General features: G+C 36.3%; 3 protein-coding genes across 7 annotated transcripts in view; all 3 read right to left on the minus strand.

Moving 5' to 3' along the window:
- Nucleotides 1-7,050: 7,050 nt before the first annotated feature.
- Khc (kinesin heavy chain) lies at nucleotides 7,051-63,254 on the minus strand. 5 transcript variants are annotated; one of them, XM_071589645.1, is made up of 23 exons: nucleotides 62,967-63,254; nucleotides 62,735-62,885; nucleotides 62,400-62,487; nucleotides 62,088-62,315; nucleotides 61,805-61,948; nucleotides 61,596-61,720; nucleotides 61,231-61,335; nucleotides 54,089-54,237; nucleotides 49,907-50,044; nucleotides 46,116-46,218; nucleotides 34,815-34,869; nucleotides 31,296-31,489; nucleotides 27,253-27,459; nucleotides 24,974-25,150; nucleotides 24,708-24,860; nucleotides 20,518-20,686; nucleotides 18,504-18,678; nucleotides 18,027-18,128; nucleotides 17,037-17,169; nucleotides 15,182-15,370; nucleotides 13,633-13,768; nucleotides 11,689-11,865; nucleotides 7,051-9,136 (listed from the first exon to the last, which is right to left on the minus strand). In XM_071589645.1, the coding sequence occupies exons 2-23, from the start codon at nucleotides 62,879-62,881 to the stop codon at nucleotides 9,120-9,122; spliced, it is 3,111 nt and encodes a 1,036-aa protein (XP_071445746.1). In that variant the 5' UTR covers nucleotides 62,882-62,885; nucleotides 62,967-63,254; the 3' UTR covers nucleotides 7,051-9,119. The 5 variants fall into 5 exon arrangements, with proteins under 5 accessions (XP_071445746.1, XP_071445747.1, XP_071445748.1 ...); XM_071589646.1 differs by having other exon boundaries at nucleotides 62,735-62,888; XM_071589647.1 differs by having other exon boundaries at nucleotides 24,720-24,860; nucleotides 62,735-63,253.
- Nucleotides 63,255-87,108: 23,854 nt separating this feature from the next.
- Nucleotides 87,109-121,078, minus strand: LOC139692546 (uncharacterized). The gene is made up of 10 exons (XM_071590779.1): nucleotides 120,850-121,078; nucleotides 116,276-116,892; nucleotides 115,962-116,132; nucleotides 114,159-114,311; nucleotides 112,418-112,610; nucleotides 101,806-101,933; nucleotides 96,357-96,607; nucleotides 94,728-94,959; nucleotides 91,135-91,327; nucleotides 87,109-91,041 (listed from the first exon to the last, which is right to left on the minus strand). The coding sequence occupies exons 2-10, from the start codon at nucleotides 116,855-116,857 to the stop codon at nucleotides 87,581-87,583; spliced, it is 5,364 nt and encodes a 1,787-aa protein (XP_071446880.1). The 5' UTR covers nucleotides 116,858-116,892; nucleotides 120,850-121,078; the 3' UTR covers nucleotides 87,109-87,580.
- A 7,063-nt stretch (nucleotides 121,079-128,141) lies between these two features.
- The window catches only part of LOC139692088 (lysophospholipase D GDPD1-like), a 68,517-nt gene continuing 52,479 nt past the window's right edge, over nucleotides 128,142-144,179 (minus strand). The window contains exons 6-7 of the mRNA XM_071590119.1: nucleotides 136,248-136,365; nucleotides 128,142-129,471 (exon numbers count right to left, since the gene is read on the minus strand). Of these exons, the coding sequence (XP_071446220.1) occupies nucleotides 129,343-129,471; nucleotides 136,248-136,365 (247 nt within the window). The 3' untranslated portion in view covers nucleotides 128,142-129,342. The remainder of the gene's footprint in view (nucleotides 129,472-136,247; nucleotides 136,366-144,179) is intronic.

A 144,179-nucleotide genomic window follows, 5' to 3' on the forward strand; every position in this document is an offset into this window, starting at 1 on the left:
AATAAATGTGGATCCACTTTATTGCTGGCATTTACTTTTTCACGGAATGTTAATTTCTCATGGAGAATCATGCTCTCAGCTATATCAAATGACATAAAGGTTTCATTCAATACCAAGCTCAAATTTTTTATGCATGTATATTCATAAATAACATAAAATGTTTAAAAATATCAGATTTTTCAGAAAATGCAGCAAGGTAACTTGTTGCAGCTAAATGTAGAGAATGCTATAGTTTGTCATATTAAAAAGCATATCACAATAAATGATTCTGTAATATTGCTTCATTTTCTACTGATGACAAAAGCCATATAAAACGTCTCATCTGAGAAAAACCCTTTTACACGTTTGCATTTTATTATTATCATTGTTGAAGATCCTGGAAAATGAATGGTTCCTTGGTTGATTTTCAGTCTCTGCCCATAAAAATAAGCTGCGAGTAAATAATACACTGAAAAGGGTATCAAAGTATTTATGCCGAGGGTATTCTCAATGAATTAAATTTGAGAGTAGCTCAAGGTGTGAAACCGCCACAGCCTGTATTACAAGAGTATGTGGTGATACAGATGATTAAATGGTATGCATTGAATATTACAAAATGACAATAAGTAAACTGTCAAAAGAATTGTTAATCATCCCTTGGTGTCACACAATCTTCTGCAGCAGACTGTGTGCATCGCTTGATTGTGGTAAAACCAAAGTGAATACACTTGGCTGCATTCATGCCAAGACTTTGAAGCAGCAGTTAACTCAATTTTTTTAAATTGTTGTATTTCACTCATCCCCCATCTAATATCATAAATTAACAATTCTGAGTGTTTTTCCTCTAAAATGAAGAGCTAATTAATTAACATACAATTTTATAGGTTAATTATTTGGGGTTTCTGACATTTGTGTTTGGGTCAAAAGAGTTCTTGGTAAGTCAGTTAACTTGAATGCCACCAAATGGAATTCTTACATTAGGGGCTTTCCAAATTGATCTTCGATTTGGAAATGTACGCAGCAAAGTAAGGAAATCGCCATGCATAGAAATGATTTATATGGCAGAAAGCCTCATATTTAGATGAATCTGAGAGAAGCAAATTCAATGGAATTTTTCTATTGACCTTGCTGATAAAATTATGGAAAATAATTATAACAAAAGCTATCTTATCCATACAGCATATATTGTTTTAGATTCAAGATATGCCAGCTGATGATTCATACACAATGAACATTGAATGTTATAGGTTTTTGGGGCAAAAATTGCCTAAATTACCTGAAGGAAAATCACAATATCACCTCATATATATATAAGCAATGCAGACCACTGCTGTTCTTGCTTTACATGAACAGTCTTGTTCCTTGATACTCTTCCATCATTGTGCAGATTTATCTACACTAGCCATTCCTCTTAAAAATATTAAATATTATTTTAAAATGCTCCATTCAGAAATTTCAGATTGAATTCTGGGATTTCCAACATCCTGGTCCAAGTATTGGTACCATATTTGTCACTTCATCAAAAGACTGCACACAGCACTTTCTCAACAGTCTCCTCAGTGCACTCCACGTGAACAATTAGTCTTTCATTCGAGAGCTATATAGATAGATGGGCAAATACCTACAAATGGCTATAAATACGAAGAAATAATGAAAAACATTACTTAATTCAAAGCACTGTATTTCACCTCCCAAGTACATAGGGTTGATTTTTAAAAATTTTCTTTATAAAAAATTAATATTTTATGGATCTCCCTGGCTTCATTAGTAAGTGTCACATTAAAATTTCCAAATTCAAATAAAACTTCGTGGAACATGAACATTTGGTCTTGAAGAATGGAATTTTAAGAGGTTTGAAATGTATTTGGCTTAAAAGTACAATTCTGCACATCAGCATGCTATTCCCATTGCAACAACAAAATTCAAAATAAATTCCACACTGAAGCACTGATATCTGTAACTAGTCATATTCTAGATGAGTATTTTGGAATCACCAATTACAATAGATGTACTAAGGAAATATATTAAAAGATGTAAAACTTAAAGATCCTCAAAAAGTATAAATTGAAATATACAACTGGCAGTTCTTCCAGGATTAATTAGTATGAGAAATTAACATAATAAATATGTGCATTACTACAAAAACTAATGTGAGTGCCATAAAGACTAAAAACTGCAAGGTATCAATAGAAGCATAGATACTATCGGTGTGCACTGATAAATAGTATTTTGATATTAGAAGATAAAATACTAAGAGAGATAAAATACTTTCAAATATCTTGAGAACCCTTTAACATTTGATTCAATTACCCATTGAAAGATTGCTAACTAGCAAATGCAATCACGTCACTGAATTGGTACGTCAGTCAACCTACATAGGCACTTCTTCACACAAACTGTCTCCCAACATATAAAAAAACTATTCTCAGCATACAGGGTAGCAGATGAAAGTATTCGGAAACTGGTTACAACAAAAAAATTGCAAACAGTCATTTAGCAATCTCAAAAATTACCTTCACAATAAATATGTTTTAATACTGCTTCATGATGAAACTAGTTTCAAGAAACCCAGAACTTATTACATGAACTTATTCATAGTATCTAAAAAGAGTTAATGATCTGGTAATCACTTGGTCATGCGTCGAAGGCTAGGTAGTGGAGGTCAATTGTGTAAGATGAACTTCAAATATGTACATATGTTATTAGTTAAAGAAATGATTTCCCAACTGGAATAATTTTCAAATATGGAATTATATGAAGACCCCCTAAAATAAGATACATGAAATGCATTAAAAAAATCTTGTCTTTTTAAAAAAAATCTAATTACAGATGCTTAGATTGATGCCATTATCTTTCTGCCTACACATACTCTCATAAACAAATCTATAGAATACATACAATCCATTCTGAAAGTATTTCTCACCAAAATTGAGATGAGAACCCAAGAGTTAAGTGTAATTGGGTTTTTATAGAAATAAGGAGATCATACACTCACGCGTGCGTGCACATGTACATATATACACATATCCACACACACACAGTGAACTCTCAACTATCTGTATGCCAATGGATTCTTGATGAAGCACAGATAATTGTAAAACATGGTTTACCAAAATATGGTCATGATATAAATGGATTTAATTTGCATAAGTCCAAATGGTTAAAAAAACCAGCAAATGCATTTAAGACATAAATTAACTCTCCTTTTTCAAATTCATTTAATTTAAATTTTTCCAGCTAAGCATAATTTCTCCATTTTAGAGCCAATGTCAAAAGGGTGAAATTGTGGTTTCACAAGAACAGAAAGGTATAGGGATGGTGCCATGGCTAACCTATTGGCTTACCACTTAGAGGGGCTGCGTCCAAATGCCGGTGGCAACATTTTTTTCAATGGAGTCCCAATCCCTAATTGTGTCGCTTTGTTATCTAGTCACTTTGAGTTAGTACACTGTCCGTCGGATGGGACATTTAACTGGACCCCTTGGTGCCTTCTGTAAAGAGTAGGCTAATGCCAATGCCAGGTTTCTCTCCAACCTTCATTCTTTCCTATCCATCCCTGATTGTGCAAATAACCTCAGCTGTCGGTCGCCTCCCCTAAAAAACTACCAACTTAACTAATAAGAGCAGAACCACCGTCAAGAAAATAACAGAACGCAATGTCGGGCAGCTGAATCAATCTTGCCGCAAGGAAAAAAACTAATGATTGATAGGACGAATATTCGACCAAAGAACGAATACTGACCAAGGATTGGTCATACGGATTCATATTCTGCATATGATATTAATTAAATATTATGGTGCAGATAGATAATGACTTTTTGGATGCTAATAAAACTCAATACTTGCATGACAAAGGACAAGATGAAATTCTCAGGGCATAAGAAAGAGAGGGAAACAGCGTGCCCATATCGGTACACATACATAAACTCTAGCTCAGAAATGAAATAAACACAGAAACACAAAGAAAGATAACCCTGATTCCCATCTTAAACTTCCCAAACCCTCCTATATAACCATCCCTATCTATGTCCTAAGCAAAAATATTAAACTCCTGTCTGTGAATGAAATTTGTACCTGATGATGCTGCAAGTTGGTAAAATACAATGCATCTTGAGTGAAACCTAAAACCATAATTCTTGAAGGCTCATGAAGTTTCGGAATGGTCAACAGGCAGGGGTTTTAATTTTCTTACTCCTGTCTCACGTTGCTATTTTGCCCCACTTGCATTGACACAAAATAGCAACATGAGACGGCCTTCAATAGCTTGTGGCAGGGCAATTATTCTCCTCTGCTATTACACGAATATAGATACACTTCAGCATCTTCCAGAAGACACCAATTTCTTTGCAAATAAAAATAGTTTGTGGCACGTATCACGCTGAACCTACAAGCTGCTTGAAGTTACCGATGAAGTTTCCAGTTTCCTTTGAATTGGAGCTCGCTGCTTCACAATATCTCTTAATTCTGTGGTCTTCATGTAAACTTCTTGAATCAGGCTAAGCTTCCCTTGAATACTTCTTCTTAAGCCATTGATGATTGCAAAATCTTTATAACAAAGCCCGTGAAAATCACTTTCACCTCGTATATAGTATCACATAGCAATTGCTTTTTGGTTTTTTCATATGCAAAACAACTATTCAACATTGCCAAGTACAAATAAGCACTAGGTAGATTACTTGCCACTCCCTTTGAAGCATGTCCTTGAGGATAGTACAAATTGCTTATGTAGACTAAATGTATGTGCACGTTAGATCAGTCACATTCATATTTTGCTCTCGATTTTCACTGATTTAATTTCATTTCTACAGTTATTTTCATTCTCCTTTGGCTTGTTGCTTGCAGATTTTTTTCTTCGGGTACATTTTTCTTAGTATTCATATATTATTAAACTTTGCACAAAAAAATCACTAATTATGCCTGAACACTGGTTTGAACACTACATGATCACTAGTGCCACTGTAGATGCTAGTGGAATGATTGCTTAGACACAAACCAAAATAGCAGGCACACAATCATTCCAGTAATCGCCCTCTCCTTGCCAATCATGCAAAAAGTTGCTCACTAAGTCATTTTGGGGCAAAATGTTTTTGCTTGTCATGAGATTTGAGATTTACTCATCATGCCAGATGGAGATGCTTGTTAAGTGAGGTTCAACTGTGTATATATGCATGCGTGTGTGTGTGTATATATATATATATATATATATATATATATATATGTATGTATCATATATATATATGTATCATATACATAGAAAGAAATTGAAACTATTAAGCAGAAAAAATAATAAAAAGATATGATAAATAACAATTAAAATCTTAATATTTTGGTGGTACCAGCCACCTTCACACGTGTATGCACACATATTTCTTAATCCTATTCGATTTCAACCTATTTTTGTAGCCGAGTTAATTAAGTATATGAATGAGTGTCCAGGTCTGGATGGTGCAATGTTCAGTGAATTTGACTGGTTAACCTAAGACACATGGTTTGATTCCCAGTTAAGGACCTTTAAATCTGTTTGGAATATCTTTCCCTACACCTCCCCCACAAATCTTGTATTCATCCTGTTATATCTGCCTAATTAATAGATGAAAACAATAAATACACACACACACACACCAATAAGGTTTCTTAAAAGGTGTAACGATGGTTGGATTTAAACGAGAATATCCAAAAATGGAACTCCCTTTCTATAAATTCCTAAGGTGGCAAATGGAATTAAAGGAATTTATTTTTCTATGATTCCTTCAAGTGATTATTTGAATTAATATTGCTTCCAGATGTCCACTATATTTTACTGGGTGTACAGACAATATTCCATTTATATATTGAGGTATGACCATGTAAACCATTTTTGGACACAGTGATCCAAAATGGACACCAAATAAGGGAATAGCAATTGTGTATTCATGTTGAGAGATTTAACCTAACTAATGTGGAAGAAGTCATCTGAAATTGCGAACAGTACCAGCAACAAAAAAGGCATCCCACATACTACAAACCTTTTTGAATTAAGAACTACATCATGAAAACAATCATCACAGAAATCACAACAATTATCACAAATCAAAACTTGCTTTAAAAGCAAAAACATATACTTTACTAAAACAGTTTTTAATGTAGTTCCTGAATCAATCTTTAACAAAGGCCATTACTTTACTTTGACGGAGTTCTTTTCCCTTCTAACCCGACAATTACAAAAACTGCACAATGAATAGCATTCAAATAATCGGCAGAACAAAAATCACTTCATAGAAATACGATTCAACATTGCAAAGTTAGAATTACAGTATGAATTTCATTATATAAGAAATTAGGAAGTATACTTGGGACAAAAGGGAAGATGAACATAAAAGATTTTTGCCATCTTACATGCAGTAGAACTGGGACGAAATGTATTAAAAATATTATCAAGTTTCTCCAAGTTAATCAATAAAAAAATGAGCATTCAGCACAGTGTATGTATCATTTAATTATGTAGAGTTGAAAATACTATCCTTTCCATTCAGCTTATTACCAAAATCTGGATTGCAGCTACCTTCTAAATAAACCATTTCCTCATTCTAAGCTACATAATTATGCTTTTTCTTCTGTATTTGTTTTCATATCACATCCAAGTTATGAAAATTGTCCCATGCCAACCACCTTAAAGAAACAATACACTGAATTTCTAAAAATACTCCAACGGCACTTCAAAATATCTCATATTCTGTATAAGCCAGGAACTCTACATCACACTAGCATCACAAGCCTTCAGGTAAGCAGCTTCAAGCAAATCACTAAAATAATATTTTGTAACAACTAGAAGGCCATGTAATTACAATTTTTACTGCGGAATAACTAAATGGCGACTCAGATCTGAATCACGACCACAAATGACAAGTAATAAACAGATAAATTTTGTAATTTAAGAATTTAAAAATTATCTCGTTTGACTTCATACATAATCGGATACTTTCTTCGACTCTGCTTCTGAAAATGTTACCTCTCACTTCTGTAAAGTCAACCTTAATCACCAGGACAACTCTTCAACAGGATTAATTAGTGCCTTTGTAAGAAAATAGAGAATTTAATTAAGAGGTTTATTACAAGTTAACAAACTCTACAACTTACCAAAAATGTCTAGCCAAACCAATTCCTAGACAGTTCTTGAGTCTTTTAAAACGAAAATTGTGCTATGTGGAATACTGAACAAAAGGGAGCCCAAAAGAATAACTCAGCTTATGAGAAGGAAACAGTTCACTGTACAGTTATAATAACATTGGACCATTCTTCATACATGGTCATAATATGCATTAACAAAGCACAAAATATGCTAGAGCCAACTCCTTTAAAGTGATGTTTTACGTAGTTGCTAAATTTTTTTAAGCCATATAAAGACAGTGCCAGCAGAAGCCTTCAGAATTAAGTTTAAATGTACAGGTTTCAATGTCAAACACTCAAGCGAAGGTATTTCAGGAGAAATTGAGAGGTATTTCCAAAACTAAGAAGATACATGTATGTATATTTATGCACTGAATCAATGAGGGCAGCCAATTATGTAGACAGCCTATCATCACTGAAGCATTATTTCCCTGTAGTTCAAGTGAAATTATTAACATTTTCAAAACTTTTGCAAAAAGCTGTGAAATTAAAAGTAAACACAAAAGTGCAGGTGAGCGTGCCCACTGGCATGTTAGCTGGCACACACACCCACTGCTGTTAGCATACTGAAGTACATATGTAAATATTTATGTATAAATACATATATACATATAAATATGCATGAATACCATGAGTTAATCCTCCCCTTCCTTCCCTCTGAGCACAGCTTGGCCCAACAACCTCTAGCTCAATTAGACGCCACTGCTAAGATACTGGACAAGCTCTGATCCATCAACAGCAGCAGTTTCACAATAGGGTTGCACATTGCATGTGATGCACTCAACTCACACAACACAACCCATTCCACACACTGCTCCACACATGCTGCAGGCAAGACCTTTCATTTTGCACAAACATCCATCCAAGGGAAACACAACAGCCTGCAAACTTGACATAATTAAATAAGTTACAAAGAGTCCTGTAACACTGACAAAACAATAATCAAAAGATATAATTTACTCCTTTAAAACTGTAATTAAATTTTCTTTACAAAAATCATTGTGCCACAACAAATGACTAAAAACACAATTGCACAGCAGCACCCACGATGGAAACGCAGCACCCACAGCAGAATGAATGCACATTGGGAGCAAAAGAATGTTGAGGCCTACACATTGTGACCAATGACGGTTACTCCACGACCACACCCTGGTCTCTGGAGAGTCAGTTGAAGGTGTGTCAATCGCACACAAACCTCAATGAGATGACAATTCAAAGAAATACATTGTACACCAAGAGCTGCACAAAATTCATACAAAATGAAAATATAAAATTAAATTAAGTGTGAATAAGAAATGATCTTGAAACATTGCAAGAGTTGCACGTCAAAAGCTTGGCAAACAGCTCCAAGCCGGCACTCCAGCAAAGATGTAGTTAGTTATTAGAGAAATGTGTGTGTGTATATTTATGAATGTGTGTGTGTGAGTGTGTGTGTATATATATTTATAGATACACACACACATATTAAAGGGGGATATTACACTAGAGCTAGCTTAGTTGACATTCACACAATGTTGCCACAGCCCCTCCCCCTTTATTTTTAGGGAAGGGGGGCGGAGACCTCAACACATCCATCCCACCCCACTTACTCCTCCCTCATCCTATCCGCAAGCATGGCACCAACAACTATGGGGCCATACTCCATTTAAGCCTAAAATTATAAACTAATTTCAGGTGTCAAACAAAATAAATTAAAGGTGTGTGAAGTTACTCCCATATACTCATCTTATACTTCAATAATTTTTCCCTTTTTTCTTTGGTTGCATATAAGCCACAGAAGCAAACAGATCACCAGTCCTACAACTCCTACGAGCACCACATGGTTACTGGGACAAATGAGGAAAACATACACATGGTGTTAAGAGTGAATATGCATGTTTGTGTGTGTACTACTAAACACCCTTCCCGTGCCCACAGCGCAAAAGGCTCTCTCTCCTCCTTGCGCAAGAGCCTCCATCACCAACCACGCCACCACCAATGAGAGCACAGTTCCTTCAGCTTTCACTCCCCTCTGAAAAAGAATGTAATCACCATCATTCGCAAAAATCATTTTTCTCTAGCTAAAAGTAATTTTAATACAAATTTAAATTTCTAATAGTGGTGATGCCACATGTATTAATTCAATTACCTTCCCAAAGCATGTTTAAAAAAATATGTCATTAGCAGGCTTACAAACATTGCTAATGTCTCTGAAAAAGACAATCAATGGGCGACTGCAAAATGAAGTAGACATGGCCAAAATGAAACATAACAAACACTTCATTTAACGAAAACTCATTGAGGAATTTTTTCTTGATTCCATTAAAGGCTTAGCATATCTGTTAAAATTGAGTGGAACCTTGCTTAACGAGCACATCGCATGAGTAATTTATATAATAAGCAAAAAATATTTTTTTAATGAGTAACTCAATGAGTGATGTTTCACATTATGAGGAGAGGGAGAGTCCCTGATGGCGTGCCTCCGGCATCAGTCTGTGTTCAGCACTAGTTCCGTTAGAATCTTACAAGTCACTTCTGAGCATGCATTTTTCGACAGTTATCAGGTGTGTAAGCTTAAATCCACTGTTTACTCACAGATGGCGATATTAAGCTATTAAGTTACCACGGACTATTCTTTTGTTTTTAAGAAATTGACATCTGTAAACAAAATAGCCAGCGCACATCATCAGCAATTTCATACAACAACCTAAATTTTTCTTAAGGTAATGATGTCAAGTTTCTTGCAAGGTTTACCAGAAGCGTTAATAAATAAATTAAATAAAAGAAGTTATTTTCCCAAGAATAAACTTTAAGCTGTGAAATGGATCATAATTTTCAAGAATTTCAGGCCCACTGGCAAAAAAAAAGTGTGCTGCCTCTGCACTAGGTACTCCTGAGTTTTTATCAATGAATATGTTCAACTATTGCACCCAGGGAGATGCAAATCACTATTGTCATGAGATAACTATTAATCTTGAAACACATTGGGGAGATAATGTAAGCATGTGCAGTGAGATTCTATGGGAGGGGGATGCCAGAGAAGGCAAATGACGGTCCTAATACCAGGATTCCACTAAGGCTTCATCCTTGGTCGAAGAGGTAGATGAACGGGGGTCAGATGAATTGATCATCTTCCTGGGGCATAATATGAGATATATTACGTGCGCACCCGTTTTCACCCTCAAGCGATAAAACACATACTAATATAATAAAGCTGCACAAGACCTCTTGGTTAATCAATAGGGTTCAAGGCTGATGATGATGACCACATGAAGGAGCTGATTCAAGACATTAAGAGAGATTTAAACACAACATGGGAGTGGAGAGAACCCAAACACTGATGACTAACACACACAGACAACTTAAAATTGAGTATTTGGCTATTCTGCCAGCACCAAAACCCCTTCTCTGGTCAAAAATAGGGATGTTCACAAGTACGATATCAGGGGTAAGCATAATCTTCATAATGGCCATTGCCGAGTAGCAGGACTGCAAAAACCCCACGAGTTTCCGGAAGACTGCTGTTTGATCGACTTCCTGAAGAGTGAAAACGAATACTCCCCCAAGAAAATAAATTCAACAAAATGTTAAAAGATTTCTTTTTAAATAACGTTTTCCATATTGTCCAAGAGAACATAGAAAGAGTCAAAGCAAAAAAATCGTTTTTTTTAATCTTCAACACATTTGTTTCATGTACATTATTACTCCTATGAACTTTTATACATGTTAATGCAACTATAAATGTAATTGAATATTAATGAAGCCCATACAATTATGTATTGTTCTACCGTGAATATATCTATTTATCTATCTAACATTGGCACTCAAGTCAGATTTACAGTTTGTGATTTGATTGCAATTTCTCCGCATTCAGGGGAAAAGAAAAACCATCCTAAAAAAACTTAATGAAATCTAATATTTAACTACTTTATCGAATGATGCAGGTTTCAAAACATTTTCTATCAAATTTCATCTTTAAAATCCTTACCATTTGTAATAATTAATTCACAAACTTCCCTTACCCTCCTCTACCCCAAAACTACACCTGAATTCTGAAGTTTTCCCTCTCCCAAACCTCTTTTTTCCATAAAGCACGATGATTTTGAAAGCCATTTGATGCAAAGACAACTGAAGATAACGAAAACAGGGTAATGCAATAACCAGTTAAATAATTGCATTCACGAAGTTCAATAAATTTTATTTCCCTTTCCCTCTTCACATGGCGGAATTTGGAGTATGGTAGTTTGCAGGGGGAGGTTGGCCTACTGACTCAGGTTTTATTCCGGATACCCTCAGCCGTTCACTCAAGACAGGTGATTTCTCAGGTCAAGCACATTTTCCTGGAAAACAACAGGTGGCACAGGGAAAGGAACTGCAGCCTATTATGGTCCTGTCATTTAGCTTTCATACAAATATAGGGCTTAGAATGAGGCAACCCAAACCTATTATCTATCAAACAAACCATCGGGTTGATTTGTGTGGTTGGTCATAGAGAAATTTCACCAAGTTAGGCTTGAAACTACGAATCACAACTTTATACGTAATGATCAGGCCATATCGATGCATATATTTCAATGATCATACCTTTGTTGGAGGGCACAGCATTGCCCCCCCCAATAATCGTCTTCCTCTTTCCTGCATCGACGTCAGTCAGTATGCGCTGAAGTGCTCCTCCAGAGAGCACAGGGTTGGGCACAGCCATCCGTGGCATGCCTCCCTGGCCCCCCATGTGGTGCTGCTGCCCAGCTCGGATCGGCTTGGCTGTTGCAGAATGAGAAAAAAAGAACCCCCCTTCAGCGAATTTGTCCATTTCACCCAACAAAGGCAAGAGAGAGAGGCAAGAAAGGTCACCACATGCAGGCACTTAATAATAATCATCCGGGTGGGCAGCAAATTTTACTTTTTCAGTCCCATGAATTTTCCTCCCAGATGCATTACGGATTTTTTTTCAACATATGAGGCACAAATCTTTCAACAAAGTAAAAGATCCATCCACCTGAAATCATTATGAAATCCTTTCAAAGAGAACCCATCAATAATAGAATCAAAGATATGCATCAAATAATTGAATCTAAAATTCTAGAATTAAGAATTATTTAATGTTTGATCATTGATGCTAATTCCAAACTTTTTTAATTAAGATCAAACCATCTCCAGTTATCTACAAGATTGTGGACACTCATATGTACTGCTTCATGATTATTTCCTCAATCATAAATTCATAATAGTATGAATAACATTTAACCTTTCACTATAAATGCCATAAGCATATATCTATCTATCGGAAGGTTCAGGAATATAAATACCACATTGCCAACTAGGGATTTTGGGTTTAAATTTCGAGGCTCCCACCAGGTAATAATGTTGCAAATACTCTGCTTTGGGAGGCACTGACATAATTCATGGCCATATTGGATGAAGGCAGGAAAGTCTCTTCATAATACAAGTGTAATGAAGCAAAATATAGTGATATAGAAATCACAGTCCAGCCAAATAACATAGATCTTCACAAGTGAAAAATTTAATAAAGTAAAACAGCGAAATATTTGAAAAGGTGTAATAATCTATTTAGCACTGTAAACATCTCACATTGAATTCAATACAGTGAAGCGATTTCTGATGGATGCAAAATGATAAGCAAATGCTCCACCATTTAATTTAATTCACCTAACAGGTGATAGTCTCTGAATGTTGACAGAAATGAATGAACAAACAAAATTTAACATAAATGCAATAAAAATTGCCACTGCCACCAGAAATATATATATCATTTCTTTGAAAAAATGAGCTACGAATGTAGTGATATACTCGATGATGAAAATTATGGAATTATAGCTCAAAGTAAAACAACATCCACATTTATCACCAGATTTGTCCTCAGGTGACTTCGTTTTACTTCCAAACTTGAAAAAATAATTCGGTGGACAATTCACATAGAAAATAGAGGTCATCACTTACATATATGCCCATTTTGAGGACCTAACAAAATTCCAAGGAACTCCATGAGGTGCTGCAACAGTACCTTATGAAATCCTACTTATTGAACAGCTTAAAAAGCAGGAGAAATACTAGGGAAAAAGTGTCAAGCTAGAAGTAGATTAAGCTTAAAATTACAAAATATCTACCAAAAATAATTTTTTCTATATTTTCCTAGGGCCTTATCCAATGACCCATGTAATTTCTAACTCAATTTATTACAATTAACTTTTTAGTTCTCACCATCATGGTAATTATTTGGAAGTTAAATTCTCATGACAAAATAATGCCCTCCCTCTAACACATTTGTGGCCTTTACTTGATCTAAACCACATCCATTTTAACTGAACAGGGTGTGGCCATGTGATATGAAAAATGTACTCACAGTTAAGAGGGTGTTTTTGTCTTCATGCATTTTAATAGATATAAAATTATTTTTGAGAGATGATATTATTATATTTCATACAGCACCTGCAGTATTTACCATCCTCATCGAAATTTTAAAACAAATACAAGGCAGCCAACCAAGCAGCCAAGCCTCTTCTACATTACCTATTTGTGCGCTGGGGCCCCTGCGTGCCAAATTCTTCTGCCGCACTGCTTCCTTGATGCGGTCAACCTCATACTGGTATCTCTTTCTGTCCCTCATGGCTCCCTCCTTTGCTTCTTTCAGTGCCGTCTCCAAGGCCTTACAAAAGTGGTCAGAGAAAATCAAACAGGGGCAAGTCACATTTCAATTCCATATTATAATTTTCCTCGAGAGGAATATCTCAATAAGTATTTTCAATAAAACTCCAAAGCGTTTAAGTTTCACAGCATCGCCACATGTGAGATGAAACTAAACATGTAATATTGTATACATTTATGATTTATTTGGAATTTTTAGGAAGTACTTTGACGGAAATACGAGGGTCATCCGGAAAGTAGTACCCGTTCGTGCCGCATGAAGTGCTGACGACGCGAGTAGCCGCTGGACGAGGTCAGATAGCTTCAGTGGCTTGTCTGCCTTCTCTGAGCCAAGTTGCGTGACGCTAGCATTGCCTGTGTTGTTTCTGTGATTGTTTACAATGTTTAAAAAAATTGAGAACGCCGCCAGTTGTGAAGTGAGGGCAGTGATTAAATTCCTCAATGCAAGAAACGTTCGCCCATGTGATATTCATCGCCAATTAAAGGAGGTGTATGGAGACAATGTAATGGACGAGTCGTCTGTTCGGCGGTGGTGTCGCAACTTCAACATGGGGAGGGGGAACACACACGACGATGAGCGTTCGGGGAGACCGTCTGTCATTACAGACCAACTGGTGAGCTCAGTTGACGAATTCGTGAGGAACGATCGGCGCGTCACAATTGATGACATCTGTGAGCATTTTCCCAATGTTTCTCGAACAATTGTTCATGAAATTGTTAAACACCATCTGCATTATGCAAAAATTTGTGCAAGATGGGTCCCTCGCGTATCTCAATGAGCTGGCGGCGAAGGACTATGCAGCAGGAATACAGAAACTTGTCACACGTTATGACAAATGCCTTAATTTGCTTGGAGATTATGTTGAGAAGTAGTTTAAAGTATCCTCTTTCAAATAAAATTTTTTATGTTTGTTAATATTTACTTTTGTGTCTTTATTTCACGAACGGGTACTACTTTCCGGATGACCCTCGTATTAATCCTCTGTTGCTTACCACCAACTCACAATAGGGATATAATTGAAATTTGTAATAAAGACATCCATTTTCTATGCCTGATGAGGGGAAAAACTACTTATTAGCAAGTATCTTTCCCAGGGAATTGGCTGGTGTTAGTCATAGCCATTTACCCTTGGCCAATAAGACAGTCTGGTTTTAGAGCATATTTTGGGGTAAAAAAGTGCATTTTATAGACTGGGAAATACAGTAATTATACTTTCTAAAATCAATTATATTAATTATTACATTATAATAGAAATAACTATGGTCAATGAGTTGAAAAGATTTCACTTTAAGGGGGAACAATTTAAAAGGAATTCAGAAAAAAAGAATAACACCAACTAAATGAGCTGCATGAAAAGGCTAGCATATCAAGCATATAAAATGACAGTTGAACTACAATACTCGAAGAGCTTACCTTAACCCTTTCCATGGTGGCTCGGAGCCTTTTCTCCAGCTTGGGAAGTTCACATCGTAGGTCGGCATTGTCTCGAACCAACTGCTTGTGAACCTTGGTCAACTGATCCAGGTTATTCTCCAAAAAGCTTATCTTCTGCTTCTGTGCCAGAGAACCTCCATCATCCTCATTATCTTCAGCACTAACGGACTAGAAAAGAAACCAATGACCATTAAAAAGGATTACACCAGGAGGGAATTGAAAGGATTAGAGGAGAATTAGGCCAGAAACGCAAATATTTATTATTAAGATTCCATTTGAATGCACTAAAATACTAACAGCCATCCCTAAATATTTTTTTAGCTGGTGAAATTATATTTGTAGGACCTTCACTACATTTTATTTTAAATGCAAAGCCTTGTAAAGCCTTTAGACAATAACTCTATTCAAGATTTTCTGCTGCATACTGACCATAATCAGAGCAAAACCTCAATGGATCAACCCACCTACTAAGGACACCACCAGCTTCTGACAAGGTTTTCAGTAGATTGAGCAAAATTTCAAGTTTTAAAAAAATAGACAATGTGAAGCAAGAAATACCAAAAATATTTTTCTAGCTAAAACACTAATCATACTTAAACTTTCAATCAAAGATCTGTAAGAGTCATTGTATAATGGCGATATAAAAATTTTTACCCCATTTTTTCTAAATGGATACTCTTAAAAAAAAAAGGTATGAGTGGCATAGAAAAATTCTTTCAAAATTAAGACACTTCTTATTGGATCATGCTTTTCATTAATTAATTAATTATTGAATATAAGCTAACTGATTAATGCTATCAATGTATTGTAATGCATCACTTCTCTTTTGTGATTTATGGCAGAAAGCACATGGCAAAGCATGGCACCATGCTGGAAACTTGATAATACAATATTTTGTTCAATTTAATTATTATTATTGATATTCTACTGGTTAAGGTAGGTTTTGGATGGACCAAGTCTATACAAGGGTGCAACCATACATTTTCTTGCCCCTCCTTAACAAAGCACAGCCTAATGCCATGGAATACAACAAACCCTTCTTCATCTCCTTGTACTTCCCCTTGCTCCCCTCATCCCATCCTAAAGCCTTATTTCATTCCTGCCCCTGCCTTGTTTGCCTAATGTTATACCTTCTATTACATTCCTCAACATCCTACTGTTGATCAATATGCTTTGAATCCATTTTTCCTTTCTCCTTAGGATTACTCCTAACAATCCCCTAACCTCCCTAACCATACCAAACACCACTTCATTTGTTTTCCTTTCTGTTCACTTCACCTTCTCCACACCCACTTTTCAAAAGCCTCCAATATCTACCCTACCATTTTGCTTTAACAACCATTTTTCTATGCCACAAAAAACCATGTTCTATTAAACGTTTCAGGGGTAACCTAGTGGAATTGTTCCATCATGAATAACATCAAAATAAAACTTTGTATTTCCACGCAAGTATGTGTACGTATATATTCCACATATTGAATGTGCATTCTTAAGTTTTCATTGGGCATTATTCAGAATGTAGCAGTTCCATCTCAAAATTATAACAAGCATTTTATTAGCATCCTAATGCAATATCCCTGTCAACAGTTAAAATTTTTAAGTCAGTTTAAATTTTTAGGGCCTTTGGAGACACATTTATCTTATCACTATGATATTGAACGATTCACTTTGAAATTGAAAACAATTGGTCACTGCAATGCGCATTAGCGGATGACTCCGTTGAACGTTACTGTTACAGGATCTCCCACAGTTTCTTTGGAACAAAAGGGGTGTTTAACACCCCTAAAACTGTGCAGAATTACCATTGAGACTGAATATCATGCTCATGACATACCTTTTTGATTCTTGCCTGGAGGTCTTGGACAAAAAGTTTCCTCAGATTGTGAAGGGTCTGTAGTTCCTTGGCTACAGTGTCTTCAAGTCCTTTGAGATCTTTGCGTGCCTGCTCCCGTCTTTCATTTGTCAGGCTAATAGAAGAGAAAAGAAATATCTCAAAAGGATTATTTCTGCAAATGAAAAAAAGTATGCTACTACATAAAACCAAATACAATACACCTACCCCACACTACGTAAAACTGTTCCTTAATTTCAAACACTTTATATCTGCTGACATACTGTCCCTCACACCTCTAAATTTCCTTCTCCATACACTTCTTGCCTAACATTATCCCCTCTATCACAGTCTTCAATATCCCATTGCCAATCAAAATACTCTTCATCCACCTTCCCTCCCACCTTTGGACCTCTCTCCCAAAAATCCTCTCCCCCTCCCTCTACCAAGGCATTTCATCATATAAATTATTAAGCTTGCCTATGGCTGTCAATCGAACACACACTATAAGTCAAAGAAGTTACATATGCCACCCAAAGAAGCAGATTGCAAATCCCTAAATGTTGGCTTTTTCAATAACACTTTAGACTTCACCTTTTTGTGTTTCCCCATGGAGTATTCTTGACAGAAATATTTAAAAATTGGCATCAATATTTAAAACATTTCACATCCATACAAGGTTGATGCCTCTAGTTGATGAGTTGCAAATGAAACCACATTGCAATATAAACAGCCATGCAGGAATGATACATCGTACATATGCCATTGTATTTATATGGACATTTTAATAGCTGAAGGTCTCGTGAATTAATTTAAAGTCACTGCAAGCCGTTGGACATTAGGGGGAAACTAAAGTTGTGCTTAAAATCTCCATGTGCTTAAATAAAAGGAAACTTTGGGACAGTACAGACTGAAACCAATCCAGAGTATCCCTCATGCCATCTTTATCCCACAGGTTGGAGGATTTACTGCAATGGTAATAAGCATACTTACATTAGTTCTTGCAGCTTCATGCTCTTGTCATTTTCTTCCTGTTTAAGTTTCTCATAATCTTGTTGCATCTGCTGGTGGGCAAGGGTATACTTCTGGTTCATGCTGCAACAATAAGAAGGCTGATTAATGACAAGGCCAACTCTACTAACAAGCCAAATAAGTCAACAAAATGACCACCTTTTCCTCTGGCTATTTTGAGAATATGTTATGATTAAAAATTGAAATTATTTTTCATTGATGGAAAATTAAACCAAAACGTTCTGCATTATCAATTGTCCATTATTTACAGCAAAATTGTCTAAAATAACTACAATATAAATTACAACAATATTGTACACACTTGCTGCAAAATTTTATGGTAATTTATTATTTCTTCAGTTAAAAGAGTTCACCAGTTCTTTTCCCTTTATGTCAACTTCTGCCCTGAAATCGGCCAAAATTGTACAAGCTGAGAGAGGGAGATTGAAAGAAACTTACTCCCTCAATTCATTGATGAGCCCCTGCTTCTCCATGATCTCATCTCGCAAGGCAGCCACTTGCTTCTGGTGCACATCTCGCAGATTGTCCATCTGCTGCTCCAGGGCCATACGCATCTTGTTCGCCTGCTCTTTCTCCTCTGCCTTCTCCTTGCTTGTCACGGCATGTACTTGCTCTGAAAGAGCACAAACACAAAGAGTAAGAGTCCATTCGCCAACTTAAAGAGTGTATCATGAAATTATTACATAATATTGAAGTAGAGTCAATTCTCGATTATCCCCGATCAGGTTGTCCATTTTATGGGTTATCAGAGCTGTTCTAAGCACCTCAACATTTTTTTATTTTGATCACAAAATCCTAAGTTTTAACATTTCTGAACCATCCACACTTCTCAATTATCGTTTCACTCACATTTATTAGCCCTGAGAATTCTTAATTCTCCTTTAAGGCAAGCCAAGATATAATTTTACTATGCACAAAATAAGTCATTAATTACAAATACTGCATTATTTTAAGCCATATCACATGAAGAATATGAATTTGTTCTGGTGATTTTTGCTTACATTCATCCTTAGGCAATCATTTTGATTTTTTTGATTTATCCTACGTGACAGAATTCACTTTCAGAAAATACATTCTGCTTTTCTCTTGATGACAGCTGTGTTTTCCTAAAACAGAAATTTAACCCTTCCATAAAAATGGCTGAAAAGGGGGAAAAAATTGTACTCTGTCCATTACTAAAAACACTAATCGCAAGGAATTTGAAAAGGAGATTTCATCTGTTTCCTAATTGCATTCAATTGTTTGAAAAAAAATTTTGATTGATATGAATGGAACACATTTATATAACGACCATAATTCCCAAATATCTCAGTTGTCAGTTTTTTTGATTATCTGTTACCATCAAGCATCCATTATCACGGATAAATCGGAGTTTACCATACTTTCAAATACAATATTGCTTTTTGGAACTATATGGAAATAAAAGTAGTCTTGATTAGGTGAAATTCACAGTATACAGGGACTTGATGCATGAAACCTCATGGAATATATTCTCCACTACACTTTACAATTCGCTCATTATAGGAGCATTATCAAAGAATGAATGCACAGAAATTGACATCACCGCATGATTTTAGCAGGAACAGAAAGGCAATCAAATCAAGGGCACTGGATGCCTGGCACTACATGTCATGGAAGGCTTGGAAGCAAGTAAAGGAATCTACAATATATAACTGATTTATGAAGGCAGGATTTTATGTTAATTGTGATGAAGATATTCCCGTTGAAGTTACTCCCGATGATGATGATACTTAAGACAATGACTGGAACCTTCTTCAGGCACACAGTACATTCTTGGAGTTTGTCAAATTATGTTCTTGTGACAACAGAGGTACGGCAGAGAGAAAGGGTGGCAGTGCATTTCCCTACTTAGAAGTCAGAATGAAGTTACAGGAGAGGCAGGGGGGTAATTTTTTTCAAGGATCAGGTGGCTAATGAATGATTTCTGAGGGGGATTTTGGGGTCAGGAAGTTGGCTGGTGGGAAAATTAAACATTTTACGGAACGACCATTGTGGGTGTTCTAATTACTACTTTACTCTATAATAGTTATAGAGTAACAAAATGTAACATGGGTATTTCTTCTTGTCTCACTATTCCAATTACATTACCATTTTTCCCATGTGTCATGGTATTAAATGCTCATAACATTTATCAGGAAAAAATATTATTGGTCAACCGTAACAGGGAATGATTACAAGTTGTTGTTATAGCATATGCAGTGCAATTTTATACAATATTGAAAAATGGTATATTTAAATGACCTTTTAAAAAATTTTCTTTCAATCCTTTACTATTGTAAGAGAATCCATATCTGATGAGTTCTACGCACATAAATTGATATGTGCCATTACCATTCACAATGCAAATCCCTAGCTCATTTTAGAATATTCAAACACAATTTATTAACCCAATGAGATCTCTTTATCACATAGAATGAAGTGTAGTACACACCTGCAGCACGAAGCTTGGCGCATTCCTCCCGCAATGCATCCACATCTTCTTCCAGGTGCCTCTTCTTGTTCTCTGCCTCGCGCATCGACTCTTGCAAAGATCGCATCCGAGCTTCATGCTGAGAGATAAGCAGCCGGCACTCACCCAGGTCCTTCTCATATTCACTAACCTGAAGCAAAAATTTATTCATAATGAATAGCATTTATAACGTGAAGGCATACAAGGGTAAAAACCTTAAAAAGCAATTTGAGCTACACTCAAACAATTTACACTCAATGATTCTATGCCCTTTTGGTTGAGTCACGAGCAAATCCTTGGTTAAATGATAGATAGTAAGACTTCCACATTTTTATAACTTCCCCAAAATTTCCAAATGAGGAATGACCTAAGTTTAGTAACAGAGTTAGTGGCAGTTTTAATGGAAGGCGACCAACAGCTAAGGTCATTGGCGCCATTAGGGATGGATGGGAAAGGTGAGGTGGAGAGAACCTGGTGTTTGCATTAGCCTACTTGTCAAAAGGCAAAAAGGGGTCTGCAGATTAACGTCTCATCTGACGGACATCGCACTCACTCAAATTGCTCTCCACAAAGCACTTTAAGTAGGGATTAGGATACCACAGAAAAATATTTTTTGTGTCCAGGATTTGAACCAGGATTTGGGCCCTCTCAGTGGTAAGCCTGTACCTTAGCCACCGCAACATCTCGATCACAGTTTTATTGGAAATTTGTTAAATGATGTTTCAACCATGCAGCCAACCTATGAATATTTTGTCCAGTGAATTTACAACCCTATTAAGCTGAAGCAAGTAACCTGATCAAAACAACACCATAATAACATGTGACATATTAAACTGCAAATTTATCTTTGGGAATTAGACAGTTATTTCAATCTTAAGGCTTAGGAACCTGCAGCACTAATCTCATTCTCTTAAGCTGCATAATAAACAAGCAAAGTTGCCAGTTCATCATTACTCCTACTCACTATCATGCACATGATTCAATTCGTGATCACTCCTATCCCTTGTTTTGAGCTCCGCCAATCAATGAGCTTTTTGGCTTACACATTTTCTTTCAGGCATGTTAAAACCACTGTTTCGAAACACTATAATTATTAGGAGTTTCACTGTTGCCTCAAGGCCCATTTTTCAACACTTGTTAATATTTTTGTCAGCTTACATCGATTAAAAGCAAGTTTCAGTTAATTCTAATTAATGTGGGGATAATTTTTTGTAACAATTACACTTCACAAAGAATATCTTCCACTCCTTTGTGATTGTGTGACATGAATTAAAATGCTAAGGTTCACCATGCGATCATTACAAGTAATTATATAAGATAAATTATTAAGTCTCATTTGTTTTTTCACTCAACACAAAAAATATCACCAGTGCACGAGTTTACCATATAATCAGGACCATACCTCATTTAGTACAATTTCCCTTTAAAGCAAACTTATTTTCCCTAGAGAGTGCACATATAACAAACACGATGGTGAACATTGCAATTGCCACTGTGTAGATATATAGATAAATATTAACTGGGCAAACTTAAGATGCACAGAGAGCTTTGTTACTTGATATTGCTTTAATTATAAACTTTATTCTATCTGTTGTTCTGCAGACTAGGGGAAGGTCATAGCAAACAATAGAGAGACAAGAATTAAAATCAGAAGGATGTTTTCTGTTCTTCCTTTTCTGAATCTACAGTCATTGCACGTAAAATTGCAGAAGATTTATTACATGTGAAATAGTATAATTTTTTGTCAAAGAGTCAAGTTAAGCATGCTGAAAAAAGGCATGTTTGGTTCATGAACCAGACAATGCTACAAAAGTAAAATGAAAAATAATAAGTCGAGAAGATATGCTGAACATAACAGAGTGCTTCAAAACCAAATTAACATTACATATAAACTTAGCTTCACAGTGTCAAGAGATAAAACTATAATTTTGAACACAAAATAAATAAGAAGCTCAACTGCATCTACAAAAGCTATTTCTACAAAAAAAAACTCGCTCATTCGCAGTTTGTGACTAGAACAAATAGAAATTTCATGGATAGACCCAAATGCCATTTGTGCGTACGCTTTAACTTTAATGAAGTCTTTGAAGAAAAAATAAACTGATGGTTGCTCTGAATCATACAATTTTTGTTAATGCTGGTTTGAAAATTTCATACAGCGAAGTATATACTGTGTTACTTCCACGGGAAATTCAGTATGTGTCAATAGCTTTGAATTTCCAGATGAACTCCTAAGCAATCATTGAGAATGACTCCTTCCCTCTTAGGCCTTTTTTTTTGTCAATGAGACAAGATTATTTTGGAAGAGAATGTCCTTTTACTCCTCCTCCTTTATAGAAGAGAAGTATGCATCAGATTTGAATTCACATAGTGATCAATTCACATTGCTGCAAGGAGCATTTTCATCTCGTAATTTTGAATTGAAACCACCACTGGTTTACCATTCACAAACCCCCCAACATCAATGAAAGGGTTTTTAAAGCCTCATTTAGCAGCCACTTGGATGAGTAATAAAATGATCCGATAACTTAAAATTATTTCTGGAATGGCTCGCAAAAAACTTCTGCCAGTTTCCTGGCCTACTGCAATTAATAAAGGTTAAAACAAAAAGATTATTTACAACTTGATAACAGGCCAGGGCATCTACAAAGTTTAATTAACTTCAAAACACCTTTTCCAGTAAGGATAGTTTTCTTCCTAGCAAATACAACTTGATTACTTAATGCCAAAGGTGCAATACCTATGTTGCAGACTCAACATTTAACCCAAATATTTTAATAACACATTGATGATAAGAAAGATCTTCATTTCGACCTTTAATCCTTTCATTTTGGAATCTTATAACATTAAAAATGTACGGCTTGCCTGGGAGGCCATCACAGCAGAGAGCAAAAATTCAAGGGGTTTATCGACGACATCAATTATGGCTTAATCAATATTACCACCACAACTAAAGAAGTAGGAATGACAGAAATTGATGAATAAAACATGATAGCAATGGATCTGAGTTCTGGAATGAAAGACTGAAGGAAATGTGTTTGCACCAAGGTGCAGATGCTCAAGGACCTGAGGAACCAAGAGAGACAATATGAACTACAGAAGTCAGCAATGATATGCTAGACCAAACAACTTCTGCACTTCATCAACTTTGGGAGAATGACCTCAAGTTTCAGGTGAAAGCGCACTGTGAGGCATCATGAGCCGAGAAGTTGACCTTGCTACAAAATATGACTTCGTCTGATAAACAACATGAAATTTCAGTCTACTTTGAATGTTTTTAATCAAGAAGTAACATCCAGTACCAAATAGATGATTACAAAATTAGGCATTACTTTAATTAAAGTACTTCATTCATTGTTATTTGCATTATGACAATGCTGAACTTTCTAGATTTTACGGTTGTAGGCCATTTTGCACCAGATATGCGATTACAGATGGCACAACATCATTAGCATGGCATAATAAATTTTTAATGGACTATTGGCAAAGTTAATAAAAAAGAAAAATAATTAAAATTTTAGCTGAGCTTTGGGCATTACCTCAAGAAAATGAGGCACCATATTTGTAATATCTAACTAATGCAGTCCCCACAAATAACAGGTAAATGTTTACTACATATTACCATATGACAATGCATGCTATAAAAATCATGCTGAATTATTAAAAGCAATGAAAAATAATTATCAGTTTCCAAGATGATATCTGCATAGCTAAGGCTAAACCCCACGGTAACATTTTATAATATCCTGACTGTCATAGGAATTGACTAACACATGATTATACAATCAACATCATCAATAATAAGAACTTGGAATAAAAAATAATTTTTCAGAATTTGTGATGTCTCTTTATCTAGAGATTATCCACTGTATTTCTTTTAACAGTTTTATTACAGAAGGGTACCATTAGTTTCCTATATTTCCCTCAGCCGTGACCTTCAGCCATTATCTAACCTTGAGTTCTGGCATGCAGAAATAATAAAAATCACTATTCACTGATTAAAACAACATACACTGGAAAAGGTTTACTGAAAAAAATATTGCATGGCTCAGACGAGTCAATAAGCAACAGCTGCAGTTTCTAAAACTTCTGACTGGAAAAAAAAGCAATTGTAAGTCGACCATGCAACACTGTGAGCAAACAGTACTGAGAATGGTCAACATAATACGTGCCCTTCCGGTTACCTTCTTGTTACAGTCAGTCTGAAATGTCTCCAAGTTCTGGCATCTTTGAGCCAGATTCTTCACTTCCGACTTCATCTTGGAGATATACAATCGAGCAACAGTGAATTCCTCCTCAATCTTCCCGTTGGTGTCAGCAGTGAGCTATAAAGGAGAGTGACAAGACTCAGTTATGGTATCAAAAAAACAGACAAACAATAGAAATCAGACGAGTAATAGCAAACAGACAAGTAAAAAATTAAAAGGGGATTTCATACCTTGAGTTCTTCCTCAAAATGCCTGACCTTCATGTCGGTGCCATCGCCTCCAATTGCCACACCTATCTCACCCAAATCTTTGAGAAGATTGGTCAGCATTTCAGTAATCCTCCGCTTTTGATGAGTGGACATGTCTTTGAGCTGCTGCAATTCTGATGACGTGCTATTCAATTGTGACTGAAAAAACAAAAAGAAACAGATTTCTGATTTCACGAAGTAATTTTTTTAAATTCTTAATAATCATTTCATTATAAGGTAACTTGTTGGATTACCACCATTTGCTATAGGAGTGGTGAAGACTATCAGTATAATGTAGTAGATAGGGGACATTATTTAATTGCAGTGGAGATGAAGAATGATATGGATATAGTACAGAGCGTATGTGTAAATGCCAGGACATATTCCCAGTACAAGTTACGCCAATATTCAAGTTCGAGTTGTTACTTCCAATAAACTGAATGCACACACAGCACATTTTGTGAAACATCCTATCATTGAATGAAAAATTCTAAACTAAGTTACTGACTGGAGGTCGCAGAACATTATTTTACTCATAGTGATTTATTACAACAGCAGTATATTAGTAAGAAAATTTCCTCTCTGCCCTGCCAGAACATCTTATTCCAGTGGAAAACCATTCCGTGGAATACTACTTAATGAAGGTTATAGTCTCTGAACTAAATTATCTGACCTTAACACAAAATTTTATCGCATACCTGTATACTTCTCTATGAACATTGTATGATGAATTTGTGGCATGACCCTTGAACAGGGATCCAGCCCAGCAGCAATCCGCACACTGTAATGGCCAGCAAACAACTTACGCAGGTTGCTTTGCTTACTGAAGACCTCCCACCCCACCTTCCCTGTCACAAATCTCTCCACTTTAGCCATTCACATCAGTGGGAAAAATCATTCTACTTATTTTTGGGGCAGATTCATCTTACATACCATCTGACGTGGTATTCAAGGGTCCTGCTGTACTTTCTAGGAAAAAATGTAAATATATGTAGAGGTGAGTTTTTGAATTCACACACTCTCACAAATACACTGAATCATAATTTTTTCAAAGATTTGATGATGATTTGGAAAATTGTGACAATTCAAAACTGCACCACTTTTTTTTAACTTTGGTTTAGGTCTGAAGAATGTCCACTCATATTCTGCTAGACTGTTCCTCCCCATGCAATTAAACATTGGTGGAAAAAACTAACAATGTAGTAAGGCTGATGAATTCTTCCATTTGGTTAGGCCAAAATTTTTAGATGTTTCTAAATAGAGTCTTCTTCTGCCTGGAAGAATTCTTCAGAGCTGGAATGCCTTTAAAAACCTAGTGCTTCAAATATTCCTTTGTCTCCGAAGTGTAGGAGTGTATCCACGTTTTGTCTACATTTATGTATCAATGCACAGAAACTTGTCAGGATTGCAAAGGAAAAGATCCAAACCATCCTCCACATTTTTTAACAGTAACCTACACAATAGAGCATAATCAGGATGAATAATTGTAATAGCAACTAGGTTTTCCCAGTGAAATTAAACATACTGACAGAAACCATTGAACACGACCATGCCTTAATTTTATTAGCAGGTTATACATGTATTTTGAATAGCATTCAATAAAGGGTAATTGTCAGGGATGCTTATTACTACTTAAGTGTGTTTACATTAATAAGTGAAGGAAACAATTAAGTTCATAAATGTCATAGTGAGCTCCATGAACATTGGCACGAGTTAATTCCCTGCATTTCTCTGCCTCTACCATTTATACCAGAGTATATCTGACTTACATAGCCTGTTAAGGATTAAACAACTCCTGTATCATCTGTAACCCACGTTCTGGCAAGATATTAGTGATGCTGATGACTTTTTTTATACACATTAACTTCTTCAGGGTTCTAAGCAGTTTCATTTAAAAAAGATGCATTTTCACAGTAAAATCATGAACATCGAAAAGAAATGGAGGACCTGGTATTTCTTGTACAAAAGAAAATAAAACCTAAAACCACTGATGTGATGAATAAACTAAAAATAATTTAATAAGGCTTAACCAGAGCCTAAAAAAGCTCAATGATTATTATGCCTACACAAAATCCAAGAGAAATGGTAAGTACATATCTGTACACAAATGAAACGATGATGACATTTAGAAACTTCTGCACAATACACTGTAAAATGCACTCCCTTCAAACGACTTTGGAGAGTAAAACATCAAAATAAATCATCGGCAGAAGGCAGATTGAGTAATGTTGACCACCACCACCAGCATCCTGCCCACTCACCTGCTTTGTCATGAGGTCTTCAGTGAGTGACTCATACTCCTTATTCTTGTTCTCCACCTCCTGTGATTTCTGGTCATAGTTGACAGCCAACTCCTCGAGAGCCTGCAAGACCTCCTTCACCTCTTCCTTGGCACTCTCATTTTCCTGCTGGATACGGTTCATCTCCTGCTGCACTAGCTCATAATCACGGCGTGTTGATGCAATTAGCTACGAAGAAAAACAAACATTAGTGAACAAACCAAATTATATTATTTTATACTCCATATAAAAAGAAATGTAAAATATTAATCCACCATCTTAAATGTTACAAAATAAGAGCAGCAATTAAAAAAAAATATTGAAAAATCTCAGAATAAGATTAACCAGAGCAATCAGCCTAACAGACATAGCCTGATAATGTTAACTTCAGATGCATATCTTTCCAATATGAATGACTGTCAATGGTAGTTTTACAATTTGTGGTATGTTTTGAATGTACAATTTGAACCACTGACTAACTTCACACACCAATGCACAACCTGATACCCATAAAGGAAAAACATTCTTCAGTTCTGCTTACTAGCTACTCGCTATAATCCATCCAGCTTGCCTATCCTTTTCCATCCCCTAACTTATCTGCCTAACATTTCCATCTCCTAACTTATCTGCCATTACCAATGAAAATGTACTGCATACACCTTTTCTGTCTCCTTTGGATTTTGCCGACAACCCACTCTCCTCCAATGCCACCATGCGTAGCACTTTATTTTCCTTTCTATCCAATTGGCATTTACTATCTTCTGCAAAAATACATGCAAAAAGCCTACTATCCATGCCAATCCCCTGCTTCAAAAAATATTTTCCCACTGTACAAAAAAAATCAGAACAAACATCTAAGTTTTTATAAGTTGTTTCATAACAGCATCACTAAATGCCCGTGACATCAAAAGCTTCTTTGACTAATGCATTTCTTCTTCTAACGTCACAACTACTTTGACAATCTTGGTCCATAAAATTGAACAAATAAGTAATACATTCAACCTTAAGATTCAAAACTTCATTTGCTGAAGCCATCAAAGCAAATTCATTCCACCTGCTCTGGTTTTTGATCTCTTATACCAAAGCTTAGCTTTCCTCTTTCTTGGAAATCGCAACATCTTTCCTTTGTTTATACTCATCCTCATCCTTTACCTATCGCATTGGTTTTCTAATGCACAACAATTCCAACTTCTCGCCTGACTAGATAACTAAAGCTTGATGATATGTAAACCTGACTGAATTAACGAATTCTCCAACCACTTTCATTCTGATTTGAAGTTCTTATCTCAAGACATTTTTTCTACCATTCTCTACATGCATACAATGAAAGGAATGGGTGAAAGTGGACAGTCATTCCTAATTGAGTGGACTCCTCTTTCTAACGCTGCCTATCCTTACTCTTCATTTACCACTTGCCCCTGAGAAGTCAGAGACATGTACAGATATGGAATAACTCACCTATTTCTCAAATCTATCCCAATCTTCTGTATTAAAATCTTCCATTCTAGCCGAACAAATATCATACACTTTACATAAATACTTCCAAATATTTGATACTTAATAAATCAATGCTCTATAACTTTGCAGTACGTTCAGTATACATATGAATTTCACTTACACTAATTCCTGTGCAATAATTAACAGGCACATCACTGTTAAGTGAATGATGTTTTGTTGTGAGACATTAACAACACTGAAGGAAACACAATGGGAGACCACCTAAATTAATATCTCATGAACTTATGATGGAGAAGATTCTTAGAATGAGCCCTGGCAACTATGGGACTCAGCCCAATCAGCTGTGTCATGTCCGACAGCGTGAGGTAAGAGGAACCACCATTGGAGGAGTTTGAGGTAGCAGAAGGTCTATTGTACACTGCTGAAATGACTGATTAGGCTTAAGTAGGTTTTTCTTATGATTTTTCACTTAAAAAACTTCAAATGCATTTTTCTCAAAATGCTATTATTTTTCACAATGTGCAGCCGATTTGGCACTTCTGTGCCTATAGCCCAGACTAGAATCAAGTCAAAATCCTTATATTAAAAGATTTTGCACATGAACAAATCATTAAAGAGTCCATATTTTAAAATTTTTACATTAACTTCCAGTCTATTTTTCAACAAAATGTAACATTTGAAGTTCGGGCGATAGCAATACTCATATTGACTTTGAATGTTTTTGTATTTCAGAGCATCCTGAAGGATTAAAGTACCTGCATAACGGACCTATCCCTTTTTTGTGATGCCACATTGTACTAACTGCAACAACTTACAAGAAGTGTAAAACTTAAATGAAAAAATATTGTGTAAACTTCCTGAATACGTAATATAGCATAAAAATTTTATATCGACATAAATCATACTTTTATCACAAAAAAATTCAAGAATTTTGCCATTTTTGCAGAGGAGTTACTAATACAACCCCTTCAATAAAATATTGTTCCCAGTAACTTTAATTTTTTTATGCAATTAAGTTTCTTTAAACATGTTTTTCCTTTATTAACCACAGGGTTATTTACTTATGAAGTCAAATTTTAATGATCTCTTGTGAACCTAACAAAAGAGGAAGCAAAAACATGTTAGCTATAATTTTTTACTTTGTGATTGGACCATTACATAAAGAAATGGAAATGCTAAGAAATATATTTTTGTAAGGCACTGGTAATGTTTCTTATTAGGCTCTTCTGCCTCTAGGGCCAAGGACGAGAGTCAGACAGAAGAGAGACTGGGGAGAACACACATCCTTGTTCAAGACAATTAAGCACTTGCATTGAATCTCTACCACCTCCTCCTCCACCCTTGCTTGGTAAGCACTCACGGCCACTGGATCATGTTTGCAAACACTCTCAGCATCATTTTGTTCAAGAGAAAATAGTCTTCTCCTAGCTTTCATGATTTAGTTTTCCAAGGGGTGGGATTCTAACAATGATTAATTAAAATCCAAAATTAAACATGTCAAATTATATCGAAAAGAATGATCAATCCTAATTTATTCTCATAAAACACTAGATTCAAAGAGCATAGAGAGCTATGCGCACAATTACTGGAACAATATGCAAAGGAATGGAAACACATTGGACAAGATGATGCACTACCTGTTGACTGTAGACAATTATGTTCTTTTTATCTGATCATTGAGGCAGGTAAATTATTTTTGCATTTTAACTATCAATTATTGATTCTATGGATCAATATAATGTTAAACAAAATAATATTAAGCCAGTGGCCATAAATTACTACTTCGGCCTAACATTTCCCACTGTATTTAACACCATTACAAATATTTTGAATTTTCTGGTTCAATATTTCAAGTCAAAATCCAACTAAATCAATCAGGAAAGTATTTCTGGGATTACAATGCAGAAAATTCCAGGCGTAAAAATCATTCACCTCAAACCCGGATCCCTTGATGCTCGGCTGAGTGCTTTTAGTCAGTTACACCGCCAAGAAATCCTCTCACACTTTGAAATTTTGAGGACTATAAGAACAAGATGTCATGATGATATACCATACAGACAATGTCACAAACACTGATATTCTTGCATTGTTATGCACATTAGTGGATGGCTCTATTTGAAGTTATTGTCATGGCATCTCCCAGTTTCTTGGAATTTGTCAAAGGTAAACACCCCATTGTTTTAAAGTTGGCTTCAACATCATAGAACTTTGGCGTTATGCACACGATTACAAATACCTGTGACATTGTACCTATGGATTTTGCCTGAGCATTTTGTTTCTTCAAAAGCTCCCAAAAATTTGGAGTAAAAGAGGACGCCTCGGTAGCTTAACTGGCTAAAGCACTCGGCTGGACATCGAGGGATTCCGGTTTGAATCCCAGTCACATTGTAGGATTTTTACACTTTAAAATTTTTTATTGTAGTGCACATTAGCAGGTGACTTTGTTAGAAGTTACTGTAGTAGCATCTCTCACAGTTATTTTGAATTTCCGCAATTTACTGACGGGTAACTAAAGACATTACGAAGGCTGCATAATGCAATAAAACCTTCCGCCGCATTTCACTAACCTCCTCCTGCTCCAGCATCTGCTCCTTCAGCTTCTCTACATACTGGCTGTGTTGGTTGATTTCCTCATCCTTTTCATCCAGAAGATGATACAGCCGCTCCCTCTCCTCTTCCAGTTTCTGCCTCTCTTCGTTTGAGAGGGAGCCAAGCATGGCACCACCACCTGGTGTGGCTGGCACAGGACCCACCACCACCTCTGAGGGAGTGAAACAGAAAGCGCTTGAGAAGAACCATTTCCAACTACCTTTCAGTCAATCATGCGAAAACCATTAATTTAAATTTTATAAAACTCATTTACATTTCTGCATACTAACCAAAAAAGTGAACAATCGGCAAAACAGTTTTGATGAAGAGAGTCATTATATACATTTTAATTAAAACAATTTCACTCCAAATTAATGCAAAACTACCAATCAAGTCATTATGAAAACAAATGGGTTTAAATAACAAATTTATAAAGTATCACTACTAATTTTCCAGTCACATGAATTTGCTTGACACAATAGCTTCTTCCAAATATTTTGTGAATACTTGACAAAAAAACATGTTGACAAAAGGTGATCTACCAAAACTGTCCAATCAAAAGCCTCTAGTTAAGAGGAAAAAATGCCCTCAACACAAATTAAACAAAATTTCAAAGTAAAGAGTATTTTTTTATTCTTTGAATTTTGAAATTCAAACAAACCAAACCATTCTTCAAAAATTTTTAACTGTTACACAACATGATTGCCCATGAATAGTGGAACAGAGATGTATAAATAATACTAAACGCATTCAGCAGAAATAGGAAAAGTACATTGAAAGCATCACAAAATAATATTTTACAACAGAGATGGGCAGCACAAAAATGAAGATGTAAATGAACTAGACTATGAATTGAGAGTCTAGAAATGGAAAATACTTGCTGAAAGTCATCAACACTGATGATTATGTTGATGTAATTATTCCACATACAATCTCAAGCATTTCAATGAAAATGGCATACATTGGAACACTAGTATAAAAGGAAAGTGAATGATTTTCCAGCCTATCCAGGCATTTCTGGTTCTGAATTTGCTTCTTATTTTGTGAAAAATAATGGCACATGATACTTATTAACTCAAAATTAAACTGTGAACCAAAATAAAATCAAGTCTAAGCAGAAGACAAATAGGTAGAAAGGGTGAATAAGGGTGATATGAGACAAAATAAATTGTCTTAGAGAAAAGCAAATTTTCTTGCAGTGGAAGTGTGAAATTCATCTTTACAGAATTCGTAGACATTAGGCTGCAAAGAGTGAAATTATAGAAAAGGTATTAGGCAGTCCTGTGACTTCCAACTAATAAATGGCATCAGAAATGTAATGAAACTCAAAGCTAGACAGAAAATAACAGACACTACATTTAGAATTTCTACTTAGCAACACATGGCCTAAAATACAGCAATGGGCCGAAAACAAAGTACTAAGAAAAAAAAATTGAGAACATATTCAACTTCATGAACGTGTGAATGGAAGGACCAGGGCAATGACTTTTGCAGCATGTTTCCTCCACATTTGTTATTTTAAGAGTCGCCGAAGATTTAAGCAAACCAACAAGAGCATCCCAATATTTTTCTTATACCCTTCCTGTCCCCCACTAGGCTTTCAATGCAAACTTTACAACGCTCCTACTCCAGTAAAGTTTAACAAAACTGTCACTGTTACACATTTTACGTACTGAGTGAAACACTGGGCATCAAAATAGTATGCACTTGGCATATAATTACAAGATGTTCCAAAAAATGTTCACGTTCACTTCAAATGCAATGACTGGACCCACTGCTGTATTTTGATTAAGAAAAAAATCCCTGTCGTTTAACAAACTAATAGATGACTATAGCATAACACTGGGATGAATTAAAATGCAGCGTGGAAAACTGCTCAAGCATGGAAAATACAAACTATTCTGTTAAATAAGGCTTCTCTTATTAAAATACTGTGAATGTATGCATAGCATTAGTCATCGAGACTATGAAAACAAGCCAAACAATTTTTTTGACAAAGTCTGAGTTGTCATTTGATCTCAGTCAAATAAAAAGCTAACACATCAAACTAAAAACATTTTACTCAGCAAAAAGACCCATTTTTTCTGTCAATGAATGAGATTGTTTTTATTTATTAGTGAATATCACAGAATAGGGGTCCACTATTTAATGAATTACATTTGTCTGGTACTTAAGCATGACTTAGTACTGAAGCACAATAACAAAAATACTTGACCAATTTAAAAACTAGATAATTCTGATTCAAAATTACTGGTATTGAGGTACTAGTGACATCTCTATCATTATTGAGATTTCTGTAGGGAGACAATGAAGATAAAGTTTCTCGGGTTAACTTTGTGATTGGCCCATCTGTTGCAATCATCATTGTAGAGTTCCAACCAGGTTTTTGTCAGGTTCAAGGTGATGATGATAACTTTATTATAGAAATACCAGCTGAAATACTGGTAAGAATGTTATCACACCAGAAGGACAATAACAAAACAACACTCGAGAGACCCTCATCCTCAACATCCATGCATCAGAACTTTCTCTTACATAAGTATACATCACTTAAACAAAGAATGCAATAACAATTTCATTGATTGTAAAATTTGCATGTAACCAATACATTGATAAGATGAAGATCTGATAAACAAAAAGTTTTTTGTTGCAACATGAATTATAATTAATATCATTAAGATTCAACAAAGAGAGAGTTCGAAGAAACAGAGTAGCTATCAGTTTTTTAATGCACTCTGACAACAGATACTGCAACCCAAAAACAACCTGCATAATACTGATTCCCCGGGAATGATTCTAACCTGCAGCCTTGGGTCAAACTAGCGCACAAGACGAACTGGGTCAGCAGTAAAGAATCAAGTGATCCAAAAAATCATGCTAAAGGTATAATTTGATATTCAATATTACCATTTGACCAGGTTTCATCTGAAGGTGTTCAGATTTTCCATTAAAATAGGAAGCTTAATGCCAAGAACGTTTTTCACAGTTCATAACATCCAGGATTTCCAACTACTACATTTTTTCAACGTAAACAATATTAATTTTCATTATAGGAGAAAAAATTTATAGCAATTCATGCAAGCCATTTATTGACAGTGATTTAAAGCAGATTGGCAGATAAAGATAGGGACGTGATGTACCATTTAATTTCTAAACCAATGACAAGAAACAGGCTTACTAAGTGGTGAATGGTCACATCAAAAATGTTGGTATTAACCTTCAAAAGACTTAAAACATTTAGTGCTAACTGAGACACTTCAAAGGATTCAAATGACCAGTATAATTCTACATGCTAAATAAAGGAAATGAAATAATAATCTCTAAGTAAACCATTGCCCTTTCCTTCCAACACAATATTCACTGACACCAAAAGCTTTTAAAGTAAAGACATCCCACAGCGGGGTTGCCACCTTCATGCCATTTCACATCCATTAAAACAACCCTTCCCCACAAAATGAATTTTCCCCTCCAACACAATGATAGCGTCTGTTACTGACCTATTTTCCCATTGGTGTAATCTGGCAGCAGGTGCTCGGGTGAACACGATCCACCACCCGTTGGGTGAGCAATGAAATACAGTAACAGGGGAGGGAAATGAGGGGAGAGCGCAAGTTCAGAGATTATCACTCGCATTGAATTTCATTGATCCATCGACTGAATTACATACACAAAAATTACATTATATTTCAATTACAACAAAGCACAGACAGACGACAAAGAGTGATGTCTTTAAGTGATACAATGATATACTCGAGGCACTAAAGGAAAACTGTAAACTCCCAATTACAAGCTACATTAATGATTCATAAAAGGTAAAGAGAATGCTGCTATGGTGGTGAAGACAACACCCATTCATTAACATTTGGTTGATCTAGAAAGCATATGAAATAGCAGTGGCAAAACTGAAACCCCAGGACAATGTAATTCACAAGTGCCTTAAGGATACACAGTGGACTCTCATTAGAACGTTCCTTGGTGGCATGTCCATTTCTTAAAGTCCTGGTTACAACACATATACGTAACTTAGGTTAACATGCTGCAATTACTTCTATTGTATGTTCAATGAAAGAATACACTGAAATTGACCCACGCATCAGGAGACAACCGAGCACTAAAATCAGCCAAAAATGTGTGCAAACTTGTGTACCTCACACAATAAATAACTTAGGCTTAAAGAGTTGCACAAAACGGTTTCAGTTGAAAAGGAAAAACCACAAACATATGAGGGCCCATGAAGTGAAAATTTTGGTGATCAAGACATCAAAATAGCACCACACAACAAGTACCCTGCGCTATTAGAGCTGAGATGTTGAGTGCTGCATCAACCTTGGAGAAAAATGCTGTTAAAAGGTGAGCTGTCTGAAAAAATCACAAAATATTCCATGAAGTTAGGGGAAACTATATGTGAAATTCATTGATATATTGATGGTAAAGTTGTGGCTCTTCAGGTAATTATAACAATTTACATGTTTCAACATGATATTACCATGCTGTATTTTTTACGGTGAATACAAATGCAGGACCCGCAGTAAAGTCCATTACTATAAATACTTTAGATTAACTGTGATTTTTTAGAAGTTCCACATCAATCGATAGTTTCCATTGCTCTATTTAGTCTTAGTCAACACAATGCGAACTGCAAAACAAATTGTGTTCAGAGATGTTCATGGACAACTTCCAATACTGACATTACTACTTCATTAACTTTAAAAACTATAATAGTAACAATGCATCTTCTGATTTAATAATTACAGTGGATTCTCATTATGACTTTACTAGGAAGTGAATCGAGGTCTGTACTATAAATATGCGAACTGGTGTAAACGGGCAGCCATGATGCAGACATTAGCCCCGCCCACTTGCAGCGCTAGTTGCCGGATTGTCGAGCTGTGCGCATGGTGCCAGTTATGTAAGTTTCTGTTGTCCTTGTTTTTACTATTTGTTGCAAATGGAAATGGACGAAATCACAGAGTAACGAATCAACATCAGGTATCCGGTGAGGTGCGGTTAAAGTTATCAAGAAATTACTGAAATGTTGACAGCTGTTTATGGTAATAATGCTCTGAAGAAAATATACGTTTTCAAGTGGATAAAATCAAACCAAAAAAATCAAGAAGAAGCCCATCGAAAATCAAAGACATGCTCCTGGTTTTCTTTGATGTCGAAGGTGTTATCCATCATGAATTTCTTCCTGAAGGACAAACAGGAAATACTGAGTTCTACCTTACAGTTTTCAAGTGTTTGAGAGATTGCGTGCGTCATGTGCGACCAAATTTGACTCGAGGTGATGGATGGATCTTTCACCATGACAATGCACCTGCACATTCAGCATTGATTGTTTGCCAGTTCCTGGCAAAAAATTCCACCACCATCCTTGATCAACCAGATCTCGCCCCCTCATCTTTTGCCTATTCCCAAAATGAACAAATGTGATGAGGGGACATCACGGAAAAGATGTGGACACAATAAAGCAAGAAACGACGAGAAAACTAAGAAGCCTAACCGCCGAGGACTTCCAAGAAAGCTTTAAACAGTGGAAAATAAGATGGATTAGGTGCATAGCAACAAATGGAGATTACTTTGAAGGGGACAAAATCGATGTGAACTAAATTTTGCAAAATAAAGTTTTTATGGCCTCAATTCATGTATTTTTTGGACAGAGCTCATATCCTTGGTTAGAAAATTCGTTCCTTCTGGTTCCTAGCCAAACACATGTAAATAATTACAAGTTAGCAATTTCTATAAGGCCCATCCGAAAAATAAGTACAATGATTTTGAGTTTGTGCTTCATGCACAGATGGTAAACATTAAGCTTAAAGTGGAAGTCCTTGAAAGGCTGCGGTAAAGAGTGAAACACATCAGGAAGGACATCTTTGACAGATGGAGGCTTTACCACTATAACGCACCTTCCTAAACCAACTTAGGTAACAATGCTGGCCCACCCGCCCTACAGCCCCAACGAGGCACAGCATGATTTCTTATTGTTCCCAAGCATAAAAAGGTGTTCAGAAGGAAACCATTTTGGACAACTGGATAACATCAAACAAGCCATGACTAGGTGCCTGAAGGGGATCGAGATGGTGCGGTGGCTAACGCACAGGCTTACCATCGCGAGGGCCCAAATCCAGGTTTAAATTCTGGACACAAAAAATATTTTTCAGCAGTATCCTGATCCCTACTTGAGGTGCTTTGTGGAGAGCAATTTGAGTGAGTACGACGTCCGTCGGATGGGACGTTAAACTGCAGACCCCTTTTTTTCAAAGAAACTGCGGGAGATGCCGCAACAGTAACTTTTATCGGAGTCATCCGCGGAGTGCAGACCCCTTGTTGCCTTTTGATTAGAGTAAGCTGGTATCACTAGGTTTCTCTCCACCCTTCCTTTCCCATCCATCCTTAATGGTGCAAATGGCCTTAGCTGTTGGTGCCTGAACAAAGTCCCATCTATGACTTCCATGAAGCGTACCATGACCAGCAGAGGAACTTCATCTGCTTGCTGGTATCAGTGTGCCAATGCACGAGGATGCTATTTTGTAGAATTTTTAGCAATTTTACTTTGATTAGCATTAATATCATATTTATTCTATTTATTTTTTAGACAGACCCTGTGGTTACCTCTTCTATAAAAATGAAGGAACAAAATTAAAATCTCCTACAGCAAGTTGAAAATCCAGATATAAATTCCTTAAAATGCTTGCATAAAGAGTAGTCGGAGACATGGACAGGTTGCGGATTAGCCTCCTGTCCCTCCAACTTATTCCTATTTTCTGCAATATACTCATTAGTTCTTCCCAATTTACTCTATATAATGCCTTTTCAAAATCTACGAAACAGTTAAATACGTCTTGGTTTTCGATATCCCTTTTTTGATTAATTCCAATTTTTCTTCGAAAGTACTCCAGCTGATACTCCATCCCCGTCAATCCATTTAATGCTTCTACATTCCATTTTCTAAACCACTCTCCCTGCCTCACCTTTTTGAAACGGACACTACACTTCATAACAACTTAATTGTGGTCAGAGTTCGCATCCGCTGCCGGGAAGCTGTACGAATAGACCACACTGTTCCTCAATCTGGGCCTAACCATAATATAATCTAACTATTACCTTCCTGAGTCACCTGGCATTTTCTATGAGCAAGGTGTGTCCAAAAAGTATCAGACCTGCATTCATATCTTTGTGCCAGAGCGCTCGTGCAGCCTCTGTGGGGTATGAGTGTAACCAGAGGTCTCCCTCGAAACGGACTGAATACCTGAATGCCATAGTTACTGACTGAACACCTTGGGTTGCGTGCAGTGTGTGTTTGTGTCCAACGTGTGTTTTCCATTTGTCATATTTGTTTACTGTTGAAATTGACAAAAAGAACAGATCGATGAATTTGCATTAAGTTTTGATGTAGCCTCGACAATAGTTGTACGGAGGCGATTGAAATGATACAGAAGGCCTTTCAGTATGAAAGTATGAGCATGAAACAGATAAAGGAGTGGTGGAGGCGGTTTAAAATAATGGCTGCATATCTGTTGATCGTGACCCTTGTCCTGGCCGACCTTCACTGACAACAACACCGGAAAACATCAAGCGTGTGTGACGTCCCATTGAAGGTGATCGCTGATTGACTGTTTGAAAACTAGAATTTGATCTTGGAATACCGAAAACTACTGTTTGGGAAATTTTGAATAAGAATTTAGGAATGACTTGTGTGTTCACAAAATTTATTCTGAAATTGCTCACGACCGAGCAGAAAGACCTTCCTCTGAAATCGCTCAGGACAACTTGGGAATGGTCAGTGAGGATTAAAATGTCCTTCAGAAGATTATTAATGGTGATGAATCATGGGTTTATGGTTACGACCCTGAAAAAAAAAACAACAATCTTCACAGGGGAAGCATCCAGATGAGCCACGGCCAAAAAGAGCACGCCTAAATCAGAGCCACGTCAAATCAGTGCTTTCTTTCATTGTGAAGGTGCTGTGCACTACAAATTTGCTCCAAGGGGTCAGATGATCAACAAAGAATATTACATTGAACTTCTGAAGAGATTGCGTGATGCTGTGAGAGGAAAATGACCATGTCTCTGGTCAAGCGGTGACTGGCTTCTAACCGCAATAACACACCAGCGCATTCATCGAACCTTCTGCAGCAATTTTTGATGAAACAAAAGATTGTACAGCTTCGCCAGCCTCTGTACAGTCCTGACATAGCTCCCTGTGACTTTTGGGTGTTCCCAAAATTGGAAGTGGCGCTCAAAGGAAAGCAGTTCGACGACAATGAGACGATTCAGCGTAATGCGATGCACCAGCTGAAGGCCATACCAAAATCTGCATTCAAGGACTGCTTTAAGATGTGGAACCGCTGCGAGCATGTGGTTCAATGAAACGGGGACTACTTTGAAGGATGCCATGGCCCAGATGACAAATATTAGCACCGATGCGGCGATATGAATACAGGTCAGATCGTTTTCGGACACACCTCGTGTACCTATGCTTTTTGTGGTGTCAAAACCAAGTGTTGGTGATGACCAACTCCTGTCTACTACAGTCCTCAATTGCTTTCTCCCAACGGTCATATCTCATACCTATACCGTAGTCCCTCACCCTCTTCACCATCTCTTCCTTCGCCTAGCGTCGCATTCCAATCCCCTATTACTTTCAAATGTTTCCCTGCAGGAACACATGCGATTATATCCTTTAACTGATCATATATCCTATCGACATCTTCCTCCGTATGGTTGCTCCGTGGCATGTATACCTGAACAATGGCCAAGTTCGTTGGTTCTGCTTTTATCTCTATTAGTAATATTCTAGCCGTTGCTTGTTCTATGTGGACTATGCTTCTTCCATCCCCTATTTAATATTATTGCAACCCCTCGTTGGCTCTTGTACCCGCCGCTGTATATTATTCTACAACTATCACTCCAGTAATTCCCACTATGCTTCCATCTGACCTTGCATAAATCTTGGCTATCTACATATATTTCCTCTTTCCATCTCTCGCTTAATATTCTCTAATTTTCCTGTCCCCAACATTGTCCTAACATTCAAAGTTCCTATTCTAACTAAATTGGTCTTCTACTTCTGTCCTATTGCCATCGGTTTTCTTTCACAAGGGTTTATATAATGCTCAAAATAGTGTCAAAAAATAATTCATTCGCTAGAGAGTTTTTAAAAAATTACTGTAATATGTAGTCAAACGGGAAAAATCACAAACATATAAATTTTATTTTTTGTGACACTATTTCAACATGCAGGAAAAGTTAGGAATGCTTTGAAATTTAGGTGGTCATGTTGCCACTATAGTATGAGTAAAAGTAATGTGTCAATTAAGGCAATAAAAATACCATATGAAGTGCATTAAGGTAGTTTCTCCTCCAGCCATTACAATTCATGTATATTTCAATTCTGAAGTACTTCATTACCTAGTAGTAGTTTTAGGGGAGGCAACCACCAGCTAAGCTCATTTGCGCCATTAGGGATGGATGGGAAAGGAAGGGAGAAGAGAAATAGGCGTTGGCTGATAGCCTACTGTTGCCGAAAGGTGCTAAGGGATCTGCAGTTTAACGTCCCATCCGACGGCCGACGTACTCATTCAAAGTGCTCTCTACATAGCACCTTAAGTAAGGATCGGGATACAACTGAAAAATATCTGCCGCCTGTGGGATTCGAACCCAGGCCCTCTTGGTGGGAAGCCTGTACATTAGCCACCGCACCATCTCGATCCCCCTTCATTACCTATTTAATACTAAATTATTAAAAATGTATCTTTCTATTAATAATTTTTGTATTTCACCAAGAATTTTGTTTTTACACACATATGTTCATAAAACTTCCAAGAAATGAGTTTTATAAGTATGACACATGCATCAGACTTAAGATCAATGCTTCAGGGGTTATGCTTGTGAAGTAAACCACTACGTGATTCTGTTGGTTAAGAGTAGGACTTTGTAAAACAATGGAATCCGTACAGATGTGGTGCATGTTGTAACATTATTAGCGTGGATTCATGAAGTATCAAATGCATAGGGATTGAGGAAGTTTTTAGACAAAATTCATTGCATCTATTTCATAATGTTGATACAATGTATGATTTCTCCATGTTACCACCAACAAGCTACGGACTGAATAGTAGAAAGTTATTATGCTATACGTTATCTACCTTTATTTTATGCTACTCGCATTACAACTACAACTTGCCATTTAAGGTCAGTCCTGGTTGGTAACTTTTACTGGTAGTACATTCACAATACCTATGTTCCTTCAAAAAACATGCTAATCAGAGTCCACTGCATTTTTTTCTACCAAGCAGTTTTATTTTCATTCAGGCATACAATCCAAATGTTCACGTGGTTTCCAAGAAATGGTGCACATTGCAGACTTTAAGTTCAATTACTTTAGCATTTAAGGGTGTAAATTAAACCATTACATGATTTTATTATTTTGAAAAACTTATTAAAAATAGAATATATACATGGAATAGACTACAATGTATAAGAATCGATTTAATAAATATCAACAACATAAGTATTGAGGAAGCGTACCCCCAAGACAATCAATCAAGATTATCAATTAATTATAAGATCACCAGCACTTCCAGGTCTCCTAAACTAAAATTAATGGTGCTTCTCACATGCTCATTCAAATCAAACATCCACCCAATACCTATTGTTTACAATAAGATTTTTCTGCAAGAAAAACAATTTTTCTCATTTATTTACTTTTGATGTAGGATCTAATTATTGGTAGCAGTAAGCATTGAACTTTTCAGGATCTTTTAATGCCCAAGTCACAAAACACTAACTCAACTACCAATATCCACCAACAAAACAACCTGTAGAATTTATCTGAATGAACAATTTTTGCAGACTGATAATGAAAAAAACCAACAAATAGGTTAAAGTTGAGCCTTGGAGATATTTCTTTCAATTTTGCAGGGCCTTGATTGTATCATATAGAATAAAGGTTCGCATTAACTTTCATCAAACCTCAAAAGAAATTTAATTTTGTTTTATAAATATTGTTAATAATTTTTCATTTATTTGCCAGGATCAGTTAAAATTTAGTTTGTAAATTTAAAAGATGTTTACTGAAAATTTGATTGCGTATTTCATTGATCAGTTTTTGAATTTCGATAACATAAATATGGACATGCTCTCCAATAATTTGAACAACACCACAAACTGTAACTCATCTGAAAAAGAATACGAAGGCAATACATGCAATTTATATACAGCCTTTTCAATTAAATGTTGATTATTTGATGATAGGTGATTGAAAAATAATAAGAAAACCGCAGGGAAGTCTTTGTGGGTTTTCCTGAGTGTCAAGGTTTCAGCTACCAATGTTAATGCAATGCCCTGAGGAGAATGACAAGAGTTAGTATCAAAATTTCAGCAGCAGAAACCCTGTCCCATAGGACAACCTTCGAAAATTCACCACAACTGTGAGCCACGAAAGCACCAAATCTTATAATAAGAAAACTACTTTTGAAAGAGCATAGTGCTCACCGCACAACTGTTTGCAATTGAGAGCCAAACACTAACATATACGTATAATATACAGAAGTGGAATTACAGTGATATGGAAAGAGATGATGACATTATTTTACCCATGCAGGAGTTAAAATCAAGGAGGTAATGAGAAACCATGGAGCATCCAACAAACTCCTTAGACTTGAGACCACCTGCTTTTCAATTGCTTCTGAAAATAATTAAATCCCTCTCGTAAGAAAGTGGTCTCAGAGACTGTTAGAAATGCTGTGCAGTATAGGGCTGACCATAGCATAGAAGTTGAACTTGACACCCATTCCCACTGCTCTCTGTGACCTACACCAATCCCTCGTAAAATAAGCTGTATTCACGGTTGAAATTACAGTTTATCAATGGTCATTATTGAGAAAAAATTAAAATATTTTATTTGTTTAGCTAAATTCACCTTATTTTTAATCTTCTACAATGCAATGACCAATGATGTCACCAGATGGCATGAATGCCTTTTAAAATATAGTAAAACTTCACTAGCCTGGACTGTGGGGCCATGGGCTCTGAGGGTGATGCAATTTACAATTTTTGTAATGTTGGTAGAGGCAATTCAAAATACTTCAGTCCTCGGGTGTACTTAAACATCACTATCCACCACAAAGAAATATTAATACACAAATTGTTGCCGTTGCTCAACTATTACAGAATATTCCAGCTGATATTTCTTAATAGAGCAACAAATTTGGTTGGTAGAATATAATATCTTGTTTTGTGAAACTAGCATACTTTAAAAAATGATATCTAGTGCATGAAGCTGTTTCTCTGTGCTGAATTTTCAGTACATCTAGTGGGCAAAGTTTTAACACATTTGAAACGCCTAGGAATCTTTGGTTTACCAACCACAAGTGACTGAACCTTTTCACTTCCATCTGCATTTGCGATTAGAAAGACAGCAAGTCTTTTGTTTGCGAAGCATCTTACTATGACCCTCTAAAGCAGGGCATTTTTACTGGCAGCACATTAAAAAAATCCGGTCTCTTCTGCATTGAAAACATCTTTTGGGATACAGCCTTCAAGTAGTTTGTTCATTTCTTATACATTCCATCAAATTGCAGTCTTAAAGTCAGCATGTATAATGTTACCACACACAGCCATTAATACAAGATTGTGCCATTTTTTAACCTATCCAACCATTGGATGTGGTGAAATCTTTTGAGTTCCAATCTTGGGGGAATGTGCAATACTATCTCTCTTATGATGATGCTGTATTCACAGGAATATTTGATGATCTAGCCCTTAATACCAACTCTTTTGGTAATTCTATACTTGGAATTCTTGACATATTTTCTCTTTTTAGACAAATTTCCACACTGGTTTGTTTCAAAATCAAATCGAGATATTTTACTATTGTATTCAGAGAAGAGCCTGCAGTCTTGGACATTTAGCCAAATCAATACGATTCCATCATAAGAATTATCTAATTCTGCAAATTTTTCTTTGCCTTCAATTGAAAATGTATTTTTTCACCATGCCTTTCCATTGTCAACCAGGGTAAAATTTACATTCCGTAGTAATTGAGGAAAACTTAAAACTAAGAATCTGAGCTACCCTACTGTTCCACTATTTCAAAAAGTTGTCTTAACTTCAAATTTGCTTGAAGAAAATAATATTATATTTGATTCAGTATAGTTTTGATGCGATGAAGTAATTTTCCAAATTTCTTATTATTTAGGAGCTCATCACACTGCTGCACTGATGAAAATCCATTGCAAAAAGACAGAGTAAATAATCCCATCTATCAGTTACCAGTTCTTGCATTTAAGGAATAAAAATTGGCAGCTGTATTGTACATGATAAAAATGTTGTAAATTGCAGGAAAATAGAAATTCTGATAACATAAACATAGAGTTTGACTTTATATATATCATAAAATCTTGTCCCTTTGAACATCTGGTGTAAAAGACTTTTTGGTCGCAAGTTTGTCGTTAATGCATAAAATTAAATGTAGCTTGAACTCTTTATTTTGAGATCATTCCTTTGGTTCATGCTACAAGGCATTGCTTTCGAAAGAGATCTATCCTGACATCCAGAATGTTGGCGTTGAAGAATGACTCACTTCCAGCTTTAACTTTTAAATGGCATCGTCACTGTAACATTTAACTCAATAAACCATAGCAAGCTCAAATGTTTAAAAAAAAATTACAAAGCCTATTTCACCAAGTTTTACATCCAATAATCTATTCTAGGATTGTATTAATATGAGAGCTACCGTAGTCTAGTGGATAGTGAGATTCAATTTAGTAATCAGGTTTTAAGGGCTTCATAAAACAGAAAATGAAAGTTTTGTTGGTGCCCAGTATCAAGAACAGATAGAGATGAATTGAACCAGGACCAAAAACTGGAAATGGGATTCAAACCAACGAATTCTCCTCATAATTAGTGGGAAAATACCAATTACAGTCAAGGAAATAAAGGCACTTTAAAGTAAATGTTGAAATGACTGTTTTCCATGAAGTATTCATAGCACTATATTCAGAAAAATTTGTCAGTGTTCACTTCATACTTGGTACCGGATGAATTAAGGGTAACAAGACAGTGTGGCAAATACTTTCTTTGGGGCTCTTTAAGGACGATAATAAATTGTTTATTTAGTTCTATGCACAAGGTTCCATTAATTTTTAATAAAATAATTAGCAGTCTTCATCATTTGAACCTTAATTAGAACATATTGTCATTCAAGAAATATACAATAGTAAAAATATTTCATTAATCACCCTTAATCATCAAGTAATCAACTTAAATGAATGGCCAGGATATGCTTGAAAAAATTAATCACATCCGTAACATTCTTAAATTACTGACAGCCAATGAAATGCAAAAAAGTGAATGAATTTTTGGTTCACAACCTGAATTAGTTCATCAGCTGGTTTATCTATTAACTGGGTAGTAAACTATTTCATCCTTTTAACTGTCACCAATTAGGGATGAAAGCATGCCAGGAATGGATAACTTAAGTTAACTTATGTTGACTTAGGTCCATTAACTCCCTTTAAAATTATTATAATAATTATTTCCGACAATAACTTTTCATTTTCACCATTTGGTGATAAAAGTGGCACTAAGTACATCTCAAAAATCACTAGAAATCAATTTTCATCATTTTTCTTTCAGAAAAATCCAATATTTTGTAAGTTGACAGTAAAAGCAGACTCCCTGTACAGACTCAAAACTTCCATGGTGCATATGTGAAACGTGAAACACTCCCTAAGGATGAGAAAAATGCTCAGTGGTATTAGAAGTGAAAAATGGTACAAAAGAAATGATGGCTTACCTTTTTCACTCTCAACAGGAGGAGCTACAGGTGTTGCTGCATCCATAGCCTCCCTCAGGTTAACCTGTTCCTCCAATTTCACAGTTTCTCCTACCCTCCACCTGAAATACAGGCATGAAGAAATTCCTCAATGCATAAGCCATGATATCAAATAATTTGAGGATAAAATGAGGCAGTGAAGAGACAAGTTAGGAGACCAGAGATTTACTTGTCACTAAGTTCAACATACACAAAGTACTATTCTAGAGGATTTCAAAAGAACTGAATAATGTCCAGGTGGCATCGAAAGGATAAAGGAATAAGTGCACAGAAATAAATAGTGTACAATCTGGTCTTATAAAATTTTGTGAGACACAAGAAATGGAATCTGAAATAACCAAACTTTAAAAAAGTCCTACGAATGCACATTAGGACAGCCATGATTTCACTTTATCAGTTCATTAAAATACTAATCTAACTGACAAGGCACCTTTGTAATACTTTTACTCAAGCTATGGTTTAGCAAGAAAGCACTTTCTATCGCAAGTATTTTGTATAAACTACATAAACACATGCCTAAATATGAGCAACGAAAAAGTTATTGCCAACTATAACCAACAAGAGGTGACTTCATCAACCAATTTTTACCTACAGAATCACCAAAATTGTCTTTGGGGCAGATGTAAAAACATTAGTAATCATTTCTGTTTTTCCCACAATTTTCTTCTCAGTTAAGTTGCACTTTCCTGCAATTCACTTACTTTTTTCCAAGATCAATACAAATGTGTGAATAAGGGATTTTTAAAGCCACTCACAAGAAATATCAATCTGCTGTAATCCTACCTACAGCTTGAAAATTTTATTGTAAATATATAGAACAGTGAGGCATGAATTAAACCTTTGGAGAACCCTAAAAACTTAAAACTTAACAAACACTTAAGACTTTATCAATAAAAAAGCCATCAAAACAAATCATTCGTTTTGTCCAAAAATTAATTAAGTAAATATAGGACATGTCAAAGAAAATGATTCTCACTACCACAACCTAAATCACTAACACTAAACACTAATAATAAATACTACAGTAACACAATACACACTAATAAACATTGGACACATAGATATCAAGCTTCAAACAGAACTCATCATATTGGTCTTCCATCTCTCTGTACTTTTAATCATGGAAGCTCCAACAAAAATTTGGTGACATGATCTCTTACACTCATAGCATTTCAAGTAGTGCTCTCATTCAGACTTCAAATTCAATGTGAGAACTTGTAAATGTACAGAGATATGGTTGCTTAATCTTCTGAGTGTGATCACAACCTCTGCCATTTCTGCTGCCACAGGAGGCTACCAAATCCTGTCTTCACCACTCACCATGCCCCCCATCCCCTTGGAAAGGTTTGTGTCAATGGCAGCACAACCTTGACCCTTCTACCATCGGGTGATTCAAGGTTACGATGATGCCTCCATTTATATCATATTTAAATTATTTCACATTGTTAAACAAATGAAGAAAATTAAATAACTACAGTCAAACCCCATACTTGAAAAATCTGAATTTACCTTTCACCACAATATACAACATTTTTATCACGTCCCATACAAATTCCTATACTTCCAACATATGCTGAACCGCATATTTACACAATTTCGTTTTCCATTTTCCCCATTATTTGCGCTGAGCTGGATTTAAAAAGTTCACATTTTAAAGCAGTTATTCACGTGCATCATAAAAAATTGACTTAGCTTAACCCATAGACACCTAAAAAAGACGAGAAAGAGAGCAGCAATGTGAATGCTTCCAGGGAAAAATTTAAATAAGGAGGGGCAGTACAGAGAGCCACTTGTGACAGAAATGTGAACTACTCAAAATCGTAACCTCAGCGGGTCAGGAAAAGATTCACGTAATGAAACGAATACACTGTATGACTAAGACTCAAGTTAGTTAATTTACACATTGTAAGACCATCCAAGGTAGGCTATTCATTTCTCACACACGTAAAATTATGAGGCATGAAGACGAGTGCCTTTCACCCGAGCATGTTGAAGCATGGAAAACAGAGGAACTGAACTGGTGAATTACAACTGGGATCATTTGCACTGCCTCAGCAGAACAGATTTAATGTTGATGGGATTCTGAATTATAATAAGTATTGAAACTTGCTTTATTGCATCAAAACTAAACTTGATCAAAAAAATTCTATCTTCTTCAAAAAATTTTGAAGTTGGGCAAAGGTATGCACTAGTTGAATGGCGAGGTAGGTTAGACTCTCATGCGTTAGCTGTCCTCAGTTAATTCAGGAACATAAATGTTACCCTACTTGGCAATAGAATGACGAAGTGAAATAGAACATTGTCGATTGTAGAAATTCTCCTTTCCCAGGTATTAAAATTTTTTCACATCTTACGCTTTTTCCTGTCGTCCCTACAAAAGTGAAAATTAGCAGTTTTACTTCACATGCATTGAGGGATTTTCTTGGTTAATAGAGAACAAAAATGGGATATCTTTATACTTAACAATGCACATTGTCTTGAGGAAATATTTCTAAATATTTGGTATATTTACGAGTAATATGATCAGACCTGGAATTTCAATGTCAATGCATCTTTTTTTTTCTGATACTGGCACACTTATGTGCTTCTATTCTTAGCTTGGAATAACAATGAATCATGCATAGTAAACTCAAGATTATTCATCAAACGGATTATCTTCACCACTATCTTCCCAGCACTTCAAAATGTTAATGATATTACGATTGTAAAAATAATTGAATGTTCTAAAATTTCTATATAGTATTTTAGAAATACAAGTTTTAAATTCCTCCGTTTTCTGATAAGTTTTTAATTTCACAAAATTAAAAGTTGCCAGTTGTACTTAATATTTTAATATAAATATTTTTACACTATACTGTTAATTTTCCATTATTAATTTCCTTGCATGCATTAACTCGGGGAATTCCACACCCTCCACATCAACTGCGGGACCAAATCGCTTCAGCAGAAAGACAATGCTCTGTGTTTGGTGGCACCATAAGGGTGTGGTCTATTTTGAGCAGCTAAACCCTGGTGAAATGGCTACTGGCTCATCATGACAGCTACCAACAACAATTGTTCAATTTGAACCATTCGCTGCTAGAAAAAAGACCATAATACCAAAATAGGCAACATATGTTCATTTTTCTTCATGGCAATACTCCATCACATATGGCAGAACTGGTTGGTGACACATTGGATGTAATCAGCTGGGAAGTTCTACCCCATGCCACTTACTCACCAGGCTTGGCTCCTCCTGATTACCACTCGTTTACATCGATGGGTCACGTACTTTCTAAGCAGTGCTTTTGTACGAAGATGTGAAAAAATAGCTGGACAAATAGTTTGTGGCAAAAGAGAAAGATTTTTACTTGCATGGTATCCACAAATTATCCCGAAGATCTGGAGAATTGTCTAACTAGCATAGGAGCATACTTTGAATGAAGCTCTTTTTTCATTATTAAAAAAAAAATTCATACTTGTACATGGATATCTTCGAGAGTTCACTATACACCCAATTAATCAAGATTCAAATAGCTCCAAGTTTCACTCTAACTGACTGTGGAAGAAACGGGTACGACCACAGTGAATAAGAATTTACTTTTTTTGATAACCTGATGATCTTAATAAAAGACTATCAACCGCTACCCTGCATTGCTAGATTTCTGCCCACCATCACAGCTACACAACTGAGTATTTGAAGCAGGAAACCAAATTTGGGCAAAATATTCATGCCAAACTCTGATGAGGCAAGAGAGAAAGAATCCTTACCTGCTAAGCTCAGACTCCATTTTCTCCAGTTTGCCCTTGAGGCGAGCCACTTTCTCCTTCTCCTTCTCATAGCGACGCTTCCACTCCTCAGCAGTCAACTCCTCGTTCACAGTCACAACATTCTTGATGGTCTTTGCCCTGGGAAACAAATTAGACAACCATTACAGCATCACCCAAATTTGATATCAGACAAAATATATGAACCATTTCCACAAAATAAACTTTCCAAATCATAAATTCTAGGAACACAAAATTTTATGCTAAAACCTATGAAAGGAAGTATTGTGTAGTATATTATAGTATACTCTCGAAAATGTATTTTAACAAATCAATTTTTGGAGGTGATAGTTTCGGGCTCAATGTGAAAACAAAAAAGGTTCAGTAGACAACTGTTAAAGACTCAGCAGATGAGTAATTAGTAAACAAATTCTCATGCACCTTAAACACATTGACACTCTAACTACCACAATCCCGATAACACGGTGGATCTTCAAAGCACATGACTTTAGTACCTGTACATCTAGAATGCTAAAACAGTGATGTTCAAAATTATAATCCACCCAAAGAGGCAAGAATGTTATGATATTTGTGTCATTAAAATAATAAATAATAACTATTACCATAAATTGAAATTGAACATTGGGCAATCACTTCGTATCACCAGTGGTTGAAAATTGGGAAAGGTTTTAGTAACTGACAGTAATCCTCAAAATTCCCGCAACACTGGAATTCTATAATGAGGATTTTTTTTATTTAATGACTTAATTGGGGAAAGATTGTGACTATATGGTTCCTTCTTCCACCTATCCCCTAAACATCACATTGAAGACCATTACACAAACACCCTAACCCAAGTTGTGAGTCCTTAACTAGTAGCAGAGTATTCCGATTAGTTTTTGCAGGGTTAGACAGGAATCAGGAATTGAAAGTTAAAAGGTAGGGAATGATAAAAAGTGAGTGGATTATTTTATTTTGAAGACTATAAAAGCCAAATAGTATTAGTATTTAGGAGAGGCGACCGACTGCTGAGGTCATTTGCGCCATAGGGGATGGACAGGTAAGGATGAAGGGTGGAGAGAAACCCAACGTCGGGCATTAGCCTACTCTTTACAAAAGGCGCCAAGGGATCCACAGCTTAACGTCCCATCTGATGGGCAGCGTACCCACTCAAAGTGCCCCCAACAAAGCACCTTAAGTAGGGATAGAGATACCTCTGAAAATATTCAACACTGCCGGGATTTGAACCCAGGCCCTCTGGGTGGGAAGCCAGCACAATACCCACTGCACCATCTCGATCCCCATACAAGCCCCATTGCCAAAATTATTTGGCTGTTGTGCTAGGAAACTTGTCTCTGAAGTATTATTGACATTGGTAACCATTTAGAAAGGGTACATTGTGTTTTTTGTTGACTGTGGAGAAGGTTGTGTTTTGATGTGCTGGGTGATTTTTCACTTGTGGAAAAAAATGGGACAAAGATTTGCATTAAATATTGCTTTAAGAATGGAATAAAGTCTAGCACTGCATTTGAAACGTCAAAAGTGTCTTTTGGCAAGCCTTTAACAATTAGCGCAATTGGTACGAACATTTTCAAGAGGGTCATGGAGAGGACAAGTGTTCTGGGAGCTCCAGCCATTAACAACCGATGACAGCATCAAAAGTGAAAGAATAATGATTACGGATAATCAAGGAAGATTCATCATCCATAATGATCATGCTCTGAGAGGCTTACTTATGACGTTGGCATACCAAGTGGCTCATGCAAGGCAATTATTGTGAGCATGAGACAGGAAAACTTTTGCCATAATTATTTAATTTTTACCAAAAACTGAGCTGAATGCGCTTGGCTCATGATTTGCTGAATGAAGTCAACAGCGATACATAAATGCTCAAACAGATCCTAACTGACATTGAATCGCAGGTGTGCAGGTATGACGTTAAAACTAAGGCCCAATTATTGCTTCATGAAGTGTTAGGAATAAAGAAAGCCATTGAGTTCAAACGAATGGCATGATTCTGCTCAGTTTTCTTTGATTTCAATTGCTTAGTGTAGCATGAGTTCTTGACACTACATTAAATGGTCAATAAGGAGCACTACATGGAAGTTCTATAGTGTTTGCAGGAAGCAAACAAAAAACACACCCAGATTTGAGGTGAAATAACTCATTACGTCTAAGAATGATGTGGACAAAGTTAACAGCTAAACTAAGGCCCAATTATTGCTTCATGAAGTGTTAGGAATAAAGAAAGCCATTGAGTTCAAACGAATGGCATGATTCTGCTCAGTTTTCTTTGATTTCAATTGCTTAGTGTAGCATGAGTTCTTGACACTACATTAAATGGTCAATAAGGAGCACTACATGGAAGTTCTATAGTGTTTGCAGGAAGCAAACAAAAAACACACCCAGATTTGAGGTGAAATAACTCATTACGTCTAAGAATGATGTGGACAAAGTTAACAGCTGCTAGCAAATGAATAATCTCGTGAAAGCATTAGCCATTCTCCCAGTCATTACGACCGAAGTTAATTATTAACTATGTCATGATATAATGACCGAGTAATGGATATTACATATTTAAAACCCTCCCAATGGGCTATAACCTGGAAGTGGTGGAAGGGTTTTCTAATGACCCCTAGAGATATTTGCTCCAGGTAGGGCGACTCACGCCAGATAGTTCAAATATTAAAACCTAGACGAAAGGTAGCACAGCACCTGTCAGTGAGCTGGCCACATTGATGACTGACCCCTATTGGATGGCCATTTGAAATGATGGGTGTCGTATTAAAAAAGCTATTCAAAAAGGCAATGGGAAACTACAATTATTTATCCCAAAGCTATTAGGATGGACACTACAATGTCAGTGAGTCTTAGCAACTATGATACTCAAGAGTGAACTAGCTGATTAAGCGGTGTCATTGCGGTGGGAGAGCCAAGGTTTTCACCGTAGTCATCTCATGAAATCCTTGCAAAGAAAATTGACAACAGCACACAAAAGAGGATTGAACCACTTAGAATAAGGACTTGGAAAACTGCAATGATGTTGACCACATGAAAATATGAATGTATAGAGCGAGAGATGAAGGGAGGAGTACACATTTTCTATGGATAAGCAAGATGAGATAGAAGGAGAGAAGGGCTTACTGGATACCTACAGAGTAATAAACCACTGACGGGAAAAGAGTGAGCAGTGGCAATAGTATTGAACAAAAAGGTAGGAAGAAGTAAAAACAGAGATGGAGGAAGAGGGAAGTGAAGTAGGGGACTACAGTTTAGGTACGAGGACTAAACACAATGAGAAGGGAATAGAGTTCTGCTGGAGACAGGGGTTTATCAAAACAAGCACTTGGTTTGGCATCACAATAAGAGTAGGTATACATAGAATATGCCAGGGGATTCACAAAGATATCAGTCAAGACCATTTTATGGTAAGGCACAAATTTAAGAACAGTGAGATCAATTCGCAGTTCCCTGGGAGGGGATGAGTATTCAGTTCATAATTTAGTATTACTGAAGAGTAATGTAATGGCATTAATATTACAATACAGGAAGGAGAACCAGAGAGCAATAGAAAAATTATCAGCTAGTACAGAGAGAAGGGTAAATAGATAAAAAGTGGGAACATATCAGAGAATTGATTTCGTAAACCAGAAATGAAACTAGGAAGCTAGTAAGCAAGAGGGAAACTCAAATAGTTTGGGTAATTTATCCGACAAACAAGGCATAAAGGCCCCAGAGACCAACTTTTGGCATTTCTCTAGGACATCCTTACCTTCACATGAGAAGCCCTTTCAAGAGCTCTACGTTTTGCTTATACCCACACTGAAGGAAGGAAGCCATGAGGTGCTCCAATCCAAATTGATGGCTCTAACTATAAGCTATTGACTTGATCAAGAGAGATCAGAATTGACACCAAATTGTGAAGGGTGTCACGTGGTCACAATGGCGTTCATCTGTAGCTCAAGCCAACACAGATGCAGATACTGCATCTACGTTTTGGCTTCAGCTACAGATGAACCTCTTTCTTGTTAAGTTAATAATACTGGTCATCAATAAGTATTTTCACTATGTCTAGATCAACATAATTTACCGAATTTATCATTGAGAAAAATGTGAAGTAACACTGTGCACTTCCTTGTAACCTATCACAACTCAAAACAATTTCAAGACAGGCTAATGACTCACCTCTTTCCAAATTCTAATGTAGATTTTGATTCAGACTCATTAAAGGAGGCTGGAGAGCAGCAAATAATGATCGTAGTTCGAGCATTTCCTCCAAGTGATTCTTGCAGAATTCGAGTCAACTTCGAGTCGCGGTATGGAATGTGAGTTTTCTGTGGGCAAAAAAGAAAGCATTGGATAGCAGACCTTAAACATTTAGCATACAACACCTCAGATATCTTATGTTCAGCTAAAAAAAAGAATACCTCAGAGCCATTAAGTTTTTCTATCATATAGAAATCTTAACAAAAATTCAATTATAATTCATATATTTCACAAAAACCAAAATTGTGCTAATCATAGACTGACAGCAATGTACCTATGCACTATCAGCCAGCAAAGTACAATATTTTTAAATTTCTATTTGTACCATCATAAGCATCATAAATAGTATCTCCCACTATTGGCAAGGAATTTTATTGAATAAATTCAATGGCATGCACTGAATTAAACGCATAGGAAGACAGTATTCATGTTTAACTCTTGATGCAGATAAATAACTAAATGAAGTATTACATGGTAGCATTTTGAAACAATTTTCATTCCCCTACACATGAAAAGACTTTTTATCACATTGGATGTTCAAATAACAAAGGCTGTCAATAATCCAAATGATCTATATGAGAGATTTAGAGATGTGCTCAATCTAATTAACTTCAGAAAAGCTGAATTAGTATTGCAGTTCCATTACATTATTTCCAGTTCCATACAGAACCTCAGATGGCCTCATTGCAACACTACTCTTCAGCACACATACCTTCATTCCACTTTCCCTTTGCATTAATTCCGCTGATACTACGGGAATGCAATATCCAAGTATTTACCTCTCCTTCAAACACACTCCCATAAGTGAAACGCAGTGGAGTGGCATACATTAAGAGAATATTTCTTCTACCTCTCCTAAGCTTGTCATAACAATTGACAACAGAGATATAATCATTTCGATGAAAAACTGAACTGTTGAATACAGAGCTTGACATTTAATATTAGCACATGTTATTAAGACACTAATTGGCCAGTCTTCTAGTAATTACTGATCATTACACTTTTCATCGCGCAGAATTTCTTTCATCATGCCTATTACCATTCTTTTTGTTCCAATCTAACACTAATAAATTTAATTCACTTTCAACAAAACCTGGGGTCACACCTCTCTATGAATATGTATCCTATTATGAATCCACCATATTAATTAAACAAAGTTTAGAAACCAAAAATTAAGTCCAAGTGCACAGTAACTTAATGCAGATAATCAGCAAAGATTTTACACTATGCCTTACAGTTTCCTTAAGCTGCATCTTCTAGGCTATGTCAGTGCTGATAATTGGCAAACACACAGGAAATCATTTATATAGCTCTACAACTATAAAATATCACTATGTTAATACACAAATAACCCTCAACAGACAAGAGTATCACACTCACATCTGTAATACTTGTCATGTTTTACATTACTGCAATTGCTTACCATAATGATAGAAGCATTGAATACCATTCATAAAAAATTGAATTGTAGGTTAATGCAAAAAGAGTCATGCTTGGAGCAAATTTTTATGAATAATTAACCATGAGGATGATTATAACATGATGTGAAGCAATTACCTCATCATATTAGCTGCATTTTGCAATTCCTACGACCAGAAATAGTAAATGCAAAGGCTACAAAACAAAAGTAATGCTCCAAAATTAGTAAGTTAGAATCCTATAAAATTATACTAAACCAGAATAACTATTTTAAAAAGGTACTTGTTACCGACCCAAGTAATGATGGGAAACTGTCTCCAATTGCCAACCTAGAAGAGGTCAAGGCTTCATTTCCCACCAAAATGGGTGTCCTTTATCTATAGCTTGGAGGTTTGAATTTGTCTTTGCCATTAATTTCATTTTGAAAAATCCCATGTTAAGATCAGAAAGGATGTTTTCCAGTAACATTAAATAAATAAATAATTTAAGATTCCTTAATCAGGTTTTAAAGAGTTCCTAGGAGTTCTCATTTTAAAATATCTCCAGGGTAAATTTTCAAATGCTGCTGCTTGTAGTTACAATTCAACATTCTTGACAAAATAACAGTAATAATTGTAGTAGCCATAACGGGGGTGGGAGGACAGCTGAGGTCACTGGCAGCGTTATGGTTACATAGGTGGGTCATTGGTTCAGGATAGGATGTTCAGGAAATGGAGAAAGGGTTGAGAGAAACCTGACATTTGCCCACTTTCATCAAAAGCCACAAGGCAAAAGGGATCACACAATTCAACATCCCATCAAACAGTTGGCATAGCACAGTTAAAGTGCTCTCCACGTGGCACCCCAAATAGGAATCGGGATACCACTGACAAATATCCTGAACCCCTTGGGATTCAAACTTGGGCAATCTGGATGGGAAGTCAGTACATTAGTCACCACACCAGCCTGACAATGAAAATATCGGTCATTTATGCTAATGAGTTTTCTACGCAATGCTCTGTCACACCCTTATATATTGGCAATGTATTTTAAAGAGATTATATTCTGAAACATCGCAGCAACCTTTTATTTCAGAGCATTGTCCCTAAACAATAGATACATCAGATAGCCACATAACGTCTCTAACACCTAAGCTCACAATGATTAGTTAATAGTCCAATGTGCACTTCACCAGCTGAGTGTCCAGACAGCATGGGAAGTCAACCTTCAACTTTGACTACATTCTCAGCAGGCTTAATTTTAATGTTTAAAAAAATAGTCAGAAGTGTCATATAACACTGGGTGGAGTAGTGCTTTAATACTGCAATTTTAACTACTTTGTTTGCATGATGTACTAGGGTAATTTGAAGAGTTCTCGGAATGGAACAAATATATGACTTACCTCAGTGAAACCATTTTATTTTTTAATGTGGTCTCCGTGTACACTAATGCACTTAGTCCAACGATGCTCCAACGTCTTGATCCCATCTCGAAAATTAGTTTCCTTCAGGCCTCCAGAATACTTGTCTACTTTGGCTATTAGGTCTTTGTTTGAAGAGAATCTCCATCCACCAAGGATTATTTTGAGCTTGGGGAAGAGATGGAAATCTGATGGAGCCAAAGGGGTAATAAGATGGGTGTGGCAACAATTAGCATCTTAGTTCACATATTTTTGCCATGACGACATGTGTGTGCGCATGCCTTGTCTTGATGATTCTCTTCCTTGCCAAACCTGTCCTTTCCTCAGGTATCTTTTGCTGTAACTGGTCCAGGAGATAAGCGTATTATTGCCCAATTATTGTTTGACCAGTGGGATGATCTATCCATAGAATTCCTTTCACATTCCAGAAAAATAGCCATCACCTTTATTGCCTTTGATTTCTTTGGTAGTGGTGAATAAACATGTTTCCACTGATTTGACTGCTGTTTTGTCTCTCTGAAATTGTTGTGGAGCCAAGTTTCATCTTTGGTCACAAATGGGTGCAGAAAATCTTATTGGTTGCTCTTAGAATGGGTCAAACATTGTTCAGAAACTTCCATTTTTATCTGTTTGTGACCCTGCGTTTAGAGTCACGGCACCCATCTAGCAGATAATTTTTCATATCCAATTCCACTGTTAAAATATGATATACCCATTCAGATAACATTCCTACAGCTTCAGCGATTTCTCACACTTTCAGTCCGCGATACTCCATGAACATCTTATGAACTTTTGCAATAATTTCTGGGGAAGGGGCTCATAATGGCCTACCACTATGCATATCATCATCTAGGCTGTCCCAACCAAACAAACTTGTTTGTCCACTTGGCAACAATTGAATATTAAGGAGCAGATTCTTCCTGAGTGCTCTGAAACTCGGCATGAATTTCCTTTGATTTCATACCTTTCTTGACAATGTATTTAATCACTCCTTGAATTTTTTCCATCTACACTAATAACCAGACAGGAGCAACAACAGAGAGGCATCTGTACTACAAATCTCTTCTCTAAGCACTCACACGTTACATGTTTACTCAAAGGATTTTCTATCACTACACAGGAAACTCATTGCGATAGCACTGAAGAACTCTCCAAGAACTTGTCAAACTATCCTCGTATAATGCAAGGGCCATTGGTATGTAAAGTTCTCTTCAGAATTCATTCCACCTTCCCATGGAATAGTGGCAACAGTTTTGAAAATTGAAGAATCGCTTCAAATTGGACAATGGAGCAGCCCTCACCCCATGCCGCAAATGGGAAGATTTAGAGGAGGGAAGGCCTAAACACTCAAGAAACTCATAACCATACTCAGGGAGGGCCATTGGATCTCCTAGATATGAATAGAAACCCAATGGAAAGATGTATTGATAAAGCTTGTGGAATGATTGTGGGTAGTTTATAACAATTGAGAAATATTTGTATCCCTAAACACAAAACCTAACTCTCATCAACAGATGACCTAAAAAAAATAATATTATCTGACCTGTGTATGTAACACATTAAATTATAAGATTTTATAGGGCCAAAACTTTTAGATACCTAATAGAAAATAGATATTAAAGCAAATGTTAACGTTTTAACTATCAAAATATGAGGGAAATATTCTAAAGCACTGTTATTAGATAGATGGCAGTCCAATGGAAAATAGTTAATGGATGAGGCAAGCCTCCAGCATGGTAAACGCAAAATATTTCAATTGGAAATATGCAGGTAATGGGCTGAATTGAAATAAATGCCAAATTTTATGGAAACATGTCAATGACTAGCAACAGCAGTGTTTCCTCTTGAAAGCTAAGTGAATCCTCCCATTTTCTCTTTGCCTCACTAAGTTACTCATTGACCTGGCAAAGAGCAGATGGTGACTTTGCAGTGTTGGCAGCTCCTCTCAGACATAAAATATTGATTATTCATTCTCAAGAAGTGGCTGTTTCTTGCCCAGAGCTGTACACCTCTCATTTCCATAAAGCCATAGTTTTCATCCCTAAGTCTCCATAAAGCCATAGTTTTCATCCCTAAGTCAAGATTAATGCATTTTGAGGGCACATCCTTTGCTTGTATTGATACACACTTGATTGAATTGATTGAAAACAAAGCAGCATTACCTACCCATAAGCCATAACACAGGCCTAACACACCCGGTTGCAACAGCCTAACAGAGAGCATGTGCACACCAGGTGAATATGCATGGGTGCTTAGTTTACAACTTACACACGAATACAAAACCATCTAATTCCCACTTTAATTCCAATGTTCACATATATTTAGCTCCTTCATTCTTTCCAGCCTGAGGTCTTGAGTGTTCAAATTCCAGGAAAACAGACTTTTGCCTCCTCTTTTGATAGTATTTCCAAGACTGCATTTTTTCAACCAAATTCTGGCTTTATTTCAGAATACGTGCCGTCAGAGTATGAAATAAACTTGTACTAAACCTCAATCCAGGCAAGATTTCGCTTGCTCCACATTGCCCTGGCAATGCTCAAACACCACACCACGCTATACAAATAACGGAAACAATCTCCTGCAAAATGTAATCAACCATAATTCAACTCACGTTGATTAAAGCCTCTACTCATGTTTCTATGGCTCAGAGAAAAGCTATTTCAAAACAAAAACTCGTTTTTAATGGTACAAATGAACGATGGAAAGCTATTACATAGGTCCAGTGCAGAGTGATTAAATCTTTACCTTTCATCCCATTTCCTTAAGTTCACCTCAGCCAATTAGACAAGGCCAGGCAAAAAAGGAACTGACCTTGAATTTTCAAGTGCACAGTAGTAATGCCAAGGTGGCTCCACTGTACACAGTGGAAGGAGACACTGCACATGTTTAAATTTCTGGCCCCGCCTTCGAGAGAGCCAGTTGCTGTCTGTGGGCTACCCCGAGTGAGGTGCTTTCGTCATACTTATGTACTAATCGCTTCTCAATTGATCTCTCTAGATGACTCAAAAAGTTGATTTTGTTTGTTCACACCCGTACACATCATGACTCATCTCCAGCACAGGACCTCCTGGATACTTCTAACACTGACCCTGAGTTTCTGAACACTGTTAACTGAATGACCCAACAAACTCACTCATCAGTCATCTAGAGAGAGAAATCGAAAAGTCATGAGCACGAAAGTATGAAAAAAGCACCTCACTCAAGATGGCCAGGAGGCATCTGGCCGACTGGCTCACTTTAAGAAAGGGAAAAAATTTAAGCATGCACATTTTTTGTGTCAATCTACTGTGCACACTGGTGCTGCCCCAGCATTACTACTGTGCTCTGGAAAATTCAAGGTCAGGTACTTTTTCCACATTAGTAGTAGTTTTAGGGGAGGCAACCAACACCCGAGCTCATTTGTGCCATAGGGATGGACAGGAAAGGATGAAAGGAGAGAAACCCTGCATTGGCATCAGCCTACTCTTAACGAAAGGCGCCAAGGGGTGCCAGTTTAACATCCCATCCAACGGACACTCCAAGTAGGGATCGGTATAACAATGAAAAATAACTGCCCCTCCAGGATTTGAACCTGGGCCCTCGGGGTGGGAAGCCAGCACATTAGCTACCACACCATCCCAAACCCCACTTTTCAATAGACCTCATACTTTAGGTACACTCAACTTACAATCCACTTTTCATTTACACCACATAAGGGAGCTTGAAATTTTCTGTTCACTAAATGCATCCAGTGCCAATATACACACAATTGAAGGCTTTTGTTTAGTTTCTTACAATTTTCTATCCAAATGTAAGAAGTCACCAAGCTCGATGACCTTGTCATTATCAAGGAAAAATTTCCCTTCTTATGAAAAATACATACAGGAATTTTTGAAACATAACCTTAATAAAACCAAAAATGCCACCACCTACACTTAGCACCTCTCACATTGCATTTCTTAGTTCAATTATTCCACTACCTTATGCACTTTTTAGTACATCTGACTCACGAGATTAAATTTTGTTTTACAGCTCTACATATTATCACATACATACTATTAAAATTCATATTACCCCTTAAAGAATAAATACTTTACTTAACGTTTGCTACTCATTTAGATGGTTTCAAATCAAAATTCAGTTAACAAAATATTTATCAATCATAATTGAAAATACACTTTGCTTTTGGCGAAGCACAAATTTTACATTTTCAATAACACGATTAGAATTGAGCAAAACCTTACCAAAAAATTGCTGTACTCACATTTCCATCAGCCAATGCTGAAATTACATTTCCAAGAGCAGAGAGAGACTTGTTGATGTTTTTCGCCTCATCAAGTACTGTACCTTCTGCACCAGTCTTACTGACCTTTTAAATAAAAAAAAATCCGGCTTCATTACCAACATCGTACTAAATGCAAATGAATATACTATGGATTAGTGACTTCAAAGTAGACAAGAGCTGAACTAGCAGAACTTAAGCATATATTTGTGAGTATGGGTGAGAATCAGCTCTAAGAAGTGACATCTCACTATAAAACAGCTAAGAAATTAAGGGTAAAGTTAATAGCTTTCATAATCATTAAATTCCTTAGTTTGTTCACAAAATTGTAAGGGATACGCCATCACCTTTTCACTTCCGGCCAAATCCACTAGATATAACTTTCCTGACAACTTTTTCTCATTCTCTAGGTTCTCTTGTTTCACATTAATGAGAAACACACTGTGACTTCGAGAACTGTGCTCATTCATATCTGAAAATAAAATACAATGTAGCTCATTGAAACTTGAATTTACTCATTATAACCATTTCTTGAGAACAACAAGTTCCAACTCACTAGTGACTGCAATGTGACGATTTGCCTTTCCTTCTTCAATTACTTCAAAAACGTCTTCCGGGCTGGAGACAAACCTTTCCGTCGCGCCTTTTACAAACGGAACTCTGTTCTTGTCTTCGTGCACACTAAGGTTGACTTTTGATACTGAAATGAACAGGTAAATTAGACACAAAATCGAGTTCCAAGAAGAACTGGACATAGGGATGCCTCAATCAGAGGAAATACATATTTGTCATTACATTAAACATATGTAGAGCCCAATAAAATTGTCAAGTCCACTTACTATCTAAAAGATCCCTAATCTTGTCCATATATATTTCAAAGTATGACACTTTAATGTGAAACTCGAGATTTTCCTCCATTGCATATATATGATTGAAAATATCGTTGACAATGCGAGGAATGATTCCCTGCTTTGCAGGATCACCGATGACACCTTCCATTGTATGGGTCTTTCCGGAGGATGTCTGCCCATAGGCAAATATAGTGCCATTGTACCCGCAGAGAACATCTGTAACGATAAAATTTTTGTTGGAATGAGTACCATTAAATCGATTGGGGGATTTAGAAGTACAACTACTAAGCGTTTACCCACCTGATACAATAGATTTGGCAGCCTCATTGTAAACCTTCTCCTGCGTCGCATTTGGTTTAAAAACTTTATCGAATAAATAAACTTTTCCCTAGAAACAAGAACACAAAATACAATCAATTTGGAAGGACGAGTAGCCATGGATAAATAAAGCAGTCAATTAAAACAATAATCAACGTTCTAAATTTACCCAGGCGATTAATAGAGCAGTAATTTCAATTAAAAGATGATCTTTTAATTTTTACACCAATTACGAAAAACTTCTACACCGTTGAAATAATCGAAATCTATCAAGTGTAATGACATTAGTTAACTTAGCAATGAATGTCAGTACTCACCCCAATTGAAATGCAGTTGTCATCTGAACCTGATGGAAACTTAACCACAAATTTGGATCCTGCCTTTTCTTCGGAGTCATTCAGCGGTCTAAAACGACATACCACTCTAATACTGTCTTCTGCAGGAACTTCCCTTTCGCCAGACATTGTGCTGCTTTTAATATAATATTTTAAAACCTAAAATTCCTATTTTGTAAAATGGAACTTAAATCCGTGCATAAATAACGCTTACTCCGGACTTCAAAATCCAGGTTACGAAGTGACAACTTAAAGCAAGATGGCTCCCATTATCAATATACCGCAACCTATGTGCCTCTGATGACCACAAGACAACCCACTAATTTCATATAAAGCACCCCGCATGGAAGCGAGAAAAACAACTCTCACTCTCAGAAGTCCTAGTCCCTGTTGGAATTAACCTAGGACGAATGAGATAGTAATGTCCGCAGGATGCTATAGATGTTTTCTCTACATACTACCGCAATCTGCCATTTTCCAAACGTGTGGCACGATGGGTATAACACATGACGTCATGAAAAGTCGCATGCAGCCATGCGCAGCTCCTATTGATCTGCTACTGACGACCAGCTGGGGCGTAGGAATGTTGGACCTGACTCACTTGCACAATTGTGAGGCAACGTCATCGAACTTGTTTAACCGATGTTTAATTGTATACTTTTTTATTAATGGCATAATAAAATTGTGTTCTTGATAATATTCTGATCTTGCGACTCTCTATTTCGGATTAATCACTTTAAGAAATTCGTCTGCGCTTAAGTGGGCTAATTCCAAATCGCAATTCGCATTCTTCATTTTTGGAAGGCCACCGAAGAAATAATTTCCATCAGCTTTCGTTCGATTCTTTATTTACTGAGCGTTTGTTGATTATTGAAAATCAATTTTTCCTGTCTTTCTAACAATGGATTAATTGGTATTAAATCCACAGATATCCGGAATTTACGATAGAAACTGCAAAGAAATAAAGAAGGAAATGGAGAGTAAAATTAGCATTCCACCAAATTGCCTTCTTGAACATTTAATAGCAACTATCCTCTTAAAATTGATCCTATACATTGAGTGCGACATTATTTAATAATTATGTGCTGCGATATTTTAAGTTCTCTCTAGTGAATGATTCGGAAAGACATAGCTCCTCAATGAACAAAGAGCAACGTTATCTATGCATCATAGTTCTGCGCCACCAATGACAATTTCTCTAGAACAGACGATTATTAAGATACCCGCCGTCGGCAGATGATAATTACAAATGTACATTATCATTTAATGAATAAATAGCAACTTAAATTTCGAGGATATGATTCGCATATATTAATAATGAGGTCAATGTTAGTTAAAAGATCAGGACAAAACTTAATCACATCGAAAATAAAATTAAATGTATAGGAAACCTGCAGACTACGAAATGGCGGATGTTGAATAGGTGTGCAGAGTAATATACTTTTTACAAATACTTACTGCTTTCAATTTTATCAATGGAAAATCAATTTCCAGAGCCGCTAAATGAGATGATTAAAAACGATTTCCAAAGATAAGTGGGAATAGCAAAGGTACATAGGAATATTTCCGCACCGATATGGTGATTAACGGCGAACAACGGCTAGTTGGGCCTAAATTACGAGGTATATTGGAAACCAATGGCGTAGAGGTCAGTGGCAGTTTGCCAACCTGGTGAGATGGGAAACCCACATCTCCTAATTACGAAACGCTAAAATACTCAACTTTCCCTGGAAAAAACGAATAGTAACTAATTTTTCTACCAGATTAGACTTGGTTTTTGACGATGCACTACATACTTCTTTACTCGTTAGCCCCAACCGTTGACTAAGAAAGACTGTGAATCGGTTGAAATTAGTTACAAAGAAATCCTGTTCAACACATCGCTGGGAGCCATCGACAGTCATAAATCTTTGAATGAGCAAAGGCTGATTTTTTCTAAATTCTATCTATTATGTTAAATTTACCAAACAATACTGAAATTCAAATACCATTCTGCAAAATAAAAAGAGAATTGACATTAACGAAATATTGGCCCACAAATAAAGGTATGAATACATATTTCGTTAAATATTGACAAATATTTGCAGTCCATTTAACAAGTATTCACTCCCCAAGGAGTACAACCTTGGCGTGGCGGAAGGGCTAGTGCGTTCCGATGACTCCTAGAGCTTTTCTGGTGGGACCATTGATATTTGCTCCTAATAGGGTCACTTATGCCGAATAGGACGAAGGGTAGGAGCCAGAAAAAAAGTAGTGCACGCAGCCTCTGTTCCTCAGTGAGGTGGATGCAGAGGCGTCTTACGCCAGTGGAGATGCCATCGAATGATCCCGTCACGTTAAAAACACAATTGAGGTAGGCAACAGGAAACCACCTCAATTACTCATCCCAAGGTTTTTGTGATGGGCAGTTCACAGAAAAATAGTCCTGGCTTCCACGGGACTCAGCCCAATCGGCCAGAGTCCTGCGCGGGAACGGGAGAGGCAAAGCTTCCGCGGTCGTCATCTCACGGAATCCTTGGAAAGAGAAAACTACAGAAGCAGAACAGAACACTCAGAAGGTAACAGATTTATATAGACAGGGTTAACATCAGAGTGACTGCAGTATTGAAGAAAAAGGTAGGAATAAGCGTAGTAAACATTGTTCAAGCGACTGATAGCATAGTAATACTAGTAGAAGTAAAAGTGGAACCAACGAACATGGTCATTCTATGGGTATACATGCCGTGCAGCAAACATAGGGAGGAAGAAGTCAACAGAGCATATGATCAGTTTGAGGTCATAATCGTGGATGTTCCTGAATGGAAACATTTGAAAGTGATGGATGATGGATTGGAACGTGACAGTAGGCGAAGGGGGAGATTGTCTTTAGGAAAGGGACTACGGTTTAGGAACAAGGAATGACCACGGAGAGAAAGTAATAGAGTTCTGCGGGAGAAAGGGGTTAATCATCATCATTACTTGCTTTAGACACCACAAAAATAGCAATTACAAATGGAATATGCCAATGATTTCACGAAGGTATCAGTTAACTATAGTATAATGGTCCGGCAAAGATTTCGGAACAGCGTGATCAATTCGTAATTTAACGGGAGCGGTTCGGACTCGGAACAATCTAGTAATTATGAAGTGCGACGTCCGGTTCAAAAAGATAGAACAAGGAAGACGGCTTAGCAAATGGAACGTGGAAGTACTAATCGGATCGATAAAGAATCAGTACCAGCGGGGAATAGAAAAAATCATGAGTGAGGAACGAAAGCTGGGTACAATATATGGAAGCATATCAAAGAAGGGACATCGAGAGCACTTTTAATAGGAAAAGAACAAGAAAACCATGGTTTGCGGATGATTAGAAAGATAGATTAGAGAAGGAAATGGACGAATGTTAATACAGAGTCAGGTAGAAGGAAGTACGAAGAGGTAAATAATAAATTGAGATGGTTAACAAATAGAGCAAAAGAAGCATCGTGGAAGACGCAGTGCGCGGATATGGACATTTACGGAGGAAGGGTTAAATGGGTGCGCTATACCGGAAGGCTAAAATCCGGTCATGAAGTAAGCAAAAAGAATAGTTGGAACAATGAAGGAAAAGTCTGAAAAAATATTAGTTGAAAACTCTATCTGGAAGTATGAAGGAAAAATCTGTGTTAAAATTAGAAAAAGTTGATAAAAGTAATCGTTGAACCAGAAAATATCTAAATGAGGTGGAAGGAATACATAGAGGAAATGTTGGGTTAAGAAATTAGTCCAGCGAAATTTGACAGAGACAGAACATGGCGTAGATGAGGAGAGATTAGACCCAGGCATACTTGATAGTGACATAGAAAGGGCTTTAAGGTAATTAAAAGCAAATAAGGCCGTGGGAGTAGACAACATTTCCGCGGAATTACTTCAAAGTTTAGGAAAGTGCGTGAGGAAGAATTTTTATGACTAATGTCATTTATAAGGGAGTACTTTGGCCAGAGGAAGTTGTTACATCAGTGTTAGTTCCTATTCCAAATACGCGACAGGCAGCAATATATAAGGACTAGGAGGGATAAGCTTGATTTTGCACCCATCGAAAGTAGTTCTCAGGGTCATCATCAAGCGGATAGAGATCAGAGCAAATGATTCCTTAGGATATTATCACTTTGTGTTCAGGAAGGGGAGGGGCATGCGCGATGCCATTGCAGTAATGAGGTTACTGGTAGGGAGGAATATAGAATACAATCGGGACGTACTGGGATGATAGGTGGGATTTGGAGGCTTATGAAATGTTGGTGTGGGGAAGGATAGAGAAGGTGAAGTGGATAATGGGAAATATACAAAATAGTGCTAAGCGTGGTGGGGGAGGATAGGGGAATGTTGGAAGAAACTCAAAAGAGGCAGGATATATGGATACCGAGCACTTTGATTGACAATGGGATTTTGCAGACTGTTAGAAACGGGAGAATGAAGGCATATGAGAGCTGTTCTACCCACCAAAGGAGATATAGACAACACAAGAGGAAACGTCAATCGGAAAAGCAATCATACAACGTCATCAAGGATAGGAGCAGTGCGTTTCGTGGCACGCATAGCCAGAAGAAGGCGAGCCACATTGACACAATACACAGTCAAACACGAAAACCCGCAATTAGGCGAATAAATGTTCAAAAACATGGAAATGGATTTAAGGAAAAGGGATAGGCACACGAAAAAAACACGAACGCAAGAGAGGTGGGTTAGGGGGAATCGAGCAGATCACAATTACCAAAATACTTCCTTAGCCGGGACTTGAACCACGGATCTTTCGACTTGCCGGGCCGATATTCTAACCACTTGAGCTATTGAGGAAAGAAAACAAGAAGGGTGGGGGAGGCGGAATCGAGCAGATCACAAGTGCAAAAAATATGGGCGCCATATGACGAGTTTTCGGGTTTGAATGTCTATATATGTATGTGTCCGCGCACGCGTGCAAATGAAGTTATACACACGCGCGCACACACACATATACATAAATAAATAAACAAATATATATATATGCATATATATATATATATATATATATATATATATATATATATATATATATATACACATATATATAAACATATATATATATGTATATATTTATTTATTTATTTATATGTATTTGTGTGGGACGTGATAGTTCAGGGGTAGGGCGTTGGACTGCTGACCGTCAGGCCCCAGGTTCGACTCCTTGGCAAGGTAATCTAAGCACCTGCAGTTACACAAAAGCTATGTGATTTTTCGGGTACAAGATCTTCCCGGGCAACCAAAACCGGGACAGGGCCCCCTGCCCTGATGTGTGAATTGCAAACGTCGCTGGAGTTAGTACGGGGTGAATTCTACCATCGCCTACCAAACCAACCTTCGGGTTGATCAATGTGTTTATGGTTAATATATATATATATGTGTATATATATATATATATATATATATATATATATATATATATATATATATATATGTATATATATATATATGTATACTACCTTGATCAAAAATTTCCCGGAATTTATTCAGAAAATTAAAAATACAAGTTTATTCATCTAAATCTATATTGTCCCCTTCAAAGTAATCCCCATCGACTGCAACACACTTATGCCAGCGCTTGATCCAATCCTCGAAACATTTTTTATATTCGGTTTTCGGTATGTCCATCAGTCCTTCCTGCGATTTTTCCATTACTTCCTCTCGGCTGCTAAAACGCGTTCCCCGTAATGGTTTTTTAACTCGATTGAACAGAAAGAAGTCACAGGGAGCCAAATCAGGTGAATTCGGTGGCTGTTGGATGGTATTTGTTGCATTTTTCGTCAAAAAATTACGAATAATGATAGCACTGTGTGACGGTGCGTTATCATGGTGCAAAATCCACGAGTTTTCTGCCCACATTTCTGGTCTCTTTCGGCGAATTGCTTCACGCAAACGTCTCATAACGCCCAAATAATACTCTTTGTTTACTGTCTGGCCTTCTGGCAAAAATTCATGATGCACTACACCGTTGTAATCCATGAAAACCGTCAGCTTTGCCTTCTTTTTTGACTGAAAACGACGTGGTTTTTTTGGTCTCGGCTCATTTGGTGAACGCCATTCACTTGCCCGATGTCTGGATTGCGTGTCGTACTCATAAACCCACGTCTCGTCTCCAGTAATGATCCTTTTGATGAATGTGGGATCGGATTCAGCCTCGCAAATCATGTCTTTTGCGACGTCAACACGGTCTCTTTTTTGCATGAAATTGAGGTCTTTTGGCACCAACTTTGCTGCTACACGACGGAAACCCAAATCATTAACCACAATGTCTTGGGCGGATCCATAGGCAATGTTCAAGTCCTCCGCTATTTCTCTGATGGTTAATTTGCGGTTATTGACCAACATTTTTTTTACTTTATCAATTTTTTCACCGACTTTCGATGTCGATGGTCTGCGACTGCGTTCATCATCTTCGATTGACTCACGACCACTTCTGAACCGCTCGTGCCACTGGTAAACGACCATTTTTTTTAGAGAATCGTGCCGAAACACTTTTCCAACATTTCCAACGTCCGTGCGCCACTAAATCCGTTCTTTACGCAAAATTTAATACAAGTTCGTTGTTGCAAATTTAAATCCATTTCTGCAATTGTAAAAAATCGCCAACACACACAGAGATAGATGTACTCTTGGCTACGTAACTTTTGCAAATGTCAAGTTATGACACTAAGATTTAAAGGGAATATCAACAACAGATGTACCAATTTAACAAAAAAAACAGAACTCAAATCGAAACGATGGGAGCGCCACACGGTGGTTATTCCGGGAACTTTTTGATCAAGTTAGTATATATATATATATATATAATATACATGTATAAATATATTAGGTAATCTACCGGTTAAGTTAGGTTTTTGGATGGCACAACCACAAAATAAATATTTTGTGACTCCTAACAAAACACAATCCAGCAAACTTACCTTCATCAGGTCCCTCTTAATCTCTGAGTATTCCTCCGTTCATCCCGTCCAACATCCCTATCCTGTACCTGCCATTTCCTCGTTTGCCTAACATTCTCCCCTCAATTACAGTCTGCAACATCCCACTACCGATCATTACGCCCTTCATCCATTTTTCCTGCCTCCATAGGATTTCTCCCAACAATCCCCTCTATTCGCCCACCATACCATGTACTTCCTCATTTGTTTTCTTCTCGGTACATTTCACCTTCTCCATTCTTCTCCACACCCACATTTCAAAAGCCTCCAATCTACGTCTATCCTCCTGCTTCAATGACCACGTTTCCGACTCAACATCACTGTCATCAACTCCCTCCTCCTTGTGAAAGCCTCTTTGCCTAGCGTAATTCTTCTCCTTACGTCCCTACTACTTTGACCATATTGGTCCAAGACACTTCAAAGATACGTTAACTGTTCTACCTGCTCTGATTTTTTCCCTCTTATTTTAATGTTTAGCTTAGCCTTTTTCTTTCTAGAAAATCGCATAACCTTTGTTTTATTAATACTGATTCTCATCCCATACCTGTCGCACTGAATTTCCAATTCACTCAGCAAGGCTAGCAACCCCTTGGCTGACTGACAAACTAAAGCTTGGTCATCCGCGAAACAAACTGATTTTAATAATGTCCCACCGGCCATCATTCCTAACTCCGGTTCTTCCCATGCCTCGTTGATAATTTCCTCCTCTTATTGGTTGAACAGCAACGGTAATAATGGGCAACCCTGCCTTACACCTGCTACACCTGCTACCTTGCCCTAGCCTGCTACACCTGCCTTACACTCTCCCCTTCCTAAACCCAAACTGATCATCCCCTAAGTAATCATCTGCCCTACTCTCTATCCTTTTGTTGATGGTCCTGAGAACAACTTTAGCTGCGTGGGTTATCAAACTTATTGTCCTGTAGTCCTCACATTATGTAGCCTTTACGTTTTTCGGAATAGGAACCAACACTGATCTCACAAAGTCTCCCGGCCAGATTCCTGCCTCACAGATACTATGAATCAGCTCATATAGCCTCTTCCTCCCATATTTTCCTAAACATTTCAATAGTTCCGCGGGAATGTTATCCACCCCCACGGCCTTATTTAGTTTCATCTCGAATAAACCTAACCACCTCAATTATTGTTTCCTAGATTTATATTATGGACACTACAGAGATTTTGAGTCCTGGCAACTACGGGGCTCGGCCTAATCGGCCATGTGTCGTACCCGGCAGCGGGGGAGGTAAGGCTTCCGCGGTCGTCATCCCACGAAACCCTTGCAAGGGAAAACCAGCAGCAGCAGGACAGAAGACGCAGGAAAAGAAGACCAAATTAGTTAGAATAGGAACGTGGTGTTAGGACAATGATAAGGACAGGGAAACTGGAGAATGTTAAGCGAGGGATGTAAAGGGGAAAAAAAGATATTTTAGGTCTATGCGAGGTGAAATGGAAGGATAGCGGGGATTACTTGAGTGATCAGTATAGGATAATATACAGCGGCGGGGACGAGAGCCAACGAGGGGTCGCCATAGCATTAAATAAAGAGGTAGGAAGAAGCGTAGTGAACAAAGAGCAGGTAACGGATAGATTATTACTAATAGAGATAAAAGCAGAACCGACGAACTTAGTTATTATTCAGGTATACATGCCACCGAGCAACCATAAGGAAGAAGAGATCGATAGGATGTACGATCAGTTAGAGGACATAATCGCGTGTGTTCCTGCAGGGAAACATTTGATATTGATGGGGGATTGGAATGCGACGGCAGGCGAAGGAAGAGATGGTGATGAGGTCGGGGACTACGGTTTAGGCTCAAGGAATGACCACGGGGAGAAAGCAATTGAGTTCTGTTATCGTTATGACGAGGTCGGAAATTTTTCAGATCACACACTTAAAAAATACTTGTAGCAATTTTCAAAACTTTCGTTGTGTGTAGCTGTGTGCCAGGCAACTGGACGCCGAGCCAATATATAGGTCCCTCAAGGTCAAACCATCAAGAAAGATTTCTAGTTAAAGATTATGAAGAGGCTAAGGGTCGCAGTGAGATGAAAGAGGTCGGGTATATGGAGAAACAATGCATGGCGTTTCCACCACGATAACGCGCCGGCTCACAAGGCGCTGATCGTGACACAGTTTTTCGCCAGAACTGGAAATTCCGTGATCCCGCAGCCACCCTACTCCTCAGACGTGTCTCCATCAGACTTTTTTTGTTTCCCAAGCTAAAATCAACCTTGAAAGCGCACCGATCCGCCTCTATTGCGGACATTAAAACTAATTGTACAGCGGGCGTGAAGAGGATTTCTAAGGCGGCTTACCAGGCAGGGTTCGACAGCTGGAAGAAACGATGGAAAAGGTGTGTCGTCAGCCAAGGCAGGTACTTTGAGGGCGACAAATTCGGTTTTGCTATATCCGCCGAAATAAACAAGTTATAAAATCAGTTCTGTCTTTTTTTTATCACACCTTTTACAGGTTCTGGTCCTATAGTTCTTTTTAAACATATTTTTCCTATTCCCAGCATCGCTGATGAAATGTTTTTTTGATTTAATGGTAATAAGGACGGTGTTACTGTTTCTGGATAAATGTCTGTATATGTTTAGGCTGTGCTGAACATATGTGAGGTTACATTACTTAGTGAGGGAGAATTTAGGGCGTTTAAATTTAAAACGTGGGTTTTCTACATATATTGTCCCATATAAATTCGAAAGTGAGTTGTCTATTTTTAGGAGAAGGGGTTCGAAGGAGGTGATTAAGTGTTTTAAATAGGTAGAAAGGGCAGGGATGTCGAGTTTGTGTGTAATAATCAAGTTTCGGACAAACCATGGTGCATCCGCTTTCATGCACAGAGTTTATTTCGGAATATGTTAAGTTTTGAAAGGAGACTGACTGCGGCCGATCCCCAAGCTGAATATCCGTAAGTTAGGATAGATGGTCTAAGTATGCGAAAGCTGAGGAGTGGAGGCAGTCGCATCACGTGAAAGGGATGAGTATGATCTAACAGTGGAAGTTGAGTTCAGGAGTTTCTAATGCTCTCAACACCTATCATTGAAAGATTCGGAGAGAGATTCGAGGAAATTAGGGAGAAAGCACTGATTGAATGAAAGGTAGTGAGATTTCGAAATGATTGGAAGAAAATAAATTTAGCAGAAAAATATGAAAAGCAGCGATTGTTCATGAGCATGGGCAAGAGAGTTGTATTTGTCGATGCAGAAAGATTGACATTAGTTGCATGAGAGGATATGGACTACGTTTTTGAAGAGGCAACAAAGGAATGTGGGGAGAGGGAAGCATATCTAATTAAGGGAAGTTTTTCACATCATGGGCGATTGCGAGTCAGGGAACGATGAGGCGCGAAAAATATCGAGGGAGCGCGCCGAAGGGTTGGTGGATCTCAAGATATTTCTAGAATTGACGGATCGTCTGCATGCGAGAGAGATATTGAGGTAGGATAGGTGATGTTTAGTCATTATCGTTTAAAACAGGGAATAGTTCTCTGAGAAAAGTTTTAAGTGTGTAGGGTATTCATTAAGCAGAATGATACGAGTGGATAAGAAACCATTGAAATATGGTCCTGGAGAAGTATTGAGGTGAAGGGAACAGAAAGGAACACAAACGAGGAAGTTGCAAGTATATCGAAATCAAGTTCGAAATCAAGCAATATTTAGACGGCTTCACGTAATCGAAATTAGAGTTTGAAGTCAAACAATTCAGATGAGATCGAAAAAGGAGATATATATAGGCTGCCCAAGAAGGTAACTTGCGTTTCGGCCCAGCGTGGCGGTGGATATGACTAGAGCCACTCACTATGGTGTCTAAACGTCCCTACACTCAGTACGCATATTGCTATGGTAGTGCGCCGACTGTGGTTTTTCTACTTCGCTCACTGCGAGCTGTTAAAATGTGCGCTGCGATAAAGAAATCCCACTAGTTGTGAGGTCCGACCTGTGATTAGGTTTTTACTGGCAAAAAGCCACCAGCCAATTGAAATTCATAGGCAACTTTGTGAAATGTACGGAGACAGAGTAATGAGTAAATGCAGAGTAAGGCAGTGGTGCATTGAGTTCAAAAATGGCCGCACCAATATTCACGACGAGGGCCGCAGTGGTCGGCCCAGCCTTGCGACAGATGAACGGACGAATGTCCAGTTCTTGGGCATCATGGATATGTGTCCATTCAATATTGAACTAACAACATCACTGACGTGCAACACTGACACTTATCACTTAGTCGGAGCACAGCACAAATTTCCCCTATGAATTTCAGCAACTTTGAAGTTAATTTCCAGTAAAAACGTTATCACTAAACGGATTTTACATTTGGTGGGATTTCCAATTGCATTGCTCATTTTGACTCGCTAATGTAAATAAACGACAAACGGCGAGGCCTTCCAAATACCGCACCTCGGTTACTGTACTATCCCAGGATGTGTAAATACAGCAAACATATGGCTGCCCCACTACAATGCTCGCTACAGGCAAACGTAAGTTACTTACTGGGCAGTAGCAGTACTAGAGATAGCCCTCAAGGAACCGAAGCCCCTCTCATTATAGCCATTGCGATTTTCCAATATGTCCCAAGAACATGATTCCACAAGAAAAGAAATATATAATGTTATTTACAATGATCAAATATGATATATAAATTCATATATTGTCACAGCATTGACCAGGAGCAGCCTCACTAGCTAAATATCGGACATGAGATGATACAAAAAATAGATAATTTTAAAGACAATTTTTCATGCAGCATAAAATAAAAAAATAGATAAAAAAATCAATAAAACATTATTTTTGAACTAATCTTCAGCAAGGATTTGATACACATTTGAATGCAAAAGACAGCCATCAACATGAACATTATATACCTTGGGTCCTGTGTTTCAGATTTGAGTGAAACTTTTAAGTATGATCTTTACTATGTAATAATGTTGCCAAAATAAAGTAAACCTGTTTCCTTGATACATACTGATACTAATTGATGGAATTAAATCCGAGGACACTTACATAGATATGCTAGAAAATATAGGTGTATTTGAAACATCAAATCGTCGCAAAAACTACTCATCCATTCTACACTGTTTCATTACTAGAGAGGGTCGATGTAGAAATTTAAGATTTGCTCTTAAGAAGTTCTTGACACTAACAGAGAAGGGTGAATATGTTAATAATATGAACTATCTTTAAAGTTTAAAAACTCTTGAAGATAGGATAATGCATTTTCTTTAATATTTTTGTATTGCATCTTGAAAAATCATAGCTAACTTTCTTGTCACTTGTGTTACTTGGAGTGCTTCCTCTGAAAACAGTTTAACATTAAATTATTTATCCCCTATTTAAAGAACAACTATCTTTTTATCAACCCATATAAAGTGAAATTAGACACAAATGGGTTTTGCTGGAATGTTGACTACTTAAGCTCTTAGTACCTTGAGAAGATATGTAAAATGCAATGTTTCATAGGAACCTAATACATTTTTGCATACCTACTTTGTTTCCTAATTCAAGTATGTTTTTCTTCTTAACTTGGTCTTATTACATTGTTTTTCTAAGTATCAAGTGTCCTTTTATATGAGATTTTGCCCATTCAATGAACATTACTATCATTATGAACTTGATGTCAAAGTCTCTCCAACGAGGTGGAATTCAATGCCCCCAACAGTGAAACTTTGCCTGCCACAATTACAAGTCAATGGGTAAGAGTTACACTGCTTTGAATTTTATGACTGGAAGCATGGTAAATATCTAAATCTTAGAATTCATAGTATCTAAAATCACCTCTATTTTCACAGGTTTTTCACACCCCCTTCTCTTCACGGGTATTTTCTGGCATGGGCTTTTACTAGGTGAGAAATCCCACATTCTCTCTCTAGCTTTTCCCTCAAACTTCATTCTTTGCTGAGACTTTCCCTTTTTTATTGTTCTCTTTCTTCATTATGATTTACTTAGGGTATGAGTATATGTGTAGGGATATATGTAATTAAAAATCTTATAGCTAATACGTGTAATATGCATATGACAATCGGTTATATGGGTCATTTGGTCTCAATTTGAGCAAATAAAGACCTCTATCTGTCTATGAACTAAAAGCTTGACATGGTGGAAGGTCTTGTGTTCTCATGACCCCTAGAGCTGCCCAGGTGGGAGCAATGATGATTTCTCTGAGTGACATCATCTATGTTAGTTAAGTCAAAAAGAGGGAGCCTGAAGAAAGGTAGTTCTCAAAGTCTATGCTCCTAAGGCAGCTGCAAAGGAATCTGACATTGAGGGATGTACGAGGCTCATCCGGAAAGTAGTACCCGTTCGTGAAATAAAGACACAAAAGTAAATATTAACAAACATAAAAAATTTTATTTGAAAGAGGATACTTTAAACTACTTCTCAACATAATCTCCAAGCAAATTAAGGCATTTGTCATAACGTGTGACAAGTTTCTGTATTCCTGCTGCATAGTCCTTCGCCGCCAGCTCATTGAGATACGCGAGGGACCCATCTTGCACAAATTTTTGCATAATGCAGATGGTGTTTAACAATTTCATGAACAATTGTTCGAGAAACATTGGGAAAATGCTCACAGATGTCATCAATTGTGACGCGCCGATCGTTCCTCACGAATTCGTCAACTGAGCTCACCAGTTGGTCTGTAATGACAGACGGTCTCCCCGAACGCTCATCGTCGTGTGTGTTCCCCCTCCCCATGTTGAAGTTGCGACACCACCGCCGAACAGACGACTCGTCCATTACATTGTCTCCATACACCTCCTTTAATTGGCGATGAATATCACATGGGCGAACGTTTCTTGCATTGAGGAATTTAATCACTGCCCTCACTTCACAACTGGCGGCGTTCTCAATTTTTTTAAACATTGTAAACAATCACAGAAACAACACAGGCAATGCTAGCGTCACGCAACTTGGCTCAGAGAAGGCAGACAAGCCACTGAAGCTATCTGACCTCGTCCAGCGGCTACTCGCGTCGTCAGCACTTCATGCGGCACGAACGGGTACTACTTTCCGGATGACCCTCGTACATTTGAGTGATGGTGTCACTTTGAAATACTATTGCGAAAGGCAAAGGGAAATGAAATCATCTCAATTATTTATCCCAAAAAGTGGTCATGGACACTGATAGGAGTATGAGCGATGGCAAATACTGGACTCAGTCCACTAGACCTTGTGTTGTACCCGCCATTGGGAGAGGCAATACTTCTGTGGCTATCATATCACAAAATCCCGGTAAAGTAAAACTGGTAGTAGCAGCACAGAAGGCACATAAGAAGACTGAACTAGTTGGAGGAGGAACTTGGAATGTAAGGATGATGTTGAGGGTAGGAAAATTACAAAATATAAAGCAAGTGAGGAGAGGGAATATAGATATTTTAGGGTTGTATGAGGTGAGATGGAAGGATAGCGGAGGTTATTGGAGTGATAGTTATAGAGTAATAATACAGCAGAGGGGAAGAGAGATTGAGATGTGGCAATTATATTGAAAGTAAGAAGCAGCTTAGTAAACATGGAGAAGGTGAGCAGTACAATATTAATAGGAGACATAAAAGCTGAACCAATGAACATGGTCATCTTTCAGGCCTACATGCCAACACAAGCAACCATGGGGAGGAAGAATCAGACTAGGTTTACTGTCAATTTAAGAAGACTCATTATAACTTAGATATGAGCATAGTTTTGTAAGGCATGGAAACATGGTCATTTATGAAAGAAGACAAGCATAAATCAGAGGTCTTTTAAATGTGCAGGTGGAGATGGATCAAAAACGTGAAATGGGAAGGAAAAAAAATAAGGAAGTGCCACACAAGAAACGGAGGGTAGAGAGGATTGTCATAAAAAATTCAGATTAGGCAGGAAAAATGTATGAAGAGCATTTTAATTGGTGATGGCATGGTGAAGAATATGATAGAAGGGAAAACTTTAGGCAAGCAAGGCAGGTGTAGGAAAAGGTTAGGCATGTTGGACAGAAAGAAGAATGTGGACTTTTTTGATGTGAATTTACTGTTTCTTTATTGACCATCCAAAAACTTCCTACAAAGTAAAATATCCAAAAATGGTATCAGCCAATGACAAGCAATCTAGTGACATACAAAATGGAAGACGTTTCCAGAAATAGGTAGTTTTGTATTCATATATTTGTTCCAAATTATCAGCTGAAATATTGTTGATTCATGAATTCAGTGGAGTAATAAATAATATGTGATGCCTTTTAAGAAGAGAAAATATAGGCTCGCATTTATTTTCAGATAAAAAAGCAACTCAGGTAAAATAAATTATGCAGAATATATTACTGATTACATACATTGCTGACCATTTGAATTTTATCAAGAGGAAATTTTCTGGTTGTTTGTGGGAAAATTGGACATGTAACTGAAAGAGACTTTCGACAACCACAGTCCACTGAAGTCTTTTGTTGAATGAAGGAAACAAAAATTATCTCACAATTACTTTATGATAAGTAGCTGCACACACTGTATCCATATAATTTGTTTATCAATCCATTGTAAAATTATGTCGCAATATGAGAGGAAAAATATGGTAACAATGCTGCCAAATGTTTTCACAAATGGTAGAAGAATACATTATGGATTTCATTTTTATCTAAGGGAGTAAATATTTTCCATGCACCTACACCTGTTTTGATAGATGTTGAAGAGTAATTTTTAGTGATCACATGAAAGGAAATGTCTCTCTTAGCATTCCAATTTGAATAATGGATTATGTCCTGTACAATAGTGTTAAATATTGATCATTACTGCTGTTCATTAATTTTTCAAAGTTTATTTCATTTACAAAATGGTCACAAAAATTTTAAGAAATATATATCAATATATGCTAAAGAAATAAAACAATAGAGAGTAAAATCAATATAAATCGGGACTAAGCAAACATTCAGGAATATAAGGCAGAATACAGAAAGAAGGATACACAGTAATAAATATACAAGAGTCCTCATGGCAGAGAAATATACCTCATGAAAAAATGCACAAAATAGTGAAGAGTAGACTCAATTATAATAGAATACAGAATGCAATAATCAGACAACTAACGATGAAAAGAAAAATGGTTTAAGGACAAGTGTTAAGAAATTGAGGAAAATATGGTTAAGAAAATACTGAAAAGCTTAGAAAACTGAAGAAATTTAGGATGAGAAGAAAACCTAAAAATATTTTGAGGAAAAAGACTGGAGAAGTAATAAATGGTGAGGAAGAGATAGCATTGGTAGATGGGAAGTAAGAAGTATTGATTTAAGGGTATTAAGGAAATAATGCCCCGGAAAATGAGTAATGAGTTCCAGATGAAAAATTGGATAATTCATATCCACTACAGAATTTGATCAAGCCTTTAATGAGTTAAAATAGCACAGTAAAGCACCAGGTTTAAACTAAAACAGGATAAATTCCACAAACAAAGGGTAATGAGTGAGTACAATGACAGGGCCAAAATAGCTCAGGCCACAGAAGCACTTCATGCAAACAGCCAAATACCATCATGTGAAGGAATTCGCACTGATATTAACACTTTAAGTGTTAAAGTTGCTGAGAGCAACACTAATGAATTATCCCAAAAATCCCAGCATAGTTCTTGATTACTCTTTTTCTCAATGACAATACTAAATGTAAATAACATCTATATAATTCTTATTTTTATACTTTGCCCTCTATTTTGTACCTCATTACATAAATTCATTTAACTTTTTCTCATATTGATCCAATTTTCAAATTATACACTTCCATTTGGCTGCAATTTTTTCTTTCCTTTCTAAATAGTTCTTTTAATTTCATTTACCATTGCAATAATCATTTAAACTCTTGGCAGTATGCATGATAAGAAAGTTTTTGCTTAGGGACATTTTCATACCTACTTGGTAGAGCATAAGAATTTTTCCCCAGTCCATCCTCAGTCCCCTGCTGAGTAGGTAGTATTGCTCTCATAATGGAAATGCAGAGAATCTTTGAGACATTTGACAACCTCATCTGGAGAGATGGACACCTATTAGGGATATGATCTAAATAGAGTGGGGGACCTTGTGCCACAGTACAATGAGCCATTATTTCTCCTGATGAGAGGTTTTTAATTGCCAAAATTCAAAGCCCAGGGTTCGGATCAATGGAATTACAGAGCAACCTCGAAATGTTTGACCCCCTGATTTGGACAGATAAAGACGTTATCTCCTCTGGCAATGAGTCAAACTTCCCAAATAAAGGGAAGATTGTTTACTGCAGAAATTCTGACTGCTTCATGGGCTCTCTCCCCCTTGTGAACTGTAAGCACAACGAAAGTTAATCTCTTTTTCAGTGCCTATAAACTTCTGCATCTATAATAATTTCACTGTAAAAAGTTTTTTGTTTAATCACTTTTCAGTACATTTCTTACAAAATAATAGTATGCTATCTACTACATGTAAAATTTGTACAAATGTAAAATTTTCAGCAGATTATTGTAAATAATAATAGTTTTAAGGAGATTTTTTATGATTTCTGCATTTCTCACTGAAATAACCCAACAAATTTCACATGAAATTATGCAATTACAAATGGCACTCAAAAGGGTTACAAAAACATTTCATAAAATCGTATGCATGGAGTATGGTGGCATTGTACATGCAGGTTAGGAAGTAGTACCATCATAGAAGAAGAAAAAAATAATTCTTAAAAGTTTTTTAAAAGTGCTGGAGCCTAATGTTAAAGGTACGTTGGACAAGTATGCAATGAATAAATTCTGGAGACAGTGAGGGAAAGCAGTAACCAGACAACAGAATAATAGGAAATCAGAGAAACACCCTGATAAGACACCACAAACAGAAGCAAGAAAGGAGAAGAGGATGGAATTTATGGATGGCATAAAAGGAAAGATATTCATAAGTGAAGGTGAAAGAACTGGCATTGAACAGAGGGCCCCTTACAAGGATGAAGATGATGTATGCCACCCTGGGCCACATCCTGGGCTTCTCTTCATCTGGGTCTCATTTCTGCCTTCGTCACAAAGAATGATATACTTAGATGATGCCAGACTCTTGACTTATGCATCTTTTTTATATTATGATCAAATATGCTCATATGATATACACATTTAGGTTTAATGTTTGCAGTCACCAATAGCCTAACCTTTCCCAAATATACTTACTATAAATATATTTTGGGATATCAAAATTGCACCTTTTTTCCACATCATTTTTATTGAGCTTCAAAGTTTTAAAATTAAACAGTGCTATCAATATTGTATGCATCCTCTAAACATTTAGGTTGAATATATAAACATTTTGTAGATAATGAGCCTTACTTTTTCTGGTGATACCTCTTTAATTTTTAAAAAATCTCACCATCTGTCTTTAATTATGCATATAATTTGGCAAAAATTCTTCGATGACACTACAATAATCTATGTATAACTACCTTTTTTAATGATACTTCATGGAATATGAAGGATAAAAAAGATTAAAAGAAGAATTCTGGAAATAATTAAGTACAAGGTCTCTGAAAGCTACATATTAAGAATGCTATAAGATTGGCAATGCTTGTAAGAGTAACCACTGCTTCTCATTTTAGATAAGCATACAAGATTAGGGTAAAGAAGCACAAATAAGATAAAGGAAATAATATAAAAAATAATTGGTTATATCAAGTTTTGTGGAAATTTTGAACCACCTTTAAAAGGTCAGAAGCCTTTCAATCAGCCTGGTGTTTTTGTTGACTGCTGTAATATTGTTATAAGCTTGATAAAACCCTAATACAGGTACAGTATTTTGAATCATCTTGTCTGTTTCGCAGAAATTTGGAAACAACACAGAATGTTGTGATTTATGCACATGTATGACAAAAAGGGTTTGCCCTAAAATTAAGAAGAATGGTTTTCCTCATGGATGCAGACCCTTGGATTGAGGTAATTGGTTTTGGGGAAGATGGCTGGAGATATTGGGAAAGCAATGTCACCTGCACCGATTGTCTGCTTACAGCTTATTTAAGCATGCATATCGCTGCTAAACTGGACCCCTGTTCCAAGCCTCACTTAAAGAATACACCATGCAATGTTCCATGGAGCAATGCTCTGCGATAAAGTTTTCATTAAGCTCAGAAAATTGGGTTCAGGAGACAAAGCAATGTCCAAGGAATGGTTTTCCACTGGCACTAGATGTTCCGGGATGGTAAAAAGGAGGTTGATAATGAGTAATGTCCTGAACATCCAACGATAACACAGTCCAACAAAAAAGAGGTAAAAAAGATAGAGATGCTTAATTACGATTGCTGCCTGAGTTTCAGAATATTAGCAGATAAGAGGAATATCCCAAAAACTACAGTCATGAAAATCTTGCATTTTTACATAAGATTTAGCTGTGAGAAAGTAATGTGCTTAGATGGCCTACGAGGAGCTGTTGGAAGATCAGAAGGTTGGGATGATTTCTTGGATGTCTGTGAAAGTGACCTACAGCCCTGATGTGGCACCATCAGACTTCTTTTTATTCCCAAGAATAAAGAACAGCTTGAAAAGCAACCATTTTAGGACTGTAGATGACATCAAAGAATGAGGTTCCCGTCGATGCCATCCAGGAAGCGCACCACGACTGGCAGAGGTTTGTAAATGCACAATGGTGCTATTTTCAAGAATTTTAGTCATTTTTAATTTGATCTGCTATACATTTTAATCCCCATGTTTATTCTTCTTATTTTTGGGAGAGACCATATAGCTCAAAAATATTACATTTTGAAAATCAGCAGAGCTGAATACTTAGATGTGATGTATAATTAAATCACATGGATCAGAAATACATAGGAGGTACTAATAAACAGTTAAGAAAATGAAGGCACAGGTGAAGGTGCAAGAGTGCTTCTGTTTGAGTAGGAAAATGCCATGGGTTTGCCAGAATACATTTAAGCCAACTCAACATTGTTAAGCCACAGCCCAACATTGTTCTAAAGGCTGGCTTTATTAAATAATATTTCTTTAAGCCGTGAAGAGTTTTTTACACCTCAGTAAAAGTAAAAAATGGAGGGAATATTGAAACTGGTGTGGTGACTTGCAAGGAGAGATAATCCCTCACCAGTGATCAGACACACACTCAAAATATTATGACGTTCGCATTTCCCTGGGGATGTTTCCCAAATATGTTTACAAGTAAATTAATACTAATGTCAGGGACCATATTCAGAAACTTAAAAATACATAAACACAGTCACAATCGTTAGCCTAAAGTGGTGTACGGGGAAGTTTTTTCTTCCTAATATTTTAAATGCATGTCTTATCGAGGGATTAACTTTCCCCATAAATCAACACCCCGATCTCAATATTCTCCCCTTTTTTACTAATATAGCGGTACAAAAAACCCTTTACAGCTTAAGGAAATATTATTTAAATCAGTCAGCTCAATTTGTCATTTCCATTGCTTTAAAGGGTAATTTTGAAATCCAATTGTTTTGATGGGATAAACTAATTGTGCTCCTGACATGATAAAGTGATAGATTTGACTTTTAATTAACGTATTTGCTGTAACATACGACAAGCTTTTTTTCTCCTTAAAATACAGCTACTTATGGGGTGCCTCTAATGCCATTAAAATTAAGAGATGAAATTTGTGTCCAAAACTTCTGGTTTATATTAACACGTAGTATATCAGGGTATTTAAATGGGTTTTAACCTTCCATTCCAAAAGATTTATAAAGTACAGTTTTTGAGCACACATTGCTTCAGTAAAATTATTTTAACTTTCTTTAAAATTTTTAATGTAACTTTGAATGTAATTCTCACAAATAATTTTAGTATTGCTTCTTTGTGTGATACTCCATGAAACATTTTCCTTTGTGGAGTGGAACACTGCAAAAAGAGCACACATACCTCATCTCCTTCCTAATTTTTCTGGTAGCACACTTTTTGCATCTCCTTGTGTGGTATTTTTTCTTCCCCTTACCCATGATAGGAGTGAGATGATGTTTACTAAGGTATCTCGAGAGACAATGTGGGTGATTCCTTGAAGGAACATGCTGCATTAGCTCATCATCACTGTCATTGTCCTAAGTTGACTTATCCTGGCTTCTCTCTACTTGTTTCCCACTCCTTGGTGGTCTGGAGCAGAAAGCCTTTGAATTGAATGCTATTTGATACATTTAGTGTGTTATAAACTCTAAAAGAATTAAAAAGAGCACAATTAATAAGCCACAGCACTTCTTCCTTTGACCATTTTTTTTCATGATTGTATTTTATGATAAATACATATCAGCCCTGTCTACCCCTTTCATGAACTTATGGTATTTCAAAATGCAGATTGGTTTTTTGTTTGGCAGTCTTGTGATCCTATCTTTCAGCTGTGTTTATCCATCCTAGCAGTGTCTATAGTACTAATCTTCCTCTCCTCCCTTTTGCCTTTCCAAATCACCAGATGCGCTTCACCTTTACGAGAAAATGTGCACTCCCATCTTTTTCCTTGTTTTCGCTCACTCTTCAATGTGGTAGGGAGCCTTCTATTTGACCTGATGGTTGTAGTAGAGGTTCCTGGTGAAGTGTTGTCTTCGTTGGAGCTCTTATTGGAGTCACTTTCATTTATCAAGAGAAGAGTGGCTTTTCTATTTCTGACCTTCATTACAATATTGGAATCACTCTGCTCTCATCATCATATTCTAATGACACATCTGACAAATCATCAGCGCACAGATCTAATAAAATTTCTTAATTGTGCAAAGCACTCCCTGATGATATTATAAGGAATATTCCTTCAAATATTAAAATAATATGGATAGAGAAAACCCTCTTGCAAGACAAACCAAACACCAAAATTGCAATATCCTTGGACTCAAGGAAACGAACTGCTGAAGACATATCAAGAGAAGGAACTAACCAGAGCTATTAAAGAACTATGGACGATTCATTATCGGCCACCTAATTCTTTTCTCAATGAAAGTTTACCATGATGGAGCACAGCTGAGAGTGCATTCCATTAGCCAGTAGTGTAACTTGCATGTGAGGCAATGGTCCTTTCATTCGAAAGGCGCTCAGGGTATCAAGGCGAAAGAGATAGGCCTCCTCCCCGATAGCTCAGCTAGGGCCATGTGGATAAACACTCAAAAATAATTAGGCAAGGTGTTGGGTAGCCGAGGAAGAGATGAAAGAAATATTACCCCCTTAAATGAAGAGGGACAACAAATAAGTTTCAAGCTGCTAAAATTGAAGTTGCATGCCATTACAGAAAAAGTCTGGGATTTAAATAGTTAAATGGGTCTTACTATGAAAATTACTGACCGTAATAAAAAATTAACTCATGAGTATTCTCATTAAAAAACAAATGAAAAATTAACTCCAAACACTTAAATAATGTTAATTAAAAGTTTAAAATGATGGTCCAAAATTACAAGAATTCCCGTCATCCACCCAAAAAGTTAGGGATTTAAATGTTGAGAATTCTTGGCATCCGTATGCAACGTGTTAATAAGAGGGTTGCTATTTATATTTATAGCCTTGATGCCACTACGTGCTTTAGGTGCCATCTGATATTTTGTCCTCTTTTAACGCTAACTTTCTTGAGAACATTTTGTCGTTCGATCATAACTTGTGTTCTTTACGGTGACTCAAAAATTTTGTCTCAGCAAAAAAATGGAGTTAACTCGTTTGCACTTTTGTGCAATGATTTTTAACGAATTTTGACATGGATCATCAAGACAGCAGTGCAATTTACTTCCACTCTCGGCGATGAAGCCCCATCCTTTGCCATTGTGAAACGCTGTTATAACGAATTCCATCATGGCCACCATTCGCTCAGCGACGAAAGTCGTGAAGGTCTTCCAAAATCGGTTGTTGTGCCAGAAAACATTGATGCTGTACCTGAAGAAGCTGTTTTGTTTAGGAGGTACCTCAATCGGAGTAGAAAAAAGTGCTACGAAAATTGGTTCAAGTGCACGCTAAAGTGTATTGCTTATCATTGAGAATACTTCGAAAAACAGTGAAGCCATTTTCAACAATAAATTACTGTCTTTTCACTAATAGGCTGAAAATATAAATAGCAACCCTCGTATACATTTCAATTATTCTATTTGCATTTCGTGCTTCGGAAAAAGTGCGGTTTAAAAAAAAAACTTTCCACGATCTATTTAATGTTCTGAAAAATTAATTAATTGCATGATTTATTTATTGTTTCCATCTGATACAGTGATTACTTGAGTAAAATGAGTTCAGATCCACTAACACCTGAAGGTACGATTTCTCCAATGTTGAGGGTAAAAAATAACAGCAACTTTACACTCACACACTCTTAAGGTGTGTGGAAGTGTAAGTTTCTGTTAGTTTTTACCCTGATCATGAAGGAATTCTACTAAGTTTAGGCTGAAACTGTTAACTTCTCCATTGTGCGTACATTTGAGTTATTCGATTTGGCAAAAGCCGATTTAAGTATTTCTTTTCAACGCAACAATTTCAGAGTAAAAAACATTTGTCTTAACCAGGGTAGTTTTTTAAACTCCGAAATTGCTGCGTTGAAATGAATACTAGCGGATGACTCCATTAAAAGTTAATGTTGCGCCATCTGCTGCAGTTACTTGGAATTTGTATTCATTCCATTTGGCTGAAAATGGTGCAACTCTCAACTTAAACTAAGTTCTCTTGGCATGTACACAGTAAATCCATAATCTTCATCACTGTAAGAGTTTCAGAAAAGCACTAATTGGGCACATGGGACTCTGTATTAGCCAGTACATCATTCAGGACTAGGAGGTGGGGAGGGTGAAGAAGTAGCTGGAATGATCATTGGTCTATTGCATGTCCAATTATGGATTGCCACAATCATTGCATTTGCATATTAATGAAAATATACTGTATAATCAGCAGGGTGTAAATTCGTTTTTAAATATCAGATAGATTTTTGAATTAAACCCTTTTTACAAATCATTAATGCTATTTTAATGTTGGATTTTTGTGGCAGAACATTGCTAAAAAACAATGCATAATCCACTGTAATACATTTAAGCTAAAAGTGATCGTGTACCTCAAAGCATATAGAAACTGCAGCGGAGATGAACTTCAGATCATCGCCAAGAGGAAAGGTGATAAGAACTTGGTGAAGTCATGAAGAGGAACCACAAAAAGCCATGCACAGTGAACACTACCTGTGACATGGACATGCAAAATGTTCAGAACCAGAAGAATTAATTAACTTGGATGTTAAACCACAGAAGATCAGGATTTTGAAGTGTCCACATATACTATTTCCTACACAATATTCCTCCAGGCTGCTTGAAGATATTTCTAATTTAAGTCTACTTGCCTTCCTGTGGTTCAAATTCCATGTATTTTACAAGAAATGCTACATTTATGCTTTCCTTAATCACCTAGCAGTATCCACTGCTATGAGGGGCTACCAATCAGTAAAAAGAAAAATAACATTGGGTTAGGAACTTAGTGAAAACCAATAAAAGGCAAAGAAAATTTCCAGGTCAATTTACTTCAAGAAACAGAGGTTAAGTTACACTACCATTCATGTAATAATCTATACATTAAAAATCCACCAAGTAACACATGGAAAATTACATGCATGGTATGTTAAAAAATATTTTCCATAGTGCATTCATCAAATTGTTCACCATATCAGAATGAAAAAATTCTGAAATTGCAAGTATGAAAAAATAAAATATTGAACAAATAAACATGGTGCTAGTACATCAAATGCAACTACACATAGTCAACATGAAAGTATATCTAAACACAAACCAGTATTTTCTTTGGAAAATTGAGATACAATGATGCTTAACTGATGCCCAGTAATTGAAAGTTTCTATCAACAGTAACAGAATTCTATGCTCCTTTTCCATGCAAAATATGACTTCATGAGTAAAAACTCAACCTCCCCAATACCATTATATTAACTTGGTATTGGAAAGGAATAAGCACAGTAACTTCACCAACGCCTTTTTTGCAGTCTTATTTGCTGAGCACTTTCATTCCATGGGCTTCTTCCTTTGAAATTCTGTGAGTCATGAGAAGAACTGAGAACAGAATGCATTCTCTGTTGATTGAAGTTGTCTGGGATGTGGCCCTGCATAGGTAGTGACTGTTTTGGAGGTGTTGATGGCACCTGCTGGACTCCCTGGACACCAGAACTCATGAATGTACATGGATTATGGGCTAACACAGCTGGTCTAGCTGATAAGCTATTAAAATTATATCGTACAGGCATCCTGCTATTTGCAGAAGATTCAAAATTAATTGGAACATTATGGCTTGCATTAGAGCGTTCAGGGATTTCATCAGAGAAATCTAAACGGTCAACTATGTTTGAAGATAACTGTGAGTTTGACTTCGAACAGTAAATATTTGGTCCATTTCCAACCTGTAATGTGGAGTAAGAAATTGGCTTTTCCATGTTATATGCATGTGTGCTTGGTGCCCCATGACTTTTTGCTTGTGGGGGAATAGTCGGTCTTCTGTCCTCATCTAACCCAGCAGAGGCTGACTTGGACATGGAGGCATCCAGAAGGCCTGTGTGCCCACTCCTGAATTGATTGGATCTCCCCATTTCACCCCATGATTTTCCTGGTACTTCCTTAAGTCCCATGTCAAATGTCCAATTTGCTTGTGGTATGCCATCTACAAGCCTTGCACTTTGTTTCTCAGGGTGAATATTAAACTCATTAACTGGGCTTTTCCTGTAGGCTGGAATAGGTGATTCATCCGCATTCCAAGGCTTGCGCAGAACACTCATCTCCCTGTGCTCCAAAAGGCTCATGGATGGGACACCATCATTTGGGCTGAATTGGCTTCCATGGATCCCATCATACATTTCATTCTTGGCCCTGACCATCAGCACCTCTGCAGTTCCTAAGGCCTTGCCTGAAGTATCGACGAGCATTCCACACTTGTCATCCACCATAAATGGCCTCCTGATCACTTCCACATGACGTGAGATAACACTATGATCCTTCTTAACACCAGGCTCCACACCATCATAATTACTATGAAGCATGTTTGACTTACTTTGTTTCTCATAATGATCAGCCCTGTTTTCTGCACTCCAGTGTGACACTGAAATTCTACCATCAAGGTCAAGTGGGACAGGCAAAGAAGCATCACTCTGACCCCTATACACATAAACTTCATTCTTCCTATGTAATTCCAGTGCGCCAATAATTCCAACATTTTTTCTAGGAGAAGATTGTACAAAAGACAAATAATCCATCTCACTTGCACTCCCATTATCTCTATAGTTAATTGATGGCTGGGTTAAGGGTTCATTATACTGCTTCTGTAGATGCAATGCTGGCTCCATTTGCTGAGGGTACTTATAAACAACGGTTTCCCTGTCTTGTGGCAATTTATCTGCAATAAAATCTGATGACCTGACTGACTTCTGCCTACTCTCTTGGTATGCATTATGCAGAAAAGTGTCCTCTTGTGGTCTGTACACTCTTTCACTGGACCTTCTGGAACATTTCTCACAGGGACTTCTGTTTAACCTTTTAGGAGATCTTCTAACATATCTCTCACTAGATCTTCTGTCGTATCTCTCACTAGATCTTCTGTCGTATCTCTCACTAGATCTTCTGTCATATCTCTCACTAGATCTTCTGTCATATCTCTCACTAGATCTTCTGTCATATCTCTCACTAGATCTTCTGTCATATCTCTCACTAGATCTTCTGTCGTATCTCTCACTAGATCTTCTGTCATATCTCTCACTAGATCTTCTGTCAAACCTTTCACCAGATCGGTCATATATCTCCAATGGTCTATGATCAAATTGTTCGCTGAACCTTATCCCAAAGTGATCATTAGATCTTCCCTTCAACAATTCAGAAGATCTCTCATTGAATAGTTCACCAGAACTACTGTCATGCCTCTCCTCCAAATCACTGAAGTTTGGCCTACCACGTTCCACTCCATCACTGTACTTCCTCCTTATGTTGAATTCTTCTTTGGCATCACACACAGTACCACCACGACCCCACCTTTCAGTCTCCACCCCTTGCACCCTCCACTCACCACCCTCGTTCCTCTCAATCAGACTCGAAGACCCCCTCGGCTTTCTTTCCTCCCAAACAGAATCGGCCTCCCTCATTAGGCTTCTTTCTGGCCTTACCATCCCGAACCTGGTTTCTTCATCTTTTCTGTGACAAAAGCTCTTTCCATTCTGCATTCGATCATCATCTAAAGACCTGGCGTCAACATCCAAGAGCCATTCTCCCCTGTAATCACGCCCTATGGGGTCACGCCACACAGCTTCATGGGTAGCCACTTTCATCTCCAAATGGTGTCCGCCTCCCCTCAATAACTTCCTCACTGGACTTCCACTGGATCTCCCTCTCCCCTCCCTCCCATCCTGAGCCCCCTGCTCCCCCCTCAGCCACACATTTTCAACAGAGCACAAACCATCACTTCTCCTTCCCATGCCATCCCTGTGGGAGATGCCAGGTGATGATCTGCTGTGCCGGGCACTCCTTCTGGCCCCACTCACCTTGCTTCCTCTCTGCAGATGAGACAAGTGATGGAGATCCTCATCATGAAGATAACCACCATCTCTTGGGGATGGCTCATCATCCTTTCTCCACCTTCTCTTCTTGCCTAGTCTTGGTTTAAAATCTCTCCCCTTCGTCATCAGCTCAGCATGTACCTTACTGTTATGGACAGAGTAGTCTTTGCTGCCGATCTGACCCCTATTGAAGGCAACTCTAGGGCCTAATCTTTCCTTATTTTGAAGGATTGACACCTTATTCTTTGGTTCAGGCTTAGCAACTATAGCAACAGGCTTGTTAGTTGCAGTGGGGCCACTGCCATTACTGACAGCAGAGACTTTGGCCTCTGTCCTTGACAGTGGAAAATCCATTTCTTCGCCAGATACTATTTCAAAGAAATTACGTGCTCGTATCCTCTCACAGCGGCCTGGTCTCCTTCTCCGATGTTTCTGCTTATCTGCAGCATTCTGTTCATTAGAGACAATGCTCTCTTTCTGATTCTGATCATTACCACTCACACTTTCAGAATGTTTACCATCATCAATGGTTTCAGGTCCTTTAGTAGCTTCAGGTCCTTCATTCTCAGGACCTGTAGGCAGTATTGGTTTCTGGGATGATTCTGAAAGGGTTGCAGATAGCACTGCACCATCATCTTCATCTGTTGGAATTGTATTTGGCAGGTTGATGGGGTTAATTCTTTGAAAAAGCAAAACAAGTTCACAATAAGCAGTGTGAGGAAACATGTCAACAGGAATAGCCGCAACGGGTACCCATGGATAGCCACGGTAAGCTTTCGAAGTCAGACGAGCCAGGTCAACAAAATTTTTTAGTGCTGCATTGGGGTCACAAGATACATAAATAACCTTATCAATAACTTCTGCTCCCCGGAGAGAAGCAATGGCCTTTTGTTCTGGAAAAAATAGCAAGAGAATAATATTAGTAACAGGCATTAAAACAAAATTCAATTAATAGGAATGGGAAGGGAATCATTCAACCAACTTACGCAATCCACTGCGAGGAGGGTCAACTATTGCATGCACAAATTTTCCTTTGGCTCGGCTCAACACAGATGTCAAGATCTCTTCTGCCCTTCCAGTGAAGAACTCAACATTGGTTATGTTATTTTCAGTGGCGTTTGCTTTTGCATCTTCAATTGCAGGAGCAACCACCTCCAAACCAAGAACTTGCCCACAGTCCTGAAAAAGAGCATCAAGACAAAAGCCAAGCATGAGATAACTGGAGTTTGCCAGAAACAGCTGATTATGATTTTTATTGAGCAAACTTCAATGCCTGATAAGACATTTTTATAAGTCAGCAAATAGATATTTTCCCATTTCATGTTTTCCAAGGGATAAAAATTCAGCTTTCATCTTTTTATGGAACCATTTCCTCAATGTAACCGAACATATGTAGCTAAATTTATGTGTGCAAACAAGCCAGCATTTTTCCCTACAGCATAGTTATTGGGCCTTGAAATCAGAAAATAATTCTTTTTAAGCTTTACTTATAAAATCATCATATATTTTTTTTCTTGAAATAATAAGTTATTTGCAAAATTTGATAATTAAAGCAGAACCTGGTTAGCATATTACACCTCATAAAATATTTTATAATGAATAAGAATATCAATTTTTTGAGGGTCTGATTCAATTAGTGTTAATACAGAAAAAACTATTTATTTAATGTTTTAAATTTCAAATCATATATACAAACCTACCACATCTTTATTAATAAAATAAACTGATACAGATCTGGCATTTTTTCCCCTCATAGTAACCAAGTTACATCACATTTAAAGCATTAAACTTTTTCAAAAAAATGGATGTCTTTCTTTGATAAAATATTCAAGCATATTTGAGAAACAGCAGCGGCATGAGTTGATAATTTCCAACATGCTCCCCATCTCCCTTTTCAAAGAGAGGCTTAATTTTAGATATCCTAAGATGTCGCAAAGGGAGAGTTTCCAGTCTGGAAACTCTCCCTTTGCGAAAGACTCATTTATTATATGAACAGAAGGTACCCTAATTACACTTATACATATTTTGATTAATAATAATAATTGACCAATAAATAACAATATCATCAATTCCAGTCAATTGTTTATTTTTGTGATTTTGTGAAACATTCAGTAATTCCTTTTTTGTGATGGGGAAAATAGAAATAAGGATAGGCAGATTATTTTTATACTGAAGGTCAGCATGATTCATACAGGGCCTGTGTTAAGCTATGGAGTGTATTTATAAGTAAGTATTATTATAATGCACATTTAATACTCAGTAATTAGTTGGCTAAAGATTCTGGATTAGATATAATGTCACCAAGTAATTTTTTAAAATGAAGTATTCTACACTTTCCTTACCACACCGTTTCTTTTAGTTTCCCAGTTTATAATATACCACATAGCCCTTGTTTTATTTTTGGCAATTGGGAGATAATTATTGTAACTGGCTTTTTTGGAATTTTTTAGAAGCATAGCTACTTTTTTGGCCTTATCGTAATTCATATCAAGGTTGTGAACACCCACCAATCTCTTCATCCTACCCAACTCTTCAAGTTTTTGGCTGGCAGCTTTAACTTCATTTGTTACCTAAAATTTTTCACTAGCATTTTTTGGGGCATTAAGTTGTTTCTGGGAAGAAGCTCTCAAATGCAATTTTAATATTTTCAAGCAAGAATTTTTAATTTTGTCCACACATGTTAAGTTATACAAAACTATGCAAGCCATGCTCGTTAGTGAAACACAAAAATCATCAATTCCATCTTTAGTGTCATATCTTTTTCAAACCTTTAGGGTTCCAATCGTTTGATCAGTCCCTACCAGCAGTTGAGCATAACGTTCTGATAAATTAAGATCAATTACAGAAACCAACTTTGTTAGCCAATGTTTCTGCTAAGAAATTAAAAAAAAACCATTTGTTAGCAACAGAGATAATTTTGAGAGAGAAAGCTTCATCAGAAAGTGAGAGGCATGGAATTATTCAGCAAATCCCGCAAAATGACATGATGCAATGACATTTCTTTCCAAGAAAAGGGGATAGAAAAGCAAGATAACACTGCACAGACTGAAGTAAATTAGTTTCTTCCCTACTGTGTTCACACTAGGAAAACAAGATAACGCTGAACAGACTGCAGTAAATTAGTTTCTTCCCTACTGTGTTCACACTAGGGAACAGACAAATATCAAACATATAATGTCATTGACAGTTAAAATGCAAATGGTAGGAAATAAAGATTTCTTTTTTTTTTCAAAAATTATCAAATTTCTCCTTCAAAACCTATATTTTTCTCCCCATGGTCATTCCTTTCTCCTAAACTACGTTTATTCCCACCTTACCTCGCTCCCATTTCTTCTTTTGCCCGCCACTACATTCTATATCCTACCCCAACAATCAAGTGTTTTCTCCCAGGTGAACTTGCAATCCTGTCCTCTACTAGCTTATACATACTATCTACTGCTTCCTGCCATGACTACTTGTAAGCATGTACACCTGGATCACAACTAGAATGACCAGGTCTGCTTTTATTTCTAATAAAAAGATTTGTCCACTATCTTTCCTTCTTACCTGACAGAAGCTTAACATGCCTAATTTACCTGATCTCAGCATTGTTCTAACTTTAGAAGTCCTCCATGAAAAGTATTTTTTTTAGGTTTCATGGACAAGTGAAATATTGGTAGGGGAAAAAATAGAACTGGAAATACCGGGAATTGACCCACATGACATTACAATCAAATACTTAAGCACACTATCAAGTTTCAGTCAATCACTCCTGTAAAGGGCACTCTGAAAATTTCAATTCAATCCTTAGACAATGAAATCACATTTTAAAATGTGTGACAGAAGGCGCTGTTTTCCCTGAAGACCAACTGAAACAAATGTAAATAACCATTCAAAATCCTATTTTTTTTGTTCCACAGTCTTAAAATCACATGTTGATGTGCAATGCATCCCATTCCCAACATTTTGCCACCAATTAATGAGATAGAGGGTTTTTAAATTAAACTTAAGCAAAAAAATTGCAAATAGATCCAATACCTGAACTATTGCCATATGAATTAACAGCTGAGAGAGTTGTGAGGGTCATCATTTGATGAAGCATTCACCATAGGTATTTACATATATTATTTGCCGAAAGGTCTAATACCACCCACATAAATCCTCTTGGACATTTTAAGAAAATATTAAAAACGTTAAGATTGATATAAATGCATAGTGGATCATAAAAGAAGGTAATAACTGCAATACGTTTCCCAAGTGGAAGGGGTCTCATTAGAATAGTTCAATTCAGAGAAGTTCCAACTTCTTTCTTTCAATGGGCAGACCACCACTGAAAACATCTTCCTACAATCAATTCAAATGTTTTTTCCTTATGCTAGGCATGATTTTAAATAACTTTGAGAAGAGAGCATAAAAAAAAGTTTGACTGGACTTGATTCGTAAGTATGGTGCAGTGAATTGTCTACTCCAATATGCTGATAAGGCAAATGTCAATCACACAATTTATGTATTTAAAAAAATTAATTGGAAAATAATTTCAATGTATTTTTAATATTATATATGTATCCAATTTTATTCATTAACATTGAAAGGGTCAAACCTTTGCCAGAGAAAGTCCTATTGTGCCAGTGCCACAGCACACGTCCACTACGGTCGTCGAAGGATTTGATTTAACCATTTCACTCACAGTGGAGTAAAGAACACCCGCCCCTGGAGTATTCACTTGGAAAAATGCTTCGGGTGAAATGCGAAACTTGAGCCCCAGGATAGATTCAGTTATGAATTTTGATCCAAATAAATGCTCCATTTTGGGCGGCTTTTTACCAGCTTCTCTGAAAGTGCAAGAACCAATAACAGTAATTACAATTGTAAACAACAAATTCAATGCACAATAAAATTTTACTTTACACAGTAAACCCTGGCTAATCTTAATTGTTAATACATGGGCCATTCAATAAGTCTCGAGCAAAAAATTGAAAAAACATTACTTTAGGAAGATTTTATTCTTCAAAATAATTTTCTCTAAGCTCGATACACTTTCCCCAGCGTTTCTTGAACTATTTTGAGCTGTCCAAAAAGTAGGATTTTGGATAGTCCTCAAAATAGGCATTTGAGCTGGCTCGCCACAATTAAAAACCTGTTGTGGCAAGTAATCTCAGAATCCACAAGCTTTTTGAAGTCACTGATGAAGTTCTCTGCTACCTTTGACTGAGATCTTGCTGCTTCACCATGCCTCACAATGCCATGGATGATGTTTCTTCTTGTTAACTTCTCGAATCATGCACAGTTCACGCTCCCCTTAAATACTTGTTCGGCCATTGATGATTCTGACATCTTATTAACGAGGTCGGCAAAAATGACTTTCCCTTTCTCCTTACTAAGGATATTTTTTTTAATAGTGCTGTATTTAAATTGCTTTTCATTTATCCATTAGAGTAGCAATCTTTCAACATTGCTGAGAATACATAACCATGGCAAGGATTTCCTTGTTACTCCCTTTGAAAAATCTATTTCCATAAATTGTGAAGGTACTTCCCTGATGTAGCCCGATTGTATGTAAATGCTAGATAACCATGCTGACACCTTGGTCTCTCTTTTCAATAATTTTACTTTTCCTTTCTGCTGTTATGTTTATTCCCTTATGGCTGTTTTCTTGCAGCTTTTCCTCCGGGGATATTTTTAAAACTATGCAAAAAATATCATTCAACTTTACACAAATGAATTCTGAACACAAGTTAGCAAAAATGTGTGATGACTTATGACCCTTATACATGGTAGTGGAATGAGTGCTAAACATTGCAGAGTGGCAGGCGCACAATCATTCCAGAAGTTTCCCACTCTCCAACACTAGTTTTGCCAAAAGTAGATCGTTAAGCGAGTCATTTTTGGGGAAATATTTTTGCTCATTATGTGAATTATTCACTTTAGAAGACTGTCATAAAGTGAGGTTCCACTGTATATATATAAAGATATAATGAGGTAAAATATTTTATACAAATCAAACAAATGTGTACATATCACATTTAGTCTACATATTTTAGAACATATGTAAGGGATGGGATGAGAATTGGGAGATCCAACCAATACTGGTGGCATTTTGAAACAGGAAGCAATATGTCACATGTGTGAGCCAAATTCATGTAGTGCTAGACATTGCATTAGAAATTCTCTGCATCCAAACTGCTAATTAGTACAGGCAATCAAGGTGGAATATCTATTGAGAACATACCTCCTTCCAAAAGCTTGGAAAAAAAGAGAGTTGACTTTTAAATCCTTTCCTTCCCCTTCCTCAAAGAAAGCTTTCACTTCTCTCTTGGCCGCGTCTATCTCATCATCCGATGCTCCCTTGGAGTTCACCAGCACAATGGCCATGAGCTCATTGAGAGTGGTGAGGCGGAGCGTGAGCTGTCTCCAATGGCCAGCGTGAGTTTCTGGATTGTAAGGCTCCCAATCTGACTCTTTAATGAATTTCTCAAAGACCTTCATCATAGAGAGGGGGAAGAGTTACAAATTTGCAAATTGCCATGAAAACAAAAAAAAATCAAAGCAAAAATTTAATACATTGTTTTCAACCCTTTTTTATGTAAAACTTACACTTCACCTTTGCTTTTGCCTAAAAATTGAATTGCCTACAGATTGCTAGGCCTAAAAATAAAAAACAATTAAAATGGGTGGAAACGTAATAGGTCCTTTTGCTCAGAAGTCCAATCGCTCTACCCACTTAACTACCATATGCCATATGATTCAACATGTTCCTCAAGGCCAATCTGAATTGGTTAATAAGATCGACAAGACAAGCACGTTAATCTCAATCACAAGACAATAACCTCTTTTTCCCTTGAGTTCGTAAGGTATTTTACTTAATTGCTCAGCGTCTCAGCAATTTCATCTGGAAGTAGAAATTCTGACTCATGAATGTTATTTGTATTTGTGAGTCCTGGTTTAAAAATTATGAGACACCAAATGTAATAATTTCTAGTCATACTTTAGGAGAAATTTTTTCTGGATCAACATTGAAGATGATTGAGTCCTCATTTTTACTAAGAACAAAAATACTAATACCTACTTAACATGGCTACAAATCATTATGTGCTGAAAAAAGTTTGAATTCACATTGCTCACTTTTTTATATTTTGACATTGATGTGCTAATTTGACTTTCCATGATCTAGTATGAGTAAGATGTTTTCTCAAATATTTTCAACCTCTTTCTAAACATTCTCATCTGGTTTCACAATTTACAGTCGACAAATATCTGCAGGACAATAATATTATTTTAATTAATGACTATAATATTAATAAGTTGAATGGCAAGATTGAATCCCAAATGCTTTGTTGATATCATTAATTCATTTGGCCTGGCTCTTACGAAATGGGATCAACCCACACATTAGCTCCTTCTCAACCAAACTTTTCTTTTTCCATGAAGCTTTTACTTTGAGGCAGATGCTTGAGAGGTCCTTGGAGCAAAAATGGCAATAAATGGTTTACTCCTGAAATTTGTCAATTTTCTGCAAACATGAAAAATATTTTTCTCGGGCAGAAGAATCAAATTATGTAAAATACTGGCTGATTACAGTTATTTTAAACATTAATATAAGTGCTATATAGTGAAAAGAATTTAATACTACCAGAATCTTCAACTCCGTCAAAGTAATCATGGAAAATAATCAAATTATTTCAAGGGCAAAAAACTGCCAATACTGCTGTTCTTTGTGATCATTCTGGTGTCCTTATCAATGACACAAAGAGCACTGCCTGACATTTAATGAATCAGTTTCTGCTTGAACCCAAGAAAAAGGGAATAAGTGACATAGATATTGCCCTTCCTAGTAGTATAGAGAATTGTATTATTTTTATCCAGGTTTGGAAAAGGAGTCAATTGCCACAATTAAAATATTATCCTATTGAGTGTACATGGTATTGATTATATTATGCAATATTGTTCTACTTTCATTTGATTTCATAAAAGATTCACCATAACATTCAATAAATATCCAAGCTGAGGAGTACAATAAATTCCTGCTAATCCAAACTATATGGTGCCAGAGGTCTGGATTAAGTGAAATCTAAATTAACCCGGGATTGTACACATGTAACCCAATGAGTATTTTACATCACTATTTTTGCGTGCATTCAATCATCAATAAGTCAAAATGACTTTAGATTGTTGATAAAAAGCTTCAAGTGTAAAAAAAATTATGTAAGGCTGATAAAATCCTATTTCGAAGAAATACATGAGAATGGCCTTGGATATTAGCTAAATTATTTTTTCTAAAGTAACTTCAACCAACACAAATGTGTTCTTAGCAACTTTAACAATGATTTTATCTCAATTATTTGATCTATTAACATACATTAAGTGAATGGCCTCAGAAATTAGCTAAATTATTCTTTCTAAAGTAACTTCAACCAACACAAACGTATTCTTAGCAACTTAAACAATGATTTTATCTCAATCATTTGATCTATTTACATACATTAAGTGAATCTATCAGGTTTTTATTTGTTGAATGCAAGTTTAAATTTTGAGTATTGCACCAGTTTTCTTTTGTCAAATTTAGTACTGCTGATGCAATGCTTGGGCGACTCAGTTCCAAGGAACTGAGTTGCCTGCTTAAATTACACCATCTGCAGAAGAAACATACAAAACACATGTATAATTTATCTTGCTGAAATATTTTAGGATAATACAGCTGACAGTTTTGTGACAATATGATATGGTTAATGGCAAATGAATTCTACTTAGATTTTACTGAAGGTAGCAGGATTTTATGCATGATTGAAATTGACAGATGCAGACTAATGAATAATGCTGAGAGAGCTTTTGTTTCAATTGTCTTGATTATTTTGGTAAAGTTAACATTCAACAATTTCATAATATGAGTTAAAGTAATTCATATTATAATAGTGAAATCATGTTGAGATTATTCCTTGAAGAATTTCAAGGGCTACATTACAATTTCATCAAAATTTAAAACCTATGTTCAGATGTCACTTTCCATAAATGAACTCTATCTAACCCCCACGTGTGTTAAATTGTGTAAAGAAAATAAAATGATATATTCAAACAATCAATGAAAAGGAAAATCAACAGCAAAAATTGGAAAATATTTAATTATTTTTTAACCATACTTTAGAAAGATGTAATTATTGTAATATAAATAGATAAATAATAACTTTCTACATCCTATCTTTGGCATATGTCGTAAAAGATAGTGAAAATGTACAGGAAAGAGTGCAAAGCTACTTATTTTACTTAACTTGCATTTTAGGAGTCGCTCGCAAATTTCAATCTCCCATAGTTCTCAAATACCCATAATATATTTGCATGTCTTTGTCCAATATTTCATTTATTAACATCCAGGCTCTCCTGGACCATTGATATTTTGAAATTTCCGAAAGATCCCAAAGATACAATTCCAATTGTCAACACTTATCTGCTTTTTATTCTTCCGCCAATGTTTGTCATGTGGAATCACTTTCATCAACATAAAGCTAGTCATCCACACTCTAAATAGTCAAGGATATTTCCCTAGCAGACTGAAGAATTTCCTGATGATCTTCATGATCAAATCCAGTTAAGTAGGAATCAAACTCCTCCACATACAACATCTTTTCCACCCAATTGCAAGAGTGGATTCTTTCACCTCGCTCCGAGAATATTAATAAATAATATCACAGTATGTATATATATATATATATATATAATATATATTATATTATATATACATATACTATATATATATATATATATATATATATATATATATATATATATATATATATATATATATATATATATATATATATATATATATATATTATATATACATATACTATATATATATATATATATATATATATATATATATATATATATATATATATATATATATATATATATACATGGATAACTTCTATAACCATGTAAAATTATCAAGAGAACTACTTCCCGAAAAACAATACAATAAGAGCACTTCTGATCCAATCATAATGGAAGAACAACGCACCTAAGGCGACAAGAAAAAAAGCTTCAGAGGGAGAGGTAATTGATTCACTGCTGGTCAGGTGTTTTTGAATCCTTAAGTGGCACAATGATAACCATGTCATGCTCACTGTGAGATTAAGCATTGTCATGAGAAGGCTGAGAGCCAAGAAGAGGAGCAACAACGTGAGGCTGGGGTTTATGGCTGAATCAAATAGCTAATAGGGAGGCTCAGGCAATTTCAATCTATATACTTAATGAACCGTTTCACACACCAAAAATACACCATGGGACTAAGGAAAACTTCTACAATCTCAGGGACAATGTGTTAAGGACATTGCTATCAATGCTGCATGGCATAGCATTGGCATCCATAAATGCCATAGACAGCAGAAATAAACTTTCCAAAGTCTACTCCTTAATCAGAGAATGGCAAAATTAATAAATACAGCAGTGCTTGGCATGCCCTAAATAAAGGCACTAAATAAAATGGTCAACTACATTTTCTCAAAAAAGTAAAGGGATGAGCCAGGATTTAGCATAGACTTGCTTCTTAGAATATAAAGACAATGACTGACCATCATTATGAGGCATATCTTTCCCTATTTTACCCTCTTGATGTAAATTAAGCAGTGATCATTTTGGCCTTAGTTATCATTTTTATGCAGAATAGGTCAGTTTCCTGTCAATTTTTTAATATTATGATACACATTTTATCCATTCAACTTAGCATACATTGGAATTCTAACGGAATGAAGTACATTATTAATGATATTATAACAATACAACAAATAAAATATCCATCCTGACTCATTTTGATTTTGTTATCATACACATTAAATTTAATGTGATATTACAAGCTGGATATAATATCAAGAAGTTATACAATTAAATGTATGCCATATGCCAATGTCTAGGTACCAAGACATAGAATATTTCAATGGATTAAAATGATATTTTTACTGAATTTTATTTAAAATGGTATCAAAAAAAGAGAAGAATAAAAAGACAAGTTAAAAATGAAGAAAAAACATTCCTTTTGTGACATTTTTTTCACATTATGTCTTCAGTGCGTAAATATCACCAAAAGTCAGAAATCAAAACAAATTAAAAAATTGTGAATTAGAATTCAGAAAACTAAGGCAACTTTAATAACAGTGCAACTGGTATTTTAAACAGATTTTGCCAATTATTATAACCAAGGTACTTTATGTACTGACTTATACAGGTATAAGCAAGAACTTCAAGATACACCGCAAAATCATCTCCATACCTATAGAAGAAAAATATACTATTATTAAGAAGCACACGCTAGGAAGAACAAAAATATTTGGAAAATTAATGACTTGGTCACCTTGTATGTAGTAATAATGGTTATAATGTTATAACTTGTACAACTGAAGCCAATAAGCGCTACCCTACAATTTTAAAGACTACATATTATTGAGGAAGCATAATATAAAGCATGGTATTAAAAATATACACAGAAATCATATGTTGAGACTTACTGAGAACAGCAAAGTCAATTGTTGCCTAAGAGCAAGCATCTACCTATTTACTGGTCAACCAACACCTTTAGAAATTGGCTCTCTTTCACACAAACAAATACACACTCAAAAATGGCTAATACTTTCCTCATGTTGCATTGAACCCAAGTGTGGTATATTGAGGAGGCAATTAAATTATCGTACCTTGACTGTGTCCTTCATTCTTTGAGGTATGTGCTTCAATGAGTCGATGGCCCCAACGCCAACCTGGCCCTGTACGTAGCTACCCAGGCGAAATCCAACCATCCTCTGCTGTGTCTCCTGTTTTATACCTGATGGGTGGGTGAGACAATGACAGGGGAGGAAACGTGAGGCAAAACATCCTGCCAAATCCACCTTCACAGGGCAGATCCTTCCTCCAGCCCGAAGCATTTGCTATCGCTGTCCTTCCACGAGAGAGCAATGCTTGAAAGCCAAATTCATAGGTAAGACAAGCCTCCCCGAGTCACCAAAGGGAATGGGGTGAGTGCCACAGTGGCCACACCCTGATGAGGCATGACTTACTGATAATGATCCAGATTGATTCAGGCCCCACTGTCAGAGGAGAGATCCTTCAAAAACCATTAGTTTGTTCTGATATTCAAGGATAAGGGGACACTCTCGGGTAGAAAATAAGGTTCCACAGCTGGGAAATAAAATCACTTGGTGAGTGCACTCTGGGCTTAACATTCCACTGAATCCTCCTGCAGACTTCAACCTCTGCCAAAGCCACAGGGCCAGAACTGGCTCAAAACTTCCACAAATGGATGACTGGTGGCAAGAAGAAGGATTCAAGGAAGTTTCCGACATTTAACTGGGGCGGATTAAAATTAAGGACTTCATATATCCACTATTTATTCATGTTTCCTACTCCAAAATTGAAAATAACATTACCTCTCAGATTTAAAAAATAGGTAGGAATAAGTCCATACACAAAAATTTAAAATTTCAGATTTCACAATTGAAACTTATCTCACATAGTGTAAGATTGCTCATCATTTTCCTGATTTAAAGGCAACATCTCCAAACTGATCAGGCATAAAAAAAACTCTGACTCGCTCCCAATGTACCAAAAGGCCTTAAATGGAAGCCCACCTACGCAAACAGGTAGACATTTTTCATTCATTGTGAGTGCAAAGGATCATTCTGAAGGGAGAATCAAAATAAGTCACTAAAAATCACTGAAACCAAATTGCCGTCCATTACTGCAGATTTCCACTTTTGTCAAGGCCAATTCACACTCCTCAGTGAGGATGATGGTAGAATACCTTCTCAAGAAAACCTAAACTGTGCTTAGGGCCAATGCTGACATTATTGCATAGTCCAACAGTTGCCTCGTACCTGTACGTTAAAGACTATTGTGACACTTGCAATGAGTGGCCATGATATATAGTGCACATTCCACCTAGACAGCCTCTGTAGGTGGTATACCAAGCAAAAATAGCAATTTGAGCTACTGCTCTGCATAAGAAAACAATAATTTATCACAACCTATTTAAGCCCATTTTCAAAGGCAGTCCACAGCCCCTCATATATTTTTCCTGGCTTGATTCGAGCCAGGACCATGAAAAATTAAATTTGACTTAGTGACCAGGGTTCAAACCTGTGATTTTCACACAAGAGACCACCCTATCACCCGGACTCATACCACTGTCGGAATCCTATGGACTGCCTAACAGAGCTTGCCTGAATAAAATGTAAAGGATTCTATTTGCTTACTTCCAGAGGAATTAATTTACAAAGCATTCCATAACATGTATACTTGTCCAGTTTCAAATTTGGATACAATAAGTAAGGAAAATTGATCAAGCCATAAATAAATAAATGGTGTAAATGCATTTTCAGCTCCAGGTTTGCAATATTCCCATGATTAAAGGAATCCTCTTTAATATTTATACCTTTGGTAAGAGAATAAACTAGTGTTCCCAATAAACTTGTATTATGAAGTACATATTTCAAACTATTTACTATGATAACCTCGAAGCTCCAAAGTAGAGAAGTTGGTGCTCCAGCCTTTATGTTGACCTATTTACCATGAAATGTTTTTCACTGAAGGTGTATTTTTAGCCTGTGTTTGAACTACCATATTGACATATTAAACCCTTTTGTGGTGGAGGTATCTGCTGGCAAATAGCTCCAAGGGCCCTCAGCAACAAAATGGATTCTGTAGTCAACACTTGCTTAAGGCTTTCCAGGCAAAAATACTCCCAGGCATAAAATTCTACTTCTTAGGGCCCCGACTCAGCAGAACACCAGACCCTCTGACTAATAAAAAAAAGACTCTCACAGAGTTACAATAAAACCCCTTATTTACACTTTTCTAGGGACCAAAGGAAAAAATTATAAATTTTAAGAAAATGCAAATAGCAAGAAAAGGAGAATTTCTACTATTAACAGCACTCTTTTATCACCATCTTTCCATTTTCAAGCAGGGTAATATTTATGTTCCCGAGTAACTGAGGACAACACACAAGAGAATCTGACCCACCTTGCCATACAACTAGTGCCAACCTTAGTCCAAGTTCAAAATATTTTGAAGATGATAATATTTTTTTGATTCAGAGTAGATTTGATGCAATAAAGCAAGTTTCAATTCTTTTTATTATTCGGGGCCTATGACTGTTCAATATGTTGTGTCAAGGAAATGATAATGATCCCAGTTGTCAGTCACCAGTTCTTGCAGTTTTCACACCCCAGCACCCACAATGTAGTTTTAAATCCTCATAATTTCCACTTAAGTGAGAAATGAATAGTCTCACTCATATGTTCTTACAATGTATAAATGAACCAACTAACTCGTCGCTGTACAATGCACTTGTTTCATAGCACGAATGTTTCCCTGGTAGACCGAGATTACAAGTTTAAGTAGTTCACATCTCTGTCACTAGTGGCACACACTCTATACAGCCCCACCTTATTTAAATTCTCCCCAAAAACCATTCACATTACTGCTCTTGCCTTTCTTTTGGTGTGTATGTACAAAACATAATCCAAAAATTTTTTACTGCGGTACATGAGTAATATTAGGATAACTGAAAATGAAATCATGTGATTATGAGGTTCCACATATGCTGAAAAAAGAGGATATTGTATAGGATATGATAAAATGTTAATTACAGGAGTACGTTAATTCCAATAATGCAAATACAAGGTTTGACTTTATTTTACATATTGGCAGTCATGATATGACTATCTGAAGTTGAACAATGAAATTCTCGGGGTGATGGTGAGAGGAAGTGGTGGTGGTGGGTGTCTCAGTTGTGGATGGGAGGGAATGGTGGCTGCCAATTGTCGTGTGTGCTTCACTTAGATCAAGCTATTCAAAAGGCCATACATTAAAATCCACCTGAGTCTCAATTCACCCCATTACCCCCTGCAACATCCTAATGAGTAAATGTTGTCATCTATAAGTGTACCTTGTCCTCCGAGGGCCAAATGGTTTCCTTTTCACATACCTCTTCATTCCCCAACAAGAATTACTTAATTTTAAAATAATTATAGTTTAAAATTATAAGTTTACTAGTCAATTAGATTATATGAATCCATCATTTGATAAGACTATTTAAAAGAAAAATAACAATATAATTATGGCAACTTTTTAACAGTGACCCTAGAGAAAAATTTATAATATATCTGAAATCTATTAATTAATAAAAGAAAATAAAAAGCCCCATAGCTGTAATATGGCTATAGTAATTTATATTTCATTTTACTAATTTACGAGGCCGTAGAGCTCAATTTCTTTAATTCTGATATCTATAGCAAAGCAGTTTCCACGTCAGAGTGGTTAAAAACTTAAGATAAACATGAAGCAGCAGCTTAAGATAACTCTGGTGTAAACTTTAACCACAGTGTCTCCATTAAATTGAGAAATTAAGGAATACAACAATAACAATTATTATTAGGCTTTACAGCCTTTACAATGGCAAAGATACCAGAGATGTCGAAAAGGATTTTCTACACTATATAGCAATTAATAATAATAATTTTTATTGGCTTTTGCATGGCCTCACTTATACACCACAACTGACCTCAATGAATGAACTCTCCCCAAGAAGAAATCACTGTCCTTATGTGAATTCAATGCCACTAGACTTGAAAGCCTTCCTCTTCCAATATAACAGAAAGTAATATGCACTGCACAACATCAATCACAGAAGAATTTGACAGGCACTGATGCTTATTCCCTCATAACATTGGAAAATGGTACATAGATAAAAAATATCACAGTGATGCTAAAAAAAAGTTCAAAGACCTTATATTAAATCTTACAATCATTCTAAACAAAATCTTGACTCTTTTAAATAACGTAAACAAGAAACATAGCTAAGCCATTTACACATAACCGCCCCCAGTTTATCAGTTTTAATAATGTTAAACATTTTGAGAACTTAATAGATATATTAATTGTTTAATGAAAAAGGATTAGGATGCTACACTAAATGTAGTAGTAATCAGTTAACAAAAAACTACATCTTCACCATATGCAACAAATTAAAAAAAAATATTATAATCCTTCGCACATCAGATCCATCCAATGTGATCGATTCATGTGGATATTACTCAAAATTCTCTAACGTCAATAATCCCCTTCTGCATGAGACACAAGATCAAAAGATCCATTTCCCTGGCAAATAAAACATACTAATTATATTTACTGTGTTACCAGTATGACAGAATTTCCTAAATATTTCAAACTGAATCATGTCCACTATCACAAATAAAATGAACTATAAATGAAAAGTGCTAAATATATTCAATTTATTCAAAATTTCTACAATTTAACTTAAAATGAAATATCTGGCCACTGGTTGAGCCCAAAATAAGCACTAAAAATTTAAACATTTACATTATAAATTCATAGGAACAATCAATCAGAAATGTAAAGCAAATTAACACCATACATTTATACTTGGCATGCTATCCTGGGAAATTTGAAATGAAACTATGTAAGAATAAATAATTAAGATTTCCAAGGTGTAATTTCAAATAACAAAACAGCAGAGATGCATTTCTACCAGCCCTAATATGAGTGATGAACATTGCAAATATTTCCTAGAAATTTTGAGTAAAAATTAAATCAGCATCACTTTTTGCCACTTATTTTTAGCATTGGCATTCTACAAATTTAGGGAGATTTTCAATGGACACAGCTAATACTATGATACAACAATACATTTCTAGGCCTATCCTAACAAAACACAACCTGACATCTGACACTTAAATAAGCCCCTCTTCAATTACCTATACTTCATACATAAAATCAATTCCTCCATGTGAAAACTTTATTACCTAATGCATTTTGTCTTCTTATTTCCCAACTACTTTGATCATATTGATCCAAAACACTTCTGAGATACGTAATATGTTCTTCCTGCTATACTTTGTGAACTCCGATTTTAATACTTGACTAAACCTTTCTCTTTCTCCAAAATGGCATAACCATTGTCTTGCTTAGATTTATTCTCATCCCATATCTAACGCACTGACTTTTCCATTCATTCAGCAAGTCTTGCCACTCCTTGGCTAACCGACAAACTATAGCTTGAAACAATTTCAGAGTGTAAAAATCATTCGCCTTGACCGGGATTCGACCTGGATCCCTTAATGTCCGGTCGAGTGCTTTAGCCAATTAAGCCATCGATTTAACTCTGAAAGTATCCCGGTCAAAGCAAATGATTCTTACACTCTGAAATTGTTGCATTGTAATGCACATTAGCGGATGACTCCGTTAAAATTTACTGTTGCGGTATCTTCCGCAGTTTCTTTGAAACTAGAGCTTGGTCATCAGCAAACCTAATTAATTTTACGAATTCCCCGCCAACTTTCATTTCTATCTCCTATCCTTCCAATGCCTCAACAATCATTTCCTCCACATATACTTTGAACAGCACCAGTGATAATGGACAATCCTACCTTATTCCTCTTCCTAACGCTACCTAACCAGACTCTTCATCCCTCACTTGCACCTCAGCAGTCTGGCACATGTACAGGTTGTAGATAAGTCTCTTATTCCTCCAATCTACTCCTATTTTCAGCAATACACTCATTAATTCCATCCAATTTCCTCTATCAAATGCCTTTTCAAAATCAAAGAAACACACATACGAGGGTCATCCGGAAAGTAGTACCCGTTCGTGAAATAAAGACACAAAAGTAAATATTAACAAACATAAAAAATTTTATTTGAAAGAGGATACTTTAAACTACTTCTCAACATAATCTCCAAGCAAATTAAGGCATTTGTCATAACGTGTGACAAGTTTCTGTATTCCTGCTGCATAGTCCTTCGCCGCCAGCTCATTGAGATACGCGAGGGACCCATCTTGCACAAATTTTTGCATAATGCAGATGGTGTTTAACAATTTCATGAACAATTGTTCGAGAAACATTGGGAAAATGCTCACAGATGTCATCAATTGTGACGCGCCGATCGTTCCTCACGAATTCGTCAACTGAGCTCACCAGTTGGTCGGTAATGACAGACGGTCTCCCCGAACGCTCATCGTCGTGTGTGTTCCCCCTCCCCATGTTGAAGTTGCGACACCACCGCCGAACAGACGACTCGTCCATTACATTGTCTCCATACACCTCCTTTAATTGGCGATGAATATCACATGGGCGAACGTTTCTTGCATTGAGGAATTTAATCACTGCCCTCACTTCACAACTGGCGGCGTTCTCAATTTTTTTAAACATTGTAAACAATCACAGAAACAACACAGGCAATGCTAGCGTCACGCAACTTGGCTCAGAGAAGGCAGACAAGCCACTGAAGCTATCTGACCTCGTCCAGTGGCTACTCGCGTCGTCAGCACTTCATGCGGCACGAACGGGTACTACTTTCCGGATGACCCTCGTACATCCTGATTGTATTCCATGTTCCTCCCTATTTGAGACCTCATTACTGCAATGACATCTCGCCATAACTCTCCTCTTCCTCAACCTAAAATAATCATCCGCTAAGTATTCATTATCCCTGTTCTCCACTCTCTTATTTGATGATCCTGAGAACCACCTGAGCTACATGCGAAATCAAACTTATTCTTCTATTTTCTCTACAAATGGTAACCTTGAAGTACTCTGCATTGTCGGGTTTCACCGCGTCGTTGTTTGATTCAGACAACAGTTTCGCCGAAGTTGCATTCGACGTCTTCAGGTCGAAGAAGACGCGGTGAAACCCGACAATGCAGAGTACTTCAAACCACCGCCGCGAAAACCTACGCAGCCAAATGGTAACCTTTTTGGAATAGGATTAAAACTGATCTGACAAAAACTTTTGGCTAAATTCCTCCCTCATAAATGCAAGGCATCAATCCATGAAAACTCTTCCTCCCACAATTTCTTAAACTATTTAAGAGTCTCACATGGATGTTTTCTATCCCCAGGACGTTATTTGATTACAATTCCCTTAATGGCCTTACAATCTCACCAACAGATATGCCTAGAACAAAGGTATCCTCATTTATTTCATATTCTTTTTTTATGCCTAAGCTTCCTGACAATGTCTTTGCCATATTGTACCTCCATACATTCATTTCATCTCTCTTTAAACTGCCCTGGTTCAATTAATAATTTTCCTGACTTATCTTTGATTGTTTTCAAGGATTTTCTCATTCTACATCATGACAATGCTCCCACCATCCACTTATGCACTAATTTTATCCTTTTGGTGTGAACTTTTCATATCCTTGCAATTCATCTTCCACCACACTTCTTTCACTCTATTAGTTTCCCTGCCTTATTTTATTATTCAATTCTTTACACTTTCTTCTACCTAACACTATATTCACATTATTCCATTTCCTTCTCCTCCTTATCTTTCGGATCAGCATTCATACACCATGGTTTTACTGTGACTATCTCTTTACTTTTTTAATATTTTCTTTATTTCATACAATGGTACCCAGCTGCATTCTGCACTCATGATTTTCTCAACAGCCCGCTGATACTCCTTTTCTGTCACTCCAGTTAAAGTTCCTACATTCCATTTCATTAACCGTCTTCCTTATTTTATTTATCCATTAGTCCCTTATTTTCATCAAAAAATACCTCAAAAAATAACTTTTTTTAACATTCATGATTCCAAAAATGTAGAAATTTTAACAATTTCAAGTGACTAGTTATAGATTTATGAAGTACAAAAAAAATCAGAACAATATACAAAAAATATTAGGAGCCAATGAAGTCCTACATCTTAATATGCATTCAAATGAGTAATTTATTCCACGAAAAAGTCCAGAAATCAATTGGTGAAGAATTACATAAGAAGCACAAGTAAGAGGAAAAAACTTGTCCAGATATAGCTGAACCTCCACTTTTTATCCCTTAAATAGGGAAAGAGAGAAAACTTTAAAGATGAGGCGGCACTTTATGAATGTAAAATATCAACAATTACTATGCATAAAAGAGCTTATCTGAATTTTAATCTTCCAGTCAGGTTAAAACAGTCTTTTATAAACAATAAGAACAGACGTTTTTTCAATTGATTTTTCAAAAACTTATTCTTGCAAGAATGGTTAACAGGTGAACAATTTTCAGGACTCACCAGCTGAAAACCCTACTATTGCAGTCCTTAATTGAGAGAATTATTCATTACTTACTTATTTTATGCATTTTACCCACACTTTTTCTTGGTTTCCAAAATAAGATTTTTTTGCAAAATAACACTATTTGCCAGAAGAAAGCCTACTCCAAAAAATTCAAACAATGTTGGATAAATAATTTTTGTGCATATTATGCCGAAGCATATCCGAAATATAGAAGCAAACGATCATCTGAATGAATGCCAGCAGGCCGTAGTGAAAATTAACAAGGAAAGAGAAATGGGTACCATGGGAAGGAACAATGGAAACAACTTCAAGCTCTCCAACTCCCTAGTACGCTCGGTGAAGTGGCTACAACCTGAGTGTAATCTACAAGTCACTGAGCCTTATTCGATATATGTACCAAGAATCTCTTGCATAGTTTTCATACCTCTTCTATGTACTAACTAAAACTCTTCTGTAGCTATGAAACACTTTCATTTATTGTGAAATCATGGAAACAATAGACACTCGGCTATGCAAAATACCCTAAGTATAACATGAAAAATGATAATAAACCTCTCAAGATTCTACATAAAGGTAGTTAAATTAATTAATGATAACCTAATTAGTGCACTAGAAGTGGCTAGTTTAGTCTAGGGACTCACGTGTGGCACTTAAAAATGGCATCAACAAATCCACCAACCTCAGAAGAAACAAACTAAGGGACTTGCTACCATCAATGAATGTTAAATAAGGCAAAAATGGCCACTTTTCAATATTGGCTATCAAAATTACTGACATTTCCCACTGAAATGTCAATGAGTCATTATACAACTAACTGTCAATTATCCATTCGCTAATGGATGCACGATGAAGCACAGATAATAAAAAAAAACATGGACAACCAAAATATAAGGAATCTATGGCCGTGATTAACACAGATACATATGGAAACAGTCTTTTTTCATTCTGTGTCATTTGAGTTATTTTGTAAAGTATATTTTTTTCTGTTTTTAGCCATTTTTATAAGAGTAGGATTATATATTTATAGAACACAGAATTGCCGGAGAGTGAACATCAGAAGGCATTTTCCTATGACAGCTGAACCAATCCCACAGCCAGGAAAAAACAAATGACTGGCAAAGGATGAATATTGACAAAGGAGGGCTGATAAGGATTCATATTCATCACATGACACCAACCCGAATAATGCAGTGCAGGTAGTTAATGACTTATTCGTTTCATAGCAATTAAAAGATATGTATTTGCTCTTGCCTAGAAAAAAGATCGTGGAATTCTCAGGGATAATGAATGCGACAGAAATGACGATGGGAATGTACAGATAGTACATAAATGTGTAAATACTATGGACATCTCTATATTTAGCAAAATTAAAAACTTATAAGAAATCCCTCGTACTTCACACTTTTATTTTTTTGAAAGTAAAGTGAAACTTAATTGAATTTAATTATATTTATGTTTTTAATTTTATTAAAATTTTATGTGCTGGGAAGAGAGTTTTAGCACGGATAATTGAGAATTTACTAAAATTTGTAATGATGAAATGTAAAAAAAAAAATTAAAACTATATTACATAAGGAACTTATTTGAAAAGTTAATTGATAAAAAAAGATCATTTGATTAAACTGCATTATTATTATCATTTAATTATGAAAAATTCTTCAATCTTCCCTAAAAAAAATAAATGTTTTTGAGTCAGATTCCAAATAGGCTTTGTGAACAAATGGAAAATTTGAACTGCTGTCATAGAATGGTATTTTAAATTAATATTCCCAAATGGTTCTAATAAATGAATGCCATCAAAAAAACTTTTGCTGGCGACAATTAACCCTAAATTCAGAAATTCCTTAACTTTTGACAGATGACGACACAGATGTGAGGATCTGAGTGAAAGGATATCAAGCATACGCATCACCCCTCCATCCCTTACTTTGCTTGGCCCCTCCGGATTGCCAACTTCCCATCAATACCTTCCAAAGTGAGTTGAAGCAGCAGCACAAGGCCCCGATTTCAGAGGATTGCTCAACCCAGGGAAAGTTATCGTCACCACACACACACACATACACACAAACACATACTAATTAATCATGATCCTGCTCACACCAACCAGTCCCCAAATTTTGAGTCCCGGTGTTTTCTTCTCATACCATGTACCCCATTGATGAAATAATAGCAATTACCCTCGCAACGATTGTTTAGTGCTTCACTAAAAGGAAAAAGCAACTTACCAATTGTGAATTCACATTTATTTCGGTAACCCTCGCAGATGGGAGATTTCCTTATGTCCAGCAAATTGCATGCCATTCCTTTATACTTTGCCTTCTGCCTTTTAATCCAAGGAACCAGCATTGGATTCACATTCATAATTTGATCAGCCAGCTTACACATTATTTTCATTACGTAATCATACTTCTTTCGGAGCTACAAAAAAATGATACATATACATATTAATGCTGGGAGAAATCATCCATAGCAAAATTTATTGCAATGGCATAACTTTTTTTGAATGGAGATTGCATATACTCCCCAAAAAAAGCTGAGCCAAGGGTATAAATTATGGAGAAGAAATGTTCTGTCTGCTTTATAATTTATTAATTCTAATCTTAAGGCTTAGAAAGAATAGTGGATGATGGACAAGAAATACGGCTGCATATTATCATTTACTTTTTTCTTTGGCATACCTCTGATTTTTCATGATGAGGCAGCTTAAACTTTGATGATGGAAATAGAGTTTATAAGGACATACCAAAAATTACTCACCAAATTTGAATCATCTGAACCTTCTATGGAAAACTACCAATTATAATAAAATAATAAACTATGAAGAGCATTATTATTATTTTAAGGTTACTTCAGAAATTTGTGACTATTTAAAACAGATGACACAATTTTACTAACATCCCTTTTCAGAGTTGAACATAATCAACTGTTTTGTCATGATCCAGACCACATGTTTAATTGTTTCTTACTACTTGCAACTGGATGTTGGCAATGCGTATAATTGAATATCCGATATTACTATTACTGGTAATCTACTGGTTAAGGTAGCTGTTTTATTTTCTCAAGTTTAATTTATATTAGTTATTGCAATTCATAGATCATATGTATGGAATGTTAATGTGCTCTAAATGGCAGGAGAAAGAAGTGTGATGATTACTTATTTATTTAATGACGTTATTGAGGCGAGATTGAGAATTCATAATCCCTTCTATCACCAAATCCCTATACATTACATTGAAGACAATTACAAACTTCCATGGGTGAGGTAGACATAAGCCCTCCCAGGCAGGAATCAAACACATGACCTCTGGGCTGACAGACAAGGATGTTACCCCACCACCACTGGGGCTGGCGAATGGGTAGGTTGGCTATATTGAGAAGCCACAAGGAAAATGTGACTTCTGCAAAAGCACTGGGTTTGATGATAAATATCCTAATTTAAAGTTAAGTATTTTGCCTCTAATCTGAACTCCAAGTGAGCAGTAGCCAGCTAATGATATCAAGTCTAAAGGAGTGTGAGGGTCAAAGTGTCAGGCAGAAGTGTAAGACAAGGGTGTAAAATTAATCCTTAGGCTTCCGCGCCGTCTATCTGATGAATCCATGCTGGTTTCCGGGAATTACCGTCGCGTAGTTTAGTTGGTTGACAACTGTTTCGCCCCCAGGACTGGGAATGAAACAGTTGTCAACCAACTAAACTACGCGACGGTAATTCCCGGAAACCAGCATGGATTCAAGGGTGTAAAATTTTGCAATAGAATTAATGCTTGGACCAAATTGAAGATGTAGCATCCCTCTCTTTAAAACTATACCATGAAACTCAGCCAGCAGAATCACAAATCAATGAACAATGGGAAAAAGCTCATAACTTCTTTATCTAGTATCACCCTAAGCTTAACATCAAGGGTAGAACAAGTGACCCATTTTCCTCAGATTTGCTAATTGCATTAGAATGAAACAACGGTCACACACCTGTTCATCATATGGAATGTTCCAATAAGGAGTCGTGGAGTTCCTCAATTTCTCATCATCACTGAGGCGAGGCTTTTTCTCCGGGTGGTTTAGTCTTGCTTCATTCTCTAGCTTTCTCTTCTTCACCAGTGGATCAGGAGCAGGCTTGGCCAACTTTGGACAGAGGGAAAGAGTCACATCAGAGGCATCACTTATTACAATGGGTTGCGTAGTACACTAGGGAGGTCCTCAGTTATTTATTAAAAAATATTTTTGTGAATTTCTTTAGGAATATCTCCAACATTTGTTTCATTTGGCTAGAAATAGAGTTAAATGTCATAATTACTATTTGATAATGGAGAGATGTGCTGATTGCGCTTGAAGTTTATATATTTTGACATTCATCGTTTATTCAACCTTTCTGACTATGAACAGATTTAATATTAGTACCAACACTTAATTATACATTGGCCAGAATTTAACAAATATGTCCATTATTCACCCAGTGGTTACATAGCAAGTTATGGCCCAGGAAGTGAGGGTGTGTGTTATGCACACAGTGCAGATCCAATGCCCACCAATAGAGAATTGGGAGTTTGGTGGGGGTTAGATAGCAGCAGGTAAAATGGAGGTATTGTTGGTGGTTAGTAGGTTCGGTATGCACAGAAGGGGTGAATTTGGGGTGCTAAAATGAAATGTCCGTGTCCAGAAAGGTGATGATAGATTTGCAACTCCATCACCTACCTGAACAAATACCTTCACAATGTCCACAATGCACTCTACAAACAGGGAAGAGACTCCATAGTCTCAATCTTGACCTAAAACAAAGACGACAATATATCTACCCAGAAAAGACCCTACAAAAAAATCTACCGCTCCACTATCTAACTCACACACATCACAGAAAAATCCCATACCTGATGCACGCACACCACCTATTTCCCAGAATGCCAGAGACTGAAAGCCTTTCCAAAAGAACTTTTTCCCATTTTAAACAATAACAACGCTGCCTCATGCCCTAATCTCTTGCAAACAGATGATCTGCATATCTCAGAAACATTCTGATATCTACAAACCTTTGGTGCCCCCCTTCCCCGACGAATTTCCATCTTGCCCAAACTTGCAACTGCCCCCAATGTAAAACATGTGTACTCATCAGATCTGCTCCCCTCATTGGCCCCCCACCTTGTTCCCATGCTAATTGCCGCTACAAAATGTTATCTACCTAAAATAAATTCCCTACCTACAATAAATTCTCTTCATTTTACATAACCAATGCATTACCCCCTTGTCCATCTGCATGAACAAACACTGTTACTCCAGTAATTCTGCCTCACTCTCCTCTCTTCCTACCCCTTCACACATAAATTCCTACAACCTTTCCTTTGATCATTGCTTCACCCTCACAATCCTTGAATCTTTCCCTAATTCAGCTACCGATATTTCTGCTTGACCGCTTACATTACTGCTTTCCTCCCCCCTTCCCAGCATGCCCTGCACTACCCCTCTTCACAACCATGCATTTCTTCCGCCCAAAATCTTCCAGTTTGACCTAAATAAGGCCTGGGAAAATGGTCAAAAGCTTTAGCTTACCTGTAATGTGAGTGTCCTTATATGTATTTTCTGAACATACACGTGTATTTTTGTGTTCCATTGTGCCATCCAAGTGTTATACAATATATATTCGCAAAGATATATATTACCAATTTTAAAACTCAAGTCACAACAGTAGCTTAAAGCCAAACAAATTACAAGAGAGAATGGCTATAATTTGCATCTTAAAAAATAATGTAAATAGCAATAGGTGACAATTGTTAAGCATACCATGGCTGTCAGCATTTTTCCTTTCCATGGTAACCTACTGAGTGTTTTAAGGGCAGACTGCCTGTCTTCTTCATTTTTAAAGCAAACAAACACCCCTGAATTTTTGTTCCTTGTCGGTTTCATTTTATGAGATGACAACTTCAGCTTGTCATTCAAAAATTTCTTCAACTCCTGAAATGTTCAAACAGTAAATTTTATTTTTATCAAAGCATGATACATATTTCTTGCCAGCTTAGAAGCATTTATTGAAGGATGCAACCATAATTTGAGTGGTTTATTAGGTATTTTATTAGCATTATTATAGCAAAACTTACCCCATATCCATAAAATCTTGGCAGTCCTCTGATTTCAATTTTATACTTTTCTGATGTAAAATCTTCCCTCTTCACATAAGCATATGGATCATCTGCATCCTTCCCTTTATTATCTTGTGTATTGCTGCCATCACCCTCAGCATGAGAGGAAGTCTTGGTATCAAGGACTACTTCTTTTGGGGGCGATTTGGTGCCACAATTGTCCTCTTGGACAACCAATGTCTCATCTTGGCCAATCACTACACACTCAGATTTATCACAAGGCACGTCACCTGCACCATGAGGGGAGCTGTCACTTCCGACCACTTTCTGACTGGACTCTGCCCCTCCATTCTTTCCCCCCTCAGCCATCACCACAACCTTACTCCCACCTTTTCCACTGTGCTCTTCTCTTTCACCATGTGTGTTCATCTTGCTGTTGTCCTTCTCACATTGGCTGTCATCTGCACCTTCTTGCTGCTTCCCCATGTCACTCATAGATGCATTGGCATCACAGTTTTCCCCCTTCTCAGCCTGCCCTTTGACAACAGCCACATTCTCTGAATCACCATTCACAGTTTTATCCTCTGATGATGAATTCATTTCTGCTTAAACCACAATTTTCTAGGATTCAAAACCTGAAAAGGAAGTCAGACCATTTAACTCATAACATTTTCTTATCAAGTTTATCTGGATTTCCTGAAAATGAATTTAAAAATGCATTAAGTTTTTTGGACAGTATTTTGTGCAAATACCGAGGAGACCAGAGGAACAATTTGACATATAATGAATGGAAAATTTTCCCACACTCAGGCCACTCCTCACAGTTTCTCATCTTCAAGAAAAATCAAGAGGCAACAATTCAAGAATCCAAATAAAGGAGAAGCTAACTGGTTGAAGATTTTGGCAGCAGGGTGACACACATAGAAGACGTTTAAGTTGACGGTAATTATTTTCATGCTTTATTTTAGTCTTCCAATCTCAGTTAATACTGTTTATAGTGCCACAATTATTAGCCTAGGAATAAATAAACTTTTTAATGTAATTGAGGCTACTTTTTATTTCATTTTATAAGGAATGGCAGTCAGTTGTTGCTAATTACTTAATTATTTCTGCAGCCATTACTGTATTATTTCTAGCATTATACTTTATATTAAGACAGAATTACATTATGTCATTAATGAGTTTCAGAATTTATGTATAGCCTTTTAACTATTACTTTATTTTGCTTTCTGCTTGATTTAGCAAAGATTTAAATTGAGAGTTGGCCATTTTAGGTTTTGTTCCATATTGAGAAATAACATCTACATCAATGGCACCACTTTCACCGACTCGAGTCTCCAATACGTTAGAGTGTTATTCAATAATATGACCTATCAGATTTTGAAAAACATTTTTGAAATGCATGCAAATTAAGTTAAAAAAGAATAAATACTATCCAGGTATGGAGATCACAATATGCCTCTATTAAGTTGAGCAACAAAGCAATTCAATGCATAATTCAGACAGTGACTGATAATAAAACTAACTTAAGAATATTCCTTAAAAGAGAATTTCAATTAGAAATGTTTGGTAATAAGTCGGAGCAAAAGTGACACCTGGTACCATTTCTTATGCTCGGTAAATTTAAACCACAATTCTTCTAATGTTATTTGTAGAAAATAATTGAATCACTCGAACAAATTTCATTAAATGAAATGGTGTCATACAAAAAACCAATTGAATGGGGTTATTTGTTGCCTTTATTTTGCCGTTGCTGATAGAGTGCATAAGTAGAGACCAATATTCTTCTATTCTTCAACCGTTCATCTACTTTCCAAGTTGGAGGCTACACCACTGCACTTAACCATTTTACTGATAGGGCGGACCTACATTTATTAATTAACATGGATCATTCATCTATTGTCTTGCACGGCATTTTGGCACGCCAGCTCTAAGGTTGGCTCTCCTCTAGCACTAAAACACTAGAAACACCTCTCAGAAAAATCCCTAAGTGCATTGGATTTTCAAGGCTTCATATTTTCCTTAACGACAATATGTGAATCTCAATTAAATTCAATTAACTAAAGAAACTCTTGTGATATGCCACACTGTATATTTGACACCAAGACCTTTCCTTTTCATTTAAAGAGAGTTTCTGCTAGTAAGACGTCGAATGCCATTATGATAGGCAACAGATAAGTTGTGTGTTGCTTTAATACCAAAAACCCCTGGTTGTGGCCATTTTAGGTGACCTTTTGATAAAGGTTATAACAACTCCAGCGTAGGTGTTTGAATCAGAGCCATGAACTATTTCGTCATTTACTGAACATGTTTTAGGTTGAAGTAGTCAATATGCTATCATTCATGTATTTTGATGTTTTCATGAGACTTCTTATTTCTTCAAACACACAAAAGCAAACAACTACAAAGTGACCTTGGTCTCATGCTTAATTGATAACTTTTGAATGTGATAATGACTAATTAACTAAGATTTACTGAAACACTGTTTAGAGTGGAGTCTTTTGATCACCTAACTTTGCACAGTGGCAGTTTCATCAACTAATTTAACGATTTCTCCGTCACTCCGTCCAAGAATGCTTCCGTGTGTCTCCTTTGCCAACTGAAAAGCCAGCTGGTCTGAGATCTCTAGCATTTGTTGTCACCTAATTTTGAACCTTCTTTGAAACGTGACAACATAAAAACACATTTCTCATCCAGTTGACAGTGAATTTCAATAGATGCTAAACCATGAAAGCAAACAAAACAGAGTATCATGTTGACCTTGTACACTAAATAATTTCATTCTATGGATTGAAAACACTCACGACTCCAGCTGCAGCTGTATCAACCCTTTGCACTTTATATGATGGAGTCATGCATGTCTTGTATTTACAGCATGGCCACATATTTTAACCTCAATCACAATTCTCTATCTACAACTACTGGTCCCAAGAATAAATGGGGATCCCTGGAGCTTGAACAAACCTTGTAAAGAAAAGTAGTAAAGACTAAATATGGAGCATAGCACACTATGGATCCAAAACCCACTCTTTAAGGCATATGAGCATATATTGGGGGCTATTGAGAGATGGGGTGGAGAAAAGAGTAGAAAGAAAATGGGACATGGCGGTAAACAATGAATTTTTAACTATGGTGGGAAAACGAAGGAAGTTCACAAAATCTGAAGAAGATGGAAAAAGTGGGTTCTAATGTGAAGTGATGCGGTAGAATTAATAATCACTGCGGTTCCTGAAAACATTTTCCAGTTTGTGATGCTCCTAATCTCAAAGCATGCCTCCCACCACAACTCTCTCTTTAACAGTCTTCATCGTATGCAATTTGATATATCTCCCCTCTCTGAGACTACACTAACTAAAGACACTACATTAGGCTTACATATGGCTTTTAGACACCTTTAATTAACCAGGGTTCAACATCAGGATTAAACACCCCACCCTCCGCAAGTTTTCATTCCTCCATGTGTTTGTATACTCTATGTATTTACAAGAATAAAGAGGTAATGTATTGATAATGCAACTTCTCTTGTGGAATTTCTTTTTGGTATTTCATCAAAATCCTAGGTAACTGATGCCAAAACATTTTTATTGATTTCACGGGCATTAACCCACTTGTTCAAATAAACGCTGATCTTTCAATTCCAGACGATAGCTAATAATTACATGTTCAAAAATTATGCCATGGTGTATCTCAAATCTTATGAAGAGCATCTTACAGTTGTAATGGGGTGTTCGCTGCAGCTTCTAAATGCAACTAAGCCACTAGATAAGTCGAGCGGTGGGGAGGTGTTAGTTCTGATGTATTTACTAAAATCTTATAAACACCTGGCACTCACAGAGGTGAACAATAATTATCCAGGAAACACCGTCCGGTTAATTTCAATCGCTACTCCTTCCAAAGCCTAACACGTTCACCAGTATATTGTCAAAATCATAATAGTGGACGCGTTTTTGAACTAAACATGCCAAGCATAACGTTGAACTAGGATATTTAGAAGATGCATACATTCTCAAACTTCAACTTTCTCTCGTTAAGAAAATAATTGTTGTCAATATGAACAAGAATTTTTGACCAAGTGAAGGTCATGTGACTACAATAAATAAATTACGGGTTAAATACGCAGTATTTATATTATTCTCAGACAATATTCATTGAATTATTCAAAGCTCAATTTCAAAGAATTGACCCAGAAAACTAAATGTATTCCTAATATTATCTATTTGGACTAAAAGAAGAAAAATATGTTTCTGGGTCAAATGCACCATTGGCACTTTAAATTATTTACATCCTATGATTACTATTTTTTCAATACAAATCCACTAGATGAAATGTCGTGTCACAGTATAACCCAAATAATCTTACTTAATATTTCAGAAAATTACGAACAAAACAAGCAAGGGAATGCGAATAAATAAGCCTAGCTAGCATATATCTTAATGTCGTAATTATTTCCCAATGGTTCCACACTTTCAACTCATATGGCCACTTAAGATATTACAACACTTATTCTAACTTTCTCAATATTTCAACAAATGTAACAATGCCCATCATCGAAAAAATATAAAACTACTCCTTAACCAACATTAGCTACATACCACGTTAGTCTCTCATCTACCAGGTTAAATTCCCATGGGCCACCTTGTTTTCATATAACATTACATCCAGTTAAAAAGAAAGTAGGTAAAAATTCGGTCCTCCTATGAAAACTGCGTGGGCTACACACAGCAACGACACAAATTAGTAAAAATGAAATTATTTCAGATTGTTTCCACATTCACCGCGACATCATCCGTTAACGCGACACAATGTATACTCCAATACCAAGAACTTAAACTCTGTTTTCGTTTGGGAACTCGCTCGAAGAGAGCGTTGTTTCACAAAGAAACTACTCCATAGTTAACCTAATTGCTTAATAGATGCCGCTGACGACACATTACTGCCGCGTGACTTGAATACCCTGCCTATCAAAGAACTGAAGTTAAAATATCTATATATCTTTCCACTAAATTTTTATTCGGTACTGTACCGAATACATTAGTATTTTTACCTCGGTGATAATGGATTTCCACAAAAATCAGCCAGAAAACATCGAAATATCATGGAGATTTAACATTTAATGTTATATATTATTTTTTATAACAAAGAAAGCCACGAAATTACTGAAGTGGATTAGCAAGTAAAAGAATTTGCATAATACTCTTGGCTTATTTCTTGGAGGGAATCTCAAGCATAATTTCAATCCAAAACTACAGCATAAATGAACAATTTCACATTTCAATGCATTTTTGCAATTAATTTTTATGAAAGGCCTGTCATTTTTATTGGTAGCACTAAAATCTTCCAAATACACTACAATATTATCTATTAACTGGCTCTACAATAGAATAATCAAATTACATACATTAATTTTTTGGCATAGAACCTTCAATGAATGCTATACCAAAAAATGGGTATGATTATCTCTGGTAAATGTACAGTTGAAGCAAAAACTTTCCTCTTGTGTACCTATTTGTGAAAAATCAATAATTATGACTGCTGGAATCATAATGGAAATTAGTAATTATAATTGAATCATGAAAAAATATTTTAAAACCATAGAAATAATATTAGAAATTATCATGTGCAAAAATTATATCAGTGAATGGTGAGCCTTTTAATATCAACAAAATAGTATGTAGGAGAATTTAAAGAAATTGATATGTGTATACCTATACACATTTATTATTCATTTGCTAAAAAAATTGACAAAACACCGAAAACCAAATTATCATGTCTACATTTTTGGATCATATGAGTGTGATAATTTTCATATATATGATACTCATGGTTATGGATACTGGACTCCGACCACTTCAGTCTTTTTTCTTTCTTAATGAAATTACTTTTTCTTATAGTTTTAATAACATTTCAAATCAAAAAATTAAAATAGGTGTCATTTTACTGTTTTAAAAAATGCAAAAAGAAAAAACCGCTAAAATTTCATTAATTCATAAAAGGGTGGAGGGTCCAAGTTCAGTGGTCCAGGGTCAAAGCATTTGTTTGGAGAAAAGTTGAGTAGCAGTAAGACTGACCCCCTGACTCATAATTGCAATAGATGGAGTTTCACCAATCGGTGGAGTTTTAAACTCTGCCTGGCCTTGAGTTCATATTTTTCTTTTGATTACTAGAATAACTTTCAAAGGCAAAAAATTAATTTTTGGATTAACATTTTTCATAAATTTGTGTTGCATTTTTAAAATTTTTAAAGAGGGGCTAAATCAATAGAATTACTTGGCCATCCTATACACTGTACATATTAGTGAGTTTTACAATTTATTTTGTCCCCGCCCTGTGATAAATTCAGTCCCAGATATTGAGCATTAAAATTAAATGCAAAAAAGTAGCATTTTTGAGAGCAAAATCTAGATTTTTTTAAATTATCTAGATTTATTTTAATGAAATTATCTAAATGAACCTAAAAACCCCATTTTTGAGGAGTTTGAGCATGTGCCAAATGGGTTGATCTCATCCCATCACACCAAAGAGATGAATAAAATTTGTTGTAAAAAAAGGACATATTGTATATAATGCAGCAGGAAACCAAAGATAATAGGATTGTAGGAGGGTGGCTCTAATGCTATGATGCACTCAAATACTGAATATTAACACTGACTGAGCTGAAAAGAATGTTAACACAATAATAGTAATATTTCATGATGAAATTCACATCCAGTACATTAACTTCCCAAAAATACAAATTCTGCACTACACCAAACTAATTGATACGGATGAAGCAAAGTATGGGTAAATATTTCCCAAAATAAATGCACAGTGAATTAATTTTTTAATGCCCAATAATAGAGCAACTATTGTTCATAAAGTAACTTTCAAATTTAAAAAAAGCTGCATGTCATCACAAAATGTTGTAAAATAAAGTTTAGGACATTGAATTAACATATTTCCCAAGCCATAAGATACACTGGCACATAGCATGCACGGTGAATTTTAGGTGAAAATGTAGGAAGAATTCTTGGATTGAAATGGATCAAAGTAGTTTAGTGTTAACACTCAATATGAAGAAAATGGTATTGTAACATTAAAAAATATCTCCTATAAAAATTTATTCATTATATAATACCAGAAATTCGTCATCACTGCTGGTCAAATCATATACACAGTTATTTTCACGGGAGTCACCACTTTACTCATCCAGAATGTCATCTTCACTTCCATCTAATTCATTATTACTAATTCCACATTTTTAAGAGATTTAATGGTAGTCTCACTTTTAACTTTTTCATATTTTCCCACTTTTTCATATTTCATACTTTCCCATATTTATCTACTCTTGCATCAACCCTTTGAATGATTTATTTACTGAAATGTCCAGGGGCTGCAATTCAAAAGTTAATCCATCAAGAATCACAGAATATTGGGTCTTCCCTTCAGTGGCTAGGCTTCCTGCCACCTCCAATTTCTGGGTCTTAAATCTACACTATCAGAGACAATTTGTTCAGAAGATCACCTGGACACTTCTTCAATAACAACAGCTTCAAACCCTGTCCACCCATCCATATTTTGAGATGGACATAAATATAAATTCATCTGTTCTGTTTTCATGTTCGGAAGCATAATTCACAAATAATTATAAAGGCAATACTGAATTAAAATCTTATCTCTTTGTTCTCATGAAGTTATTCAAATTTTAACTTTTAATGCAACATTTGGTTTATGCATTCAAAAGCAAGTATGCACACTAAATAGATAGTACTATGTGTTGAATGACACAATTATACTTCTTACAGTTCTTCATAGAGGGATAACTTCTCCGTTACCCCTGTTTTGGAGGAAGAGCTTTGGCCACTGGAAATACAAACTGCTAGTGCATTAGTAATATTATGGGTTGAGACTATTCCCTGGTGATATAAGCAATAAAATAAGAACCCTGGTAAAATCCTTCTGGCAGCCATTAGGGCATTGAATTTTTTGAAAAAAAAAATCTGATAGGAATCGAGAAAATATTTTTCCAAATTTACATTTTTTCAATCGGTGACCATTGCAAATAAAGAAGTTGCAGTATCCTATTATGAAAGTATGAATATTAAAATTATGTCTATTAGCTGAAAATTGGCAAAGAAATTGCAAGCCAATATGAGCTGATGTAGGCCCAATTGTGGGCCACTATTGGTATTGAATATCAGTTGAATAATGAAAAATGTTATATCCTGAACATAGGCCCAATATTAATGCCATTAATTGCCAACAAGGTAATTGTAAGATATTGGGTCTATGCTGGGATGCTACCTGTCTTCCAAGGATGTATTTTGGGTCCTTATTTATGGGTGATGTCTGAATTATATCCTCAGGGGATCAAGGAAAGGAAAGTGTGGCTAACTGTTAAGATACATTTGCATTAGATAGCTTCCATGGCATTCAAGCTGCCTTTGAAATTTCCTTTTAAAAAAGTGTGAAGTCCATTATTTACCACAAATGCCTAGATGGGACATGTTCCATTGTGATGAGAATTAATTAGAGATAATTGCATAAGAAAACTTTAATTTTGTCTTGAATTCACTTCAACAAATGTTACGTGTGAATGAATAGTGCTTGTTATGTAATCTTTACAGCAGGAGAAGACTTATTCAGCATTAAGGAAGATTATTTATTTTCACAATGTTTATTAAGTGAACCATTTTTTTAACTGAATGAGGATGAAAATAATCACTGAGATAGGTTATTCCAGGAGATTCTCATACCTGAATAAGCGTACATCAATCAGTACCCTAACCTTCAACTAGGTTGTAAGTACTAGCTCAGTATTGATTGGAGTGATACTGGACAGCCCAGGATTCATTCTTTATACATACTGATAACATATCCCAAAAGCTTAGAATCAGTGTTCCCTGAGATTTAAGACTGAATGCTCACCAAGTGATCAGGATGAGAGTTCCCTGAATGCTTATTTGGTAGGAACTTCTAACACACAGAGTGAGAACAGTTTCCCTGAGCATTCAGGTAATGTTTGTGTGCTACCCAGTTTCATAAACTAACTGGACACAGAACTGCACATGAGATATTACAGTATATTAGCAGAATATGAGGGGAAACAAGTGTAAACCTTAAAACTGCACTACAATATCAAAACATTGTACCAGTGCCAATTTTTGTTTCCTACAGTGATAGCCATGGTTTGATGAGTGGCCCACAACTGGCAGCATGGCACCAGAATGAAAGAATATGCACAACAATAGTGCAGACATGGCTACTCCGCTTTCTGTATGCAGCACAGAGAAACAACAATCTTTCATTTGTTTATTCAGTAGTGAGAGGGGACGAAACATATCTAAATTCTTTGACGAATGAAAGTTCAGCGATGCACATGCACATCCACTTTAGCAATGATGCCTGGACTAGAAGATCCTAAACAGCATCTGTCTTTTATTAATCTCAATGATTTTTACACTCTGAAATTGAGGCATTGAAATATATATTAGCGGATGATTCCATCCAAAATTACTGTTGCAGTATTTCCCGCGGTTTCATGGACTCTATTAATCTCTTTATTTTTCATTATTTCTAGTCATCATGTAAAAGATACACAAAAAGTACATAATTCTGTCATGATTTTATTCCTACTCTATCATGATATTTAGCTTCTAGTCAAAGTAATTGTAACCTGAAAGGAGAAGTATACGACTAGTAATACTTGTGAGAAAAAAAGGCTTAATAAGCTTTAAGCCACGGTGCATCACAAAGTGGCAGAATGCAGTTTGTGGTCTTCATTTCCTTTGAATCCAAATAATTAATGAGGGACAAAAAGTGTGATGTCCACAATTCCATAAAATGATGTAAGTGAAGGCTGGAAGCAATGTACCCCAAATGTGCATCATAGTAAAACTAACAATTCTAAACATTAAAATGTCTTATGCCCCAGCCATATAAATAGATTGACAATATGGCTATGTATTTCAATCATATGGGTAACATTGAATTAATAATTCACAGAATTTTAAATAGCACAAGATAAAAGTAGTGAAAATAACAAAAATCAAATTTACTCATATCCCTCATTAATTTTGATATGATTAAACTGTAGGAATAATTTTGTTCTTTAAAAGGAAAGCTAAATATGTTTCAATCTATAAATTAATGAACTAGTTAATATCACAGAGCAAGTTGCATGACAGCAATGGTGAAGATATTTGTTTTCTTACCAAAAATTTTCTGGACTATGAATGTATTTAGAAAATAATTAAGTAATTCATAATATAATATAAGTGTATAGCCAGCATCCACATTTAAGAAAAGGAAGTTAAAAGGTTGTTTGAGAATATTGGAAAGGTGCCACCATGAAGAAGAAAACTGCAGACAGATAGCCACAGCTGAGAGCCCTGCCATTGTCTGAGAAGGAGAAGAAACAATGGTGGCCAGTAAATTGGGATTAAGTAAAAGAAATGTATTGGGGAGGAGCTAGTTGAACTTTGCCAAGAGAAAAAAATTTCTGCAACTAAAACATGACTTAAAAACCACATGGGATACAAATAAGTATTCCTGGGAAAAGAATTAGAGCTTGCTACCATAGGCCACATTTTTAGAGATGGCAGATATGAGAATGCTGCAATGAGGGCAAATGAATTGTCAGGTACCTGTGGTCATTTGTTACTAATGATTGAGATAAGAATACAACTAAGGAAAATTGAAAAGGCAAAGGAATTGTCAAAATGTAATCTCAAAGTTATCAATATTAGTACAATTAAATTCTACATTTCCTTTGTTTGACTATAGGCAGGGTCAGATTGCACTTTTTCAGTGCTCAGAAATGGGTTTTGAAAAACTTCTAGTTGATCATTTCCCAATCCATTTTCTACCTTGGCCCTTTTCAGCTCTAACATCATTCTTTTCCAGGATATCCACTTTCATTGGGTGTTCCATAGCCTGGATATTTTCTTGTTTTATTGGAAACAGCTTAGTTCTCCAATCAGCTACCACTATATGTATTTCAATATATGTATATTAAATGCTTTAGATCTGGTGTTCTCAAATAAGATGCTTCAGCCTCTCTATCTCAGTACTATTTGTCAGTATTCCACTAACAAATATGTATATCCTTAAGCTCACCTTACTGAGAACCGACGTCACTTGTGTCCATTAACAAAGCTATATAAATTTACTTATGATTAATTTATGCCCATAGAAACATTTATACATTTCATGTGTTTCATTAACAGCAGAAATGACATAATCATCAAAGTTTGCAGCGATGGTCTTTACACTCAAAAGCTCTTAATATTTTCATACCATTTCCTGGCATGAAACAAGGGAGTAATTTTCCATGTATTTTGCAAAGAAAAGTCTCAGTACAAGTAGGTGATATCTGGTTTTATACATGGTTTGCGCATGCAAACATGTGCAAATATATTCATAGATATAGAGATATTTTGAAGAATTTTAAGCATTTGTACAAGTACGATCAATATATCTATTTTTCCCAGAGAATGCACATTACTTTATTGTGGGCCTTGCATTTCCCAATTTGATGAAAGGTAAACGCCCTCTCTCTCATTTGGTGCACCTTCAAAGATATAATCGTTGGCAACTAAGAGGTAATTCACAAGTTTTGTTGATTTTCCTGTCCAGGCTGCTTTCAATGCAGATGGAATACAGCGACAATAGTAACCATAGTACATAGTGAATACAGTTACAATGACAGTAATTGCTGAGACATCTTATCATTTATCAATTATACCATGAAACACTGAATAACTTGATTGGAAAATATGATTCTTTGGTTACATCGCAATCTTATCGAGATGCATCAAGATTCAATGAAGTTAGTTCTGACCCTAATTCTTGGGTCTTGGGAGTAGGCTTAGGACACTAATTAATGAATTCAAACATTTTTGGTGGAAGCAACAGAAGTATATTGATTTACATTACAATATAATGCAAACACATGATACATATTTAAAACAAATATATTCCCATGCAATCATATGTGCAGATTTATTTAAGTTATTGTGCAGATCTACAAACAACAATTGATTGAGACGTATTACAGATCACTTGTTTGGCATGGAACATAGCAGACTGGTTAGATTTAACCTAACATTAATCTAAGAAGCACAGGTGGCTAAAATTATGAGGCTAGAGTGTTAACTATTCATCACAATGTGGAACATATGCTGGTCAGATGAGCTATATGCCCATATGCTAATCACAAGGTTGGGGATTCCAGTCCCTGCACAGGCATGGGTGTTTAAATTGTAAGCAGTTAAATGTAAGAGAGGGCCTCATGACCCTCATTTATACATTAATAAAGACATCATTATTATATACATATTTAAAAAATAATTTTTTACACAAGGCTCTTCTGAAATATGCAGATACTGCCTAATGATTACCATCAATTCTTGTTTTGAAGCAATCCAATTAATCGGAAATTAAAGGAGATCCCATCGTGAAGAGAAATGAACTGCTTTACATAGCTGCATAATAGTAAATGGTGCCACTTATTAACCATTAACAATATAACATCTGGTAGGAAACAAACATTACATACACACTTTTAAAATTAGAAATCTCTGCCTCATCCTTGAAAAATTAATCTAATAATTTTATTAGCAGCATCAGTGCAGCTTATGTATAGATGAGGAACTGTTTCTATTGCTACCATAGACAAAAATGTATTAAATATTTAAACATAAAACATATGCATGCGTGTGTGAGAGAGAGAATGATTGAGTGTGTATGTTATCAGAACAAGCTTAGAATCCCTAATGAAACTTAAATAAACATAAGGGCTTCTCATTGTATGCTATAAACAACCACCAATATTAAAGAAAGAATATTCTGGTTAACACATAATCTACCTTTGGTCAGCATAACAGTGTAGTCTTTTTTATTAACAAAGCAGTTACAAAACTTCATTTCCAAGCACACAGATTACTCCAGGGTCGGGAATGGATCACTAAAAATTGACTGCTTTGAGACCACCAACAACTGGAAGCAATTCTTTAAAAAAGAATCTTTTTTATCAATCACTTGGTGTACATATTTCATAAAAAATCTTGCAAGTCTCAAGTTTCAACGTCAAATCAGATCATTCCAAATCAGTCATACTGAGGATTTTTGGCTAGAAAGTTCTTCAGCTTGGTAGGATAATCTGTCATGACTCCTGTGACTCCCATTTCAAATGCAGCCTTAAACTCATCTTCATAGTTGAGAACCCATAAATATGTCTGAAATAAGGGAGTAGAAAACAGAAGAGAAATTTAGATTAATGTACTTTCATTAACTATCCTACCAAGATTAGAGCAATAAACTTAGAAGTATCTGGCTAACAGAAAAGGACTACGAAGCCTTTCTAATAGTATCTCTAAGTTCTCTTCTTAATAGAACACAAGGTGATCACAAGGCCTTAATAACATCAGTTAATGTACCAGTTGTTTCAAAAGCTCTAAACAACAGTGTTATTCACCCTAAAAAAAGATTCTTCACAGAAGAGGCAATGGAAGAATTCTGTAATATTTTACAAAAAACAGATTGGGAATTAGTGTATGGCACAAATTCTGTTAATGAAAAGTTTGACATTTTCCTCAACATCTTCATCTCCACTTTCAATGGTTGCTTTCCTTTGAAACCAACCAAATCAAGAAAGCCACATTACAAATCTTGGGTAACCCCAGAAATTTCTTGTATCTCAAGGGAATTAAAGTCCCTTTGGTCAAGATATAGAGAGACTAATGATATCAAGGTAAAACAACAGTATTCAGATTATAAGAAGTACTATTCCAAATTAATAATTGATACAAAAAGAAATTTCAATGTAAACTACATCTATTCTTCTGAAAATAAAACCAAAGCAGCAAGGGAAATCATCAATAATAACTCTGTTAATTCACAGAGAAAATTTTCTATTGACTCTGTCTTCTGTGAAAAAGAACTGGTTTCTGAACCCAATGATATTGCCAACCATTTCAATCACCATTTTCTTAACTTCCTTGAAAAGTCATTGCCTCTAAATCTTGCTCCCCAACTATACAGAGGACAAAACTCCGTCATCTCAGTTTCAAGTAATATTTATTTTCGCCCAACATGTGAACAAGAAGTGAAACTAATCATAAAAAAAATTAGCAAAAAAGACTCAGCTGGATGGGATGAGGTTCCCTGCTCACTCCTTAAGGGGAAATGTAGCAATTATCTTTTAGCTCCCATTACTCACTAAGTAAATGCTTCTCTATCATCAGGTGTATTTCCTGACAAACTGAAATTCTCAGTAGTCATTCCGCTATACAAAAGTGGGAATCAGGAGGTAATGGACAATTACCGCCCGATAACAAAAGTTTCTGTGTTCTCAAAAATACTTGAATCTGTCATTGCAAACAGAATAATGGAATTCCTAATAAAAAACAGTATTTTATCAAAGTCCCAATTTGGCTTTATTAAAGGACTTTCTGCTGAGCTCGCTTTATACAAGTTTATTGACTCTGTTCTTGATGGCATAGATAATAACGCCAAGACACTTTGTATATTTTATGATCTTAGAAAGGCATTTGACTCTGTTGACCATGTAATTCTTCTGCATAAACTCCATTGCTATGGACTAAGAGGTATTGCAACCAAATTAATAAGGTCCTTCTTGACAAAGAGAATGCAATGTGTAACTACTACCTTGATCAAAAAGTTCCCGGAATAACCACCGTGTGGCGCTCCCATCGTTCCGATTTGAGTTCTGTTTTTTTTGTTAAATTGGTACATCTGTTGTTGATATTCCCTTTAAATCTTAGTGTCATAACTTGACATTTGCAAAAGTTACGTAGCCAAGAGTACATCTATCTCTGTGTGTGTTGGCGATTTTTTACAATTTCAGAAATGGATTTAAATTTGCAACAACGAACTTGTATTAAATTTTGCGTAAAAAACGGATTTAGTGGCGCACGGACGTTGGAAATGTTGGAAAAGTGTTTCGGCAACGATTCTCTAAAAAAAACGGTCGTTTACCAGTGGCACGAGCGGTTCAGAAGTGGTCGTGAGTCAATCGAAGATGATGAACGCAGTGGCAGACCATCGACATCGAAAGTCGGTGAAAAAATTGATAAAGTAAAAGAAATGTTGGTCAATAACCGCAAATTAACCATCAGAGAAATAGCGGAGGACTTGAACATTGCCTATGGATCCGCCCAAGACATTGTGGTTAATGATTTGGGTTTCCGTCGTGTAGCAGCAAAGTTGGTGCCAAAAGACCTCAATTTCATGCAAAAAAGAGACCGTGTTGACGTCGCAAAAGACATGATTTGCGAGGCTGAATCCGATCCCACATTCATCAAAAGGATCATTACTGGAGACGAGACGTGGGTTTATGAGTACGACACGCAATCCAGACATCAGGCAAGTGAATGGCGTTCACCAAATGAGCCGAGACCAAAAAAACCACGTCGTTTTCAGTCAAAAAAGAAGGCAATGCTGACGGTTTTCATGGATTACAACGGTGTAGTGCATCATGAATTTTTGCCAGAAGGCCAGACAGTAAACAAAGAGTATTATTTGGGCGTTATGAGACGTTTGCGTGAAGCAATTCGCCGAAAGAGACCAGAAATGTGGGCAGAAAACTCGTGGATTTTGCACCATGATAACGCACCGTCACACAGTGCTATCATTATTCGTAATTTTTTGACGAAAAATGCAACAAATACCATCCAACAGCCACCGAATTCACCTGATTTGGCTCCCTGTGACTTCTTTCTGTTCAATCGAGTTAAAAAACCATTACGGGGAACGCGTTTTAGCAGCCGAGAGGAAGTAATGGAAAAATCGCAGGAAGCACTGATGGACATACCGAAAACCGAATATAAAAAATGTTTCGAGGATTGGATCAAGCGCTGGCATAAGTGTGTTGCAGTCGATGGGGATTACTTTGAAGGGGACAATATAGATTTAGATGAATAAACTTGTATTTTTAATTTTCTGAATAAATTCCGGGAAATTTTTGATCAAGGTAGTATTTCCAGTGCAAATATGAAAAAATGGTCATCCTCCTACCAGGAGGTTATTAGAGGGGTTCCCCAAGGATCCATTCTGGGGCCACTGCTATTTCTGTTATACATTAATGATCTGCCAAACTCATTAAATGGTGAGGTATTCATGTATGCAGACGATACCAATCATCTGTTAAAGCAGGCAGGAAATGTGGTTCTACCAGCTCAGGAAGCTGTCACAAACATGGAGAGTTGGTGTTCTAATAATAAGGTTCTAATAAATAAGAGTAAATCATCCTATATGCTGTTTCATACGCCACAGAAGAAAATTGACTGTAGTCCATACATTAAGTTTACAGACAACAGTCTAGGACGTATAACAGGTATTAAATTCCTTGGTTTGTTCTTAAATGAATGTCTTAGTTGGGATAGTCACATTGATAATCTTGCATCTCAAATTGCCTCTGGTTGTTATTTAATCAGAAGGATGAAAAAACTTACGAATACTGACACAGCCATAAGTCTATATTATGCACATGTCTATTAGCAGATTGAAATATGGCATAGTGGCATGGGGAAATTCCCCTCCATCTGAAAGAATTTTTTAAACTCCAAAAGTGGGCAATAAGAACAATTTGTAATGCTAGTCAAAAAGAGAGCTGTAGAGGCCTATTTAAAAAGCTGAGGATTATGCCTCTATCCTGCATTTATATGTATGAATCCATATTATTTGTAAAAACTTTTGAAGGTAAAATAACTTAAAAACAAATAAAAATGTGCATAACTATGATACTAGAAAAAAATCCAATTATGTAACAAGTTCTCATAAACTTTCTATGTTCAGCAATGGGCCTACGTATATGGGTTGTAAATTATTTAACAATTTGCCAATAGAAATAAAAAATGAGCAAAGACTGGTGTATTTTAAAATTAAATTAAAAAAATATTTACTTGACAATTGTTTTTACAATGTAAAAGAATTCTTGTTTAAATGACTGTTAATATTGCTGTATGATGTTTAAATCTTGTAATATGTACTACTATTTTAATGTATATTTGACAAGGCCTATATATGTACTAACATATCAACAGGACCAATAAATTTATTATTATTATTATTATTATTAATATGAAGTATACCTCGAGCAATATGTCTATGATAATATATTCCTTGCTTATCGTGAGCTGCACTACTCGTTGCCTAGCTTTGATAGATTCACATGGTGGCTGGAGGACCTATGCTAGAAGAAAGCACATATCCTTGGCTCAATGTGAAAGAAAAAGAATTAAAACCTGCCAAAAAAATGGGTCCAGCAGTCCAGATGACAGATTTGGCCACAGAATTGTTGGCCTAGTGTTTTAATAAACATTAGTGATGGCCAAGGATAAAGCTGGGTCCAAAATTAGGGCCATCAGACAAAGGAAGATGGTAGGCACAGAAAACAAGGACTGACTACACAATCCCTGCTGGATATCAATAAAAACTAAGAGAGCCACCAAAAAAAGGGTTGGATCCCACAATCAGGTCCAACTGTCAAAATAAGAGCAGGCATAGAAAACCAGAACTAATCACAATCACAGTAATCACATCTCAAGGGAGCACACATCATGCTGCAATCCATCATTTATTCATGGATAATACATACATACATATAGTAGATAATACATATATATATATACACATGCATATATATATATATATATATATATATATATATATATATATATATATATATATATATATATATATATATATATATATATATATATATATATATGTATGTATATATGCCAACTTTGCTCTGCCTATAATATTGGACAGGGTACCATACCCCTTAACATTAGAGTTAAACCACCGGACCTCATGCAAGAATTTTTCCCTGATTGATATGCTCCCTATCCCCAAATATGCCTCGGAACACAACACTCCCTTTGATAAATGCCATTGTGTATCCATTTTAGCATCCCTCCCAACCTATTATCCTCCACTGAAACTCAAAACATTAGAGCAATCCTTAATCTGGCTCTAGGAGTCCTGGAATTGGCCAGGAATCAATATTAGGCATTAATTACCCTGCTAAAAACATATTTTCATCCCCCTCCACCCCCATGACCTTCTACATTTTCCCCACCCTTCTGACGCTTGCCCTCCAAACCCTTTTCTTCTGATTTCTTTCCCCACCTTCCCCTTATATCCATCATTCCAGCCCTGGTAAACCTTGCAGATCCGTCCCTCTCTTCTGTGATGAAGGTGGCTGCAACCACCAAGAATTCAAAACTTAGTGAGTCTCTTTTGTGTAAGTTTCTGTGTTTTTGTTGTGTCCACCAGTGCTAAATTTTATACATTATTATTCACATCTATGAGACATTCAAAAAGTGTTATATATATCTATATGTGTGTATATGTATGTATGTGTGTATGTGTGTGTGTATATATATATACCGATTGTATGGAAAAACTCACACGAGCGGCACAATAATGGGCTGACGCAATATAATACAATATAATACAAATAGAATAGAATAGCAACATTTAAAAGGACACTCACACGGTAAATTGTTCGAGCTTTCGAGCATTCATGTTTCACTTGAAGAAGGCCTCTGAGAGGGCCAAAAGCTTGAACAATTTACCGTGTGAGGTGTCCTTTTAAATGTTGCTATTCTATTCTATTTCTGTTATATTGTATCAGGCCATTATATATATATATATATATATATATATATATATATATATATATATATATATATATATATATATATATATACACAACACACACACACACACACACACACCCACACACGCACACACACCACACACACACACACACACACACACACACACACACCACACACACACACACACACACACACACACACACACACACACACACACACACACACACACACACACACACACCACACACACACACACACACACACACACACACACACACACACACACACACACACACACACACACACCACACACACACACACACACACACACACACACACACACACACACACACACACACACACACACACACACACACACACACACACACACACACACACACACACACACACACACACAACACACACACACACACACACACACACACACACACACACACACACACACACACACACACACACACACACACACACACACACACACACACACACACACACACACACACACATATATATATATATATATATATACACAATCGCAGATCTCAGTGTAAATTACATTTCCTGGATAGCTCAAATGGTTGAGAGCCTCCGCCTGGCAAGTGGAAAGATCCGGAGTTCAAATCCCGGTCTAGGAAATATTTTTGCATTTGTGATCAGCTTGATTCCGCCTTCCCCACCTCTCCTGTGTTTGTCCTTTATGTGTGTTCCTATGCCTTTTCCTTATATCTGTTTCTATATTAATGAGCATATATATATATATATATATATATATATATATATATATATATATATATATATATATATATATATATATATAATATGCACACACATACATACATACACACCCTGTATTCCTCATAATATCATCTGATGATGTTGAATTTCAACAAAACCATGGTTGTGAAAAATAAAGTCAAGTGAAAATTGCAAAGTTAGTCTTCCTTCATTTTCTATGAAAGACTTTGACCATTTAATCTCTGAGACAGTGTCTGATTAATTTAGGTTGAACAAGTGCAGATCTTATTATTCACAACCCAAAAAATTATGCATTAAAATTAAATGCAGAAACTATAAAGTATCAGGAACTCGTATGAGATATCTAAAAAAAAGATAAGTGTTAAAATCTTGGAAATATAGAGTCAGATAAAGAGGCCAGAGAATGACATACAGCATTGGTTGGTATATTCCGGGAATGTGAGATCAAAATATAGTTTCATGAATCAACAGAAGATATCAATAAAAAATCTGATTTGACAGTTAAAATTTACACTATTTACCTTGTAATTTCATTTAGGATCTTGAAAAAAGTACTTCTGGTATGTATTGGATGGGCCATTCATTACCTGAATCCCCCTCTTCCTGAGGTGCTCGAAGAAAGACTTTCTCATCACCATGAAGTCAATCAGTCTCACCATTAGTGTCTGAAAGGGAAGATATGCAGCACTTGGACTGCTTCTTTTTCTGTGATAAAAGAAAATCACATCATAATTGCATAACATAGTAAAAAATAATTTGAAGTGACTCATGCATAATTTACTGGACTAAAAATAAGCTTAAAGCAGCAAGTATTAGAATTGATCAAAGGAATTGTATAATAGTTTTATTGTGAGGGCACCAATAATATAAAGCATTAAGAAACAAAGACTGTAGTAGATCCTTTTTATCCTTTGTCTTGGCATCGGGAATAAATTACATTACTCTGCCGATATCAAGTCAACAACACTTCATGAAAGATAAAAAAAAAGAGAGAGGACTTATGGGGTACCAACTTGGGAATAAATTACTATAACCTCCTTCTACACAAGAAATTACAGAAGAAAATATTAATCATTCAGTACCAATAGCAACTTAAGTACCACTTACCACATCACTTAAGTTTTAAAAACTCAAAATATCAAGATTTACCATTAAATTTCTTATATATTTAAATTGAATAAGGTTTACAAATCCACCACTTGCAAAGGGTCCTCGAGGACTGACTGCAGAGGCCTTCTTGACAATGGACAAACTTTTGCCAGTGAAATATTATATGCAATTGGCTCTTGTTACAAGGACGGACACATTTTGAGAATTTTGCGCACTATTAGGCACAAAAGGTTTTTGTGACAAAATGTTTAGGTTTCGGTGTACAGTCACATTTGGTAAAGTACATCATGAGACACCACACAGAGTTTAAGGTACAACTGGGGTAGGTGCGAGAGGATTATGACCAGTTTCGATGGTACAACATTCATCTGATAAGTTTTCCATTAATTTCCGTTATGCATTAGCATACCACCAAACCAGACCTGGTCTTTCTTTAATCTTTCCTCCCCTAGTTGAAAATATTTTGTACTAGGCAAATAGCTTGTATTTTTAGACAATTTCAACAAGGTATTATTCATACAAAAATAGCAACTGAGAGTTGAGAGAATGGGACATTATATATATATATATTTATTTATTTATTTTATGAGTTACAGAGAATGGGACACTATTTCTGCACTGAAAAATAAAATGGAGAATCTACCAGAAAATGTTAGAGATGAGGGTTGCATAAAAAGTTTTTTCAAAGTAGTTTTTGGCAATAAAAACTCCATGCTAGGCTTTGCTAAAGCATTTACTTCTGAATGATAGTGAGAAGCCTTTTAAGACTATAATCTGCTGCTGAGTACAACATTCTAGAGAGTCAAATCCATCAAATGGTGGGCCATTGTCACAAAATCAACTGGCAAACCAAATAGAACAACAGAAGTTCTTCAATAACTGATCACAGCATTAGCAGCAGCACCAGAAACTGGGCCATTTTCCAATTATTTGATAGAGACATGAATGAGTAATAAATAAAGTATATTTTTGATACAAAAGAAATTCAGGTGAATCTATAGACATGGACTATAATTTATGAGTCATGTTTCTCTGTGGCAATATCTGAAAATTCGTATTACTTTATTACTACTATACTACTCCTCAAATGTCAATGCATTTTGTAAAATTAGTGGAATTGAGCACAACTTATCCCTTACATATCACCCAGACACTATTGGGGCAGCATTTAATCTTGTGAAGGTATTATAAAATAAGATAATAACTCTTTTGCATTCAATGGCGCTTTTTGAACCTTACCTGATTTTCTTTTTAAATGAGAAGTCATGGCGCATACAACAATTGGGGAACCTCCAAGCAAGCTAATGTTTGGACAATTTCCAAGGTCACATTTCACGGAAGTAAACCTTGGCTTGAGAGGTGGTGCATTAAATACAGAGAGGGAAAGAGCAAAGTCATATCATAACTGAGGGCCAAGGACCTTCAATGAAGGTGATTTGGCAAAGTATTAGAGTGGAGGAGAAGGAAGTTGAATTGAGGGGACAATTCTAGCCTGATATCATTCTCCTCTTTCCATTTCTGTAATTGATGCATTAGGCTATGGCTGGAATGAGCATAGATGATGGTGATGGGAAAACAGAGGAAAAATCAAGCTCTGCTGGGAGACCATGGGCAAATGTATCCGGGATTACTCTGTGCAGCTAATGATTCTAATGCATGCATGCTTGGTGGAGAGGATGGCTGATGGGTGACACTTTCAAATGCATCCCAGGCAAAGATTGATGCACTTTCAGCAACCATGCAGAATCCTATCTTACTGAAGTTTTTTGCTCCGAGTGCATAACTTGACAGTGCAGTGATCTGAAGGTGATGCACGTCTCTATCACAGAATGCAACATCCTAGTTTCTGGTCAATATGACAGCCATGAAAATCAACATTTGACACAGCCTCAGGTCTGTATTTATGTCACGTTTATAAAAAATACAAAATCAAGATACCATCAAATTAATCAGCTGATTTATAAGAATGTCACCAGACCATAATTTGTTAGCAATAACTACAAATCACAAGCAATATTTATGATTACATAAACGGTGGTGACAGTGCATGCAATACTGCCTACTACAAAAGGGAAACATTTTGAATTTGAATGACAAGTAAACCAAATGAGAATACTGCATATTAGAGCAACAGTTAACGTTCATTTGTGCCAATAAATAAGGGAATAGTTTCAAGTTTGTAAACTGACTTCATATATACTTTAGTTCACTTCTTCAGCAGCATTTTTTAGGTTAAAAAATTCTGTTTTCCCCTGTATGTGCAATATTTAATGAAGAGCTTAAACATTGTTCATAGAATTGTAAGAGTTTTAAGATCTGGGCCCAATTTATATTGAATCCTCAATAAATTTGACTCACTCAATCATGGACACATTGATCCCAGTGCCTTTGACATACAAAGAGTCTGTCGAAGGACTCAAGAGGCCTGTACCCATTTGGGGAACACATAAGGTTTGACCTTCCCCCTGCTTTTACCTCACAATTTTCAAAATGTCACTAATTCATTATCTTAATGGTATGCTAGTGGATGCAGTAGGTCTTCTTTAAGTTCTTAGAATAAAGTCATAGACAGCAGAAGGCATTAATCATGGAAATCAAACTGGCGAATGTCAGGTTATTTTCCAACCTTAATATCATTTTGTACGTTCATATTCTTATTTAATTAATATTATTTCAAACAGAAGTTAACCACCTCTTTAGATGTCCTTGAACTAATACATCATGTTGAAATATATCCCTATTTGTCCTATGGTGCAATATTTTGGGGACACATTAGTGCTGTGGAAAAGGTCTTTTCCAAACAAAAAATGGTCTTTGAAAGCTATGGTAAAAGTGTCAATTAGAACTCCTGGAAGGGTTCTTGCAATTAAAATACCATTACTATACATACATATTTTTTCATTGTACCTTATTTGTAAAAATGAAACCAATTTTATCCTTGCCTAACTTTCTCTGTACATGTTAACTTAATCATTGGAGAGAAAATACACATTTGATACAGCAGACTTGTGCTATCTCTAAGATAGGTCACCATCAATCAGCCTCCCTTATTTTGAACAAATTTCCAATGAGAATGAAAAATAAAGCCACTGTAAATATGCTTTTAATACTCTAATATATTAAAAAGCTGATATTACTGAGCAATTTGTATTATAGTGGGGATGAATTTATGAGTGATAATGTGTGATTTTAAATTTATTTTGTTGCTGTTCATTATTACCTGTTTAGCATCAAAACCCAAAAATCTGTTCACAATTTAAGATCATAAAAGTCATTAACTCAATAAAATTTAGCATAAACACACCTTTAATAAAATTTTTAACTTTTTCAGTGGTTATAATCAACCCTTATATTTAAAGGCAAAAAATTATAACATTCAATTAAAAACCTATCAAAACTATTTAATGTTTTACTGAATTACAACACTCTCTTAATTTTATTTTTGTTCCTAGTGTCATTGCACAGAAGAGTATTCTGATGAGGATTTGATACTTTTTCATATATAAGAAGGATTGGTGGATAGAAGGGACATAATATTGAGTCTGATGGGAAGAGGTCTGGTGTGAATTCTATTGCAGGCACCACACAAGCTTCTAACAAATTTCTTCTGAAGTCTAAATATCCTGATAATGTTAGTAGGATGGATTAACAACTATATTTCATGTAAGGGTGTATTTATAGTGTGTCAGTATATTTTTTCTAAATGTTATTTGGGATTGAGGGCAACACCTCATGGAAAGGTGTATTTGGGTGCATTGATCTCATTTCTTTTTTCTCTACAGCATATATCTATGACCATATTCGATATCACATGCTTGAGTAACAGATCAATAAAACAAAATAAATCAATAAAAATATCAGAAAAATCATCACAATTGAAAGCTCCATGGTGAATATAAAATTCTGGGCAATCTAAAAACAAAATGCCATGAACATCTGTTAAATTATTATTAAGAAGAGAGAGTGGGACAATAGCACAGAGTAGTAGTAATATAATGATAGAAATAGTGAAAAATAATAATTTTATTATTTAGCTGAGAAATAAAGAATGCTGACAGCTAATAGAAACTGTTAGTTTTTTTAAGTTACTGCCACAGTGGGAAGTCTGCAGGCTAGGGTGGGAGGAATGCCAAACCCTTCCGAATGGTGAAATACACAGTAAGAATATCACACTCCCTCTTTGGACATTTTTCCTAAACCCATGACTAGTCTGAAAAAATGTTGGACAACTAAATTTTATGAAAATTCAAAGTTTAAATATGGTGATTAGACTATACTGATGATGCAGTAACTTGTTTTAATTTTTTCTTTTAACTATTCATAGTTAATTTTAAAAGAAAAATGTCAAATGGAAATGGAAGTGGTGGTGATGAAAAGGAACAAGATACCAATGTATAAACTAAGAACATGTACAAGGCAATCCCTCCTACTTGGTATGATAAAGGACCCAGCTCTTTGATAAGTCAAGATGTGGGGCCAGACATTGCAGCTGGCATTTCAGTGGATGACACACACAACAATGCTAGATCTATTAGATGGTCATCTACAATTTACACTGAGAAAATGAAAGAATTACTGGAAGATTATTGGATTCCATCTAAGGTGTATGACTCTTCTGAAGATGCTACCCTATTTAGGAGGAAATTCAATCCTCAATGGTTGGATGTACACATGGGTGGTCAGAAAAAATTCCGACATTGCAAATAAACGAGAGATTTTTTCTTCAAATGTAATTTTATTTTTCAAAATAGTCTCCTTTTAAGTCGATACACTTTTTTGAGAGATACTCTATATTTTTTTGACACTTCCAAATAATAGTTGGCATCTTCCTCCATAAAATAGGCATTTACATACGCAATAACCTCCTCATCCAATAAAAACCTCTGTCCTCCAAGCTAAACTTTAGGGTTAGGAAGCAGGAAAAAATCACTGGGGAGAGATCTAGTGAATATGGGGAATGGTCCATCAATTTTAAGTGCAATTTGTGAATTTTAGCCATGACGACCCTCAAAGTGTGAGCGGGTGCATTGATGGAAAAGTACTTTCTTCATCTTCAAATGTAGTAATTTTTTTGCAATTTCTGCCATCAGCTTGACAAGTAATGATGCGAAATACTCTCCTGTTATTGTTTTACCTTTTTGAAGGTAATTACAATTCCATGACCATCCCAAAGAACAATCGCCATCATCTTCCCAGCTGATGGAACCATCTTTACCTTTTTTGAGCAGGTTCACCCTTAGCAGTCCACTGTTCTGCCTGTTCTTTCATCTCAGGAGTGTAGTGGTGGGTTCAAGTTTCATCCACAGTGATGAATTAATGCAAAAAACCTGACTTGCTCCATTTAAACCACTTTAATAGGGTCTTGGAAATGTTTACTCCAATTTGTTTTTGGTCCCAAGTGAGGCAACGGAGCACCCAGTGTGCAGATAGCTTACGCATCTCCAATTCTTCAATCAATACACCACAAATGCATTCTTTTGATATACCCATGGCCTCTGCTGTCTCTCTGACCATAATTCAATGGTCATCTCCTATCATTTGGTGAACTTTAATGATGTTATCGTAGTTGTCGCAGTTTTTGGCCATCCCAAAATGCTCATCATCAGCCAAGCTGGTATGGCCACATTTGAATTCAGCTGCCCAAAATTTCATAGTTCCTAATGATGCTGCAGAGACCTTGTATACAGTGTTCAGCTTGAAGGATAAATTGAGCTTCTTGCGGCCTTTTTAAGACTGAATAATTTAAATAATATTTCCTTAAGCAATAAAGGGTTTTTTACATCACTGTAAATGGAAGAGAAAAAGCAGGGGAATATTAAGATTAGTGTGATAATTTACGGGGAAAGTTAATCCCTTGCCAGTGATCAGACACATATTCAAAATACTTAAACGCTCATATTTACGCAGGGGGGTGTTTCCTGAATAGGTTTACAAGAATATTAATCCTAATGCCAGGAACTGCATTTGGGAATAAACACTCAGTCACACAGGTTAGCCTGAAGTGGTTAACGGGGAAGTTTTTCCCTCGCTAGGGACCGTCTTTGGGTTACCTTAACCACTTATGTGTTAACTAGGAAGAGACTGAATTGGTTTGCGAGGATATTAATCCAGATGCCAGGGACCTAATTCAGGGTAATAATACACACACTCACTTGGGTATTACAGTAAAGCAATACCAACACTCAGGAATATGAAGAGGACAAAACACTAGATGGTCTGATGGCATTGTCAAAACTGGAAATGGTAAGGAATTACACCCTTCATTCAAAAGAGAGAAACAAATGGAAAATAGAGGAGGAAAGCAAAATAACATGTACAAGCTAAGGAAACAAAATAGCGTGAAAAGTGGATATGCACATTTCTTCAGTGCTCTGAAGGAGAAAAATCACTGCAACACAAGGTTCATGTACACTGATGTTACCCTTGCACTTAGCAACCTAGAATTAAGTAAAAGCTAGATGAACAAACTTGGTCATTATTTAGGACTACATGAAAACAAATAAAGGAAAGGGGTGGAGGAGGCAGTAGAATAAATTATGAGGACAGGGAACAGGTACAGTAGAAGAAATTGTGAACTAAAATTAAAGGATATAGAAAGGAAATTAACGATAAGAACAGTTAATAGGTAAAGGGTATAGACATGGATTACTGACGATTTGAAAACCAAGCTAAACACTAACTACAAATACCCGTGGATATGTGGAGGTAAAATCATATTATGAACAGCTAAGAAAGAACCAACATTTCTTTTGACACATTTAGATGACGTTAATTTATTGTAAACTTAAGAATGCCAGATTACATTAATACTCAAATGTTTCTAAAAAAATGAAATATGTATTGAGCATAAAAAAATCCATAGTCTCGGATGCAATTATGATTTATTTGTGTGGGTATCTACATAGTCTTATGAGTTTGCCCAATGTTATCATACTGACTGGAATTTGGGTACACAAACATCGGTTTGATGTGCAATTTAATCGGCTTCAAATATTTTTCTCACTGTTGTGACAAGAGCTGAGCCAGAGGTGTTACTGTTTATGTTAAAAGTATGATTGAATTTTATTCTGAAGTAATTCAAGTTATTACTGCAAATTTTGAGCATCAAAATGAATTGGAACTGAATCTTAAATTTTTGACTTACAGGAGATTAGTACATATAGAGATCAAAACTATGCAATTCCAGCCAACTATTCATGGTTTTAATAGTAATATAGTCATAATTTATCATCTTACTATTAATATTATGATGTTTAGAAATGATTCAAAACATTATTTTAACTTAATAAGTTCCTCAGGATTAAGGTGTTTAGTTGATGCTCCAACTGTGGTAAAATCGGAATCTGTTTAGTGCTATTTGCGTTTATCATTTGTATGCTAGGTTATATAACTTGTGCATTTACGTACAC

This window comes from Hetaerina americana, unplaced genomic scaffold (genome assembly GCF_022747635.1).
Source record: "Hetaerina americana unplaced genomic scaffold, ioHetAmer1.1.p SCAF_4, whole genome shotgun sequence".
Lineage (NCBI taxonomy): Eukaryota > Metazoa > Arthropoda > Insecta > Odonata > Calopterygidae > Hetaerina > Hetaerina americana.

Bases quoted from the DNA above. Each gene is read 5' to 3' on its own strand.
- Khc (XM_071589645.1), bottom strand. From the start codon at position 62,881: ATGTCTGGCGAAAGGGAAGTTCCTGCAGAAGACAGTATTAGAGTGGTA. The intron at 46,219-49,906 runs GTAAGGATTCTT...CCTGTATTTCAG, and splicing joins ATGGAGTCTGAGCTTAGCAG to GTGGAGGGTAGGAGAAACTG. The intron at 31,490-34,814 runs GTCAGTAACAGA...TCACTCCCTCAG, and splicing joins TTACACCAATGGGAAAATAG to AGGTGGTGGTGGGTCCTGTG.
- LOC139692546 (XM_071590779.1), bottom strand. From the start codon at position 116,857: ATGAATTCATCATCAGAGGATAAAACTGTGAATGGTGATTCAGAGAAT. The intron at 116,133-116,275 runs GTAAGTTTTGCT...TGAACATTTCAG, and splicing joins CAAGATTTTATGGATATGGG to GAGTTGAAGAAATTTTTGAA. The intron at 94,960-96,356 runs GTATGTTCTCAA...TTGCACTTTCAG, and splicing joins TTCCAAGCTTTTGGAAGGAG to AGAAGCTGGTAAAAAGCCGC.